Here is a 141,252-nt window from a genome sequence, read left to right as displayed (position 1 = left end):
TGGGGTACTGAGAGTATGGTGGGTAGTAAGGTGGGTATGGCATATGTGGAGGATAAGGGCTAAAACTGGGGTTATCCGATGTACCTCCCATCGAATACCCTGGATGGTGTGAATAGGGTGGGTAGTGATGTGGCTGGACATAACTCGAGGCCTGAGCGCCTCCTTCTGATTCTCCCATGCCCTCTTCCGGCATGCTCACACCAAGATTGCCATCCCTTCTCTGATCTACCTCCATATCCTCAGACATTCCTCCCTGCACTGTTCCCCTTACTGATCTGCTTCTACCCAGATCTAAAGACCTTCTAGGGTCTCTAGCTATTCTGTCTCTATTGGACCTACTGGACATTGCCCTAGGCAAAGCTGAAGGACGGGCATCAGCGCCCTCGTCCTGAGGTGGCACTCCAGTCAATCGTGCAGATCGACGAGTTCCTCTCATTCTATTTTCTGAAAAACAGTACATAGCATAAACAATCATTAGCATCACATGGTTCATGTGGAAACACATGAACCCTCATCACATACATAGCATCATATCATAACATTTATGCACATGCATATCATCATGGCATATCATCTCATCATATAGACAGGACTCTACATCCTATCCTAGTGGACATGATCTTTCCTATTGTGCTTGACCTTCTAGAACATCTATGAGCCCGACACTCTAGGTCCGACCATATGAACCTAGGGCTCTGATACCACTCTGTAACGACCCGGAAATCCGACCCGTTACCGGCGCTAGGATCCAGATCGGCTTAAGGCCGCCGGGACCCGTAGCAAGCCAAACATACTTCCCGTAACCTGTAATATCCCATACATGATCAACAACATACATAAAACTGTAAACTTTTTCTTTCTTTTTCCAAGCTTAACCTGAACATGTGCACATTTAATAACATAACCACCACTGGAGTCCTCATCAAATGCTCCAATGGGGTATTTCATCATTCGATAAGCTTGGATTATCAAGTACATCATAAAAACATTTCTATAGATCATGTGTCAAGGGGATAACCATAACATAGGGTCAAGCACATACTAGTCCTCAATCATCCTCATCATTACATAACTATACATTACTCTTTCATTACATTAACATAGTCATAAATACTCATTACATCATATTCATGTCCACTACTATCTATTACAACATACATGACTTAACTTCACTCTAGCCGACTTCCCGATCTATCCTGTACCTGCAACTCTGGGGATAAAGGGAGTGGGGTGAGCTACTAGAGCCCAGTGAGCAGAATAATAAAACATCAATTTAAATCATGCTTTCATGTATGCACCATAACACAAACATTTCACATCAAGGATGAACTTGTCACCATTTAGCCCCTATCTTTCTTACTTATACATGCCGGGGGCGTAGAGCCGTAGCAGGCACACCCGGACTACCATAATCAATCATAGTGCCAGGGGCGTAGAGCCGTAGCAGGCACACCTGGACTCACATAGGCTATCATAACGTAAAAGGGCTAATGGATCATTCAACATTCATCCACATCAACAACAAGGTATGCAATGCAACATATTCGTGAATTCTAATGCAATCAACCTAATATATCTCATGGCATTCATGATGCGTGAATCATGCTAAAACATTTCATTAATTTGCTTTAAAACTTAAAGTTCATTCCACTCACCTCTGGCTAGCTCTGAAGAGACTCTGAAGCAGCTGGCTCACTGCTGGGGGTCTCGGTTCCTCAGGTCCGAACCTACACAGGTGGACTCAAATGAGGGACCAAACATACATGAACATGACTCTAGAATACTCCCCAAAAACCCCCTAAAACATCCTGAAAACATCACATGAAAACATGCAAGAAATGGCTGAACAGGGCACTTTCGGCGGCAGGTTCGGCGGCCGAAAGTCCCTGTGCAGCCGAAAGTCATGCAGGTTCGGCGGCACTTTCGGCGGCCGAACCTCCCAGACAGAGACGAACCTTGAGTTTCGGGGGCAGGCTTCGGCAGCCGAAACTGCCTCCACAAGGGGGTTCGGCGGCCGAAAGTCACTTCGGCGGCCGAACCTGAGTTTCTGCCGAAGGGCAGAAACTCGGCTCCCTTGTGTCCACAGCCTCCAAAATGCCTCAAAACATGCATAAACTTGTTTCTAAACATGCATACACATCATACAACACACCTAGGGGTCTCAAACTATGATATACCCCAACTACAACACTTCAAACACACAAACATCAACATACATTGTTTATCAAAGCATCAAAACCCATAAACCTAACAACAAGCCTAAACATGCATTCTACCCCATCAACTTGCATAAAACTTTCATAAAGCATAAGAGAAGCATAGATCGAAGCTTACCTCTTGAAGAAACGAGAGGAAAGGCGATCCTAGCTTGGAGATGGAGAGATTGAGCTCTTTGAACCTCCAAGTACCCAAAACTTGCTCTTAGCTCACAGATCTTCAAAAAGGAAGTTAAAACTCGTGAAAACCATGAAAGATCTAGGGAAAACATTCAAGATTGAGGGAGGAGCGGCGGAGACTCACCTTGGCCGACAATGGGAGAGAAAAAAGCTCACCCGTGCGGACCAAAGGGACCCTTTTTATATGTGGCTGGCCAGGCCACGTTCGGGGGCCGAATGTGCCTCCGTATCCATGCAATGTTCGGCGGCCGAACATAAGGTTCGGCGGCCGAACCTGCACTTCCCTCACTCATGCTTTCGGGGGCCTAACGTGCCTCCTAATCACATGCATGTTCGGCGGCCGAAAGTCAAGTTCGGCGGCCGAACCTGGGTTTTCCTTCAAGCTACATTCATGCAAAAACTCATTTAATTTCTTACTTAAAAACATGAAATACATGAAAACATTTCATAAAATCATAGTTTTACCCTTCTAGAGGTTTCCGACATCCGTGGTCCCACCGGACGGTAGGGATTCCGATACCGGAGTCTAGCCGGGTATTACAGTATTCATGATGCGTGAAACATGCTAAAAACTTTTAAGTTAGTTCTACTCACCTCTGGCAGACGCTGGACTGACTCTGAAACAGCTAACTCTGCTAGCCTCCTCGGTCCCTCGGGTTCGATCCTACACAGGTGGACTCGAATGAGGTGCCAAACACACTCTAAACAACTCATAAACAACTCCCCAAAAACCCCCTAAAACATCCTCAAAACATGCTTAGAAAACAACCAAAAAAGGGCTGGACAGGGCACTTTCGGCGGCACCTTCGGCGGCCGAATGTCCCTTCCAGAGTCGAAAGCCATGCAGGTTCGGGGGCACTTTCGGCGGCCGAATGTCCTTCCAAAGCCGAAAGTCTGGCACCTTCGGCGACAGGTTCGGCGGCCGAAGCCTCGCACAGATCCAAAAGTCCTAGTCTTCGGGGGCACTTTAGGCGGCCAAAGCTGCCTTCCATGCAGGTTCGGCAGTCGAACATACCTTCGGCGGCCGAACCTGGTTCCCTCCGAACAGCAGGTCCGAATCCGACACAAGCAAAACCAACCTCCAAACCACCCAAAACCTCACATGCTCTCTCCCAACATGCAAACACACTCCCACATGCATAAACTAACTTAAACCTCTCAACACAAACATCACATAACATACATTGGGCATAAAACCCACATAAACCCTAACATGCATATCTACCCATACTCAAGCATTAAAACTTCTTTAAACTTACTTAAAACTTTATGAAACATAAAGGAAAGCAAGGATCTACACTTACCTCTTGAAGATCGAGAGGAGATACGATCCCTAACTTGGAGATAGGAGAAATCTAGCTCCTTGGGTCTCCAAACACCCAAAACTTGATTTAAGCCTTAAAACTCTTCAAAGCAAAGGTAAAACTCATGAAAACTTGAGGGATTTGAAGAAAAAGTATGAAAACAACCAAAGGAGGACATGAATACACTTGAGCTCGAGAATGGGGAGAAAACTCGCCCATTTTCGGTCTGAGGGCCTCTTATAGGTGGCGGCCTAAGTTGCTTCCACAACTTCACCACCTTCGGCAGCCTAATGTGCCTCCTAAACTATCCCATGTTCGGCGGCCGAACCTGGTTTCTTCCCTCAAAGCCTTCGGAGGCCTAAAGCACTCCCGAAACAGCCCCATGTTCGGTGGCCGAACTTCAGGTTTGGCGGCCGAACTTGAGGTTTGGCGACCGAACCTGGGTCCTTCCTCCTTGGCCTACTCTTTTCAAAACTCATTTCTTTTCTATTTAAAACCATAAAATCATGTAAAAACATTTTAGAAACACATTTTACCCTTCTAGAGGGCTACGGCATCTTTGAATTCCAGATTCTGATGCCAGGATCTAGCCGGGTATTACAATTCAATAAAGGTTGGATAGGGCACTTGTTTCAATAAAATACAAAGGTCGTTTTTCGTGAGCTCATTTTGTCCATGAATCTTTGGTGGGATCAGATCGTAGGCATTTGTTGTTGTTTTTGGATCCTCTTCCAGCCAAGTGTATTTTTTTTATTTTGCTTTGAAGCAAAGTGATTACTCAATATTCTAAACTTATTTCTTCTGCTTGGCGTACACATACTCGTGGCTCTTTAATGTTTTCTTTTCTACAGCGGTTGAAGGCCAGCCGCACCCACTTGAGTCGCTGGCATAGGACAATGTTTCATAGTGCTTCTTTAAGGATGCAGTCTATTCAACACCAATTGGAGGATCTCTATTCCAAACCTTTTGATGTTCATAATGCGGCACTAGAATCCTCATTAATGTCAGAACTTGAAGAATTACGGCAGGGTGATGAGCTTCACAGGAAACAATGATCTTGAGTCCAATGGTTGCAAGAAGGAGATCGTAATTCTAAATTCTTCCATATGACCACCATTCAACGAAGGTAGCGCAATGTGATTCGAGGGCTTTATTAGAATGAGTCTGGTACTTGGATTGAAGGAAATTATGCGCTTCAAGTTATGGTTCGAGATTTTTTCCAAAAACTTTACACAGCAGGGCATCTTGTCGGCAATGAAACAGTGACAAGTATTATTCCTAGGTTAGTCACAGATGAGATCAATGATATGCTTTTGGCACCATTATCGAATGATGAGGTTAAAAAGGCAGTCTTTGAGCTGGGTGGTACTAAAGCTCCTGGTCCTAACGGCTTCTCATATTTGTTTTATCAAAGTAACTGGGACTTATTTGGATCAGATTTATGTGACATGGTTTGCAACTTTTATTCACGGGGTTATTTATTGAAGGAATTAAATAGAATTCATATTGTTCTCATTCCAAAGTGCACTAATCCAGTTACTTTGGCTCAATACAGACTTATTGGTCTTTGCAAATTTATTTATAAGGTTATCTCCAAGGCCTTAGTTAATCGCTTGAAGCTGTGGATGAATGTTCTAATCCCACCGGACCAGATTGCTTTCATTTCATCTCGTACCATTCAGGATAATATTATTATTGCCCATGAAACTTTTCACCATTTTAGACTTCGCGTAGAAAAACCCATGCCATGGCACTAAAACTGAATATGCACAAGGCTTAAGATAAGGTGGAGTGGCCCTTTTTACAATAGGTCTTACTACAAATGGGTTTTGCTGACCAGTGGGTGCAATTGTTAATGTAGTATATTACTATAGTTCTATTTTCTACTATTGTTAATGGCATTCCCATTATGTCTTTCTCTCCTTCTAGATGGCTTAGACAATAGGATCCTTTATCTTTATATTTGTTTTTGTTTATATCTTAGGCTCTTTCTTATTTGCTTGCAGCTGCTAAGGCTGATAGTCGGTTTCAAGGCTTGCAGATTTCTCGTTTTGCTCCAGCCATTACTAATGTTCTATTTGCTGATGATACTTTACTCTTTGCCCGGGCATCAAGATGCAAGGCTAGTCATTTGCTGCATATTCTCAAGGACAAATCAGCAGCGACTGGTCAATGTATTAATTTCTGTAAGTCTCATATTTATTTTAGCTAGATGACTCCCTCTTCCTTGAAATAAGAGATTTTGCAGCCTTTTCATATGCAGAAAATGCGCCAAGGTGATAAGTATTTAGATTTACCTGTAATATTGGGCAGATATAAACAATAGGCCTTGCATTGGATTGAGGATCGCATTCATTCTAAAACTCAGGCTTAGAAGTAGAAGCTTTTATCTCAGGCTAATCGAGCTACTTTGATTCAATCAGTCCTTACGGCTTTCCCTTCTTATTCTATGGCTCTTTTTCGATACCCTAAGGAGTTATGTACTAAATTGAATGGTATTTTAGCCAACTTCTGGTGGAGAGGTCATGGAGAGAGCCGTAAAATGCATTGGCTTAGCTGATAATGATATTGTTTATCTAAATTTTATGGAGGTATGGGATTCAAGAATTTTGAAGAATTTAATCTTGCATGCTTAGTGTAACGCCCCGGAAACCGGACCGCTACCGGCGCTAGGATTCAGGTCGGCTTAAGGCCGCCAGAACCCGTAGCAAGCCAAACATACATCCTGTGAACCTGTTTAATCCCATACATGATCAACAACATACATAAAAATTAAAACTTTTCTTTCCAAGCCTAACCTGTGCATACATAACATATCATAAACCCCTCATTGGAGTCCTCATCAAATACCCCAATGGGTAACATAACATATGTTAGGCTTAGATAACATAAACATCATAAAAACATTTTTGGATCATATACACAAGGGATTAAAACAAACTCCAGTCAAGCACATTCTAAACTTTCATTACATTACATAACATACTTTTACATTACAAATAAACCATGTCCACCACTAGGCTATTACATAAGCTTCTCTTACTCTTGCTGACTTCTCTATCTACTCTGCACCTGCAAGACTGGGGTTAGGGGAGAGGGGGTGAGCTATAAAGCCCAGCGAGCAGAACGATAAAAACATGTGATTTAGTTTCACCCTTTTTATGTTTATTATTATTCATTTTATTATTAAGAACATTTGTTTTAGTTCCTCCATTTTTAGGTATATTATTATTCATTTTATTATTATTATACTTTTTCTTTCTTTTTCTTATTCATGCTTTCATGAAATGCATCACATCACAGCTAATCACATAAAGGATGGTATTGTCACCATTAGTCCTCAACATCTCCAAGTGCCAGGGGCGTAGAATGGGCCTCACTGGTCTTTCTCTTACATAACATAACATAACATTCCAAGTGCCAGGGGCGTAGAATGGGCCTCGCTGGTCTTTCTCTTACATAGTGCCAGGGGCGTAGAATGGGCCTCGCTGGTCTTCCATAACATATCATCATAACATAACATCAGAGGACTATGGATCACCCAACAACCATCCACATCAACATCAATTTATGCAATGCAGCATATTCGTGAATTCTAATGCAAACATCCTGAAATATTGCATGGCATAATGATGCATGGGCAATGCTTTATGATTCATTCATTTATTCATTTACTTTACTTTAAAACTTAAGGAGTTGTTCCACTCACCTGGTGGCTGAAGCTTTAACAACGAACTCTGAACGACTATCTCACAACCGGGGGTCTCGGTTCCTCGGGTCCGAACCTACACAGGTGGACTCAAATGAGGCACCAACAACAAGAACATAACTCTAAACATACCCCCAAAAACCTCCTAAAAACACCTCAAAACAACCCTAGAAAACATGCAAGAAAAGGCTGGGAAGGGCACTTTCGGCGGCACCTTCGGCGGCCGGAAGTCCCTCCAGAGCCGAAAGTCAGGCAAGTTCGGCGGCACCTTCGGCGGCCGAAACTCCCAGACAGAGGCGAAACTCATGCATGTTCGGCGGCACCTTCGGCGGCCGAAAGTCTCGGACAGAGCCGAAACTCCAACTTTCGGGGGCAAGCTTCGGCAGCCTAAAGCTGCCTCACAAGCCATGTTCGGCGGCCGAAACTCCCTTCGGCTGCCGAACCTGGTTTCTGCCAAGGGCAGAAACTTGGCTCCTCTTGCCTCCAAGTTTCCCAAACTTCCTAATCATGCATAAAACTCTTCTACAACACTCATACACAAGCATACAAGCTCCTAGGGGCCTCAAACTAACTTAAACCCCAACTACAACACACAAGCAAACCACATTGTTCACAAATCACATAAAACCTAACATTTGCTTAAAAACTCATACAACCCTATACATGCCATTCTACCCCATAAAACAACTTAAAACTTACTTAAAACACATAAGGAGCTTAAGATCGGCTCTTACCTCTTGAAGATCGAGAGGGAGACGACCTAAACTTGGAGATCCACGAAAATGAGCTCCTGGGTTCCCAAAGCTCCAAAACTTGTTTCAAAAGTTCAAAACCTTCAATGCAAGCTTAAAACTCAAGAAAAATGGTGGGGATTTGAAGGAAGAACACTAGATTGAGAAGAGGGAGGTCGGAAGCTAGCTGTGGCCGAAAATGGGAGAAAGCTCGCCCATTTCGGCTAAGTGACCCTTTTATAGTGGCTGGCCAGACCACGTTCGGGGGCCGAACTTGCCTCCGCACGCATGTTATGTTCGGCGGCCGAACCTGAACTTCCCTCACTCATGCTTTCGGGGGCCTAACGTGCCTCCAAAACGCATGTATGTTCGGCGGCCGAACTTGACTTTCGGCGGCCGAACCTGGGTTTTCCTCCAAAGACTTTTCATGCTAAAACTCATTTAATTTTCATACTTAAAACCATGAAATGCTTAAAACATTTTATGAAAACATGTTTCTACCCTACTAGAGGCTTCCGACATCCGAGATTCCACCGGACGGTAGGAATTCCGATACCGGAGTCTAGCCGGGTATTACATTCTTCCCCCCTTAAGAACATTCGTCCCCGAATGTTCACCAAACAACACATATAAAACATACATACTAAGCACATAAAACACTTCACACTTACCTCAAAAGAGATGAGGATATTGCTGGAGCATGGACTCCCGTGTCTCCCAAGTGCACTCTTCCAAGTTGTGGTGGTTCCACAGGACTTTCACCATCGGGATTTCCTTGTTTCTTAACTTTCTGATCTGGGTGTCTATAATCCGTACTGGCTGTTCAACATAGGTGAGATCCTCTTGGACCTCCACATCAGGCTCACTAAGAACCTTGCTCGGATCTGACACAAACTTCCTCAACATCGAAACATGGAAAACCGGATGGATTCTTGCCATTGAAGCAGGTAAATCTAGCTTGTACGACACATTACCAATCTTTTGCAAGATTTCAAAGGGTCCGATGTATCGTGGGGCTAGTTTACCTTTCTTCCCGAAGCGAACCACTCCCTTCATTGGAGACACCTTGAGCAATACCAGATCCCCCTCCTGAAACTCTAACTGTCTCCTGCGGACGTCTGCATAACTCTTCTGTCTGCTTGTAGCAGTCTTGATTCTTTCTCTGATTATGGGTACCACCCTGCTGGTAATTTCTACTAGCTCAGGCCCTGCCAAGGCCTTCTCTCCAACTTCCTCCCAGCAAACAGGTGACCTGCACTTCCTTCCGTACAAAGCTTCATATGGAGCCATCCCGATGCTAGCATGATGGCTGTTGTTGTAGGCAAACTCCACCAAAGGTAGATGCTGCCTCCAAGAACCGCCAAAGTCCAGCACACACATCCTGAGCATATCCTCTATAGTCTGGATGGTCCTTTCTGACTGTCCATCAGTCTGGGGGTGGAAGGCAGTACTGAAATCCAACCTAGTACCCATGGCATTCTGCAGACTCCGCCAAAACCTGGAGGTGAACTGGGGCCCTCTATCTGACACTATCGAAACAGGAACCCCATGCAGCCTGACGATCTCATCCACATATACCTGCGCCAACTTGTCCACAGAGTAGCCACTCCTGACAGGAATGAAGTGAGCAGATTTGGTGAGTCTGTCCACAACTACCCATATAGAGTCTAATCTGTTGGACGTCGCCGGTAACCCTACTACGAAGTCCATAGCTATATTTTCCCATTTCCATTGTGGAATCGGTAGCGGGTTAAGCATTCCAGCCAGCTTTTGATGTTCCAGCTTCACCCTCTGACACACTTCGCAGGCTGACACGAACTGTGCCACTTCTTTCTTCATTGCTGGCCACCAATAAACTTTCTTCAAATCTTGATACATCTTGGTGGCTCCGGGGTGAATGCTGTATCTTGCATTATGAGCCTCTCTCATAATGTCTCCTTTTAGCCCTATGTCATCTGGTACACATAATCGACTCCCATAGCGGAGGATCCCTTTGTTATCAAATCTGTACTCACTACCACTGCCTGACTGAACAGTCCTGGCAATCTTCACTAACTCGGGGTCCTCATGCTGTTTCTGAGCAACTTGCTCAAGGAACACGGGTGTCACTTTCATCTGAGCCAACAAGGCACCTGTACCAGACAACTCTAACTGTAGCCCTTCTTCGATGAGCTTGTAGAACTCCTTTACTACTGGTCTTCGTTCTGTTGTGATGTGGGATAGACTGCCGAGTGATTTCCGGCTTAAGGCATCAGCTACTACATTAGCCTTACCCAGATGATACTGGATTTTGCAATCGTAGTCACTGAGCAGTTCTACCCATCTTCTCTGTCTCAAATTCAAATCTCTCTGACTCAGGATGTACTGCAGGCTCTTATGATCTGTAAAGATCTCACATTTTACCCCATAGAGGTAGTGCCTCCACATCTTGAGTGCAAAGATTACTGCTGCCATCTCCAGGTCGTGTGTGGGGTAATTCAACTCATGCTTCTTCAGCTGCCTAGAAGCATAAGCAATCACCCTCTCATTCTGCATCAGTACACAACCCAGTCCCACACGGGACGCATCACAAAAGACTGTAAAGTCCTCATCACTAGATGGCAGAGCTAAAACTGGTGCTGAAGTCAACCTCTTCTTAAGCTCTTCAAAACTCTCTTCGCACTGGTCGGTCCACAGAAACTTCTGATTCTTCCTGGTTAACTTGGTCAGAGGAGCTGCTATCTTTGAGAAGTCCTGAACGAACCTCCTGTAGTAACCAGCCAAACCCAAGAAACTTCTAATCTCTGTCACTGAAGTGGGTCTAGGCCAGTTAGCCACAGTTTCTGTCTTCTTGGGGTCCACCTCAATACCATTCTCTGACACTACATGCCCCAAGAACGAAATGCTCCTCAGCCAGAACTCACATTTAGAGAACTTGGCATACAAGCCATGTTCCCTCAAAGTCTGCAAGACCAACTACAGATGATGGGCATGCTCTTCTGCATTCCTGGAATACACTAAGATATCATCTATGAAGACAATAACGAAGTGATCCAGGTATTGGCTAAATACTCTGTTCATGAGATCCATGAATGCTGCAGGGGCGTTTGTTAACCCGAACGGCATCACTAGGAACTCAAAATGCCCATATCTGGTCCTGAATGCTGTCTTTGGCACATCTTCATCTCTGATCCTCAGCTGATGATACCCAGATCTCAGATCTATTTTGGAGAAACAACCTGCTCCTGCTAGCTGGTCGAATAGATCATCGATCCTAGGCAACGGGTACTTGTTCTTGGTAGTGACCTTGTTCAACTGTCTGTAGTCGATACAAAGTCTGAGGGATCCATCCTTCTTTTTCACGAACAACACTGGAGCACCCCAAGGCGAGGTACTCGGTCGGATGAAACCCTTATCTACCAGCTCTTGTAACTGTTCCTTAAGCTCCTTCAGCTCTGCTGGCGCCATCCTGTAGGGAGGGATAGAGATCGGTCTGGTTCCTGGCATCAATTCTATCTCGAACTCTATCTCCCTAGGAGGCGGTAAACCTGGCAGCTCGTCTGGGAAAACATCTAAGAACTCTCTAACCACAGGCACCGAGGCGGGCTCTCTGACATCTCTGTCTAGCTCTCTCACATGAGCTAGATAACCCTGACAACCCCTCCTGAGCAGCCTACGAGCCTGTAAGGCTGATATCAAACCTCTAGGTGTACTCCCCCTGTCTCTTCTAAAGACAACCTCTGACCCATCCTGACATCTGAACTTAACTACCTTGTCTCTGCAATCTAAGGTAGCACCATGGGTAGATAGCCAATCCATCCCTAGAATGACGTCAAAATCTGTCAAGTCTAGAACCACTAGGTCGGCGGATAGGCATCTTCCCTCTATGAAAACTGGACTGTACTGGCAGACTGACTCTGCCACTGACGGGTCACATTTGGGTCCACTGACCCATAGGGGACACTCTAACCCAGAGACTATCAAACCCAACCTCTCGACCGCTCTCGGAGAAACAAAAGAATGGGATGCACCCGGGTCCATTAAGGCATAAGCATCTGAACAACCAATGATGATATTACCTGACACCACGGTGTTGGATGCGTTTGCCTCCTGCTGTGTCATTGTGAAGATCCGTGCTGGAGCTGATGGACCTTCCCCTCTGTAACCTGATGAAGAAGAGGCTGACCCTCTCCCTCGGCCTCTGCCACTAGCCTGTGTTGCGGCTGAAGCTGCTGGCTGTGCTACGCTACCTGAAGTTGTCTGCTGGGGCTGTGCCGTAGGAACTGCTCTCGGACACTCCCAAGACATGTGTCCCTCTTGCCCACACCTGTAGCAGGCTGTCGTCCCAAACCGGCATACCCCTCTGTGTAGCTTACCACACCTTGCACACACTGCATTATCAGCACCAGAGCTTGAGCCACTTCCTAATCCCAGACCTGATTTGATCTTGCTCCAGAACTTATTCTTCTTTGGTTTCTTAGTGGTACTGCCCCACTTCTTACTAGCTGAACTAAAGGATGAAGGGTCTATCCTTCCCCCACCTGGGGTCTTAGAACCAGAAGGTTGTGCCACTGACTGCTTGACTTTTCCCTCTATTACGGCACTAGCCTCCATTCTCATGGCCATGTCTATAATGGCATGGAAACTTTCTCTATCAGCTGACTGAATCAAAGAGGAATACCTGGAATTGAGCCTCATGATATACCTCCTCGACTTCTTCGGATCTGTGTCCAGATGTTGCCTAGCAAACCGCAACAACTCTAAGAATCTATCGGTGTACTCATCGACACCCATCTCATCTGTCTGCTTCAGCTGTTCAAACTCAATCACCTTCAGTTCCCTGGAACTGTCAGGGAAAGCCCATCCTGCGAACTCATTCGCAAACTCCTCCCATGAAAGACTGTCCACCCTCGGTTTCACATAGCCCTTGAACCACTCACGGGCCTTTTTGCATTTCAGAGTGAAACCAGCCATCTGAATGGCTCTACTGTCATCAGCCCCTATCTCATCTGTAATTGTTTTGACCTTCTCCAGGTACACAAACGGATCATCACCGGTATCAAACTGGGGAGCACCCAACTTCATATAGTCGGTCATCTTGGCCTTGCTCCCTCCAGATGAGGTAGGTTGAGGTCTTTGGGTTTCTGTAACTGTGGTTTCTGCTGGTGGTGGAGGTGCGGCATCCCCTGGGATAGGGTTTGCCGTGCCTGGATGGAAGGATGGAGGTGGGTACATAGGGTACTGTGGATACTGTGGGTAGAAAGGTGGGTATGGCATGTGAGAAGGGTAATGATTAAAACTGGGGAAATCCGATGTACTTCCCATCGAATACCCGGGGTATGGTGAAAAAGGTGGGTACTGGGGTGGTGGAATAAACCCCGAGGCCTGAGTGCCTCCTTGAGACTCACCCATGCCCTCTTCTGGCATGCTCACACCAAGACTACCATCCCTCCTCTGGTCCACATCCATCTCTTCTCCCACATCCACTGACCTTCTTTCCTGAACTGTACCCCTTATTGATCTGCTTCTACCCAGATCCAAGGACCTTCTAGGGTCCCTCACTGCTCTGTCCCTGTTGGACCTGCTTGACATTGCCCTTGGCAATGCTGGAGGACGGGCGCTCGTGCCCTCATCCTCCGGTGGTACTCTAGTCAATCTAGCTGATCGACGAGTTCCTCGCATTCTGTTTACTGAAAAACAGCACAGATCACATAAACATTAGCATTGAATGGTTCATGTGGAAACACATGAACCCTCATCACATACATATCACATAACATGGCATATCATACTTTCATGCAAGACAGGACTCTACATCCTATCCTAGTGGACATGATTTCCTATTGTGCTTGACCTTTCTATCACATCTATGAGCCCGACACTCTAGGTCCGACCATATGAACCTAGGGCTCTGATACCACTCTGTAACGCCCCGGAAACCGGACCGCTACCGGCGCTAGGATTCAGGTCGGCTTAAGGCCGCCAGAACCCGTAGCAAGCCAAACATACATCCTGTGAACCTGTTTAATCCCATACATGATCAACAACATACATAAAAATTAAAACTTTTCTTTCCAAGCCTAACCTGTGCATACATAACATATCATAAACCCCTCATTGGAGTCCTCATCAAATACCCCAATGGGTAACATAACATATGTTAGGCTTAGATAACATAAACATCATAAAAACATTTTTGGATCATATACACAAGGGATTAAAACAAACTCCAGTCAAGCACATTCTAAACTTTCATTACATTACATAACATACTTTTACATTACAAATAAACCATGTCCACCACTAGGCTATTACATAAGCTTCTCTTACTCTTGCTGACTTCTCTATCTACTCTGCACCTGCAAGACTGGGGTTAGGGGAGAGGGGGTGAGCTATAAAGCCCAGCGAGCAGAACGATAAAAACATGTGATTTAGTTTCACCCTTTTTATGTTTATTATTATTCATTTTATTATTAAGAACATTTGTTTTAGTTCCTCCATTTTTAGGTATATTATTATTCATTTTATTATTATTATACTTTTTCTTTCTTTTTCTTATTCATGTTTTCATGAAATGCATCACATCACAGCTAATCACATAAAGGATGGTGTTGTCATCATTAGTCCTCAACATCTCCAAGTGCCAGGGGCGTAGAATGGGCCTCACTGGTCTTTCTCTTACATAACATAACATAACATTCCAAGTGCCAGGGGCGTAGAATGGGCCTCGCTGGTCTTTCTCTTACATAGTGCCAGGGGCGTAGAATGGGCCTCGCTGGTCTTTCATAACATATGATGACATAACATTAGAGGACTATGGATCACCCAACAACCATCCACATCAACATCAATTTATGCAATGCAGCATATTCGTGAATTCTAATGCAAACATCCTGAAATATTGCATGGCATAATGATGCATGGGCAATGCTTTATGATTCATTCATTTATTCATTTACTTTACTTTAAAACTTAAGGAGTTGTTCCACTCACCTGGTGGCTGAAGCTTTAACAACGAACTCTGAACGACTATCTCACAACCGGGGGTCTCGGTTCCTCGGGTCCGAACCTACACAGGTGGACTCAAATGAGGCACCAACAACAAGAACATAACTCTAAACATACCCCCAAAAACCTCCTAAAAACACCTCAAAACAACCCTAGAAAACATGCAAGAAAAGGCTGGGAAGGGCACTTTCGGCGGCACCTTCGGCGGCCGGAAGTCCCTCCAGAGCCGAAAGTCAGGCAAGTTCGGCGGCACCTTCGGCGGCCAAAACTCCCAGACAGAGGCGAAACTCATGCATGTTCGGCGGCACCTTCGGCGGCCGAAAGTCTCGGACAGAGCCGAAACTCCAACTTTCGGGGGCAAGCTTCGACAGCCTAAAGCTGCCTCACAAGCCATGTTCGGCGGCCGAAACTCCCTTCGGCTGCCGAACCTGGTTTCTGCCAAGGGCAGAAACTTGGCTCCTCTTACCTCCAAGTTTCCCAAACTTCCTAATCATGCATAAAACTCTTCTACAACACTCATACACAAGCATACAAGCTCCTAGGGGCCTCAAACTAACTTAAACCCCAACTACAACACACAAGCAAACCACATTGTTCACAAATCACATAAAACCTAACATTTGCTTAAAAACTCATACAACCCTATACATGCCATTCTACCCCATAAAACAACTTAAAACTTACTTAAAACACATAAGGAGCTTAAGATCGGCTCTTACCTCTTGAAGATCGAGAGGGAGACGACCTAAACTTGGAGATCCACGAAAATGAGCTCCTGGGTTCCCAAAGCTCCAAAACTTGTTTCAAAAGTTCAAAACCTTCAATGCAAGCTTAAAACTCAAGAAAAATGGTGGGGATTTGAAGGAAGAACACTAGATTGAGAAGAGGGAGGTCGGAAGCTAGCTGTGGCCGAAAATGGGAGAAAGCTCGCCCATTTCGGCTAAGTGACCCTTTTATAGTGGCTGGCCAGACCACGTTCGGGGGCCGAACTTGCCTCCGCACGCATGTTATGTTCGGCGGCCGAACTCGACTTTCGGCGGCCGAACCTGAACTTCCCTCACTCATGCTTTCGGGGGCCTAACGTGCCTCCAAAACGTATGCATGTTCGGCGGCCGAACTTGACTTTCGGCGGCCGAACCTGGGTTTTCCTCCAAAGACTTTTCATGCAAAAACTCATTTAATTTTCATACTTAAAACCATGAAATGCTTAAAACATTTTATGAAAACATATTTCTACCCTACTAGAGGCTTCCGACATCCGAGATTCCACCGGACGGTAGGAATTCCGATACCGGAGTCTAGCCGGGTATTACACTTAGCTAAGCAACATTGGCACCTACTTTAAAATCCATCCAGCTTATGGGCTCAACTTCTTAAAGGTATATACTTTCCTTTCTCTTCTATATGGGATACACGAGTCAAGAAGCGATGTTCTTGGATTTGGCAAAGAATATTCGCTAGTAGGGATGTGCTTAAGGAAGGAGTCCAGATGAATATTGGAGATGATTTTAATACTCTTATTTGGCAAGATCCATAGATTCCTAGTGTGCCTAATTTTCGTGTTGTCAGGTCGCCTTATTGCCCTCTTCATATTAATTTAATGGCAAATTTAGTGGATCAGAGTGGTTTGGATTGGAAACATCAGCTGGTGCATCACCTTTTTCCTTTGTATCATGCTAGGGCTATTCTCTCTGTGTAATACCCGGCTAGATTCCGGCATCGAAATCCCTACCTTCCGGCGGAATCTCCGTTGGAATCTGGAATTCTGAAGAATGCCAAAGGCTTCTAGAGGGGTAAAATGTGTTTTCTAAAATTTTTTCACATGATTTCTTGGTTTTAAATGGAAAGGAATTGAGTTTTGAAAAGAAAAGACCAAGGAGGTGTTTGCCAGGTTCGGCCGCCGAAAGTCAAGTTCGGCCGCCGAACATGGAAAGGCTTCGGGAGCGCCTTTGGCCTTCGAAAGTCTTGTTTGAACGAGCCAAGGTTCGGCCGCCGAAAGTCAAGTTCGGCCGCCGAACATGCATGAGTTTAGGGGGCACGTTAGGCTGCCGAAGGTCTCTGACCAGGCCACCTATAAAGAGCCCTCAGATCGGAAATGGGCGAGTTTTCTCCCCTTTCTCGAGCTCAGGTGAGTTTTTGTCCTCCCTTGGCCGTTTTCATGTTTTTCTTCATCTCCTTCATGTTTTCATGAGTTCCATGGTTATTTTGAAAAGTTTTAAAGCTTAGATCGAAGTTTTGGGAGCTTGGAGCTTTTGGGGCTTGGATTCTCCACACCTCCGAGTTAGAGATCTCGCAACCCTCGATCTTCAAGAGGTAAGTGTAGATCTTTGCTTTCCTAGTGTCTTTTGAAGTTTTATGAAGGTTTTAATGGCTGAGTATGGGTAGATATGCATGTTTAGGTTTAAGTGGGTTTTATGCCCAATGTATGTTATGTGATGTTTGTGCTGAGGAGTTTATGCTAGTTTATGCTCCTTTATACATGTGGGAGAGAGTATGCATGATGGGGAGAGAATATGTGAAGATTTGGGTTGTTTTGATGGTTTTGGCCTATATGGGTCATAAACTGTCTATGTATGCTTTGATGTTGTTTTTGGAGTTTAATCAAGTTGTTAAGCTCCTTTGTGCATGGTAAAGGGTTTATTCATGCTTTAGTGAAGTTGTGTGCTTGTTTTGGGGTGTTTGGAAGGTTTGGGAGGCTTGAGTGCATGTGAAGCTGAGTTCTGCCCTTCTGGGAAGAACTCAGGTTCGGCCGCCAAAGGTGGTTTCGGCCGCCGAACCTGCCTTTGGATGCATGGATTGGCCGCCTAACCTTGCCCTCGAAAGTTGAGTTTTGGCTTGAAAGCAGACTTTCGGCCGCCGAAGGAAGGATTCGGCCGCCGAAAGTGCCTGACTTTCGTCTCTGGAGTGGGACTTTCGGCCGCCGAAGGTGCCCGAGTTTCGTCTCTGGAGAGAGGGTTCGGCCGCCGAAGGTGCCGCCGAAAGTGCCCTGTCCAGCCTTTTCAAGGTTATTTTCTATGCATGTTTAAGTGATGTTTTAGGGAGTTTTTGGGCAGTTGTTTATGAGTTGTTTAGATGTGTTTGGCACCTCATTCGAGTCCACCTATGTAGGATCGGACCCGAGGGACCGAGGAGGCCATCAGTGTTAGCAGTTGCAGAGTCTGTTCAGCGTCTGCCAGAGGTGAGTAGAACTAAACTTAATCTTTATTTTATGAAATCAAATGCCTAAAGCATGTTCATGCATCATGATGATTATAGTAGGTTGATTGCACTAGTTTCACGAATATGGCACATTGCATAATTTCATGACTATGATGATGGAGATTGGACCAAGGACGACCCCACTAGCCCGAGAAATATTGTGAGACCTGGCCGGGCCAGGCATACATATACAGTTGTTGTAAGACCTGGCTGGGCCAGGCATACGAAGGTTGTGAGACCCGGCCGGGCCGGGCATACTGAGACTGGAAGGGATGTTTTGGGGTTGGGTCCAATCCGTGATATGATTTATTTGTGTTGTGACGCATTTCATGAAAGCATGTAATTAATGAATTATTTTCTTTGTTTCTACTCACTGGGCTTTTTAGCTCACCCCTCTCCCCTAACCCCAGTGTTGCAGGTTTGAGGTTGATCGGGAAGTCTCAGGAGTAAAGGTTATGCTTATGTAATAGTATTAGCTTAGTACTTTTAGCGTGGACATGTAAATTGAGATAATATTTTGTAAGAGAATGTAATGTAAAGTTAAGTGGAGTTATGTTTATGGATTAGTATTGTGCTTGGCCCTAAGACTTGGTTAGTCCCTGTTTAATGCATGATGTAGATTATGGTTTAGATGTTGAGTTGTGTTGAGCTAATCTTGTGGCATGTGTTGTTTACCACATTATGTTATGGATGAGGACCCTAGTAGAGGTCTTATGTTTTGTGGTTTGATGCATGCACAGGTTAGGTCATAGTTCTTTGGATGTGATTCCGGCTTGATGTATGTTATGTTGACCCAGCTAGAGTTTTGAGGGCTCTAGTAAGGGGGTTTCTTTATGTTTTCAGTTATGTCGCATACAGGTCAAGCTCGGCATTTTACACTAGATGTTTCAGTTTTTATGTTAAAATTTTGATCATGTAGGGGATTTGACCAGGTGGTAGGAGGTATGTTTGGCTTGCTACGGGTCCCGACGGCCTTAAACCGATCTGGATCCTAGCGCCGGTGGCGGTTCGGACCGTTACAGAGGGGTGCCGGTTTCCGGGTCGTTACACTCTGGCTGCTATAGGCACTTCAGATTCCTTGGTTTGACACTTTGAGCAGAATGGATAATAAACTGTTAAATCAGGCTACATGTATCTTACCCAACAATCCTCTGCCCAGACTTTTATCTCGCTCCCTTCCTCTTCGACTATCCTTTTAAAGTCGATTTGGCAAAAGACGTGGGTTCTTCAGGTTCAGCCTAAACTTAAAGTTTTTATTTGGAGTTTACTTCATAATGCAGTTCCTATAATGCATAATTTAGTTTTACGAGACATTCAAGCTTCTCCTATGTATCTCTTTTGTCTTACACATGTTGAAACGCTGGAACATGCTCTTTTTCTTTGTCCCCATGCTAGAGCTATCTAGTTTTTGAGCCTTTGTACCTATAAATCGATGCTTGTCGGTTTTTCAATTTTTTCTGTTTGGTGGAGCACTCTTTGGGACCAATTTAAGGTAGAGGCAGATTGTGATGCTATTATACAACTTCTTTCTCTTACTTTGTGGCACATATGGAAAGCATGAAATAAGGAAGTTTTTGAATTTATACTTCAAGATCTTTTAACCACTTCATCTCGCATTAATCTTAGCATTTTAGAGCTTAGGTAGTTTGGAGTTTTTGTTACTTTTTCATTGCGTAGCTCTCCGCGACAGTTTCGAAATAAGGTTTGGTTACCTCCTCCTCATGATACTTTGAAATATAACACTGATGCTGCCTAGAAAAGTCAGTTTTCTTCAGTTGCTATTTTTATGGTAGTTCGCAATAGTAATGATGTTTTATTTAACAAATATTTTGTCGTTTGGTTGAATTGTGGCTAGCCCTCCAGAACTAGCCTCAGTTTTGTAAATTTTGCTGCGTTTGCAATCATGCAATGTATTATTATGCAGGTCAAATATATATATATATATATATATATATATATAGGATTGCTTTTGTAACGACCCGGAAACCGGACCGCTACCGGCGCTAGGATCCAGATCGTCATAAGGCCGCCGGGACCCGTAGCAAGCCTAACATACATCCTGTATACCTGTTAAATCCCATACATGATCAAACATATACATAAAAACTTTAAACTTTTTCTTTCATTTACCAAGCTTAACCTGTGCATGCACAAACTCATAAACATAAAACCCCACACTGGAGCCCTCATCAAATGCTCCAATGGGGCAACATATCATACATTAAGCTTGGTTTACATAAACATAATTAAATCATTTCATTAAAAGATCATGTACCAAAAGGGATTAACATATACTAGGGCCAAGCACAATTCTATCCTCAATACAATTCTTTACATTACATCACATTATAATATTTTACAATACATGTCCACATCTAACTATTACATAAAACATGACTTCTTTACTCTTGCTGACTTCCTGATCTAACCCGTACCTGCAAACCTGGGGGTTAAGGGAATGGGGTGAGCTACTAGAGCCCAGTGAGCAGAATAGTAAAAACATTATATTAAAATTCATGCTTTCATGAAATGTATCACATCACAAACAATTCACATTAAAGATGAACTTGTCACCAATAGCCCTCTACATTTCCAATAGTGCCAGAACGTGGAATGGGTCCTGGTCTTTCTCTTACATAACATATCATAACATTCCAAGGTGCCAGGGACGTAGAATGGGTCTTCCTGGACTTTCTCTTACATAGTGCCAGGGACGTAGAATGGGTCTTCCTGGACTTCCGTACCGTATCATCATCATATCATATCATATCATTTCATACGAGAGCTAATGGATCATCCAACGTTCATCCACAACAACATCATATCATGCAATGCAACATATTCGTGAATTCTAATGCAAACAACCTAATATATCTCATGGCATTCGTGATGCATGAACATGCTCAAAATTGATTTATTTGTTTTGAAACATAAAGATTCATTCTACTCACCTCAAGCTAGCTCTGAAAAGACACTGAAGCAGCTATCTCACTGCTGGGGTCCTCGATTCCTCGGGTCCGAACCTACACAGGTGGACTCAAATGAGGGACCAAACATACATGAACATGACTCTAAACTACTCCCCAAAAACCCCCTAAAACACCTTAAAACAATCACTGAAATCATGCAAATGAAGGCTGAACAGGACACTTTCGGCGGCAGGTTCGGCGGCCGAAAGTCCCTCCAGAGCCGAAACTCAGCCACTTTCGGCAGCACCTTCGGCAGCCGAAAGTGGTTCCAGAGCCGAAACTCGTGCATGTTCGGCGGCACCTTTGGCGGTCGAAACTCCCTTCCAGAGCCGAAAGTCCAACTTTCGGGGGCAGGGTTCGGCAGCCAAAAGCTTGCCTCCACAAGCAGGTTCGGCGGCCGAAAGTCCTTCAGCGGCCGAAAGTCCTTCGGCTGCCGAACCTGAGTTCTCCCAAAGTGGCAGAACTCAGCCTCCTCATGCACATTTTGCCTCCTAAACCATTCAAACATGCATTTAGCTATTCTACAACATGCATACACCAGCAAACAAGCATATAGGGGTCTCAAACTAACCTAAACCCCAACACAAACACATATAGCAACTCATACAACACACATTATCCATAAACTCAACATTAACCTAAACATGCATTTCTACCCCATAACCCCTCAAAACTTGTTTAAAACATACTAGAAAGGTAGGATCTAAGCTTACCTCTTGAAGATCGAGAGGAGAGACGATCCTAACTTGGAGATGGGAGAAATCTAGCTCCTTGGGTCTCCAAGCTCCAAAACTTGATCTTAGCTTCAAAAATCTTCAAAATCAAGTTAAAAGTTGTTAAAACTTGAAAGATTTGAGAAAAATCATCAAAACCAACCATGGGAGGGCATGGACTCACCGTTGGCAGAAAATAGGGGAGAAAGCTCGCCCATTTTCGGCCATGGGGCCTTTTATAGGTGGCTGGTCAGGCCACCTTCGGAAGCCGAAGGTGACTCCAAAACTCATGCGTGTTCGGCGGCCGAACCTGGATTTCCCTCTATGGTCTTTTTCATTCAAAACTCAATTTCTTTCTTACTTAAAACCATAAAATACATAAAAACATTTTATAAAAATATGTGTTTTACCCTTCTAGAGGTTTCCGACATCCGAGATTCCACCGGACGGTAGGAATTCCGATACCGGAGTCTAGCTGGGTATTACAGCTTTTGCCACCCTCCACTAAATTATTTCACTAGTATGGCTCATACATTTGCTAGATATAGATCGATATAAAAAAGTTAATAATTAAAGATTTTAAATTTTATTGTCTCCTCTCTACAGAAGTGAGAGTTTCTAGTAGTTTCCTTAAAAAAAGGAGTTTTTGCCAACTTGTCGATAGGGAGAGATATAGATCGATATCAAAAAGTTAATAATTAAAGATTTTAAATTTTACTGTCCCCTCTCTACAGAAGTGAGAGTTTCTGGTAGTTTCCTTAAAAAAGGAGTTTTTGCCAACTTGTCGATGGCCTCTCCCTCCACTTTCTTTCTTTCTCTAGGTGTTGATTGTTCACATGGCAACTTTTCCACATTTGGAATGCCGTTTATGGGTGTTAATGGTAGTTTTGGATTGTGGATCTGTGTGATGGGTTTCTATTAGACTTTAGCCTATGGAAAGGAGTACTTTTGTTTCTGAGGATGGCTATTTTATAGATTTTAGTCGGCCACTCTATTGGTTGCCTTACTCAGACCAACAAAGAAGGTATTGAAGCCTCTGGCCATCGATTATTCTATTGTACTTTGGGAGATGTTGCTTCTTTATTTGCGCGAGCCTCTTTTGTCCAGGACCATCGTCTGAATGGTGGTGAAAGGAGGGTTAAATTTAAATATAATTTCATAATTTTTTTTTAATTAGAGTTTAAAAATTGAGAGCATAGAACCTGAAATCTCTCAGATTTATTTATATACACTTACCACAGACTAAATCTAGTGCATAAATTTCAAATTTAATTAAATGCATTTATCATAAGAGTGCATTTAAATTCATAATTTTAAAAATGACTTTAGTATTATTCAGATAAAACATAATAGTATAATCATATATATATATATATATATGATTTTTCTCTATATAAACAACTTAACTCTAAAGTAACAAAATAATTAAAAGATATTGTGATAATAAAAAAGAGTTTGAAAGTAGCAAAATTTCCCATTTGAATTCCAAAAGAAATAACATCACATGAAAATAATTAAGAAAATAATAATGATATAGACATATATATATATTAAAAAACAACATAAACAATATTTTCAAGGAAAAAAGATGTTTGCATAAAACCTGCAAACTCTTCAGCTAAATCAACTATAATAAACATAAGCAAGTGGGCTATTATAATTATTAATTAATTAAAATATTAATTTTAATTTGGCCTTAGATTCGTTGACCTTTCATATGTTCAAGGCATACAAAGACTTGTAGAATAAAAGAAAAATAAAATAGAAGACGAAGAAGAAGAAGAAAATTAGTAGAAGCTTCATCAATCAACCACATAAATTTTTTAAGTATAGAAAAAGGGCTCTCTTTAGATATAAATTTAAAGTTTTAAATTTATTATTATTTTGAAAAACTTGCTCCAAAGGTATGCAGATATTGGGGGAGGGTAAAATTTGATTTGATCCAAACCTAACTCCGAAGCTGTAGCCAGAGCATAGGTTCGGGGAGTGATCCGAGGCATAAATCATTCATCGGACCCATAAACCAAAAGGAGGAATTTTAATTTTTGTAAGGTCCGCTCTTAATTTATTTATTGATGTCATGAGATTGAAGGACCAGTTTAGAACAAACAATAAGTTAGATGAATTATAATTAATTCACAATTGACCAAATCTTAATATTATTTTATATTAATATTAGCATGCAGTTTTTTTTTAAATAAAAATAAAAATAATATTTTTATTTTTTTAACATACATTTTATATAATATTTTAAAGAACTCAAAGTTTTATTTATATTGAAATTTGGCTTGGTGATGGTAGTAGTTGCGTGCCATGATTTGATTAATATAATTAATTTGTTAATTTATAAGTTTATATTTGTCCACTGGCTGCAAGCACAGTCAGCAATTGTTGTTTAGCAGCCTTTGGTTGGATACAAAATCACACAGAGTGTCCCTAAAGAAGAGTGATTCTGCAATTGCACCACCTTTATCTATTTTTATATTAATACTATATATTATATTTCCCTTTAAATCAATAAATAAATCACTCACTGCCTCATATGCTCTCTAATTAAGTGGACACTTGAAATTTACTACACAATTAAAGTAATTTGTTTATATTCATAAATTATACAACATGTTAAAAATACGAAATTTCATTTTTTTATATTTAATTGCTTTAAAAATTAAATAAAGTCATCACTTATTAAAATTGAATTTTTATAAATTTTATTTTTTTATATTAAATTTTCAACTTAAAAATAAAAAAATAATTAAATTGAATTATTTTATAAATTGTTAGATATTTAAGATAAAGTTAAAGATGAAGAATAATTAATTAGAAGAATTCAATAATTCAACTATCATGTCCATGCGTGTGTCCTTATGATGAGACAATGTGGCTGATGAAGTGTCTATCTCTCAATCAAAATACATCCTTTTTCTTTCTTATTTCACTTCGCACATCCATATTTGCTCACTTGAGTTTCACGTGGAAAGCCCATTGCCACCAATAATTATGCTTCTCCATTTCTTTAATCACCGGTAAAAAGATTTACACTATGATTTTTAGACATTTTAAACATTTTTATATTAATTTTTTTACATGAAACTTTTGTTTATTTTATTTTTATTATTTTATTTAAAATATTTTAAATGCTTATATAGCTATCCATTTAAAACTTCAAATTTGTATTTTGACAATTATTATTACAACATAATAAATTGATGACGCTGGAAAGTATAACAATTAAGGGTGTCCTAATCATTTTTCTTATATTTGGACAGAGAGTCTAAAATATGAAATTTAAATCTTTAATTTTTTTTTTACATGCTAGTTTTGGAATTCTATTGATGTCACAACATGATTTTCAAATTGTATAAGCCAAATTCCGAGTAATTAGAGAAGGAAAGGTGATTTCGTTAATGCTATAATTAGAATCTTTTGTTGCATTTTTCTTTTGGGATATATTTTTCCTTTTGGTGCAATAAGTTGAAAAAAAAATTAACATCATTGAGTAAATTAAATTAAATTATATTATATTAGTATAGAATAAAGATTATTTGATAATATTACTATATGAGATGGCTACTGTGATAGTCCAATGAGGGTGCATGGCTGCGGTGGAGTTGTTGGGTAATAGGGCAGATGGTGGTAGATTTGTTTACAAGCAGTTGATGGACCATACACTGGGAGTGGGTTGTTGGCAAAATATGCACAAGGGGATGAATATTTCATTCATTCATTCATTCAGGCTTGTGTTCACCACTTTCTTTCTATTAAATAATATTGATCTTTCTCACCAACTCCGAATTTGCCTATTTAATTAATAGCCATATGCAATATCTGTCACTCCAGATTCCTTCTCTTTACACACCTAATTAGTCAAAACCAAACATCATTTAATTATAATATATCTTGCAAAAAGGAGTGTTTTGGTGTTTTGGCGTCAAGCTCTTCATTGATTGTGATGTTTGATTTTTCTACCACCAAACTTCAAAGGTTCTTTTTAATTATTTAATCACAAGTGGGTTTAATTAAAACTCTAACCTCAACAATTATTTGTTGGGTTTCTAATTCTTAACTTTGTTAATTGCTTTGCTAATGGGCCGATGCTGGAGCCTGGAGCCTGGAGCCGCACTACTCCTTACTGAGCAGTGCAGAGCATAGCATAGTTTAACAAAGGACCTCATTTTGCTGTTTTCTTCCCATCCTAGACATGAACGCTTAAGAAAAGTGAATAAAATATAGTTGCCTCAAAAGACTGGTACTAACTCCTCCCTCACGATCATAGGGTCGGCATCAATATAAAGAGAGCACTTGCAATTGCACCATGTGCTAGTGAAATCAAGAATTGTAAGACACTACATATATGATCACAATTCACAAATAGTAGTTTTCATGTAGGGCATGGTGCAAGCAATTGAATGGTGACATATGATGGAGAAAAGGACTGATGGTTTGCATTAAATATGACTTAAGAGGTGATTATGGGGGAACTTGGGCATTAAGTTTTTTGTCGTTCAAGCCACATTCCATCATGTGGTAGGCAGCTACCACTAAGGTAGTAAGTTTTGGGTATTGGGTATTGTAACTTGTAGCATCCCCAAAAAATGGTTTTAGAGTTGAGAGTTTTTCGTTCGTAAGAATCAAATTGGGCATGCTCCGAGTTTTTGGGCTCCTTTAGCATTGGACCATCCTCCGATTATAGACTTGTCAGATTACAGCGCTCCCTCAGACGGCCATTCTGCATATCCCTTCATGGTTTCATCAAATTCCCAGCTTTGCCTTGGAATAGGTTCTTGGTTTTATTGCCCAATCTGAGCAAATGCAAGATGTTCCAATGGAAAGTCGAAAATTGGATGTGCTTGATTGAGTATCTTAATCGGAATGGATTAAGAAACTGCACACAATCTACAAGCTGAAAACGTTTTTGAACAAAAAACTAGCTAATGCTTCTTTTCCCTTGTCCTAAGCATTAAAGCTTTTGACCCCGAGGAAAGTAGGAAGGGAGATGAGGGTAAAAGCAACCGTGGCAAGAAACAGAATCAAGAAATCCTGAACCATGCAATGCCTGTTAACAAATATGATGTACAAAAGCTGCACTCAGGTAAATATGAATCCCAAACAAAGTACCAACTCAAATTTTTGGGGAAAAAAGGGAAAGAAAAACCCAGGAAGACAAAGCCGGAAACCAAGCCCGAGTAATCAATCTCCTCGTATTTGCATTATTTATAGCTCAGTGTCACAGAATCGGATCATCAAATTAGACACCATTGTTCGAGCAAATGGAATGTAACTCAGACTGTACCTGAAAAATGCAATAAAAGATGTCAACATTAGAAGCAGAAAGCTTATTTTACTGATCTTGCCATATATAATGACTGAAATCAAACGGTTAACAGGATAAAAATTTTAGACTGCAAATTTAAAAGATAAGAGGTACAACTTTTTGTTATATCCTCCAGCCCAAGTTAAAAGAAAACAATTGTGAATTGGAAAACAAAACGGTAAAGAAAAACTCACCAAATTAGGGCACAAATCTCACAGATAATTGCAATTAATGTTAAAATCTTGCTATGGATCTGAAACATGAGAAGAAGAAAACATGATGAATAACCACCTCTAAGATGATCACATTAGCACAATTAAAGGCAAATTAATGAGAAGCTAGTATAATTCCATACAGTGTACGCATAAATAAAAGAGTGGCCATTTTTTCCTACAAATTCTCCAGGAGGAACAGAATTTCAATGACTTCCTGTATATTTTGCAACTCTGGCTGTGGTATGTAGAAAGAATGGAATACTATATAATTAGGAGAAATTTGCGTGAGTTTCTTTTAGTCTTGCACTAAAAAGTGTAATAACAAAATCAGTAACTTGGATAAAAATGAGAAGCATTCACTATTATCTTGTCCCTTGCAGTATTATGGCGTCAAATCAACATATATAAATTTCACCAGAATGAGGTACGGGAGGAAATTTTTGGCATAAGCATTTTTTTCCCCTTACATTGTTAAAGGAAATCAGTACTATTCGGGTCCAAGATGGATCAAGATTGTTAACTTACCAAGAGAGCACAAATAAGAGATATAACTACAAATCCAAGGTAAATTGCTGTTGCATAAACTCGGACCGAGTCAAACATCATACTTAGTTGCCGCCCAAGTCCAATGAGGAAGGCCGTGCTGCCAATCAATGACACAAGTTATAGAACACAAGGAACCTTGAGAAGAAGAAAAGCTCTATTTGAAACATCACTAACAGTCTCTTGTTAGTTAATGCTCCTGAACAATTCAAGTCATTTCCAAGGTTTGAAACTCATGCTAGATTTTAAAGGGAAAAAAAAATTCAATTAACCTTCCAACTGCCAACACATTGCCAAAGGTAAATAATACTGCAAATTTGATTGGCCTGACAAAGACAATCAATGACTGCAAAACAAGGATAAGAGTAAAGCCATCAGCAGCTCTATTTTATGCAGCCACTAATAAAAAAAGCTAATAACTTCTTGATAACAGTCCATGTAAATAGACATTTTGAAAAGCAACAATAGATAATTATAAAATAATAGCAATCTCTAGTTTCTACTTCAATATGTCCAGTTTGCTTCCATTATAATTCCCATAATCTACCCTCAACTAAACTAGTGTTTCCATTGAGTGGAAAGCATTAAGGAAAGCTGCATTCAGGCAAAACAGGAACTTGAATATTCTTTAGCAAGAAGAAAGCAAAAGACATAAATATTTTGAAATTTATGGAGATTGGTAACTCTGCAAGTATGTTAACAGCCAGACACACTGGGGAAAAACCTGAAATAGGAAAAATGATTTGATAAATATGCATTTCCTTATTAAAGCGGCACAAGCATGAGAAACTCTTTGCAAGGAAATTCAGTTGCATAAAGTGGCCCCACGAGGCGAGCCCAAAAACGCAGTCTTAAGGAACACTCTTCTAGATAATCCTCAAGCAGCAAGTGTCAACTTCTTCAAGATGGGTGGAAAAATCCCATGATTCTCAAGAAAAAGAAACTTACGAGGAGTGTTATCTGCATTTGTTATCCAGTGTGTCATAATTTGTTAGTGGCGCCAGGGAAACAAGTGATCTAAAACGATTTCAATGCAAAGTAGCACAAGCAGAACCGGGCATGCAGCCATGTTCCGTGGAACTGAGTAATTTTTCCATTTAGGTCAAAATTCTGTTTTAGATAGAAAGCTTCAGTAAACTTCCCCAAAAACAACTCCTCTAATTTATGGTTGGTAATCAGTCTCAAAATGAAATTAGAAACCCGAGACAACATTTATGCACAAAGAAGCATTCAATACTAGCGGTAGAGTCACCTTTACTACTGCGTAGATCAAATTTCTTTATAGGATGAACTTCTAATAGTAATTAAAATTTGGTAAATCAACATAAAAAGAACAGTTAATTTAGGATTCATACCAGAAACATACAAGCCAGACCAGCGATCAAACAGGCAGCAAATGCGTACATTCTCTGATTATCAAAGGAAAAAAACAAGGATCCTTACAATTTTAACATCAAAATTTTCAACGGGAAAACATTGATCAAAATTGAGGTTTTTTATGGAAAATGAAACCTGCGTAGGAGAGAGAGAACAAAGGTCATCTGATTCTTCATCCAATAAGCTCTCTTCTTTCTCTTCATCACCTCCAGACAAGAACTGGTTCAGCTTCCGCATTATTTTTCCAATTTTCGCATTCCCATGTCCAAGCCAGAAGCTGAAAGGGGAAAGCGAACGCGTAAAGCTTTTCGCTATTTATTTATTTATGTATTTTAAGGGTTATAACGATGTCGTATTTCCTAGTTGCGGATAGGGCATAGGCTGCTGAATTTACCAACACAACGCCATTAGAATAGGTTGCTGAAAAACAGAAGGGAGGCAGCCAACGTCGACGCTTTTGGAGGTGACTCGCTCAGCTTATGAGGAGGTGGAACGGCTCATAGTGAAGGATCTCCAGAATGAGCCACGACGAACAAGGACCGGCTCTTTCAGAGCCAGAGTTCGTAAAATGATCGAACCCATGACGTCTACTGCGTACAAACTCGTAATTTTCTGAGAAATAATCACTTGAATATAACCAAACTCCGTTGCTTGCTGCGGATATTATTTGAATTTAATTTTATGTCGTTTTTTAGTTCTTGTTTGAGATTTACGAAGACAAGGATAGTGCAAGGAAGGACGAGATTGCAGCTCTGGGGGACCAAACAGCAACAGGAAACTCAGGAACCTTACCATAAGTCAGCAATCAAGCTTTTACGGGGCCATGGCAAGGGTGATATATAAAATTTTGTATTACACTCCCATTGACCCAGCTTGGATGCAATTGAAAGCAAATCTTATACAATGCAGATAGTAAATGTTTCAGATTGTAAATTAAGAGAATATAATAGATTTACACTTTCCTCGACGACTATTATATATTATCTATAAATTTTCATCAACACAAGACCATGTAAATAAGAGAGTTGATCCGTTTGCCCACGGCACGGACTAGTTGCCTGGAGTCAAGCTTTGAGACTATAGCTAAGGTGATCGCTGAAATGTTTCTTCTGACTTTCTGAGACTCTCCATTGTTTAGTATATAAGCAAAGTCTCATTTATCAGCTGAGTATTACTTGCACAAAATCTCGTAGAGCACCTACAGGTGTCATTAGAATTAAAGATAGGTTCTGGAATCTGGGCTGTATGATGAAAAGGCTAACAACAGAGTGTTGTAGCATGTGATACTTTTTCTTTCGACTCTAAATTTTTTAGATATTTCAAGATTTTAGTTTATGTAGTTTGTTTGCATTTAATTCTAAAAGTCAGTTGCAAAAGTAGGTATAAATATTATTATTATATTAATTCCAAAAGACACAATAAACATAATGAATAATACAGTATAAAATAAATATCTACCAACGTCAATTTTGAATTGAATTCTTGGCAAAATTGATCCTGGACTGCACGAGACAATTGATTGGTGTACATTGTTTTATTTAATTGGTGTGAAATTGCCACCCTGAAAGCTGCTCTCATTTCACCAGTGAATGGGATAGGACCAATAACTCCCCAAGTTTTTTTTTCTTCTTCTAAATTAAAAAATAAATTGTTAATTATTTAGACATGGCTATTAAAACCATTGTTGAGAAAAGACATTTTATTAATTATATGAGTAGGAGATTATAGCAAAAATTGTCTCATTTTCATTATAATAACACAAATAATAAACAACTTTTTGTATTATTTTTTAATAGTATTTAAAATGTTTTTTATTTTATTTTTTTAACCTCGAATCATAATGTTAAAAATGATCTTAATTATTTCAATTCAAGTGAAATAAAATTAAAATTATCTTTAAATTTAAATTAAATGACCTAATTTTGATCTAGTCAACCTGGATTTGAAACTGCTAATTTGAACCCACATCAATTCAAAATCAGATTTTGGGCATACTTAAAGAGAAATAACCATTTTATTTTAAATTACAGAAATAAAATATTTCAACAATCAAAAAAAACTTTTGAATTTAATATCTCTATTTAAAAAAACGATCTTCAAGTTTTACAACTTTATGCATTATCGATTTTTTAAATATATTAAAATATTTAATTGGATGTCTTTCTAAAATTTTTTTAAAAAAATAAAAATTCAACTGAAATAATTTTTTTTCTTTGTAAAAACTGATATTATATTAAATAATGATAAAAAAAAAATTGATAACTTCATTCATAGTTTAATTCTATCCTTAATTTATGTGGATCTTTAATTGATGTAATATAACTATCGCTTAAGGAAAATCATGAGTTGTTATTATAAAACAGGTCACGTAGTAAGAGTTTGATAAGTCGATATTTTGTCCTTTCAATGAACTAGACACCGTAGCACCCAATTCTTTATCAAGACTCGTTCTCTCCTAAATAGGTCAATTCTTCACATAAAGTTACCGTTATCAGAGATAATCCAGCAGATCTCTATCAAATAGCCTATAATCAAGGGATCTCTTATCAATTAATCAGAACTAATCGGATTTTCAAGAGATGTGATAATTAACTCTATTTTCTTATAGCATAAAAACTAATGATCACAGAGACCAAGGTACGCATTATTACACAACTACTCTTGAGTTCTATGCAAGTTCTTATATTTTTCATTTTCTTCAGTTTACTGACTTAAGTGTCAGAGTGGCTGTTATAGGCGCCAACCAACTCACGTTCTCTTTCTTACAGAGTAACCAATCGCGGCACAGTTTCGTTTCAGTCACATCATTTAGTTCCGTTGCTGGGAAATCCATTGGATTATCTTTGTTCATTTGGATTAAAATCGGTCTCTTATTCCCTTTCTCTTAAAAGAAATATTTCTTTTCTTCATTTCTCGAAATGGCTAACAATTCACGAGTTGCTGCTAATGTTGCTGCCAACAAGGGCGCTATCATTTCTTTCACTCCTAGCAGTAGATAAAACACACCCTTTATGGTCAATAAGGTAGATTTCAACAATCTGAATAATGAGCAAATGCTCCAATACATTAAAAGGTTGCAGGCCACTTTCGAGCAGTATAAGACTCGAGGGGAGGCCTCATTTATAAGTCCCAGGGTAAGGAAATACGCTTCTATTGATATTCCAAAGACTCAAACAGAAGCAATCCAAGCGCAGTCCAAAAGGAAGGCCAAACTGGAGGATGAAAAGTCGTTGGACGAGGCTCCGAAGAACGTTGACTGGAAGTTGATTTGAGCTATGCAAAGGTACCAAAAGGAGCAGGAGGAGGACTATGGCCTGGACGATGCCTCGCCCCTATCAGAAGAGTTTTTAGTAGAAACTTTCCTAACCAGGTTCAAGCTACCAAGCCTGAATATATATGATGGAACAACAGATCCCAGAAGTCACATGGCGATCTTTAAGACAACCATGCAGTTTTAGAATATCAACGATTTTGTATTGTGTTGAGTGTTTTCATCAATAACTCAGAAATAGTACTAACATCTGAGCTCAAGTTCAATTCAGAATTTCACCCAATTCACTATGTTATTTAGATCCATATTGATTACTTATATACCTCCTAAAAAGCTCTCCTCTAACTTGCAGAAGATCTGCCAAGGAGAGGACAAGTCTTTAAGGAGGTTTATCTCATGGTTCAATGCAAAAGCAATATAGATGGAGGAATTAAATAATGAGATAGCATGTGAAACATTGAAGAAAGAAATACACAATATCAAGTTAAGGAATTCCCTAATAAAAAATCCAACCACTAAATACCAACAGCTAATAGACAAAGTCCATAAGTATATCAGGCTGGATGATGAAATCCAAGCATAGAGAGAGAACAAAAGGACGAGTCAAAAGTAGAACCAACAACCATAAATTGCGTATCTGCCAGGCCCATAATCCGGGTGTTATTCCCGCTTAGGGCATGTTATGCCAAGGCCACAAGGTGGGTTCTATCAGGCCATAATCTGGGTGTTAGTCCCCCTAAATAAGGCATTTTATGCTAGGCTACAAGGTGGGTATCTACTAGGCCATAATTCTAATATTAGTCCTACTAAACAAGGTATTCTATGCCAAGACCACAAGACAGGTTGCTTCAAGCTACAATACGGGAGTTAGTCCCGCTAAATAAGGCATTCTACGCCAAGGCTACAAGGCGGATTTCACCAGGTTACAATCTGGGTGTTAGTCTCGCTAAACAAAGTATCTGATGTCAGGCCACAAAGTGAGTATCTGTCAGGCCACAATCCTGGTATTAGTCCCTCTAAATAATGCATCTCATGCCAAATCACAATTCGGGTGTTAGTCCCGCTAAACAAGGCATCTGATGCCAGACCATAAGGTGGGTTCTACTAGACTATAATCCGAGTGTTAGTTCCGCTAGACTATAATCCGAGTGTTAATCCTGCTAGACTATAATCCGAGTGTTAGTCCCGCTAAATAAGGCATCTTATGCTAGGCCACAAGGTAGATATCCGCCAGGCCATAATCCGAGTGTTAGTCCTGCTAAATAAGGTATCTTATGCCTGGCTATGAGGTGGGTATCCGCCAGACCACAATTTAGGTGTTAGTCCTGCTAAACAAGGCATTCTATGTCAAGGCCACAAGATGAATTATGTCAGGTCCTAATCCAGGTGTTAGTCTTGCTAAATAAAGCATTTTATACTATGGTCACAAGGTGGATATACGCCAGGCTACATGACTTGGTGATTAGTCCCGTTAACTAAGGCAAATTTCTTCTTAAAAGCGCCACAAGGTGGATAATCGCCAGATGAGTTTTCAAGTGTTAGTCCTAAAAGACAAAGATATATTTCTGCTGAAAAGAACCACAAAGCGGATAACCGCCAGGTGAGTCTCCGGATGTTAGTCCTAAAAGACAAAGGCAAATTTCTATTTCGAAAAGTGCCACAAGGCGAATAACCACTATGCGAGTGTTCGAGTGTAATTTTTTGCCAAAAAGTGCCACAAGGCGGGTAATTGTCAGACGAGTCTTTGAGTGTTAGACCTAAAAGACAAAGGCAAATTTCTGCTGAAAAGCACCACAAAGTGAGTAACTGACAGGCAAGTCTTCGGATGTTAGTCCTAAAAGACAAAGACAAATTTCTGCCTCGAAAAGTATCACAAAACGAGAAACTGCTAAGCGGGTCTTCGGATATTAGTCCCAAAAGACGAAGGCAAGTCTCTATTAAAAAGGGTCACAAGGCGGGTATTAGCTAAACCATGTAACCGGGTGTTAATCCCATTCCACAAAAAGTTTAAGACATTTCATACCTAGGCCATAAGGCGGGTATTCGCTAGGCCACATATATGGGTGTCAGTCTCGTTCTTCTAATTTTTTAAATTATTTATTTTATTTTATGACCACTAATTAGGCTAGTGACCGAGTGATATATCAGGTTAATAAGTCTGTTTTGGTCACTTTTTGATAAAGGCAATGATTACCAAGTTATCTTTTGACTAGGTGTTAACTTCTTAATAATTTTTTAGAAATTATTTGGCTATGGTCGGACGAGGGTTATGGTCAAGTATCAAGTATATAAACACTTAGCGAAAATAATGACAAAAAGCATAGAAGAAAAGATTTCTCATTAAAAATAAAAATTACAAAACATGGCAATCATCATTTATAATCAAGGGGCAGGCATCACAACGCGATTATGGAAAGCCAATATATATATGCCACGTGTTCAAAATCGCGAAGACAACCGTCGCCTTCGAATATGAATAATCGAAGATCAGCGGGAACCTTTGATGTAACACAACAATCGGCAAAAATAAGTCATGAACTCTCACCATAAGACAGAACTACGTAGCAATAGTCTAATAAGTCGATACGCGGTCTAATCTGTGAAAAGGAAGACCCAGACACTGTAGCGTCCGTTTCTTCTTTAAGACTTGTTATCTTCTGAATAGATCGAGTTTTCATAAAAAGTTACCATTAGCAGGAACAATCCAGTAGATCTTTATCAAATAGCCTATAATCACAGGATTTCCTATCAATTAGCCGGAGTCAACCGAATTTTCAAGAGATACGATAATTAACTCCATCTTTTTACAATATAAAAACTAATGATCGCAGAAATTAAAGCACGCATTATTACACGTTTACTCTTAAATTTTAAACAATTCATCATATTTACCTTTTCATATTTAATTGTAAAAATAATATAATTTAAAAATTAATAAAAACTTTTGAATTTAAAATTTCTATTTAAAAAAAATCTTCAAGTTTTACAAAATATATTAAAAGATTCAATTGGATGTCTTTCTTTTTTTTAAAAAAAAAATCCAGAAATGATTATCAATATTAATTTAAATAATAATAATAAAAAAGTTTGATAACTTCATTCATAGTATGTAGTTTAATTCTATCATTAAGTCATATATATGGATCTTAATGGATGTAATACTATGATTGCCTAAAATAAGTTATGAATTGTTACTATAAATCAAGGTTACGTAGTGAGAATTTGATAAATCGATATGCAGTTCCACTCATAAAAATAAAGATATGGACATTATAGCATCTGATTCTTCATCAAAATTCGTACTTTCCTGAATAGGTCGAGTTTCCACGTAAAATTACCGTTAGTAGGGATAATCCAGTAGATCCCTATCAAATAGCTTATAATCACGGGATTTCCTATCAAATAACATATAATTATGAGATTTCCTATTAATTAGCCGGAACTAACCGAATTTTTAAAAAATATAATAATTAATTTCATCTTATTACAATATAAAAGTTAATGATCGCAAAAATTAAGATATGCAATTTTACACAACTATTATTGAGTTTTAAACAATTTCTTATGTTTTTTTTTTTCAGCTTACTAATTTGAGTTTCAGAGTGATCGCCATAGGCGTCAATCACCTCACATTTTTCTTCTTACAAAATTACTGATCGCGGTACATTTTTATTTCAGTCACATCATTAATTATAAATAAAAGAATTAATATAATAAAACTGAGCTAGAAAATAACTTATTTTTGTGGAAGCTCAAAAATATTTCTTTAAATAATATATTAATAGTAAATTAATTAAATATATATACTAATAACTTGTTTAGTTCACCCATTGTCTTAAATTTTACGAATTTAATTGATTTTTATGTTTTTTATTGTAAATAAAATTAAAATTATATTAAATTAGTTATAAGTAAAATAAAATTCTATCAAATTTGATATAATTTAAAATGAATTGTATAAAATTTATAATAATTTTTTTACTAAAATCTTTTATAAATATTTTTTTTTACTAAAATCTTTTATAAATATATTTTTTCTCAATTATCAATCTTATAAGGAAGAGATAGAAAGACTAAAATCATCCACTTTTTACATCTTAATATGCAAAAATCAACTAAACTACTATTAATTCACGTATTTATTAGCTTTTTTAACTTTTTTTTTTTGAAATGGTTAGCTTTTTTTTAACTTTATAAACGATAATTAACTTAATACTATTTATGTTATAACTTCTTATAACGAAGCATATGTTTTTTTATATTTATGAATATAAATTTAATGAAGTTATATGCTTTTTGAAATAAAATTTATATATTTGTTAGTTGTTACAAATTTTGTACATATAAAATTTTAATAGAGTAAAAACATATTTTTTAAAATTTTTAATAATAGTTTAAAAAATGAAGTTAATGAAATTTAATTATGAATTAGACTCAGAATACAATACGTATAATTTAATTGAATGTTATCTTCTAAATTATATCAAATCAAATAGATGAATTGTATTCGGAAAATTCAATAAAATATTTACAAAATTTATAATCCATGGGATTGAATTCCTTCTCAAATAAACAATTAGATCTTTCCACGTGTTCACCAAACACTCACCAGGCGGTCCAGGGATCCAGGCTCTCTCGGCTTAGATTTTCATTGGCCAAACACACTACTCTATATGGTATTTGAAACATCTGAACTTTGCTCTTCCAATTAACTCTTACACTTATGCCAACGTGTCATGCTATTATTGGAGAGAGCAACGCATCCCAAACAGTTAACCGTGATTATTTTCTCATTGTAACCGGAAAAACAACCCCAACGACGATGAGATCGCAATAAAATAGAATTACAGAGGGCAATCTCGTCTCAGCACAAATTATATCCAAGTCGTCTCAGACATTACCATTTACCACCGTCGACAAACAAAATCCAAAAAAAAAAAAAAAAAAGAAAAAAAAGAAAGAGCGTCTCCAAACACAGCACAGTGCTGTACACACTTATTTTCCTCTCCGCTTCCAACGTCGCCTCATGCTTTTCCACATTTATCCCCCGTTGCCCTCCTCTGTTTCCTCTCTGCCTCTCTCGTAATTTTACTCGATTTCGGTTTCAATATCTCAAACCTCATATCAAGTCGCTGTTGTTCTCTCATCTCCGGCGACACTATCCGTCCGGCTAAGGTTTTTACTGCTTTTGCTCTTCGTCCTCTTACCTCTCGCTTATTTGTCCTAGTTTGGGTTTATCGAGTATTGAATTACTTGTTCAAATTTTCCAATCAGGGTTCAGTATCAGATTTCGTCTTCAGATTTTTGAAATTAGGGTTTTTATTTATACTTTAGTTCCTACTTTTTCTTGCTGCTTCGGCGTTAGGGTTTCAATCTCGATTCGAGTGTTTAATACTGCCTTCAGATTTGAAATTAGGATTTTGAGTATTTGTGAGTGATGCCGCGAAGTTCACGCCATAAATCGAGCAAACATATTTCGAGAGATGCAAGGGATTACTCAGATTCTGAGAAGGACTCAAGCTCCAAGGACCGAAAGAGCAAAGAGGAGAGTGCTGTGAGGCATTCTAAAGAGTCTGGTTCTGGTGAAAAGCGAAAGCTCGAGTCTAAAGACAATAAAGACTCGTTTGGCTCTGGAAATGGGGAGTACTTAGAGGAATATTCGTCATCAAAACGGGTTAAGGAGAGACTTGAGGACAGCGTGAATGATAGGTGGAATGGCGGGGATGATGATAGAGGGGAGGGGACAAAGAAGTTGAAGGAGAAGCCGGGTGAATCCAGGAGTAAGAGAAGAGATGAGAGTGCTGGAGCGTATGGTGAGATTGAGGAGGTGGTGAAAAAGAGCAGTGGAAAGAGTGATGGAAAGCATAGGGAATCAAGTAGTCGAAAGGAGGGAAGAGAAGGTGGAACTGAGAGGGAGAGAGACAGAGAGAGGGAAAGGGAAAAGGAGAGGGAGAGGAAGAGTAAGGAGGGGAAGAGTGACAAATTGGTTGATGTTGAAGATCTGCGTTCAGTGAAGCAAGTATCTGAAAAAACCGGTAAGGTAACTAATTGATTTGTTGGTTGTTCGCTTTGTTTACAATTAATTTACATATGCGTGCACATTTATATGAATTACCATGGTCCTGTTATTATTTGTTTAGTGAGTACTGTTTTGACTACTTATGGGATTGCATGCTGCGAGTGTTGTATATTCTATTTATATTTCTCCCCTAAAGTGCTTTATTTGTTCAGAATAGGAAATTATGTTTATTTACTTTGCTTTCAAAATATATTGGTTTCTGGTTAATTATACATCAGTTGCCCTGTCTCATTACTGTCATATACTGGTGGGTGATTTTGGGAGGAGAGAGAGGAGCTTTACCTAGTGTGATAGAGCGTTAATCGAAGTGCATGTTTGTATGGCTTCTTAGCCTTCTCATGAAGTTTGTCATATTCATGGATAGTGCTATAGAGAATACAGTCTGACAGTGATGCTAGTTAAATACAGCTGTATGAGGATACAGTTACACTCATCAGATCATAATGGTTTCAAATGTAAGAATAATTAATAAGAGCCATAAATTCAGTGCAAGAGAATTGAAACAGAGGTTCTCCTGCTGTAATAACAAATAAATTTAAGCTTTGTGAGTGAAATGAAAGCTTAACTATTAATGCGATAATAAGGGGGAGGAAGTGTAATATTATGTGGAAAACTAATTATTCTCCTCAATTTCCCTTTATTTAATACCTATGTTAAATCTTTTCTTTTCCCTTTATGAGTGAAGCTGTTACATGTGTACATGGTGTTGTGACACAAGAAAAACATTTCTTTCCATGTATAATGTTGGTAGTCTGTTTTGCATTGAGCTCATCCACTTGCCCTTCTATAAATCAGTTAGTGTTTCAGGATTGATTGGTTGACTACTTCAGGATGATATCGTTGTTTTAAATTTCTGATGTGGAAGAAAGCTATGAGTTTCATTAAAATGTGAGCAAAACTCTATTTATCTTTAGGTAAAATATCAAATGAGTTCCATATCAGAACGGTTGCCTGTTACATATTTCCTGATCTGTTTTATCTTGTCATATACTTGATATGGGAGCTCCAAACATCTTACTTTTATTTCTTATGAGAATTAAATTGAGTTTCTCTCATGGATATGCATTGATGGTAATCTGAGTTGCAAGACGTCTTGCATAAAGTGAGTTTGTATAATCAACCTTGTTTTAGTTTCCATTTCTTCTTAATTGCATTACCTTCATCTTTTACTCTGATGTTTGGCTTGGTCGCCCTTTTGAAAATCACGATGATTGTTATTGGGCTATTATAGATTTATTGTAGATCTTGCATAATTATTAATCCCACCCTTTTGTTTCAAGAATAAACCCCTTAGGCACTCTGATGTCATTGTTCCAGTTGCTAACCATAGATTAGAGTTTAGTATCCTTTTCATCTTCATAAATCATGCACTGCTTATCCACTCTTTTTACGCATTTTCTATATGTAATTCCTTTTTGTTTTTTTAATTTTTAAGTTTTACTTTTAGGCAGTTGGATCCTCCATTCATCTTCTCTATATATCATCGCTTTCTTAAGTTAGATGCATGTTAGAAAAACCTGATCAAAATGTCCCAGAGGATTTATATGTCCCATATAATTTTCAAGGCTGTCATAACTCACTAATTTTTGAGAGAATTCATAACATGTTCTTGTTGCCAAGAGATGCTATTCAAGATGGACATTGATATGATATGAATTGTTATCAGTTGGTCTTTCTCGTTTTTGTAATGGGAGAACAAAATCGATAGATATACTAAATGCTTAGTATATCTAGGGCGTAAAAAAGTAATTTGGCATTAACTTTTTTTGCTGAATAGCTTGTTGTGTCTTCCATGTATTATGATCTTTTCCTGCTTGTTCCTTTATGCAGATGAAGTAATTCATTCTATATGGAGGAGTGTTGTTGTTCAATGATAGTTCTGCTTGTAGACTTTTTTTACATATGGATTTCCAACCTGTCATAATTGGCCAAATAGTGAATGGGTCTGGCATGCTTGGATATTTCTGTGTGTAGTTTAGGAGTGCTCGCTTCTAGAGGTATAGAAAGAAGTAGAACAACTAGGATCTATGTTTTGTAGACAAGATCTTTTACTATTTTTATGTAAATAATTGCATGATAAGTGACCTGCATCAATGGTTGAAGTGCCAATTTAAGTGACATGCATCAATGGTGGAAGTGCCAATTTATCTTATCTTTTACCTATGGACCTCCATTTAAGAATTTGCTGTTGTCTTGGTACAGAGTTGAATGCACATGATCTGCTGCAAAATTCTGAAATGGACAGCCTGCCCGATCTACGGATAAGGAGAAAACGAGATGGTTTTAGTGACGGGGATAAGCATCAGGATGATATTGGAGACACCAAAGACAGACGATTGTCCTCAAGGGAGGATGTTGCCAAGGATGGAAGGCCAAAGGATGAGAAGCATAAGGATGAGAGATATAGAGACAAGTACTGTGAAGATTTGGACAGGGAAATCAGGCATCGAGATGACAAGCAAAGAGATGAGCGTGCTGCAAAAGATCGCATGAACAGCAGGTCTGATGATAAGAACTTGAAGGATGATAAAGATACCATAGATTTTAAACGAAAAAAATATAAACTTCAAGATGGTGATCGTGACCATGAGCGAGAGCATGATCGTGATTATGATCATGATATTGATGTTGAAAGTAATCATCATGATCGGGATAGAGATAGAGATCGGGACCGTGATAGAGATCAAGACCGGGAGCGTGACCGGGATTGGGATCGGGATCATGATCGTGATTGGGATCGGGATAGAGACCGGGAACGTGATCGAGAGCGTGGCCGTGACCGTGACAGAAATCTGGACTATGATGATCGAATTGCAGCAAGATACAAAGAGAGCAGGAGAAGGAAGATATCTCCTGATGATCATGAGGATTATAGTGATACTAAATCTAGGGGTGTCAAAACCCTTTGTGTTGACATGGAAAAGAAATCATCAAGCAACAGTAGAGTTGAGTCTGATGCTGACAGGGGAAGGTCTCAATCACTTCAAGGTCACCCAGACAACAATACCAGCAGCAATAGGAGGAGGGTTTCCCCCAACACCAGTTCTCATGGGGTTGTAGATGATTACAGGTATCTGTATTTTCACATTTGTAAGATGGAATTTTAAATGTTATAAGATTTGTTGTGTTGGTATGAGTAACCTTCCTTGTGGAATATTCTAATAGCCATTTCGAACATGTTTAACCATATGCCTTTCTTGACTTGTCAATATTCGCATCCGATTATGAGCAGTTGTTAAATTTAGATAACTTCTTTGCTATACTGTTTGTTGGTTGTTATAGATTCCAGCATGCTGTTAGCAATAGAATGTAGCACTGTTATCTTTTAATGCATGCTAAAGATAGCAGTTGCAAAGCATACCAAATCTTTCCCCACCTCTCTCTCTCTCTCTCTCTCTGCCTCCTCACAGTTTAGAAGCTAAACCGTTTCTCTTTCATTTACATAGTGCGCTTCTCATTATCATTAGTGTAGGTTGCATTCATCAAATGTATTTATTTTCTATGGTTAGATTAGGGAGAGTGCAGGGTCCTATATGGAGCTCTTTTTACGTACTTATATTCTCTAATTTTTAAAGAAGTTTGCCATCCAGCTTAAGACATTGTCTACAACTGTTTGTTTTGTGTATTTATCAGGATAAACACAATTAATCGCTGTCGTGTAGATAGGTTTGGATTTGTAGGATTCAACTAGTAACATGAGTGTCCTTTGCCTCTTTCCACCACGGGAACAGGATGGAAGCTGAAACATAAATTTGGTGGATTCATTTAAAAAATTATATTTATACAAATTTAGCAAATATGGGTTATATTATGGTGGTTAGAATATGAGCATGGATTCTGCTGTTATAAAATGTGCAATGTTATGTAAACTCCTTAGCGATGATAAAATTGTATTCTAATTTATTAGAATTGCTTAGTTATTTTTTTTTGTTAGAATTATATGAAGATGATGTTGGTATATTTATTTATTATTTTTTGTTGCAGGCAAATTAAACAGGAAGAACTAAAGCACAGGGATGGCTTGATAGAACAAAGGTCTAAATCAATTTCTTCTAGAGAGGTTATTAATTTGGCAGGAGCATCAGATAGAGCTTCCAAGTACAGATCTGCCGAGAAGTCTACTAAAATAGATGATGGCCATATTGGGGAGCTGTCTTTAGAAAGATCTTCTAGTTCTAAAGCTTCCCCTATGGGCATGATGGATAGATCTCCTTCATCAATGAGTCTGGAGCGCAGATACATGAATAGGTCTGGTGTTAGACGGAGTCTTGACATAGAAGAATCAGGGAAGAGGAGCAGTGGTTCCATGGGTGCAAGAGATTTGCCTTATGCTGATGAGAGGTCTAGCCGTGATATACTTTTGGAGAAGTCTCTAGCTGATGAGTTAACTTCAGTCGATTCATCCTTTTACGGTAGAAATAGCCAAAGTAACTCTGCTTTGGTTCCTCCACCATCTGCTTTCAGGGGTGGAGTTGGCAGCCCTTCCTTTTTGAGTTCCCTGGAAGAAGATAGTAGAACTAACAGTGGTGCCCGCTACAAGAGGAGTGCTGATCCCAATAAGGGAAGAGGGCAAGGAAATCCTTGGAGAGGTACTCCGAACTGGTCTTCGCCTATGCCAAATGGCTATATTCCTTTCCAACATGGGCCGCCTCATGGAGGTTTTCAAGCCATGATGCCACAGTTTCCATCCCCCCCTCTATTTGGAGTCAGACCCTCAATGGAAATCAACCACTCTGGGATTCCTTATCATATTCCTGATGCTGACAGGTTTTCCAATCATCTCCGCCCTCTTGGATGGCAGAATATGATGGATGGGTCAGGGCCTTCTCACTTTCACGGATGGGATAGAAATAATGGTGTATTTAGGGATGAATCACACATATATGGGGGAACAGAATGGGACAAGAACAGGCATCCAATGAATGGTCGAGGGTGGGAAAATAGTGCTGACATTTGGAAGGGACAAAATGGTGATGTAAATATGGATTTGCCCTCAACATCTTTGAAAGAGCATTATCCACTGCAGGCCCCTGTGGAGGATGTTCCAGCTGGCCAGGAAGGTCAAAGGTCACAAAATGAAGGTGATTATCATGGGGTTCTGGCAAAGATTGTTGAAACAAAGACAGCTGTTTCTCCTTCAGCCAAAGGATCTTCTAAACCTTCACCTAAAATTACCCATGAGAAGAAACCTGATCATCCTAAATTACCAAGTGATGATAATGGTTCTCATGTTTACCGTGCTTATCTTTCCAAGCTGGACATTTCAACTGAACTTACTGATCCAGAGTTGCATAATCAGTTTATGAGCTTGTTTAATATAGAACAGAGTGCTACTGCTGATGAAGACGCTGCGATGCTTGTAAATTTGAAGGTAGAAAATATTAGACCTATCCTTCTCTCTCTCCACCTTGCTTGCTTTCTCCGTTTTATGTTTCATAATTTTTTAAATTATTCCTAATTTGACAGGATGGTGCAAGAGCAGTACCAAAAAGTTCTTATACCTTGTTGAGCTCCTCACATTTTCCCTCTGCAAGTGATGCTGTTTTTCTGGTAATCATCATGGATTAGATTGTTTATTATTTGTGTTTGTAGATGTCTTTATAAAAGGGGTTTATGATTGCATTTTGGAGTCATTTTGGGATGGTGGATTATAAGCTTTTTTATGCAACAAATTTTTGCTTAAAGAAAACTACCAAAATTGTTGTGCTTAAATTGAAATTGAAGGATGGTATAGGCATGTACAATTGTACATACAATTTTCCTTTCCCTTGTTTTTCCAATGGAAGGCTTTGCAATTCTAGCTGTACTGTGTAAGTATGAACATATGTGGAAACTAATTCACTGTGAAGTGAATTTTGGTTGTGTAGAATACTTTTTAGATTATGTACTGAAGTTATGCTGTTCTCGTATGAGAAATCAAGGTGCTTTATTGATGGATAAGGTGATTTTAGGACTATGGTAAAACATGGATAGTAAATGTCCCCTATTTTTGGTTTGAACTTCTGGAATATGGTCTGATGTTTTATCATTTGCATTTGGCGTGTTGTTTCACCTTGCATGGATTCAACTGCATAGAGAGTTTAGTTGTTTGGGTTGCTTTTTCTCAATTGGGTGGATAATTTGAAGTGCCTATTCTGGAATTTGACAATCTGATTTCTTACCTGCAGAAAGCAATGGACATTTATAAGAGGCAAAAAGTAGGTTTGAGCTTGTCAATGGCTAATGGTGGAACAATAGATGCCATTCCGACCTCCAAAATGGGGGAGCTCGCACCTTCAAATGATGTGGACATAGCAGAAGAGCCAGTTTTAGATCATATTGCAGAAATGTCTGACGTGCAGATGTTGAATTTAGACGGGGAGCAAGTTGAAGTTCATGCTTCAGTTGCTAATGAGGAAGAGAATTCAGAAGTGGCTGGCAGTGCGGAGGTGGATGTTATGGCTCATTCCCCTAACCTGAAGTTGGAATCGGTCAGTCAAGCTCTTAGTAATGATATCCCAGAAAAGCAGCCCATGATTATTTTCAGTGATGGTAAGGTAGATGGGATGTCGGGACTGGTGAATGCAGAAGATAAGCAAGGAGATATTGTGTCGGCTCCTGATGATGTGCCTAATGCTGACCTAGTTCTAGCTACTACTGATGGGCAAAACAAGGACGAGAATGGCGAGATCGAAGGTAGTGATACTTTTAATTGTGGTGAAGGGGGACAGGGTGTTAGAGATGGAATATGTGGTCGTGTATTATATTCGGATGGTTCTCCCAAGGCATATGGGGCTTTGATGCCTGGGTCAAATGAGTCGGAGTCGGTAATTTTAAGTCGGATACATCATTCTCCTGAAAGTACACATTGAACAATTTCTATATCATGTTATTTAATGCGTTTTTGGTTTAGCTCTCTTTGCATTTTTCCATTGCCTTTTTTTTCTCAAGGAAATAAAATGAAAATATGCTCTTTAGGTCCCCGACATTGGAATAGGGATTGTCAGGTCCCCTATTGAATTGTGCGTGTTTTATAGGGCAGTTCTTAGTTAGCTTGGTACATAGAAGTATGTGCAAATATATAAGTTTTTATGAGGACTATTATAATTTTACATCTAAAATTTTGATCTAAGTTTTTCACCTGTTTTATATGCGGTATTAATTTTTCTTTAGCTAACTGCCTTATATTTGTGCTGCATTGCTTCCTGTTTACATCCCTCTTCAATGGGGTGCATATTTCACGCATGTCTCTTAGCATATTTATATGTGATAGATAATATTTGAATAAAAAGAGTTCTCAACTTAAAGATTGGTGTTGGACAAAAAGATTAAGATTAATTTAATATCTGGATTTTCCCTAGGCTATGATTCTTATTGTAGACGTATAATAAATGTTAAGTTGTCTTTTGTCAATGATTAAATTATTTTTAAAATTAATAAATTTAATTTTCAATATATTATTAATTATGGATATATTTAAAAGTTAATAAATAAATTATCAGCATAAAAAGGGAAATATATATAGTAATAATGTGAAGAGACTTACCAAAATTATTAGGATTTTAGTCGCTTTGCAATATAAATATTGCCGGCTTTATTTGAATTTGAAAAATTAGAAATTATAATTAGGTTATTTTTTAAAATAATATATAATAAAAAAATAATTCGAAGAAGTATCGAAACATATTATAAGACTATAAATTTATATTGGTTGTTTGTCAAACTAGAGTTGGCTCATGGACAATGAATCAATTGGTAAAAAGAAAAGTTTTAATATAACAATTTGAATATGAATCCCGAAAATGGTTTGTCTAAATAATCAATACTGTGATGCACGATATCAAAATGAGATGGACTTTTTTCTTTTTTTAATAATGAAAGAAAGTGGTCAAATGGCGTCTTTCATTGTTTGATAAATGTCACTCCTCTTCGGTGGTATTAGTGGTTTAGCTTGACAAAAAAAAAAACATAAAAACAAATTACCCCTAACAAATAAATGAATAATGTCAAATATATATTATGAATCATGTCAAAAGTGTTTGCCAATTTGCTGTAGTATCAACGTTTATGCCTTCCGACCATTTGGAAAAAAATAAGTCTAAAATATTTGTTCCAGATTATATGTTATAAATATAAATGTAAAAGGAAAGTAATATGCTTAGTTTTTCCTATTTAGTTTAATTTTGGTGTCAATTAGTATCGGGCAACTATTATGGGTAATTGCTATTCACATCATAACTTTTAATCAATTTTGTAAAACATTATTATGACTATTTTTATTTTGTCAAATAATAACTAACAGTATAATTTATTATTATATTCAATTAAGAAAAAAAAAAAACTAACTCTTATATTTTTTAATAATATTTTTAACAAATAAATTATTATCTATAATTATAAATATCACAATTATCTTAATAATTATTACCGATTAAAAATAATTTCATAATACCAAGTTAAATTTCAAATAATTATCATATTTAATAAGTTGTAATAAAAATACTTCAGTCCAAATAAAAGATAAAATAGAAAAATACTATCAATCTTTAAAATATGACTTTTAAACTCAGCAAATATTCATGCATGCTTTTTTTTTCTTTGAAAAAAAATATATGTAAAAATCACATATTTTATGTAATCGATCCTGAAAGATATTATAAGATTCCTATTAAGGATATGATTTGGGAAACATTTAATGAAGTCCCTGTCTTGTTTTGGAAAATTAATGGAACAGATCACTCCAATCATTCACCTCCATTCCCTAATAGGATTCACTAACCTCTCTACAACACTTGTTGCCAGCATATATAAGGCTACAGACTACAGAGATTGTTCACACAAGAAGAATCCCAATTCCTTTCCCGATAATTCAAAAGTCCCATGGCTTCCCCTTCTTCATCAGTCCAAGCTTTGGGAGGCTCTGGGTCTGAGCTTTTAACTTTTGAGGACATGGAGTCTCATAACGTTGATGTCAATAAGCAGGTGACGAAGTTTGAATGTTTGTTGATAGTTGGAGCAGTTGCTACTGTCAAGTGGGAGGAACAAAAGAGAAACAAAGCTGTGGAGATGGATAAGCTACCTAGGCTTTTAAGGGGAAAGCCTTTGAAAAAGCAAGCAGTTTTTCTTGTTGGAGAAAAGGGGTTCAGCAACAAAGCCAGAGAGTTCAAGGGAGAAAAATTACTGGATGTTGCAAGCAAGAAGAAGGATCTTCATCAATGGCGGTTCAACATTGAGACTGAGCAAGAACTGAATCAAAAGAAGAATGAGGCAAGAAAAGCTACTGCACCAAAGAGAAGAAACAAAGATGAGAACTGCAATGCGTTACTTGAGAATCAAGAAAGGAGAAAAAGGCACAGAAAGACAAGCTCAAAAAGCGAGAATGGAGATTTGAAGAGTTCAACGTCATTGCCACAACCAAGCCTACCTCAAAAATTCAAGAAACTGATCCTCGAGATGAAGGGTACTGAAGCAAAGTTGGTGATCCAGAAGGCAATAACAAACACGGACACGCAAGACAATCAGGGGCGTTTATCAATGCCGAAGAAGCAAGTGTTATGTGAATTCTTGAATGAAGATGAGAAGGAAAAGCTAGAGAAAGATAAACACTTGCAAGTGAAGATCATTGATCCTAATCTTGAAGTTAGTGACATGAATTTCAGGCAATGGAAGCTGAGCAAACCCAATGGGAGTCCTTCTTTAACCTATGTGTTTCGCACTCACTGGAATGAGTTTAAGAAGAAGAATGGGTTAAAAGAAGATGATATAATTCAAGTATGGTGTTTTAGAGTTGTTGGGAAGATTTTGTTCGCTTTGGTGAAGGTTGAAGAAGGATGTGAAAATGGACAATGATCTGAAGATGTGACTGTCAGGCATGAAACTGAAAGCACTCGAAGCAGCACTCCATGATCAATCAATCAACGACTGCATGATAGTTTTTTTTTTCTTTTTTCTTTTTTCTTTTTCTTTTTTTATGGTAGAAACTTAGTTAAGGGGTTGGTTCTGGTATTATACATGTGACTGATTACTGATGCGGACAAGTTTTAGTTGAATATAAGGAATTGAGTTCAAGATTTTGTCTTAATTAGAGATTGCATGCCTTTTCTGTTAATTGTCTGATTATCTTGCAATCTTTTTATTGATGATTCAATCGTGTTTTTAGTAGAAATCATAATTATAGTAAGGATTGTTTAGAATTTGATATAATACTTCTTTCCTTTTTTTTTTTTTTTTTTTAATCATTAAAAATCAACCTACTGTTAAAAGCAGTCTATGTTATAATTACTTTTTTTTTTTGACAAGAATTTTCATTTGCTGTAATCAGTCTATGGCTGATTCATAAGGTAAAAGACTGATAAATTATGTATAAGAGAAATTAAATTTATAAGTATAAAATTAGTTGTTTAAAAATTTTGATTAACTAGTTCCTTATTTCTGTCCAAATTCAGTGTAGTTCTATGTCTATTTAGGAATTAAATCTGAAAGAAAATTTAATACGGTGTCAGTTCCTTTCAGATTCTTGATTTCTTAATTTTGGCATGAATTGGTATGATTTCAATTTAATTTTCTAATCTTTAAATTATTATATAGTTATTTTGATATATAAATATAAATATAAATATATTGAATGTGTATAATATATCTAACAAATCATATATTATACACTTTCAATATAACCATTGTATTTACAAAATTGTTGTACTTTTAAATGCGATAATTACTTTTTTTTTTTATTTTGTATTGCAATCAATAAGTTTTTTAAAAATTATTTTTATAAGAATTCCTGTTTATTGCTATGGCTGATTCACAAGGTAAAAGTAAGATAAAATTATCAAATTGAATAAATAGCTATGAGAGAATTTAAATTTATAAATAAGAATTTCTTTTATGCTAAAAAAAATTTCTTTTTTTCAATTCAAAAGCCCATTTTATCAGTATAATATTAGTTATTTAAAATATTTGATTAAGTAGCTGTTCTGATTCAATGTGGTTTTAATTTCAATTTAGTATTTATTTAGAAATTGAAACCAAATAAAAAATTTAATATAATTTCAGTTTCTTTCAAATTCGTTTGGTTCTCCGTTTCTTACTTTTGGTAAAGATTCAATTTAATTTTCTGATTCAATTCAATTTAATAAGTTTATTTTTTTAAAAAAATTCTTTGCTCCCAGTTTCTTACTTTTGGTAAAGATTCAATTTAATTTTTTGATTCAATTAAATTTAATAAGTTTATTTTTTTAAAAAAAATTATTTGCTCCACTGATGTTTCTGTGTTCTTATCATTTGCCAAATTGAATTCAAATATATTTCTTCAAAACAATTAATGTAAATTTTGAAACTTAAATATATTTATAAATTGTTTTAAACAATCATTACACTAATTTTCAGATTAACTCTCAATGGAATCAATTCATTTACAAGAAATGGTACTGACAATATCGGATGTTCATCAATAAGAAAAAAGGAAACAAAGAGCCCATATCGTTATCAACTGTGATCCCTTTCTCTGATTATTATTATTATTATTTTAATTATTAATCAAGTCATATTTAAATTCAATCCTTTGTGAGAGATACTATCAAATTCTTGAAGAAGAGGGTGCTGGCCTCTCAACTCTTGAAGACTTGAAGCTTCGTAATGTCAACGTTATTTTCTTCATATTCTATATTTATCTGAGTGTACCCGTTTTTCTCAATTGTAATTTTTTTTTGAAGCGAATGGAAAGTCAGTCTTATTTCAGAATTTCCAAGTGAATGGTTGGCTCTTTAAGTGAAACTCACACAAACAATGAAAATGGTTAGCCTTATAATTATAAGAGAATGAAGGTGTGTGTCCATAAATTTACACAAAATGCCTGAATCAAAACAGCAGGCAAACCTATAAAATTTATTAAGCTCAAAGATTGTCTACAGGGAGTAAGAAGGCTAAAAAAAAGAAAAATTACACTTTCCAGGACAAATTTTGTATGACTCAGGTCCCGTAGCTTTGGGATTGGGTTAGTGCTCCTTGCGGAGAAACAATGAATGTGCTATGTGTATAACCTAATTCATGAATTTCCGGCAATTTGGAGCTTTACATAAACAGGGTACTTTGAATTCATCAGGTTCATCAGGATCAAACAAGTAATCATACCTGCCACAAAATTAGTAGACAACAATGAACTTAAAAGAGTTTAGAATATCATCAACTCCAAATTTTTAAGAGAGAGCAACAGAGAGAGGAGATACGTTAGCTCATCACCGGCAGATACATTTGTCTTAGCAATAAGAACTATACGGCTTTCATCGTCACCCACACTCATGATCCTTGCATAGCAATTCGGCATACACTGTATCAAGGACAAAATTCAATACTGACCTTCAAACCGCAATATGAAATTGAAAAGGTCCTAAGCGTTTAACATGAGGATTTCAAAGTTTATCTTAATATGTTGTGTAGCATGAAATTATACACATAGGAGACAGCAGGAGCAGAATGCAGGAACTGAGAATATCTCCCTCCAAAGATGGGAGATAAAAGAAATATGATGTTTATTAAGTACAACTCACCGAGTGGTTTATTAAGCGTGCAATGTTTCCTTTGTCGGTGGCATCTACCACTACCTCTTCACTGATCTTGAAAAGCTGCAGAGGAGAAGCATATCACAATTTAGTCCTGAGCCTGAGTGGAAAAAAGCTAGAAGGAAGGAAGGAAGACAGGCAAAAACTGCAGACAGAATCAATATTTTAAGCAAATTCAATTAAGAACAATCCTTGCAATAACTTTTAACACCAGACTGGTCTCAATCCATCCGGTGCGTACCTCCCCAGGTTCTACAATGCCAGGTTGCAGTAACATGAATTGCTTGAATATCATAGGTGTAATTCAAAAAGAAAAAATTGTAAACTCACGTAGCAGTCTTTGCCTTCTACCCGGTAGCGTGCCTCCCTAAGATCTGCAACACTGCGTCTCACCTGTTCACCACGATATTCAAGGACCTGGAGACGAGTACATGCTTGTTAATATCACACCCACAGACATGGGCACACCCTTGTACACAGTTTATTTCATAAAGCAAAACATTGCCTTCTGATAGGTCAGGCTCTCAAGATAAGACGCAGCATGAGTATGGACATGCAAACAGACACCATTTCATATGGGCACATCTCACATTTATTTTGCATGCATAATCCATTTGTTAAAATATCAAAACTTTCAAGGATGTCTCACGGGAAAGAATGATGCCAGTGTGCTTTTCATACCACCATTCTATTATATTTTTACGAGAGAAATGTTTCTTATAAGCACCTAAGCAGGAAAATTTTGAGAGTTTCAGATGAAATAACACACCATTTCTCCTTCTTGAATGTTTCTCCGTGCAAAAAGGCCCCATCCATGTATCCCAGATCTACCAAAGCAAACCCGATCATTTTCAGTTCTCTGGGGTCACATTCACAAAAAGCAACAGTTAGACGAATAATATAGAAAGCAACATTTTAATGAAAAGAAACAAGGATGGGGATTTGCCTGCAAGTGGTAAAGCCTTTCTCTGAAAGAACAAAAACTTTTAGGCTCCTCAACTACCTGCCAAGCAAGAACTACCATATTGGTTACTCTTTCCAGATAAGGTACAAAAACATAACAATCCCATATGAAATTGAAAGAGGCAGAAAACAGAAACTTTACTCTGAATGCATTCAAACTCTGTATTACGCCTAACGGATGATGACAAGGCCCAGTCAGTCGGTGGGAAATGGCCTCTTCTTCTGTTCTCTACCAAACCAAAAAATTGGAGGGGAAGTTAAATCTTCAAAGCCAGCTTTTGATGATGTGATTTTTTGGAAAGCAGACACAGCAACTTTAGAAAAACAAACTTATCTATCAGGTATATTCTTTCAGCTTTTACAATTTAAGTCCACAGATCAACTTACATAATATGAATTGTAGACCAGTTGCCTAACATGGTGCATGTGTTTCCCTTTGATAATTAAACTAGATGTTACCAATCCCAATTAGTTTGACCCGAGTTTAGTTGAGTTGAATTGAGTAGTCCAACCCAATAAAGAAAACCCAGATACCTTTATACAATTCAATGTAAAAAAATCTATATTTATTGGGGAGGAGAAAGGTAATATATTGACATAATCTTAAAAAGACTGTAAAACTCTTATGCAGGTACCTTCTTATTGTTGTTTACTCTTTTAAAGACCCGACATCTTGCAGCAGAGTGTGCCTCAACCTCGACAGTTTCTTCTGTTGACAATTCTTCAAGTTTTGCTCTGTTAGAAGAGATTAATCTTGTACCAGCCCTCTTCTTATTTTGAATAAGGCTCTTGGCAGAAATCACCCCAAGAGGAGTCTGAATGATCAAAACTGTATCTGGATTTGGAGCCCTACACCAGAAATAGAACTGTGAAGACACAGAATATATATGTAGATTAAACACTGTATGTGCCTTGATAAATATGAAAGTCACCCTACTGACATTAAGACATATGTAAACTCTAAATGCAAAGAAGTGAAGGAATTGTGATTAGCTTCAAGAAAACAAATCAGAACTCTATACCTGTGATATGCACAATATGAAACCATTTTTGTGGTCTGTCTCCCATTTTTCTCCAAGCAATGCAACTGCAAGTTAGACAACATAGATAACATCATCATAAACTGGAAAAATAGATCAACATATGGTTCATCCACATATAAAAGCCAAATGACCAATAGTGCATTTCTTGCTTATGTCCGAGGCACAAAAACTAAGAACAGGTTCTGCAAACAGACAACTCAAATAACTCACCTCCATACGATACCCTGCCCTCGAAGCACACATTGCATGGTAATAAGTGGAACACTTGCAACATTGAGTACAAGAACCATGAATCTGCTTACAGATGACACAAATCTGCAGTTCATGCCAATAAAACAAGTTGAGATTGCATACTAAATTTTCATCCATTGCCAAAGAGTAGAGTTAGAATAATAAATCTCAAGACAAGAGTGGAAAAGGAAGGCAACTCATGAATGACAGTGACATGATGCAATAAAACCTCTGTAGGCTATTGCAAAATTAGTAGATAATGCATCTCACATATTTTTCAGTTGTCTAAAGAGACAAAAGAGCTTCAACCAGTTAAAAAAAAGGCGAAAGTATCAAGTGCAGAAACACCATCTTCAATTTATGTATGATATATTTTAATGGACCAATTAGAATAATGTTTCAGTACCGGCTCCAGACATGATTTTTTAAAAAAAAAACGTCTGAATTTATACTAAGTCCACATCAAAAGTTGCAAAATAGTGCTGAAAAAAATGAATACTCTACCTTTACAAAAGAATTTGAAGGGATACTTAAGATCCCAAGAGCAGGTTCCATCTTTTCATCACTTGCGAAGGAGACTTCAGGTTGAAACCAAGCACATGTAACATGAACCCATAGGGTCTCAACATCAGTTGGCTTTAGAGCACCACCTAACAATAATTTGAAAAAAAAAAATTCAGAACAAAAAGTAACATGAAAACCAAGTGTAGAAACTTTTATGAATGGATATAAATATTCATGGTTGGTAATTAAGTCAATTTGACAGTCAATAGGCAAATTCAGAGCAGTGCAGGAGCCCTGAAAAATCATTAAGGGTAAAGGAAAGCTCTTACATACATGCAATGTCATTCCTCCAAATTGGCTTGAACTCAAATTTTAAGGAAATTCTATATTTGCTGGCTAAAAGAAACACGGTGTATATGGTTTGTGACCTGCCAATTGTCTCTTTGTAGTAATAATTTCCCTATCTTTATACCCATATTGTAAGTTAACATAAATAAACAGAACAACCAACCTTTTACAGGACAAAGGCAGCACTCCCGCTTAACATCAGGGGTTTCACATGCTTTGCAAACCCATGACGTGAAGTCCTGCACATTCCTTGCTCCATAGCATTCTTGATGAACAGCTATCTGACACCTGGAAAATGTAAAAGAAATCTGCCATATTATGCAATACAATTCGATAAAATGTCTAGCCCAGAAAAAGAAAGCTCAGGAGGGTGAACTGAAGAGGTAAGATGAACAAGCAGCAAACATCTGTGTCTATTTTTATTCTTTTCCAAATAATGATGAAAGGGAGATCTACCACTGAGACTTCATTCAGCAGACTGCCCTGCGCAAGTATAACTAAGAGCAGGCTATTCTTACAAGGACATCACTTCAAAGCTCACAGCAAATGAACATACAACAAAAGATAAAAACAAAGAAAAGTATGATTATAGCATTCTAACTTCCTAAAATAGTATGTTTAAAGCATTCAAATCACTCTGAATTCTTTCGCTTTTTTTAAACTAAGGTTATCCTCAACATACCTTCTTTGTGGCATAATAACATGTCTGATTTCAATGCCTTTTACAGCAAAATACTGTATAGGTTAACATAGTGTTTCATCCATATAATATAAGCTCAGACTAAGTATGGTAATCATCCCTATGTGATACCTGTTGCAGATAATAATTTTGTTGTAGTCCCAATCTTCAACCCATCTACATACAGCACAACGTTCTGTTGTCCATTTTGCATAAACAGGTTCATATTTCTCTGACATGAAAATGATGACAATAAATAAGTTCATTCAACAGTGAGAAATTAGACGGTAGAATGCTACGCATGAAAAAGAAATATACCTTGTAAAAATATAAGCAACTTCTGCTTCCTTTCTTTAATGGAAGGTCGCTTTGGAGGTTTGGTAGAAACAGCACGTGCATGATACTCTGCTAACTGCATCATCTGCAAATTCATAAGAGAATATATTGGAAAATGAACTTTACATAAAGTGGCAAGCCAAAGAAATAGAAGATGATGGACACAAACCCATTGTTCTAGTGGCAGCAAGGAACCTTTCACCCTAATACTGGTCCTCCAATTTTTAATTTTGGAACCTGTATGGCGTTCCCATTCACTAAGTGCTAGCTTTTGCGGTCCACAAGACCCACATTTGCACACAACCCTTGAAAAAAAAGACACACATAAATGACTGAAATGAAACTTTTCAGAACTTCAAGCAAAGAAGCAGAAAAAGAAAGTGAAAGAGTAAAATCAAAATCTCTCACCCATAGAGAAAATAAGAAAGATGGCCATCTCCCAAAATCACATGAAAAAAAAAATCATTTTTCTCTTTTTTATGCACATAAACGTGAGCAAATCATGAAACAATTAATACATATTTAACTGAATTTACATCATTTATTACTTGTGAGCAGATAAAAGGTTTTCATGTGATAACCGATAAGCCGATTGTTAAATTATGAATCTGTTACTCTGCAATTTCATAACCTAAAATAGTCTGCCACAATTAATTGGCTATTTACTTTGTAAAATAAGTAAATATAGGAATAATACATCAAAAAGATTGCCATATGTGAAAGGTCGCACGAAAGAGAAGATGACTTTGAAGCTATATTTTTCCTTACAAGTGAAGGCTAGGGAAATATATCCCTTCCACCCCTGAGCAGAAAACAGCAACTTTGTTGGGCAGCGTTGGTTGACCATTACTTCTGTTCAATCTGTAACATTCAAAACATTAGATATATTCATTAAGCAACACCAATTAACAATTTTATATTTCTAACCAGTAGTTATAAAAATAAAATTTAAAAAAAACTCACTTGGATTTTGTCTGCCCTTTCTCTGAGTCAGACAATTCAAAATTAAATTTTGCTTTGCAAGTAGGGCAGTAATAATCAGTGCCTTCAAGATCCTACAAGTATAAAAGATTGGTCAAATTGATACGTTAAATTCCATTTATGCAGCAGAATGATGTATGATATGACATATTAAGTATGATGACGTACCTTAAAACGGTTGTTGGAAATTTTGTCACACTCTGCATGGACCCAAACCTTACAACCATCACAACGCACCTAATAGCAAGGATATTCAAGAAAAACAATTAAAAAGAGGTACATTATATTCAGGAGAAAAAATAAATAAATCCTAGAATAACTTCTGGTTCAACTCACCCAGCTCCCACTTTCAGAATGATTCCAAATCTTCTTGCATATACCACAATAATGATTTGATTTTGTTAACTGCAGTAACAAATTAGGCACTTGTAAAGAATAGAAGACATCCAACATAATGGAGTTTTAACTATATAAGACAAAAACTTGTCATGGGTAAAATAACGGGTGATACCAACCCTGGCACATGTTTTGCATAACAATTGGCCTCCGGGAGCCAACGTCTTCATCTTCTTTGACAATTTTAGAGGAAGGCTCATACCACAACCTCCACAGGGCCGGAAGCCTTTACTATTCCCAAATATATCCTATACCATAAAAACCAAATTTGATGAACTCAGAATACAACGATCGGATCTTACTGTCCACACTGTCATAGGTTCCCTCACAGAAGAAAATGAAGACAAAAAGTAGCACCAGTTCAAATTGAGTGACCTTTGTTGTTCAGCAACCAATGGATTAGCTAAGTTAAAAATATTAAGGACACGTTCTAATAAGGAAGAGTGAAAAAGGAAAATTTGAATATTAAAGATGTGCTGTTTTTAAGGGGCTTCATTCTCAAATGCAAAACAGAAAACAGAAGACAGAAACTCAGGCTGTCTGTGCAAATGAGTTACTTCTAGGAATAGATTTTCCAGGGAAAATTAAGAAAAAATGTATTGATGAAAAGTGGGTTTAAACATAATTCCTACACTGCCGTGCACTACTTTCTAGGCCTCTAGCTGGGACTGCTTCGAGGTGCTTCCGCTTCCCCCATTCCACCGAAAAAACAAAAAGATTCCAGCTTTGGCAGGTGAATGTTTGGAAATGCCCCACTGGTTGGAGCCCGAACAACCAAAAATACCATTGGGTATTGCCCTCCTCTAGATTCTAATTCTTCAGCAACAAAATAAGTAACATTTTTAATTCACTTAGTAGCTGTGCAAAATTACTACAGAATTTAATGACAGTAGACAAATGTATTATTTTGGCGCACACTGGGTTTTGCTGTCATCCATATATTTAAGTTCAGCATTTGATGTCCATACAAGTATAACTTCCCTATTACCAGCATGATAAAGTCTATCAGTATCATTCTACAAACAAGGGAACAAAATCTATACACTTCACGATTCAGGGACCCTTTTACTATAAGGAGAAGACGAAAGTTTCCTGAGGATTTTGAGTGTGAGAAAATTTAAGGAACAATAGATAGACAAAGTTATAATAAGAAAACTTGCCAGGGTTGGAGAGTGACCGTCCTGATCTTGGTTGGAACCAGTAGCCTCTTGAAGCCATCTAAAAACAGATTCATCGTAAGTTGCATTCCCAGCTGCCAAGTTTATATCCTGTATCAACTTCTCTGTGAACCCCTGTTCTGCCAGAAATGCCTCCTCAATTGCCATCTGGAAATTGCCAGGCTTACAGTCCATCAATTCAGACTGCTTGTGAAATCTACATGAAGTAAAACCTGAGTTAAAAAACATGAATCTTAAGCTAACAAGTCGATAACAAATAAAAACAGTGACAAGAAACACACCTGTCTACATAATCTGTAAATGGAAAGATCATCCCCCGTCTAATCCAAGCATAATCCTGCCGTTACCAATCAAAGCGGTATATTAATGGTCACAAACTTCCAAAAGTAATACTATAAACAATCCATTCTCTATAAAGGAAGCAGTTCATTCATACCCTCTGATTCTCATTCACAGAGTTGGCAAAAAACATAACACAAGCAGCATCAGGTATGCAGGATCTCAAAACCAGCTCTGGCGCCTGCGTCATTGGATCAATCACAATGGCTGGCCAAAATGGGTCCTTCTTCCCCGACTTCGCCCACACTATGTCACCCGAATAAAAATCCTCTGGCCCATACAACCCATCCTTCCTCTCTGGCCTCTCCAAGCTGCTTAAGTCTAGAACTGCACACTTCTCATCTTCCATCAACTGCTCATGCAGTGAAGTGAGCGTACTGCGTGAACTCAAGTACTTCTTAAACCCCATTTCTCCTCCATCTTCTTCCTCACACAATGTTGCATATTTACGAGACTTGTATCCAATTCTCTCCTCGGTTCTCTGTTTCTTCACATTATTAGAGCATGTTTTTGGTGTTCGGAAACTGAATTTATCCCTATCTTTATCCCTCCTAATCGTATTGTTGTCACATTGCGTATCGTCATCGAAACTATAATCACGCAAGCTAGTCTTGCTCTCTTTTCTCCAGTTCTCAATAACTGAATCGTTAAACCGTGAAGGGAGTACCTGAACCCGCCCTCTGGACGTCCGCACAAGTGGGGGACGTGAGACCTCCACTGTCCTATTATTTGCTCTCGTTGAATCTCGACCCTTGGGTTTAGGCTCCGACTCCACTTCACCTGGAGGGGAGCAGGACACTTCGGAGCACCACGAAGCAGCAAATCCCTTGTCGGAATCCACGTTGGAGGATCCGAGGATCCCATGAAAGCCAACTGGAATTATGCCGGCCGCAACCTCACCGAGAAGGTTAAGGGGATAATAACCTTTTAATTTCCGTTTCTTCCTAGCCGAAGCTGCGCTATCGTCGTCTTCACCCGCCGAGTCACCAAGCTTGCAGCGTTTAAGACTCGGCATTTGGGATTTCAAGTTGCGCTTGATTATCATTGTGGAGAATAGAAAGAAAGATAGAGAGACAGAAGGAAAAAAGAAAGGAAAGAAAAAATAATAATAATAAGGTTGAGAAAAACAATGACCTCGTGAATCAAATTTAGCAACTCAAAATCCAAATTTGACTAAACAAACCCGCATAATTTCACATAAAAACCCCCAATTCTGAAAGTACCAGTAAAACCCTAATTGAAAAGGCCAATCTTGAGCAAAGACAAATCAGAAGGACATAATAGATAAGTCGTATTTTACCCCGAAGAACAAACAGAGAGACAACGAGATTAGAATGAAGCAGAAGAAACTATCTACGAGAGAGAATTCCCATATATTAAAATCCCAAAAAGAAGCAAGAGAAGAGGTCGAAAAATTGCAGAGGGCAGCACAGGAAAGAAGGAACAGAGATCTAATTCGAAGGAGAGCGCTTTCTCTCTCTAAAAAATATATATATATATTTGTTTCTCTCTCTAACAGCTTCACAGAGTAGAGAAAGAAAGGATATTATTATTATTTTTTTTTTTTTATTATAACAAATTGTGGATGTCTTCATCCATTTATCTAATAATAATTATTGATAAAATAAATTTTACATTTTGAAAAAATTAAATTATGATAAAACTTCCTAAATTGCAATGCCTAAACCATCGTCTGGAATTTTATTTTCCCACTTTCTAGAGAGAGAGAGAGGTTTGGGCGTTATCTAAATTGTGTTACGTGTGTTTTTAAAGCTGAAATATTTATCATCCTAACTTGCTTTGGCGAGCTCTGCAAATGCGGTGGATACATCATGCATTGGAGAAGATTTTAGTTTTCGTGTAGGGAAATTTTGATTTTTTGAAGCTTGTTTGTTGGAAAATGGCTAATGGGTACCACGGGTTCCAGCTTCCAAGAATGTTGGAACTCTATGTCGTTAAAAAAAATGGTTGCTTGATTTGCTATTCAAGCAAGCCTGCAAATTCGAAGGCAGAAATGCGACAACATTTGGCTTTTTTGCTGGGCGAGGGTATAGTCTGAGAGTTGGGTGCTTCGAGTATTGGTTCCTCATGGGATGAATGTATTTGAAATTTTATTTTTGGCATGCGTCACCATGGAGACAATAATTTTTCCCACCATTTTTCGTGGAGGGTTGTTTTCGGAATTAATGGGCTGGGCTACTGGTCTAGTAGGAATTTTATTATTTCAATTTTATATTTTTATTTATTTTTAATTGAACAATGGACGTTTACTGAATTTCCGATTGTACTTGATAAATGGGTATTTCTGAATTAAAATGGTGGGCACTTGGTAGGCACTCCTACTCGTCTTCATGGCTTGGTGGGTTGTTTTTGAGTGTGATCTTTATGCAGAGATCATGGGGTTGAGGAATGATGATGAGGTGGGTCCCAAAGTAAAGAATAATAATAATAATAATAATAATAATAATTCTGCAAATTAAGATGGAAGAAAGGAAGTGGGTACCGGAATCCGGCGACAGAAGCGAGAAGCCGGGGTGACCAGAGGCGACAATAGAGAGTCTGAAGAAATTTTTAATTTTTTGTTGTACGCTTGGGGTCGGATGATGACGCTTGGAAATTGAAAAACTAGGGATCACCAGGGACTATTTACGAGTTTTGCTATTAGATGGGTATTTTTAGGTAGCTTGCAGCGATCGGTTTGACCAGTTGGGTACCTTTGCTTTAATGTTTATTATGTTTAATTTGTTATAAATATGTAGATATTATGTCACAGGTAAGAGCTCCTGTAGGCCTAGTAAGAGGAGATGAGGAAGATGATAGAGAGGGTGACCTAGGGACAAAACGGTCATTGAATAAAGATTACCAAAGAAGGGTTATTCCATTTGTTAATTTTCCAACCGGACCCGGTAAACTATCGAGTTTGGTAGCTGTGAAGCCGGCGACTGTGGAAGGCGAGGCTGAAGTTTCACCGATGAAGCTAGACTTTCTGCAGCTTTGAAGGGGGAAAATCTTGAATGAGCAGTGCAGTTTCGTATGTATTAATATTAAATCCTGATACAGATTTGCCAGGAAGTAGGAATAGCTGTTTCTGCTAAAAGATTGGGTAGGCCTCGTCAGATAGCAATCCCTTTACAAGCAATCATATAAACAAGAATCCCATGCACAGTCAATATCCTTGGTATAATCCAAGGAGATTGGAAATGAAACTCGGGGATGCCACGTGGCCCAACACCTGTCGGAACCAAGGACAAGGCAGAGATCAGAGTTGTCTTCCTGTCTATTTCAGGTTAATAAATGAGTGGTTTTAAAGTTTGCGTTTTGTTTGGGAGTCATCGTTAATCTGGCATCTCGACAGCGATTTAGGCAACTACATCATTCGCACTCCAAGAAACTGAAACAATCATTGTTATGGGATTACGTTTCTCCGTTTCCCACAAATCATTAGTTGACAAACCTAAAATACCAGCTTTCCCCAAGTCCGTACTTGTTTACTTAATTAAGAGACTAATGATACAAGGAACAAGATAAAATTAAAAGCTGCATTAGCAGGAATATTAATTACATGAGTCGGTATTTATATGTTCCTCAGTCACAGAAACAACTCAGAGTAAACGTTTCCATTTCATAAAAGAAAGGTGCCATGAACAGAAGGGATGGCCATTTCTCACACACACAAACTAGAGAAACTACAAGCAATGCCATATTCATATAACATATATTAACAAGTACAAATTTTCTGATTTCTGCTCGCTCTTTTTATTCCAGACAGCCCTATTTACAACTCTACTTGGCCATTGTGGTCGACTAAGAAGGTTATTATAGCGATAATAGCAACTTCTTAGCAGGAGCTTGGGGGTGGGGTTGGTTTATTTTACAATACTTGTTTAGCTTGCATATTTTCCAGCCTTATGTTACTCGACTATTTCTTTTCTTCCTGGATTAGTTAAAAGCTATTGCTTCTTGGAAACATCACAGTCTTCAGTCTTTGCAAACCTTCCTCGGATCCTTGGTTGACTGTCTGCTAGAGCCTTCCTGCAAGCATACTGAAACAGACATACATGATGAGTTGAATTTGTAATGTGGAAAGCTACTAAGAAAAGAATAAGGATTTCACACATCTCTCCTTGTAAAGCTGAAGAAGTAAATGTTCTAATATCTAACTTTTATATTTTAAGATAAAAGAGTAATAAATGACTAGTGATTTAAGTTTTGAAGGAATAAATAAATAAATCTGTCGAGATTATTCTTTGTTTGGTTACCTTGATTTTCCTGCCAAAATTCCTCTTTGTCTTCTTATTCCTGTACCTGGAGAGCTTTTCCCTACGGTCTTCAGCAGTACAGCTGCTGATAATGAATGGCTGATCAAGGGGAGAATGCATTAGGCCCATGTTTCCATTACCAAGAGTCTGTCAAAAGAACCCATTATCAATGATTCAGCCCCATCCTTTGGAAATGACTTCATCACAAAGCCATTCAAGCTTGGTGTTCAATCGCATAGAAATAATCGGCTAGAATCTGGTGGGTTATGCCAGACAAATGATAAAAGTGAAACAAAATAGAAATGAAAACAAAAGCAACAGACAATCATTTCATAAGAAATGACAATTTGTTTTTTACTGTAGTATACATTTTAAGTAGCAGAAGGAGGAGGAAAGTGTCAACTATCCTCTCAACACAAAGGTCTATCAAGGGTTAATCATGTTCCAAAAATAACAATGCGAGGCACAATGGAAGGTGTCTATAATGGATACAATTTTTTTTTAAAGAAAGGAAAAAAGCTATTTTATAAGTCCTTTAAGAAATCTATGGCAGGGCAGCAGCATTAACTTATAGCAGTATGGCTAAGTGTGTTGCAGTTCTTCAAAAATATGTTAGAAGACACGACAAAGGTACCAATCCATGTGCACCTACAGAATAAAGAACAGCTGCGCTATTGATTCTGACATGTAAATGTCTATACCCTACACATGTTCCCATCTAAAGAGACTCTAATAAAAGGGGAAAACCAAAATAATGCACTAGAAAATCCTATAATCGAAATATGTAGATGAATTAAGGAAGAAGAGTTGTAGCAGAACTGCAAAGCAAGAGAAAAGTGTTTCAGTCTGACCTTTATATCTCCCTCGCTATATGCCCTTCTCATCCCGTAAGCAGTTCCAAGATCCACTCCAGAAAATTCCAGAAAATTCGGCTTCACTGCAGCCCCTTGCACACAGTCCATTGAATTCAAGCATCCTGAGCTGATACTTTTTGGCAAGGGCGCATCAGGCAGGAAGTTGTTCTCTTGAACCTGGATTTCATCATTCTGCATGATGGGAATTTTGATATCCAGAATATCTAAGGTTGGTGTTTCTATGGCTGCTTTTTCCATGAGGTCCTTCTTGCACTCATAGAAAACCTCACTCAGCAGCTGTTCAGTTTCAATTGATTCAATATCCGCCACCTTTAGTCCTTGTGACGAGATGACATCTTCTCCACAGGTGATCATTGAAATAGCTGCAGTCATGGGATCAAGGCCCAAAAGTGGCTCCTCAATTATTGGTTCTGGAGCTTTGAAGAGATCCCCTTCTCCTCCCAGGTCATATTCTGATATGGTAGAGGTCTGATTTATGTTGCTCTACATTAAACAAGAAAGAAACCAACAAATTATGCAACATGAGAGAGTATGAAGTAAACATTATTAGAACTTCATCAATTATGTTAGCATCAGTATAATATAAGATTTCTAAAAAGGTGAGCAGTCAAATTCCATAACAAGTGCTATTTGAGAACATATATCTAGAGGACAGAAAGCGATCAGACACAACTGTACTGATCTGGAAGCTGCAAATATAAAAAGGAACCCACTTTAATACTCCAGTAGCATCAACCCACTTTAATGCCCCAGTGGCATCTAATCATTGTCTTTAATTGGAATACAAAAGATGAAGTTACTTGGATGAACTATCAAAGTATCAAGCATATGTTAAAGTTGAAACATCTCACAGGCTGTTAAACTCAAGACAAGTGAAACTCACAACATTTCAATTTCCCAATTTAACTTCTAAGATGTACCTTTTTGCTTATTTAAATAACTTTTAAGTTCAAATCTGGAATCAAGAGAATCATATATGACGCAAAACCTATTTTACCAAAGTCCAATCAAGAATTTGATCAAGCAAGATAAAAAAACAAACAAATTGAACTGAAAGACCTTTGAGAAAAATGCAAGATCCCATATATTTGGAACCAAGTTCCTTGAACCTAGCCAATCTAAGATGCATAAAGGGTTAAGGAGGATAATCTCATTTTGCACAAAAATCACCCGCTTTTAAAAAAAGCAGAGATATACAGCAAACTTTTGGAGGGTAATTTTATTATTATTATTTTTTTCATTTTCCCTAGTTTAGTTCCATACTGAAGAGAGAGAGAGAGAAGGTGGAGGGGAAAAGAAAAAGGTTTTAGGAAAAAAAAAACATAAATAGAAGTGGAGAATACTTTCCCTGTTTTGCTTTCCCTACTTTTTCCTTCTTTATGCCCCCCCAAAAATAAACAAGGACTGTTTCTTCTCTTATCAGCCTGCTAGTGGGTTCCAAGATAATCAAATAATAGAAAAGAAAAAAAAAAAATACTGGTTCGCATCACACAATTGGAGGAAATAGAAGAATGCTAAAAGAACATGGAACTTGTACATTACAATCATTTTCCTTTTTATTCTTCTCTATTCCAAGATCCAATAATGTAAAGATAGCATCTATTGTTTCCATTTTAGACCTATTTGTTTCTCAATAATGTTGAGAAAGTAAATAAACAAATAAAGGAAAACTAAAGAAAACCTAATCAAGTAAAACATAAAGCTTCCAAATTTAGACTTTTCCACCAGTTTCTCATCAACCAAACAGAGGGAGCAAAGCAAAGTGAATAAATAAATAAACAAAATCAAGAGTAAGAAAATTTAGATCCTGAAGATCGGAAATCGGACTCGCACCAAAAAAATTAATCAAAGAAAGAAAAAGCATTTTGAATTGGATTTCGTAGGGACATAGAGACATTTTCTGTCGCTCTACCCCATTTTTCTCGTAAACCAAACAGAGAGTGAAGTCGCAGTAACAATAGCTAAAACCCACATCAATAGCCATTAAAATGAATGCGGATCACTGAAATTAACAAAGAGAAAAGTATGTATGTGCATGCAAATATTAATAAAAAAATAAAAAAATAAAAAGAGTACCATTGATGCAATGGTCTTCTGATAATTGCAGTACTCTTCAAGTTGCTGAAAATCTTGAGAGAAATTCTGTATATAGGGAAGCAGGAGACCAGTATCTGCATACATTCTGTAAAGTTTGCACTCAATCTGTTTTTGAGAAGCAGAGAGCAAAGAGAAATCACCTCTTGGAAAAACAGAGCACAAGCAAAAAAGACACACTAAGCAGAAGAGCCAAAATGCAGAAAAGAGAGAGAAACAGAGAGCAGAGGAGACCGAGGAAATTGCTCAAGTGTTGGGCTTCCAATTGATTTGATTTAGGGGCTTAAGGCATGAGAGGAAAGAATTTATATATATATATTAAGGGTATTAAATCATTTATTTTTAAAAAAATAATGAAGATGACGTAATATATATTTCTTAATAAGAATAATAATAAGGAATTTCCCATGTCTACTACTATCAGGCACACTTTTTATTTTTTTTTTTGGCTTTTTTAAAATTATATAATTATATTTTTTTGTTGAAGTTTAAGATATTTTTATTTATTTATTAGTATTATTATTAATATAATATTGCAATTTGAAAAGTTAAGATGCACCAAGCTAAATCTGTGTGTGTTTGTGGTTTGGACAGTGATCATCACTCATTCACCATTCTATCAAATTGTCAGTGCCGGTCCCACGCGTTTCTCTCGAGGATTTAGGTATGCTCAGTTATTTTCTAAATATATTAATTAAAAATTAAATTTAATACTTTTATAAAAATAATAAATAATGGATTGATAATGTTCATTAGATTTCAAACGTTCTTAATCTCTTGATTTATGAGAGTTTCGGACATTTTTTCATTTAATATTTTTTTTTGGGAAGGACATTTTATTTTTATTAAAAATTAATTTTTTAATGGCTTGAAGTACCATTTTAGTATAAATTTTATGAAATTTCATCTAACCAAGTATTTAAAGATAATTCTTAAATGAATTCACAAAAATTTAAATTTAAGATATATTTTTTGTTAAATAAATTCATTTATATAAAAGAAAAACCTTGTCAAGTAATGAGTAAATTTTTTTATTAACTTAATTATCTATATTTATTTAATATGTATTAAAAAATATATTTTATTAATTTTAATAATAAATCAGTGATATATAACAGTGTAAGTAGATATTTTATTAAAAAGATAATTATAAATTTATTTTTGTAAAATATATGGAATAATTCAATATTTTATTAAAACTCGCACCAATTAGATTCCAATTCTCGGCTGCGTATGATTGAATCTGCTACAAATGTAGCATAATTCTCTCAATAGACTAACAACGGATATAGGGTTTCACCTTGTGGAATCTCATAAGTCAACTTTCGATCCCTCAAGCAACCAAAAGTCAACTTTTATCCCACGTATAAAGAAGCTAGTGCTTGCAGCACGAAATCTTCATCCTTTTTTTTTTTTTTTTTTTAATTATATTTTCCAGTCTTTAATAAGAAAAAATAGTTGTTAATAATATACATAAAAATGAGTGGGCGAAAGTTCTTTCTTTTCTATTGGTTTGTTTTTTCTATTCTTAAAAAAAAGTTGATATCAATCTAGATATTTCAAAATAAAGGAGGAAACTTAATTTTCCTCACCATCATAAATAGTATATATAATTGATGTTTTGATTTTGATCACGATCGTATAAATTTAAGTTAGTAAATAATTTTTTATCTAATAAAAATTGAAATTATTAGAATTTTATTTTCTTTTTTATTAGAATGTCGATGAGATAGTCTTGATATTATCGAAAAAAAGACTAATGCACGATTTTGCATTTTTTTAAACCATGAATATATGTTTTATTCCTTCTTGGTAGAGTGCTTAGTTTGGTTGTTCTTGAGTGAAATTTAGTGAGAATACAAGTTTGAGTTGTTAGCCTTCACACGGATTGCATTGATAGGAGGTCTTTGGGTGGATGATCCAGCTCTCCGTTTATTGATTAGGATTAATTATAATAAATTAAGTCTGGGATTTTTTTTTATAAGATATTTATTTATAATATTTTTAAATATTTAATAAAATTTAATATTTTTAAAATTAGTATAATTGAATAGTAAAAAAATATCATATTTTTAATATATATAAAAAAATAATATAGGCAGACGGAAAGAGTAATATTTAATTATTAAATTTTAAATTAATTATAAGATGATTATATAAGAGATTAAACATAAAATGAACACGTTGCAAGTGATGATTAATAATAAATGTGGGATTGATTTAACTTTGACATAAAATCTAATCTTTTTTTTTTCAAGTCATATCAAAGATTATTTCAGTTTTTAATTAATTCTGATTAAGACCTGAAAATCTATTGTTTTATTTTTCTTTAAGGTAAAAATAAATCCATACATTGAATAAAATTTGCAGTTTTAGTAATAAGCCTGTAATATAGTGTCCACTAATCCTTCTTCTGCCAGATTTTCATACCCCACCACCTGCTACTTAATTTAACAAATAATTATTATTACTTGAATAAGATTTGCAAATTATTTCAATATAATAATATATCCTTGGTGTTATAATTAAATGTTGGAATTTCTAGAAAAAAATGACAAACGCTATTTAATTAACTGTTTTTTATTTAATTTTTTGAAAAAAAATTCCTAATAAGTTCAATTATGTGTTTGTTTTTTTAAAAAAAAAGTCATGCAACTTGGCTCGACTTCATCAAATATGATTTTCTAAAATATAGTTTAATTTTAATTTTATTATAAGTTAATATATTTAGACTCTAGCATTGAAATATCTACTATAATATGAAAGTAAAAATTTCCAAGCCCTAATTAGATTAAATTATTTTTCTCTCTTCATAAATCAAATTGAATACTTAACTAAAATAATATTTTTATTGAAAAATTCAACCATTACATTCATTAAATATAAATAAAAAATTTAGAATTAATGAAATTAAATTTTTATAGATTAGAGTCCGTATGAACTGATAATATATTTCAATGTAGGTAAAAGGAAAGTGACTTCTCATCAGTCTTCAGAGCTCTAATGGAGTATTAGACTGATCCTATTGACAGTGATATTATATCCAATCAAATGTTATATATTAAATCAGCCCTACTAATTATCTCAAAATGACATGAGGTTACTGATTGTAGGGTCCCCTACCCGTGTTTAAATCTTCTCACAAAATTCGACATGGGAGATAAGCCACAAACCAAAAATCATATATATATATTTTTTTTCTGTAAGAAAAATAAATTAAAATATTAGCTGTAAAAGAGAGAAACAGAGAGACTGTGTGTTTCAATTTGTCAAAAATTATTCAAATTCTCTTTGAATGTAGTGAGAGCTATTCCTCTACATTGCAATTTGATTTGATTTGATTTTTATATTAATTAATATTTTTATTACATTACTTTTGTCATTGTGTCTAACTCAAAGCATAAAAGCCAAGGATTGAGGGTTGTACAATAAATGAAACATCATAAATCTTCATGTTTTTTATCCAATTATAGACTGACAGGCATTGGACTAATTCCATGATTGGTTCTTTTTAATAATTTAAAAATAAATAATATTGAATTTAATGGCTTAAAATCAAAAGAGAGAGAGAGAGAAGCATTAATGCAAAATTTAAAATGTGATATAATTATAATTGAGGTCCCATATATTTATAGTGTAGAAGAAAATTTAATGGGAGGAAAAGTTTGGGCTGTAAAGTGAGAAAAGGTGCAAAAGAATTTCAACCCAAAATGCCCCTTATTATTTTTTATTTAAAATAATATTATCAATAAATGAGTTGGGAAGAATGTCCACTTTGAGATGGCAACGGTCCAGTACCAAAAAAAAAAAAAAAAAAAGTGCAGAAAGAAAACCTTAAAATTCCCCCATCTGGAAAAAAGAAAAAGGGGAAAATTCTTATAATAAAATAATTTGTTTTTTTGTTTTTTGGAAAATATACATGCAGACAAAGTTCAATCGTTTGTCCATGTCATGAAAACCAGTTCAGTCCAATAATGCAATTACATGTGTTGTAATGCATATCCAACACGTGGTAGCCGTAATTGGCTCAGTGCTTTACCACATTAGTGAGTGGGGTAATGTTTCTATTTTGGCACGTTTGAGGGATTAGAGGCAGCAGGAGATTTTCATTAAGCATCACAAGGAATATAGTCTTTTTTTATTTTTTATTATTATCGAAATAACTCTAAAAAATAAACAATAAACGAAGAAAATTAAAATATTGTGCTAATAGAGGTTATTATTTTTTTATATTTAAAATTATTATTCCTTAGATGGTTATAAATAAAATTAATTTCAATTAACTAAAAATAAAGAAAATGCAAGTGGAGATTTACTAATTAAAATATATCACTAATAGGGATTACTAATTGCATACAGAAAATGCAAATGGAGGTGGTGAAGTCATTTTCCTGCAAGCTTTGCATATAGTCCCATTCCCATTCCCATTCCCATTCCTTTTCTTTCTCCAACACTTTTGTTTTCTTTTTAAATCAAAAAGCATTCGTTCATTTTAAATAGACTTATTTAATTATAAAATTAACTAATATCAATGAGTACTAATTCAATAGCTTATAAGATTTATTTCTGAAATCATAAGATTTTCATTTAAAATAAAATATTAACAATATAATTTTGAATAAGGAGGTAGTTAATACTTAGTAGGAAATTGGAAGAGAGTTGGACAAGAAATAGAAAATGAAAGGGATGGGAGATGAAAGAAAAACAGCTGTAGAGAATTGCCACATTAGTGCTTTTTTTTTTTTTTTTTTTTTTAAAGAGGGAAATGAATTGGAAAATGCTATTGTCCCCTTCTTACTGCCAATGCCAGAGGGCATGGCCCCATTCTTGAAGGCACTTTTTGGATTCTTTTGGGTTTTAAAAATATATTAATGAAAAATTGAAATGATGTGTGTTGTGAGAGTGTGACTGCCTCCTAATTAAGTAGTTGACATTGACAAAAAGTAAAATTCCACTCATGTCCGTTCTTTCTTTCTTTGATATTCACCACTGTTCCTCATCTGTGTTCACTTGCAATTAATTACTCTCTTTATAATTATTGATTTTGATGTTTAATTAGATTATCTAAACTCATAATCAAGATTCCTAGTTGTTTAGTGCCTTTAATTTTATCACACAGTTTTTACTTCTAATCTTAACTACAATCTTATGCAACATAATAAATTTTTTTATTATAAAACAGACTCATTATTCTATCGATATTCGTTTTTTCGAAATAGAATGAATATTTATTAAAAAATTATTGAAAATATTGCAAATTTTATTATATTTATAAAAATAAAATTTTTTATTTATTAATTAATATTAATTAAATTCTATAGTTTTATAATATAAAAAATAACAGTTAAAAAGAAGGAAAAAGAAGGACAGGATGGAGTCCATCAAGAATTTGTCGACATCGATAGGTTCTGCTATTCAAAAAATTCAGAAATGGGAAGGAAGGGTGATAGATTAGTAGATTAGATTGACTGCCCAATGAAAGAGAGAAAATGGAGTTAGTGGAGCAACAAAGTTGTTTGATTTGACCCTTCACATTTATGTTTTATCATTCTATATACTTTTGTTTGCTTCCCATACCCAATCTTATTTTTTATAATTACCACAATTTTTCTCTTGCAATACCCATTTTCCTTATATATCAAATTTCCCCATTTCCAAAAATTATTTTTTTTTTTATATATAATAACGATGATGATGTATTCATGATTCACATTCTACCAATTTAATTGAATAAAAGAGTACTTGATGCCACATGTTATTATTTTGTAAGCCGTTAGTGATTAAACATTTAAATCTCACTCATATTGAATTCAACCTCACCATTACATAGTTACTATAAGATTTTCAGAATCTCATTAAATATCAAATTTTTTATCCATTGGTTAACATTTCTATATTATAAAATAATAATAATTAATTAACTTTATTCTACCATAATAAACTAAATTTTAAAATATACACCTTTAAAGACTCAAATTATTTTATATTACTCATAACACTCGCCTACACTTATAATTATTACTCATAACACTTAACCCATCCTTGTAGATAGTGAAGTCGACTTTTTAAAAATGATTAAGAAATTTCAATTCAATAATTATTAAAATCACATAAGGTATGGAGGTTGAGGTGAATAAAATAATTGTGTGTGGGGAAGGGGAAGGGGAAGGGGAAGGCATGTAATGTTGGAAATGTCCATATTAGCATGTTGTAGTGAAGTAGGACACTCTGATTTTGACATCTTATAATAAACACATAAGTGCTTCAAATTGGAAAAACTTCACAATTTGTATAATACATTACACTTGTAATGAAAAAGGCCTTTGCTTTGGCTTCGCATCTCATTCATTGTATCCACACATGTTGTTTCTTAAATTATTATTATTATTATTAAAAATTTTGCAGAATTTTTGTTTTCAAATGATTAACCATGATCAACAATTAAAACTCACAATAATATACATTCTCAATCAATTGAATTAAAATTAAATTTTATTTACAAACAGTTCATTTTATTAATATCAAAACAAATTACTAAAACAACTTAATTTTTATTTCAATTACTAAAAAAACAAATGTGATTGAGAATATATATTTAGACATTAATTTTTTTAGAAAAATGGGTGAGAGTGAAATTGAACAGTATGAAAGGAACTGATCATCTTCCACTTCATGCATGGATATGTATAAAAGCAAATTAACTACTGAAACTAGAGGACAAGGACTTAGAATTTATGTGAATAATTACCAAAAGAAGCTGAGTGCTTGCACATGTTCATTACCTTTCATGGAAATTAGCTTCACCAGAAGCTGACATTGTTATAAAGATGAACAACTTCTAGAATTCAGCAGCTGCTAGCAATCACATAACAGTCTTTGAGAGCCAAGCCATAGTGCTACTCTCCACAAACAGTATGTTGATTGTTCTGTAATTCTGGAATATGCATATACATAGAAAGAAGGAAAAAAAGGGTCATTTTCAAATATAAAATAATAACATAAATTGGAAGTTGAAAGCAGCTGTATGTAGAAGGAAATAATTAAGAAATGAGCAGCCTGATTCCAGTTATGGAAGCATAAGATATAGTAAAGAATAAGTGTGATGATCAAGTGGTGCCCATTTGTAATTCTTTATTAATTACTTCAAGTAGAGGGACATGAAAATGATTTGATGTGATGTTAATTTTAAATATTAGTTAAAAGAATTATTCCTGATTTGATTTCTGTCCATGATTTCCTGTACGGTTGGTTCTCTTGATTTATTATTTAATTTAAGAGCTTGTAAATGATTAGTGGTAATTATTTGGATAATAATATGCAACAGATCACGAGATATTGTTAATTAGGGCAATAACATTGAAAAATTATAGTAAAAATCAGATCAGGCATTTCTACTTTTCACAGAATATCACTCTTTGATTAACTTCTTCAAATAGCCATTACATCTGGTATTAATTAAATTTTTTGTTATCTTATACAATATTTTTAGATTTTATTCCATTTTAACAAACTTTATTTCAGAAACGTTTACTTGAGTGCTAGAAGATTCAGTATTAGTATGTAAGTGGCTGCGGTTCAATTCAAATAGGGAATCGAATCGATGAAATCTAAATTTATTGAACTAAAGAAACTGAACTTAAATTATTTCGAACCATTGTCTTTATTGAACTAAAACTGATTCAAATTATAAAGTCTATCAGATTCGAACCAAAACCGACGATGGCCAGGACTAATAATGGCAGTGCCTGGTTGTCTGGCAAAAGGTCCAGGTTCTGGAAAGAAAGGAGCCGCTAATTTTTCCGAAGCCATTAAGCGAAAGGAGCTGCCTTATAACAGGACAAGGACAAAAGAAGCCTGTGGCCTGAACGTGGTGGCACTGGCGCAAGCAAGTCCATTATCGCTTTTAATGGAAAAGGGCCTGTGGGAGGGATTTCTGTGGCGGTATAAGCACGTGTCGATCTTCAAGTGCATTGTTGTTTCTCACTCCTAGGTTTTTTTGTCGTTTGGGTCCTTTCAGTTCATTATTACAATGGTGGGGGACCCACCACCCATTCCAGCCAATTTTACAAATGCCTTCATGACATTAGCTTGGACGGCACCTGTGCCACCAATTTTTTTGGGTTGGCAATAAGCGTTGGGTGGATGGGGTTGAAGTTCAAACCGGATCCAACTATGTATATGTAATCGATTCCATTAAATTTATAATTGTAAATCAACTTAATTAGTCGTCAACTATTCAAAGTTCTATTTAATAAAAGTTTATTAGCTGAATTATATATATATATATATATTTATTTTAATTCAAATTATTATAATTGTAAATTGAATTATTCAACTATTTTATATTAAGTCCAATTTTTAATTATAATTAATTTAATTATTAGTGTTTCATTATATCACTTTGCATTTGTAAATTTATTAATTTTAAAAATAATTTTAGCAATTAAGTAATAAAAATAAAGTATATATTAAAAATGTAATATAAATTTATTATTTTAAATATATTAATTAAATATTTTTAATTCGTATAAGAATAATTACTGGTCTATTTTATGGCAGAAAATAAGTAATACATTGACGTTGAAATTATTTTAAGTTTGTGAATTTTTGAAATTTAAGTTTTAATTAAAATTAAATAGGAAGAAAAAATGGTAGGTGCGCAAATTGAAAAAGAAAATAATATTTTATTATACTTTTTGGCTGGACAAGAGAAATTGAACGGAGAGGAAAGATAGATAACGGTTTTTTTTTTTCTATTAATTTTAAATTATAATAATATTCTGCACATTGTGAAGACTCGTTTCAATGGAGGATGCCGCTTTCGCTACATTCATTATTTCCTTACCATCTTTTATAATTTAGAGGAAAAAAAATTTAGAAAATGTTTGATTTGCTGCTTTAACTTAAAATATATTTTGTAATACATAAATTAATTAAAAATAAGTAGTTAATTATTTATTGAGCGACTTAAAAGATAAAGATAATTTAAATATTTAATTTTAAAAATACTTAAAAATAATTTTGTTAAAAACGAGAAAAGAGATGAGATTTAGAGTTGTGGTGGCCAATGATGGAAACAGTGTCGGTATTTTAAAAAAATTGTGGGATCAATATAATTTCTTATTCATTAATAAATTCCTTTTAAATAAATATATAAACGATCCATGAATAAGGATATTTTATTTATGTATAACTTGTAATTGATCTTAAGTGACATTTTCTTTTAAAAAAAATTAACTAGGTAAATTAAATAATACGGTACTTTCAGTTTTTTTTTTTTAAATTTATTTATAAGTAAATTTAGTTGATTTATAAGTTAAACTAAATAATTTTTTGTTAATAAGAATCACTCTACTATATTTTTTCCACTCAATTTTATTTTTACATCCTTCCATGCTCTCTCTTTTCCCTAACTAATATATTTTTTTATCTTTTCTCTAAGTAATTGACCATAGTAAATTCTCTGTGGATTCTATATTTTCACTTCCATCCTTTCCATACATGGCCAATTCAACAACGAGGAGGGCGGAGAGGGGCAAGGGGAGAGGTGGCTCCATTTATCTCCCTTCTAGTTCGAACAACGTCACCGTTTTGAGAGGACTTTCCTTATTCAAGAAGTGTATTGTTTTCTCGAACTTGCCCTTGCATACGAGGTAACCCTCTTAGTCATGGGCAGTTAAAATATAAATCTAGAAACTCCACAAGTAGCAGCTGACCACTTGCCACCTCGATCGAGAAAGAGCCCACCAGAATCTCGGAGCTACTAATGCTTTCCCAAGTGTTAACTAAGCCACCTCTGCAACAAGGAATCTCCTATATGCGAGGTTTCATCAGGTTCTGTATTAAACTCTCATGGTTTCTATCATACATTTATTACTATCAAATCATCAGACCGATTGAACCAAGTTAGGAACAAGGGACATAAATTTTCAGGCATAAAATTTAGTTGAACTCTCAAGTCAGCTACGTCTAATGTTGCTCCAAGTCAGCGCGAACTCTCTTTCGTTAGCAGTCCCTTTTGCTTCATATCACCAATAAATTCCATTAGCTCGAGGCATACATAACCTTCTTGCTTCTCTATCCATTCGAAGAACAACAACGCAAGAGCACCAACACGGCCTGCATTGCCAACATTCTGATGTTCTAGGAGCAAACAGAACTCGTGAAACATTCACCTCCACCCGTACTTTTGTACGGATATCGATCGGAATCTTAAACCTAATATTTTGGTGAGAAGACAATAAACAAGAGATAAGACAGATTGATTGTCAAAAAAAAAAATAGTCAACAATAATAATAATTTCTGTTTCAGTCTCGCACTCCTTTGCAGGAATTTAAAGGGACTAAAATAATTTGGATACCGTTGAATACGACCTACAATTTCGCGGGCCAAATTAGATTTTACATATTAAATTTTCAACTCAACCGCCCGCAGCCACGAGCGAGCGAGGGTGGGTGGGTGTGCGAGTGATGGCAATTTAGGCAAAACAAAGCAGCATATAATACAAAGGAGTTGGCACCAAAACAGCAGCTATGTTGAGCCAAATTTGGGAAAGTTACGCATGTCCATCCAAAAAATTTTCCAACTAAAAAACTATTAACAGTGTTCCAACTACTACAAGTCCCAATGTTCGCAGTTCCACAAGAATCATCAGAAACGCCCATCTATCTTTTAATCCCCGACTACCAAATTAAACACTCCGTCCCATCTACGATATCTTGGCCCTTGAGAAATCCATCTCCGGATGCTGCAACATCGAATGCATGCATGTCAGATTATCAAACTGGCAAATTTAATAACCAGCAAGTGTAAGTTGCTCTGCAGCTTTAGCGATTTTACCTGAGCCATGAACTTTTTAAGAATCTCCTGCTTCTGCATCTCATCACTGGTTGGGAGACCCATAGATTTCTGTCTCTGATCAAACTGTTATAAAATAGAGGAAAACCCTCAGGAGCCATTAACAAGAATAATAAACAACGAACTAGAATATCAATTAAGATGGGCCATTTAAAAGAAATATCTCCAACCAAAGGAAAAAGGTAAAAAGCATCAAATTTTTACCATCATCTTTTCAACTGTCTGCCGTGTTTCAGGATCCAGATCAGATAGTTTGCTGTTTTCTGGTTCAACTTTCTGAGTATTAATTTCGGGCTCTCCCTTCACCAAGCATTTCCACCATTCCATTTGGTCATGCTTCGTCAAAAGAATCGATATGGTATTTTGGTCCTCTGGAAACAGCATAGAAATCATTACATAATAAGCAACGCATCGTTTACTGTGATGACTCTTGACAGAACAGAGGACAAAATCTACACAGATAACAACAATATAATACTATTTTGATGCCTCCACATAAGGTTCCAAGATTTCTTGAAGCCCAGTATTTCCATTTCATATTAAAGAGAATTAATAACATTCTAGGTGCAATTCTCATGCATGTAACAGTTAACATACCTATGCTCCAATAGCAATCGTCAACCTTGACAGGCTTATAAAGCTCTCCCTGCAAGTATTTGGACATAAGGAAAATGATCCAAACAAACTAAAATGATTTAAACAAAAAACACAACAACACTTCAATCTTACCTCAATTGTGGGAGGCTGGCCCTTTAGTCCAACTTTTAGATGGTTTTTCTTTATGTCACATACAACAAACCTTGCTTTGGTACCAGCAGGGACTGGGACAAGTACATTAACCTCATGTAGGGTCTGTGTCCATGAGTATTTCTCCAGATCAAGGCCATTACCTTTATTTGGAACTGTCCATAACGTCAACGGAAAAGGTAAGTACAATTGATTAGACGTCAACGGAAAAGGTAAGTATAATTGATAGTGAAATATCTTCTTTCTCGAGGACTTGAACCTTTTTTTTTCTTGGGGGGGGGGGGGGTCAGAGGACTTAACCAATTAATGTGAGAATAATGGATGAGAATGAAAACTGCAGCCAAGTAGGTGGATACAATTGCCTTATAGGTAATCACAATATGCCATAATTTCCTTTCTGAACCAACTGGTTGGGAACTACATTTTAGGTACTAATTCTGGGGAGCAACATTTCTAGGCACTAGACTTATGCACCTTATTCTAGAAGCAAGTCTCCAGAAAGGTGCATCTTCTTTATTTCCACATTTGGCAAGCACTTCCATTGGCTACAAAAAGCTACTATTCATACAAAGTTTGTCAATTTATCATAATCCAATTTGATGTATTAGGAAGTTTTCTAGTATTAGCACCATTGGTCATAACTAGTTCCCAAAGTCTCGTCAAATCATCATACTCATGATTACAAAAACTACCATATTTCCATTTTCAACACTTCTGGTCCTTTTAATCCCTGTGCAATGCTTTATGGATTCGTAATAAGTTTGATTAAATAGAGCTACATTTACTATTATTATTTATAATTTTTTATTACATTTTATTTTTTGCACCTCTCCTCATTCAGGTATGCACCTAGGCCCCAAGACCCCTTTAAGCTTAGTTCCAATAATAACCCCTTACGCAGAACTAAGGTTTATTCCATGTGTAACCAAGAAAAGGATAATCTAGTGTCAGCAGAAACCACTAATATTTATATATACACAACCCTAAATCCCACAATTCAAATTTCACGAACTAAGGAACCGGACAACATTCCAGACATGTTATAAAAAAAATCAGAATTGCAAATAGTGGAATAACAAAATTAGATCTAGCGCATAATGGAAGGAAAGAATTCCAAAGCCTAGGGATGGATGCAAAGAGAGCTTCAATTCTTCAATTAGTCTTTCTATTTCCAATTTTACTTTTTTAGACTTCATTGCAGTCAACACTTGAGAAGCCTCAGGTCAGGCTAAAGGAAAGATGCCAATGAATGCGTCTCATTCTTCAAATAATATTCATGCATCGACATTGGATGCCAATGTATTTTATCCTAACACCCTTCTTTAATTTCAGGATTTCAAATTTTTAGGTGATTACACAACCATTGTGGATGATGAACTTGAGATGTTAAATTGCAATGTTCACCAGAGGACAATAACATTTAAAAAGGAGGGCTCACCCCACCCCCGCTCTCCAAATAAAAAACCTCCAGGCGCCTTTCCTTTTTCTTTGCCGTTGCACGCTAATAACTAAATTGCACAGTACTTACCTAAAGATTGACTAAGATTAACCAAAACTGAAATGTAGCATTTTTCAGTAACCTAGTTTCTAGCTCTTCTACCGCTCTAAAAGTCTCATCATTCAAGGCCCCAAGGATTTGCAAAACAAACAATAATCACATAATGAAGAAAACCTCTCATCGTTCTCGCAACTAATAAGATAAAAAAAGGGGCGGGAAAAAAATTCCTTAAGCCTTCCTATATTCTCCGCAGCTAATTCCCTTTACAGTTATCAATAAACATAAAAACGAGATGAACAATAGTCGGAATAAATTTATACCTCTGGCGCCGCTCTCTTCCTCCTTCTCGACCTCCATGGGCTCGTCCTTGACCTCTGGCTTTATCTCTTTATTGACCTCGGTCTTCATCTCCTTTTTGACCTCAACCTTATTCTCTTCTTTAACCTCGGGCTTCTTCTCCTCCTTCAGCCTCTTGTTCTCATTCCCTCTCAATGAAGCTTCCCTTTCTCTTTCCCCCGCCATCTTTTTCCTAATCTTGTCCTTGGCCGACTTCACCACGGCCATGATTTCCTTCTCCGCTGTGTCTTCAACCATAAAGTCGGTCTCCTTCACCAAAAAATCAAACATCCTCTCCACAATCCCTATTGGATTCCTCGGATCGAACGTCGCGTTAAAAGACAACGTTTTAGATGAAGAAGACGATGACGGATTTGAATTCGGTTTCAGTTTCGTCTCTTCTTCGTCCTCCTGATAATCTGAAAGTATCGCCATCGCTACTCGCTTATCCTGGACTGAGTTAACTCGGAACAGAAATGAAGCAATTGTAAGTGAAGGATATCGCTTCGCTTTTGCCTTTCTGCTTTATATAATCGAATTGGAGACGGGGAGTGGAAGGAGAGTACTCTAGAGGTTGAGAGTGTTCCAGAACCCCTTTTTTTCTTTGCTAAAAAGTCCCTCTTTTTTTACTGCTTACAATATTTTACCCATTGTTTTTGGAAGAATGCTAATGACACCCTCTTCTTTTTTATTTATTTTTATAATTATCCAATAATAAATTATTTTTTTAACATATGATAAAAATTTATAATTCAAATTTTATTATTTTTAATGAAAAGTAAGATAGTTTGTAACTCATATTTATTAATTAATAAATTTGTCTTTATACAGAGAATGTCATATTAAAAAATTTTAATTTGGACGTGTATATAATAAAAAAACAAAAACAAAACTCCTTTTTTAAAAATTTCTGAGGAGAAGGGGAAGATATATAATATTTTATTGATAGGAGAAGAAAGGTAATATACATCCAGGAATTTGATCATATCATGATGATCATCTCTTGTTAATATGAGAATCCAATTTCATAGCCTTGCACTTCAAGCTTTTGGAACTGTATAGCCTGTTGAATCACACAGATCAACAACATTAATTAGTATGTGCATCTCTTTGCCTGAACATCTTTCTGAAATAAACTATGCAAATCAAAGAAGCCAATGAGTTTTAGACAATTACTTCCACAAATTGTTCCAGGTGAAACCTTTTTGCCACAGGATCTTGCCACAAAGACCACCTTGTCCATGCTGATCATATCTTGAATTTCCTTGGTAAGAAGAGCACACACGCAAGAAACATCGACACTCTTCACCGCAGCGCAGCAGCCAGGAGATGGTGAAACCTTCGGTCCTGATTTTTCTACAAATTTCTCGCACTGCAATACCAGAGACACAACATCTGTGTCACAGCTTTGAGCTGCAGAAAATTTTCTGGAAATTGACATTCCAGCTAGTATCAACATTGCCAATATGAAGCAGCACTGGGATCTGCAGCTAGATATTGCCATAATTGATTAATTTTTTCTATATGAAAACTTTGAAGATAGTTGATATATAAAGAAATAATACGAGCATTAATGTGAAGAGTTATTGGAAATCTGAACAGATAAATGAGGAATTATGGTGAAGGGCATTTGTTAGCTTTATGTTGCTTGGTAGTGGGGTTGGATCAGTATAGGTAAGTGGAGATTGTTAGTGTTTTTACAATGTTGATGCCCATAATGTTCATGTCGATATCTCATCAATGGTCCCTGATAATGCTACCTGGACATCGTGCATCTTCAAAGCTATTTTCTATATATTTAATTAAATATATCAACTTATAAAAATTATGAAAATTAAATATAGGTTAAAAATTTTCTGTTATTATTAATTATATCTTATTCATTATTCTATGGAATTTAAGGCACAACAGAGTATAATCAATAATAAATGAGATAATTTTATATTCTTTTTAGTAAATCTTAATTGTTTTTTTATTTAAGTGTTTAATGAGTTATACCGCAAATATTATTGAAATATAAGTAGGTATTGGGCCAATATTTTACTTTATTTTTTAGTGGCATGCATCACAGCTCTATGCGATAAAGAAAAAGAAAAAAAAAATTCATTATGGTATTTTGACAATGCAAATGCAAGGTTAATTTCTTGTATAGAAAGGTGGGTTTTGACGTGAAGGCCTCCTTTTAATGGGCTGAATATGTTGAGAAGTAGGGCGAACTTGTCCGCAAAGGGATCGACGCCCAAGCCTTACATTTCATTTCTCAAGCTTAAAATTGTAAAATGTCAATTTCTCCAATTCTATTGTTCTTTCAAAAATAAATAGTAATAGTAAATTCTTACACACATTTGGATTTGATGTAATTTATACATCTAACTAATTAAAAATTAAAATTTCATACTGTATTGAATAAAATTTTTATAAATTTTAAATAAGTATTATATATTTATTTAGATTAATCGAATGTATAAATCCAGATACGTGCAAGAAGTCTTCATTTGCATAAATCTCTAAATATAATAACTTCAAAATAGATCCAATTAGCATTAGATGAATCTCTAAAAGGAAGGAAGAGAGCAAACAGCAGTGTGGAGACGAAAACATCTAATTTCATACGGAAATCACTTGCAAGAACATGCTGAGAAATTAAATAGAGAAAGCAAACTACTGATGCTGCTAGCTGTAGCCTTTTGGGTGCAACACGAGAGACATCAACCGACAAAACTCAAAGTTTTAACATAATACAATCAAATGCCATTTTGATAATGTCTAATATCCATCTTTCATGCCCGAGGAACAGTGTAACCTGCGAAACAATATATATGTAAAACATTAGTGTCTATTAATCTATAAAATAAGATTATTAAAAGTTTCAAATATATTTGGTAGGATAAGTTTATATGAATCCGTAATATAAATAATTGAAATTTTATATGCATCCCATTATAATTTTACACTGTAGATCTGTCCCTTTCGTTTCAATAATCAAACCTAAACCATTCACTTGAAAGTGCAAAAGGCCTTGCCTCTTCACTCAACTCTTGCTAGTACTAATAATAGAAAAGTTGAAATACTTGAAAGAAATCAAATGACTTACTTCCACATTTAGTTCCAGGAGAAACTTTCTTGCCACATGATTTAGCGACATAGAAGACCTTCTCCATGCTGATCAAGTCTTCGATTTGCTTGGTAACAAGTGAGCAAACACATGGAACGTTGGCTTTCTTCACCACTGCACAACAATCCTCTGATGGTTTAACGATAGGTCCTTCTTTTTTAACAAATTCCTTGCATTTAGTAACAAGCCCTATCACATCATCCTCACAGCTTATGGCTGAAGCATGTTCACCGGAAAACAGTATTCCGGCTACCACTAACACAGCCAAAGCTACCCAACTCAGCCTTGATCTAGAAATTGCCATGGAGCTTTCTCCCTAGAAGTTTTGAGTGTATTGTTTATGTATACAGTAATCCTACTTTCATGACGTTGTACATTTATAGAGTTGAAGAAGTTACAATAATGGTAGTAGGGTTTAAAACAAATAAGAATATTTTGGGAATTTAGGAATACACATGCATTACCCCATGTTCAAACACTGATCAAGACAAATTATCCATGTTAGCTTCACATGGATTAATTTTGGCCTTAGTGCCACAAATTCACATTGTCCAAAGTATATATATATATAGAGTTGTCTTATCTTTGATGATAGAATAGGTTCCTATAAATCTTGCATATCTATAGGGTTCTAGTCCTTCAAACCCAAAATGATAAGCACCTTCCGTTAATATATATGCATGAGTCATTGATTTTAATTTCTAGCTACGTATATTCACAAGAGAAGGGCCTCACGTGATCATAGATATTGCTATTTTTCCATCCATGTGCCATGAAAAAGAAGAGAATTAATCTGTCACAGACTTTTCATCAAACAACTTACTTTCAGATTTTACAAATCTAATTTGCGTTATGGTTGAGATCACAAAAACTTCTTACTATCATTGTAATATTAATATTATTATTATTAAAATACTTTACAAAGATTATTTAACTATTTTAAAAGTATTATAATTGAAATAAAAATATTAACCATACCAAAAAATTTTAACTCAGGATGTAAAGTTGTAAAGTCTCGCTTTTGAATGCCAGTCTTAACCATCTGTAAATTAGAAAAAAAAAAAAACTTTGATGTAATCTTCTCATTAATATATTTAGATGTGTATTTTTTAAGTAATAATTTTAACAATAATATCAAAGAAATACTCACAGCGGTAATAAAGAGGAAAACAGAAATCTTCCCTCGTGAAGTATTGTGGGAATTTCAATTTCGTACACACAAATTATCCATGTTTCTTAGCTTCACATGGTCATTAGTTTTGGATTTAGTGCCTAATACACAACGTAGTCTATATATATATATATAGCTGGCAAGTTGCAACGCCTTCAACTTTGTCGTCCCTTTGATGAAGGAATATATTCCTAAATATTGCGTATAAGCCTCGAGGAAAATTTAGTTTCTACGAGGATTACCTATTCCTTCAAAACCAAAATAAAAAAGCTTTCAATTTATGTAATTAATCACTAATCTTCCCATCTAGATAAATAAGGAAGTTAAATTATCAATGAGATTTGGTCCTGTGATATTAAACTATGGAATTTGCTAAGTTTAGATAAAATATACTAATTTTCCCATCCGTAATGCTATAACTTTGCTCACTTGTTGCCTTATCTACATCGTTAAAAGGATTTGGGCTTTGATTTCGAATGTGACATTGAAATCAACTAAGGGTTCTAAAGATGTAGGGCAATATTTTTGTCTTCCATTTTAAGCCTAAGATCACTGTTTGTTTCATAGCTTAGCATGAAATGATTGTGGTTTTTACTGAGAAGGGTACAAAAATTTATAGCATCTCATCAAATCCAAAAAGGTAAGAAGTCGACAACTTTACGAGGCAAGATTCTGATGAGGGTTGAACAGAAGGTCCTTGATGACGTCTTTAGTAAGTCTCCTTTCCGTCAATTGTGCTTTGACCAAAAGCTCGATCACAAAAAAAACAAAAGGTCAATCGTAAAGCACTCCAAATGGTTGATCATCCATAATACGATAACTCATTTAGACAAGGGACGAGTTGCATAGAACCTTTCAACCTGTTAAGTTTAATTCTCATAACCCCATCGAGTAATCTCCAATACTAACTCGATCCAGATATTGGTTGGCCAATTCCGAACTGGCTCCAACTTCTATTAGTGTGTTCACGTTGAAATAGCTTTTTCAACTTTTGAGCGATACACAGCCCCATTTACACCATTGAACAAAATTCTTATTCCAGCTGCTATGCCAACAAGGGCCATGTTCACGATATGAAGAATAAATCCTCACACTCGTCAATCCTGTTGGTCACAGCCCATATAATATAGGCCACTGTAATTGCTCAGAAATTAAATAAAACAACGAACACGGGACACTTTTCTACATGCCCCATAGGCAAATGGAATATATAGTGTAAATGAAATATTAGCTCAGAAAGTTTAATGTAACCAGTAGACTGCCTTGGAGCGGCAACATATTACGAAAAGTACCAATCATTCTTCATCTTTATGATGGTCCTGAATCATGTTATACCACCAGACCATATAGAGGAACGCACTACATGTTTAAATTCACGCTTATCAAGGAACTACTAAGCCATTTCCTAACTTGAATATGAATTGAGAATTTTGAGCATCTGCCAGAAACCAAGCTGGCAGACACAAAAAAATTGGTTAAGATTAAGAAAACGATAAGAATGATACAGGGAATCTTGAAACATCCAAGCTTCATTATTGAAGAAAACATTTACCATAACTTCAGCAGGCATCAAGATCCCGGCATGGAGGAGGTTTTGGTTCACCATGCAGAGTAGTGTTGCCTCCTTCTGGTCCACACTTAATGCGCTTTGGGTTTTGTGTGCCAGGCTGAAACATAAATATGTTAAAAAATAGCAACAATATCCTTAATCAAAAAAGAAAAAACTCCAGCAACCTGCTCAGTTGCCTTACTGGTAGCTTCTCTCCCGTTCTTAACATCTCGACTATCTCAACAACTCGTTTTGGAGTAACGTCTTCCTGCAGTATAAGAAAGTAACAAGAAATTTCCAAAGCTTTCAGTTATTGGGAAATAAAAATACATCTTTGTCAATATGAAGTAATTGTCATGGGCCCACGTAATAATTGTATGTATATCCTTCAGATCCATTGGAGTAATCAGCAACAGTAATCATGGGAGCATTTACACAACATCCCTGCAGACAAAAGCAACAACAAACATTAAACCATGCTCAAGTCAATCACAACAATGAGAATAGTGAAAATATATACAGAGGGAGATAAGTTGGAATGCAAGACTAGCCCTCCACACCCACTAATCTGCAATTGTTTGTTAAGGAAGGATTTGATAATAGTGCCTCTTCAGCATGTCACAATGGTGCTTAATGAAATAAAATTCTTGTTCACTATTCCATGCATTTCGTTCATTAAATTTCATAACCTTCCATTATGCTTTACCAAACATGCTCTTAGACCTTTACTAAGATGCTTTCAGTCTCCAAATTTTTGCCCTTCTGAGGTTGGCAGCATAGATTTCTTGTAAATACCACATATAGCAATTAGAATACTAGGCAAGCCATGTTGATGAACATTTTTTTTTTCACAAACACATAAATGTGCTTCTAAGTACAAAACTACATTTTAGTTATATAAATAGCTTATTAAAGATGGTCGCTCGAAAGACATTTTTCCAAACATTTCACAGGAATAAACGACATGGATTTATTTATATCCTTACTATCTGCATCCTAATCCAAAATTGACCAAGAAACACCAACCATAAGCTTGATTGGAAAAGCTCATGTTCAGACCATTAAAAAGAGAGCAAAAGACTCACCATGCATTCCATTTCCCCCACTGAGAAAAGACCATCCTTTGTTACTTCTGTAGATTAAAATTCATAGGTTTATTCTTCAAAACTGAAAATCTTAATGTGTGGTCAAACATAATGTGAAAGCAGTCAACATGCTTTTGTCAGGGCTCACCATTGCGCTTTACTCCTAAATGTTTCAGTAATGCATCTTCAATTTCTCGCGAACCACGAATCATACATGGTGTTGTGCCACAAACCAGTAGGTGGTACTTGCCCACCTGAAAGTCCAATGATTGAGGATTCAGGTAAGCAGCACCTTGACCACCACAATTTGGCATGCTTAGAATAATGAAATTCAGATTATTCAAAGATGGATTTTCTTACCGGTGACCGGTTGAACATTGAATAAAATGTCACAACTTCATAAACACGTATAGGAGCAACTTCAATAACCTTGGCAACCTGAAGCATTTATAGGACATTCAACTAAAAATTTATTCATAAAAAGTTGAAACAGAAAGCAGCATGATATGTGAGTATTAGAATTGGCTATTCAACTCCAACCAACTAGTCATTTTATATTTGATGGCTGTGTATCACCATATGTGATATGTAATAGAAAGCATTTCACTAGTTTTTTCACTTGCAATGGAATAGCTCAAATTACTAGTACAAGTTCATACACGTGAATTGAAATTAGAAAGTTCATGTATCCTTTTCTACTTACTGCATCCATTGCCGACACAGGAAGCCAACCGCCATGCTGCTGCTGTGCAAGATCTAACAGTGGAATAACTGCTGATTGCTTGTAGTTGGATGGATAGTGAGATATTATTTCTTTAACCTAACACCATAATTTAGCAATTAAACATCTAAACATCATTAAAGAATGTGCCAATCAAAATATTAAAACTTTGATTAAAGAAGTCATAGGGAGCAGATCCACGAATTTAATATCCAGAAAACTTGAAAAACTGTTCAATTTGTATGCACAATGCAATGAGCTGTGTTCACAGCATATGATGATAAATTCCCAATTTTAGTTCTATTTTATTCTCCCTTATAACAAAGAGGCTATTGCATCATCCTAGTCACAGAAGAGAGAAGAGGCAACAGAAAACAATAGTCACCACATTAACAGAACTGTTCGATAGTGACAAGTTAATTTTAATCCTTGAAGTAAATATAAAGTGAATTATTTATGTCTTTTTGATGAGATATTGTTTACTTATAAATATATTGTTATTTCCTTAATACTCATACACCCACCCTTGTCGGAAGATTCCTTGGAATGCAAAAATTCACTGGTAAGCTGGGGTTCTAAATAAGGCAGGTCTTAATATCTAAAATGTTATGATTTGAGGTGAAAAAAATTTGCTAAGGAAGTTGCTTTATTCTTTTCTAGCTATGCTTGCAATGGCCTGAGCTCCTCAGGTAAACTCAGATCAATAAGTGGGACCAAGCTTATAAAAAATTTGGGACAATCAGGAATTACTTATAACATAGTAGCCAAAGCACAAAGCAAGAAAATCAACCAACAGAACATCTGGAACACCTGCACTTCTTGAATGTGCTTGCAAAAATGTATGCATACACAATAATTAGAAAGCAATACAGATTAACAAACTCCAAAAATTTTCAAGGGGAAAAAAGATGATGCTTGCACACCAATAGGGAAGAAAAAGTTTTATTCAATCATATGTTCTGCATCAACACTATGCCTTACCTACATTAACATTTTCCAACCTAAAACTGCAGCAACACGCTTAATGAAATTTAGAATCCAGCTAAACTCACAAAGTCTTTTCTAGAATAGATACTTTCATTGAGTGCAGACCATACACCAATTATGAGCCTAACATTTAGTAACAGCTACTAGCATAAACCAGATTTATAATATTATTCTGTAATATCACATCAGTTAAGATTTTATCCAGGCAAATGTGATAGCCTAATGAATAGAGATGTGATAATTTATAGGGCTAATTTGCAAGGTTATCAGTCCTAGAAGATGCTCTAGCTTTAATAGGATTGCTCAGGTCGCTAAAACTTCAGCTTGGCAGTTAAAGTTTCAGAATAAGCCAAGTTTAAAAGCCCTACATTTAGGTTATTTTCATCCCTTACTTACAAAATGGTCTGTAGAACTTCAACCAGTACACCAGTCAACCAAAATAGATAATAATTTCCCCACTCCCGATTCTCTTGAACCTACTTGTTCATTTAATTCAAATGCCACTAGCATCATTATCTCCATAAATAATACATTCATCGACTACAGCTTGAACATAAACGAGAACTACAGAACAAATGGAGCTTTACTAAAAATATCAAATAATCAACATATCATTACAGAAGAATGGGCTTAAAAAAAGGCATTACTTTGATATTCAAAATTTCAGCATTTTTCACTTTACCTTCTCCTTGTTTACATCAGTGAATTCCCATGGAAGGTTCGGATTATTATCCGGAGTGTCAATGTGCTGCATAATCGCCAGATTTCACAAGATAAATTAAAAAAAAAAATCAGAAGTAGAAGGGGAAAAAAAGAGAGAATTTATAGGGGCAACCGCTTGGACTCACGTAGTTTAAAGCGGTGGAGAAGGATCGTGATATCTGCAGAAATGAAAGAAACAAGGTAATTAGATCAAAAGGAATGAGTGGAAGAAGAGAAAGAAAATCGAAGGGAAAACCTGAGGGGCTTGACGGAAAACTTGACGGATCTCCCGAAGACGCACGGCAGCGAGACGAGCTAGCATTTTCGAGGACGCTGAGCTCACTGTGAAGATATAAATCCCCGATTCCGACACCAGAAAAACGAAGAACGAATGAAGTCGGGCGGTACTCGTTCTCAACTGCTATAGCATGCGTAATTGCGGAAACTCCATTGGGGCCATTATTCAGTCCCCCAACTTTGGGCTGAGGCTCATACCTGATGCCATCCCGACCCAAGCCCTACCTAATTTTTTTGGCGGCATCTATTTAATATTGCCGTCAAAATTGCTGATAACACCTTTTGTTTTTTTGTCGTGAGCTGATAACTTTCCTAAATTAAATAAGATATTGAAATTTGATTTAAAATTATATTTTATATAATAATTATCTATTTTTATAAAAATAATTACTTTGTACAATTATATATTTATATTTTGTAAATTTAGAAAATAAAAAACAAATATCATAAATTTTAATTTTTAAAAAATTACAAAAAGTATTATACTGTGAATTATTATGATTTTTTTGTTATTTTGTATATATTTTGTAACATGATTAAAATGGTAAAAAAAATTTATTTGAAAATTTTAAAATAAAATAAAATTATTATAAAATTTAAAAAAATTTAATATTTAGCCTATAACTATGGTTATTATTAATAAATTAATATTTTAATTTTAAAAAATCTATTAAAATATTTTTATATTTTCTTTTTATCAATAAAATATTTTTTCTATTTAATTTTATGTATTTTTATTTTTAAAAATACAACAAAAAATTAAATTATTTCTTTTTCATTGTTCTTTTTCTTTTTTTTTTCAGTTTATTTTCTTTTTTTTTTTCCTTTTTTCTTCTTTACCAATGAGAGGAAGAAAACAAGAGAGATTATTTTATTGAGAAAAAAAAAACGTTTTAATAGAATTTAAAAAATAAAGAGATTAATTTAATTTTTTAAAGAGACTGATTTATTAATAATGTTAATATTTAGTGATTAAATAATAGAATTTATCGAGAATAAAATTAGATTATAAATTTTTTTTTTATTTTTCAGTAGAAGATAAAAAAATTAAAATTAAAAAAATATAAAAATATTTTAATAAATTTTTAAAAATATAAAAACTGACTTAATAATTATAACAATATCAATAACTAAATAATAAACCTCCTAAAATTTAATTAGTTCACAATTTTTTAAATCATAGGTCCAACCATAGTGTCCAATCTCAAACATGCATAAGGAAAAAAATAAAAATGACACGGTAACGAAGTCCATTTGAATCATCCTTAACTCTATAATTTATGAGCTTCGTTAGAGTATTAATGGGTTAATCGATGAAATTCAACCAATTCAATTCAATTTAAATTAATAATTTTAATTAAATTGTTTCGTTGAATCAGTTTGGATATTTTATCTAATTTATATAATTTCTTTTATTAATTAATCATTTAATTACAGATTTTAAATTTTAACTTTACCTTATTTTTTTAATTTTTATGTTTAATTTAAGTATAATACTAATTAAATTTTTTTTGTGTTTCTATTATTATCATAAATATAATATCCCAATCCAATTATTTTATTTTTATTTTTAAATTTATAAAAATTATAAATTAGCCATACTTTTATACCTACAGTATATTTGCAGATACATTATTTTATTTCCTACAATTATTTTAAGTATAATAATTTTTTAAATTATATAAAATTAAAATTAGTCTCATTTATAAAAAAAATAAATTAATATATATAAATTATTTTAATTTTTAATTCATATAGAGTTTAAAAGTAGCCTCTTTTTTCAAAAGGACTTAAAACAATATGTAAAATGTATTTTATTTTTTAATTTCTATAAAATTAAATTAATTAATTTTTGAAAAATAAAAATAAAGTTATTATTTCTGAAAAAATAAAATTAAAGTTATAATTTTTATTTTGAAATTAAGCTTTTTTTAGTTTACAAGATATAAAAGTGTATAATTTATAAAATTAATTAAATATCTTTTATTTTTGAAATGTAATATTTAAATTTAATTATTTTTATTTAATTTTTATGATATTTTTTAGTATATTTTTATTATATTAATAAATTTATAATTGAGACTTAAATAATTTTTTATTATGAAATATAATTAATATATTATTAATTAATAAATTAATTTTAATAATTAATGGGATATGAAACTAATAAATGATTTGAATGATTAATTAATCGATATAAAAAATATATAATTTAGATGAAATTTATTTATAAAGCCAACTAATTATATATCATTAATAGTATGAGTGCGGACAAGATGGTACTTTCATTCGAATTATCCCTCCTCACTTTTAAAGCCCCCAATAATTACACATTCGGTTCTAAAATAATGTGGGATCATCGCTTTTATTTTTAGACTCTTTGTTAAAAATGGACGATATTTTAACAGTGCAAATTAACCTAAACTTGTAATTGAAAAAAAAATTAAATTTAAAGATTATATTTTATTAAACATTTAATTTTAAACATTTTAAAATAATAAAAAAATCATTTATTAAAAATTTAAAATAGTTAAAATAAATATAAAAGCTATAATATTAAATAAATTATAAAATAATACAAAGATTTTATATATATATATTATAATATGGCATTTAGTATTTAATATAAGTAAAGTAACCAATATACTTTATAAAATATGATTTCATAATTTATAAAATATAATTGCATAATAATGTTAAGGAAGATCTCGCTTGATTTTTGGTGTTTATTAAGTACAGTGGTGATATATCTAAGTTGCAAAGTATTATTAGCTTAGCATCTTTTGTTTTGCCCTATGCTAGTTGAGGATTCTGGAATAGGGTATAGTTTTTGCTGTCTGGTTAACAAAAATTATCTTGTACAAAAAAAATGTTGCTAGAAAGGGATGATTAATTGATATAAACAATGTAAAGTTATGGCCCCTTCCTAGTTGGCAAATTTAACTCATTTAAGCATATACTGGGACAAAGTTCGTCTATCATACTGGGATAAAGTTAAGCAGATAATAGGTGATGCTAAAAGCAGTTATAGTCTTCACAAGTTGGTGAATTCTGTGATTCACTCTCAAGAATTAGTATTTGGCCATGGTTCTTATATGTTTGACATATTCCCTCCCACTATCTGTCTATATAGAGCATTGAGAATGCACCTGCTTTAGAGGAATTGCTTCCACCAAAGGGTGGTCCAAACTTCAAATACAGTTTGGAAGAAGGCAAAGAAAAAACTGAACGACATGCACTTTCTGCAGAACTCAGCAACAAGGTTAAGGGAAGGCAAACTGCCCGAGAAATCATCTCATGGGTCGAAGAAAGTGTGTTACCTCATCATGGTTTGGAAGCTACACTTACAGTGGTTGTGCAAACTCTTCTCGACATCGGGTCTAAAAGTTTCACTCATTTGATAGCTATTTTAGAGAGATATGGCCAAGTCATTGCTCAAATATGTCATGATCAAGATAAGCAGATCATGCTGATAGCTGAAGTGAGTTCCTATTGGAACAATAATGCCCAAATGACAGCTATTACAATTGACAGAGTGATGGGTTGTCGGCTTATATCCAATTTAGCTATTCTAAGATGGGTCTTCTTTCCAGATAACACTGAGCAAATTTCATTTACCTGATCGTCCATGGGAGGCATTTCACAGCAATACTCTTCACACTGTCATTTGCACTCAAACTCACCTGAGTTTGCCTTTGCTACCGTCACTTCTTACTTCTGCGACTACTTTGTCTTACCAACAAGATACTATATATATGGTTGTTTTTTGTGAACTTCCTAAAATTTCCATTTCTCATTTGATCCCTCCTTTTTCTCCCTTTTCAGATTCTTAGAAATGCCATTAATAAGACCTACAATCGTATATCTGACTTAACGAAAGAGATATTGTCTCTCAAGAAGAGTGTTGTATCAGCAGAAGTGGCTGCAGCCAAGGCAAAGGCCGGGTTAGATGCTGCTGAATCAAAGCTCACTCTGGTGGATGGTGAGGCTGTACTTGATGAAAATCCTGCAAAGATGAAGTCCATAAAATCAAATGTGGAAAAAAGAAGAAGAAGAGGAGATAGCTGCGTGTGATTCTTTGGAGGCCAAAGAAGCTCTCCTTGCTCAGGCCCTTGATGAAAATGAGGTAATTAATATATACTGTGAACTCTCTCTCTCTCTCTCTCTCTTTATCGTCTTCAATTCTTAATGGTGTTTCATATCATATTATATTCTATGACATTAAAATGTGAAGATAATGAAGCATTTGGTGTGATCTCAGTTTGTCTCTAGCTGTAAATTTGTGTGCTAACATCTCAAGTTGGCAAGTTTTCCTTGGTTTGGGTCATGCTACTCTGGGGAAATACTATATTTTGCATGATAAAATTCTCTATATGACACTGCTAAAATAAGGTTACTAATAACATATTCCTATTTTCAATGAGGTTGGCGTGTTATGAGCCCTGACATGATTGCATATGCAGGCATTGTTCCTCTCATTGTACAAAAGTTTCTCAAATGTGCTGATGGAAGGCTTGCCCAATGCATTTAAAGCTCAATCCTTGGGGGCATTGAAATCAATTCAAGCAGATGAAATGGTTGTTGACCTTGATGAATCATTGGAAATGGAAGTGGATAATGAGAATTGTGTTAAATTTGGATGAGACCTTATTCACTCCAAAGGCTAGTTCAAGGAGATGAGTTTGGATAGCTCAAGGAGAGGACTGTTTATAACTCATATAAGGGCACATTACCCCTTTTCACAATGTGATTCAAGGCACCTCACAATCGATTATGGGGTTCAACCACACCCTCTCATGCCCCTAATCGGAGAGTGGGCTCTAATACCATGTTTCAAGGCACCTCACAATCGATTATGGGGTTCAACCACACCCTCTCATGCCCCTAATCGGAGAGTGGGCTCTAATACCATGTTAAATTTGAGTCAGACCTAATTCACCTCAAAAATTAACTCAGAGTCTATGGTCCATATAAAGGGCAAGTTGCCTTTCCACAACTGACGTGGATTCAACAAATTGAAGACCCAAAAAGAGGTGACCTTCCATGTCTTACCTTCTCTATTTATCTGTCTCTGTCTCTCTCTGTCTCTTCTTCCATAAATTTCATTGTATGATAGTCAATTGTGCATTAACCTTACTTCTTCTGAACTCTGGCAGTCAGTCCAATGGCGAGAAGGCAAGTAATGTCTATAATGTAGGTGAACAGGAACAGTGGTGTTTGTCAACTCTAGGCTATGTCAAGGCATTCTCAAGGCAATATGCTTCTGAGGTAAATACCATCACATGCACACTTATAGGTTAGCATTGTTACTGAGCAGTAACCAATTTCACAACCTCTCTGACATGGACTTCATGTTAAAATTCCTGTGGTTTGCTCATCTATTTACCTTATTTAACAAACCTAGCTGAGGAAAAACCTCTTCTGTCCTGGATTCCTCCGTCCTTGTTCCTTTCTTTGTGGGTGTCATGGCCAATCATCCCGGCAAGAGCCTATGATGTAGCCATACTGTCTGCAGAGGAGCATGATAGTTATTTGCCCATATAATTAGTTGTGGTCATCTCGTTGGGTGTCCTTGAAGAGCATCTTTTCTTTTTTCTCTCCCCAGTCAGGCTTATGGAAAACATAATTAATTGACATTAAATAGAGGGCACCTGCTATGCAACTCCCATTTTAGAGAAGTAATTTCATTTTCACAATGCAGTAGAATTGGATGTGACTGCAACACCATAAACAACTAGAGCATAACTAATTTCATTTCCAGCCTTCTATCCCGATTTTAATTTTTAATTTAAACAATTTATTAGTAATTAACTTCTAAAAGATTGAGATTTTTGGTGGCACATACATTGCTGGTCTTACCTTTTTATTGTCTGGGACTAGAAGTTAGCTGGTTTGAAGTGTTTTCAATGACGTGCCGCTGATTGTGTTCGGGAGTAAGCTCTCTTCATTTTCCATCAATTTGAAAAAGGAAGAAAATTGTGTACATGCTTTCCATGAAATACAATGTGCTTCGTGATGGAGATTTATGTTTCTCACATGCATGCATGTGCAATGTGTTGCAGATATGGCTTCACATTGAGAAGTTAGATGCAGAGGTATTTTCTGGAAATGTGCATCCTCTTTTCTTGAAAGCAAGTTTATTATGGTTTGCGTGGGCCACTCATTGGGGTGTCACCGAGCTAAATTTTGTACCATCTTCCGCGTTAACATTATCTTTTCCCCTTCTTTATACCTCAAATTTGTTGATGTATATGAATGAAAAAGTTGAAGTCGGGGTGAGTTAAGCTGATTTTTATGTTTGTGTTATTTTAAACCTTAATTTTTATCCCCAGCTACTTCAAACTATATGGTACACTAGTAAGCATGGTAGAAATCGGAAGCTAACAAAATCTATGGTTCTGTTTATTTGATGGTGCATGATTTTTCTTTAAGCATAATCGACTTTTATAAATGGAGCTTCTGATGCTCATGCCTAATGGCGTGAGTTTTTTTTTTGCTCAGATTCCCTCCATGTTCGTCAAACTCCTGTGCAATAACTTATTTGGTGAACGGACATAAATGTTATATCTTGTATTGTTTAATAATAGTAGTTTTTTTAAACAATAAACGTTAATATTTTTTTTTTAAAAAAAAACAAATACCTGTTAATATGCATTAAATTTGAAATTTGGAAATTGTAAAATCAACAAGTGAAGGTGGGCAGGCTAGGATAACGTTTTGCCTTCTTTTCCACCTTTTTCCTAACGCCACCTTCTCCCGAAAACTCCTGCTTGCTCGACGACGCCCCATCCTCTGCTCCTTGAGGTCACTTTCTCATATCAATAAATAAAATTTTAAATGACCTTTAACGAGATTAATTTCTGGATGCCATCTACATATTTCTTTAAAATTATGGAGTTCAAATGAGCAACTCTGTAGCTGTATCTGGCGGTTATTTTTAATACTAAAGTTGCTCGTAATTTCTACATATTTGTTTTTCATCTTTAAAAATTAAGAGTAATTTAAGATGTTTTGTATCTGAAAGATAAAATATCACTAATAGCCATGTACGTATCACACATCCTTTTAGAAGACAACCTAACTAACCAGCTCAAGTAATGGGAGATCAAAAACTATGTTGTGCCACACTCCAGTCCTCATAATAAGCAAATGCAAAGGATTTAATTTGATCAACATTACAAAGCTTGAAATCCCAAACTCCATTATTTTGATTTCACCATAAACCCATAAAGGCATAAAAATCCGAGCAATATCCTCCAATAAACAATGCATAAGAATAGAAATAATTTATTTTTCAACAGAATATAAAGAACCTCAAGTAAAAGATGAGTCAGAGACCTAACATCTATGGTAATATCACAATGAAAAAAAGCATGCATCACTGTTTCTTCCGTCACATGATAGATTGGGCAAAGACTATACATCAACCATGCGTAACAAAAGCTTAGTATTCACAGGAAGGACATCTTGAATCAATCTCTAAGCTACCAATTTAACCTTTTTAGGTATTTTAACAGTCCAGAACCTTTTCTATAAATGACCTTAACAGTCCAGAACCTTTTCTATAAATGACGATCAATGGAGACACTGGCAATGTCTCACCCAGTTGTGAGAGTAAAAGATAATTCGTTTAGTTACCCTTCCGAGCTGTAGGACATTACCAAGAATCAGCTACTATATTTATACTCAAAAGGAATTTGCAAGATAAATTGAATATCCCGAGCTATAAAAAAATTATACAAAGCATCCAAATTCCATTATCGAGCATGAGCATCAATTAGAAAATTTACAAGCATATGGGTAATGCCAAAATTATTAGAGGATCGAATGTACGGGTTCTCAACTAATGGCAACAATGAATCTCTCCAGATAAATATTGAATGACCATCACCACCAATACATCATTGTGATCCTTCTTTTAAAAGATAACCAGCTTACCATATGCTCCAGCATTGTAAAACTTGAATTGTTACCCCATTGTGACTCAAAAAATAAAGAATGAGGATCATGGCATGCTTTGAAAACTCTAGATACCAAAGAGCTGGTATTATTAAGAAACCTCGAGCTTGTTTCCAAAGCATTTCTATATTAAACTTATGAACTTTTGGAAAGCCAAGACCACGGCATTCTTATGAGTACATAGATCTCCCCACCTAAGCCATCGAATTACGCCTCCAGAAGATTTATTACAACACCAAAATTTATTCATAACACATTCAAGCTTAGAACATAAATTTTTAGGAAGCAAAAAGACACTCATAATGTAGGATAGAATAGTTTGTGCAATAGATTTAACCAAAACTTTCTTACTTGCTCATGACAAATACGAACTATGCCAACTCTGGATCCTTTTCCACACTTTGTGTAATACAAACCGAAACACATCATATTTATTACAGTCAATAAACGAAGGCAAACCTAGATAAGTAGCAGAGCTGTGCTGAAGAGAAACACCCAAAGAAGAACACAAAACTCCTTTTTCAATGATGCTAATATTGTGACTAAAATAGGTTGAAGACTTATCATAATTAACCATTCGCCCAAAAGCCATTTCATACAAACGAAAACATTCTTTTACCACAAACAACTCACCATAGAAACTCGATAAAAAAAATAGCTATCATCGAAACTTATTTAATCACGTGCACGCTATGTCTCAAACTACGACGAATTCTATATGCTATGTATCAAACTATGACGAATTCTATCATAAAATAAATCAGTCAAACCTTCTATACACAATATAAATAAATACCGTGATGATAGCTCATTTTGTTGCAGCCCACGAGAAAGAATGATACTTCCATAATTTCGGCCCCCAAAAGATATGGAATACCGGACAAAAGTGATGAAAGTTGTTTGCACCCTAATTTCATTAAAACTAGGGGAGAGCATAAATCGGTTTGAACTGAAAAATCGAATTGATCAGTTATGGTTTGCTTAATTGAAATATTCGATTCGGTTAGTATTTTCTGGCTTATTCGGTTTTCGATTCGGAAAACGTGTTAAATAACCGACAAATCGAATAATCGATTTTATACATATTTTTATTATGTGAAACATTGATTTTATACATATTTTTAAATTTTACATGAGTTTATATAAATTTTTTAAGTATTATCATTATGTATTTGGATAATATTTATTGATAAATTTATGAGAAATATTTATTAAATTATTCTAAGGAAATTAAACACAGAAAATTAAAAAAAATTACAGATTTCGGTTTGAAGTAATCGAACTGATTTTTATCGATTCGATTATATTTTTATAATCGGTTTTTTTTATTTTTAATATTTTTACAATTCGGTTCAGTTCGGTTCCAAATCAAACCGACCGATTGGACAGCCCTAATTGAAACCCATTCCAATTAGCCACTGTTGCAAAAACACCCATTCAACTGATCGTATGTTTTACTCATATCAGTTTTCAATGCAACATAACCAACTTGTCCCTTGATTTTCTTTGCAAATAATGATTAAGTTCATAAGCAATCAAGAAATTATCAGAGATCAACCATTGTGGCACAAAAGTACTTTGAACTTACAGAAATTATATCACACAAACCTATTTCAAACGATTGGCTATCATCTTAGCAATGAACTTCTCAATAACATTACATGAAAAAATAGGCCGCAAATCTGATACATACTCAAGCTGCTTTTTCTTTGGGATGAGAACAATGGAAGTTTGATTTTTTCTTAGAGTTGAGGCACCCTGATTTAAACACTATAAACAAATGCTGATAACATTAGGACCGGCAATATCCCAATATGTTTGATAAAAACCAGCAGAGTCAATTCATCAGGACCTGGACATTTGTCTGCTTGCATGGCAAAAAGTGCATCTTTACCTCCTCAGCTGAATAGGAACGGCTTAATAATTCATATAAGCATCAGTGACTCTTTTATATACACAGTTTAAAACCGCATCCATATCACCAATTGAGCACGAAACAACTTTTGAAAGTAATCAACAATAACATTAGATAACCTGTATCCCACGTTAACCAATCATGCGAGTCATCCTTCAACTGTGAGATGGAGCTTTTCTATTTTGGCCAAGATTCCATGCGATGGAAATATGCAGAGTTGGACTCTCCATGAGCAAGTCAGTGCTGTTTAGCTCTCTGCTTCCGATATAATTCTTCTTGAGCTAAAAGCACACTGTACTGTAAGTCTTATTGAAATTCGAAAGTCGTGGCTCGAGGAAACCGGGAGAGTTCTCCAAGTGCCTCTCCAGTTTCATAGCATTTTCGAATCAACAATAAAAGAGTGGCGTGGTGGCTTCACCATCTGAACGTGCATGCAAGTGTTCGACAATGCATATTAGAAATTGAAAAAAAAAAAAAGCTTGATTTTTTTTTTCAAGTATTCGACAATATTATTAAGAATATTTTTGCTAAATACTATCAATTAAAAATTATTCTAAATTAATTTAATGTATATTTTTCTCAGTCCGAAGTCAAAATTACCTAACTAATTAGGCATCATGAATTGGAGAAGTCCACTTCTCTCCATCCTCCCGCTCTAGATTTCATGTGAGCGATAAAAGCAATTGTAGAGAGAGAAAGTGGATTTCTCTCTCTAACGCTCGCCCAAGCCTCCTCTCCCTTTGTCTCTCTACCCAAAGAGTAAAGGGGAAGTAAACCCAATTCTAGAGAGAGAAACGCACAGGAGACCAAAAGACTAAACAAAACACAGTGTTCCTCACCTCCCCATTTATGTTCTTATTTTAGACTCAGATCAAACTATGGAGTTCGTCGGCAAAATTGTTGAGAAGGAGTTTGAGGGCTACGGTGTCTTCTCAGGCTTCATCCAATCGTACGACGCGTCGTCCGGCTTCTTCGAGATCGTCTACGAGGACGGCGATTCTGAGGAGCTCGATTTCTCTGAGGTCGCTGCTCTGTTGGACTGCAAAGAAGCTAACCCCGCTGACCACAAGCAACGGCTTGGCCGCAGGCCCAAGAAGCGCCGTCGAGTCGAGCCAAGGAAGCGTGAAGACCGAGGAGGTGAAGAAGAGTTAGGTAATGCTATTTCTCATACTCGGGCAAATGCAGAAAACCTAGGGATAGAAAGTGGTGGTCTCGTTGAGGCTAATGGGAAATTCCATATGGATGGGAATGTTGTTGTGACTGATGGGTTTATTGGGAACTTGAGAGAAGTTGATCGTGGTAACCGGCATTTGGGAAATGTGACCGTTGATTTGAATGAAGCTCTGGAGAAAGGGAGTGGTGTTGTGGAGACTTTGAGAGAAAGGGGGTCTGATGATGGGAGTACGATTGGAAATTGTAGCATCAAGGAGGCCCTTGATTTGAATGCTGGGTTTAACTTAAATTTAAATGAAGCGTTTGATATGAATGAAGAGGATGATTTAAATACCCACATTTTGAGAAATCTGAAGAAGAGAGAGTGTATAGACTTGAATTTGGATGTGAACAGTGATGTGGATGAGAATATGTGGGAGGTTGATATGGGGGTTACTCACACAGAGAGACAGAAGAAGGAATGTGGATTTGATTTGAATTTTGGAATGGACAAGGAAGTTAAGGTTGACTTGGATGGCGATTTTGGAGGGGAAGCCAAGGAAAGGACATATTGCAATATCGTTAAATTAGGGACTGGAGAGATGGATGATGCCAGTGGAGCTTTGGATAGAATCCGTAAGCAAGGTGCTACTGTAAATGGGACTTTGCAGGAAGTTCATGTCCAGAATGATTCATATGTAGGGTTGGCTATTTCTGGTGAAGATTCCAGGGCTGGTGATTCTGCTGAAGTGCATGATGCTAAAAATACAGAAGAGGACTCTGCTGAGGTGGTTGATGGGAACCGATGTTATATGATAAGTGCTAATAAAGAAGGGAGTTGTGGGAGGAGGAGGAGGGGGAGGAGGAGAAGCATTGCAAATAGTTTGAATTCTGCACCAGAAGCAACAGTATTTACAGATGCGGCTGTAATTTATGGGAACGAAGGTGAGATAGGAAGTGCATATAAAGAAAGTAATGTTAGTCAGAGGAGGGCAAAGCTGGTTGATACCTCAAGTTCTGCACTAGAAACATCATTTGGATATGCTGAGGTTTCCAAGAAAGATTGTATTGTGGTAAGTGATGGGAAGCAAGATGACATTGGAAGTGCGTCTAAAGAAGTGACAGGTAATTGTAGAAAGAGAAGAAAGTTTTCAGATCATGTGAATGCCACACCACAAATGACAGTGCTGAGAAGGAGTACTCGTCGAGGTTCAGCTAAAACCAATATTTCAACCACAACAGCATTAAGTGAAGTCCACGATTTATCTGTGTCTCCAGCAGTTAGTGCATTAACTGAGGAGAGACCTGCGAAATCTTTTTGTGAATGGCCTGAAGAGCCTGCGGTTCTTCCTCCAAAGGTGCAACTGCCACCTTCTTCACAGAATTTGGATTTGGATGGAATTTCAATAATCAATATTTTATCCGTTTATGCCTGTCTAAGATCGTTTAGTATATTATTGTTCTTAAGTCCCTTCGAGTTGGAGGAATTTGTGGCAGCTATGAAGTGCAACTCTCCTAGCTTATTGTTTGATTGCATTCATGTTTCCCTTTTGCAAACTCTAAGATTGCATTTGGAGTACCTCTCAAATGAAGGTTCCAAATCCGCTTCTATTTGCTTGAGGTATGCTTTTTGATTCTTCTTGCCTGCTAATTCTATCTGTGAACCCCCAGTTATTTGTACTTAATCTTTTCCTAATTGACTATTGATGTAGGAGTATTAACTGGGGTTTGTTGGACTTGAACACTTGGCCTGTTTTTATGGTTGAGTACTTCCTAATCCATGGTTCAGATTTGAAACCTTGCTTCAATTTTTGTCACTTGAATCTCTTAAAAAATGACTACTACAAACAGCCCGTTTCTGTGAAAATTGAGATACTGAAACAGCTATGTGATGATATAATTGAGGTGGAAGCCATTAGGTCAGAGCTTGATAGAAGATCTTTGGGCGCTGAGTCTGATATGGACTTTGATCGAAATAAGGGTGCTGGGGTTTTCAAGAAAAGAAGGGCCAGGACTGGGATGGACATCTCAGCTGGCTCTTGCTTAACTGAGGAGGTTGTTGATGACACCACTGACTGGAATAGTGATGAATGCTGTCTTTGTAAGATGGATGGGAGCTTGATATGCTGTGATGGTTGCCCTGCTGCCTTTCATTCAAAGTGTGTAGGTGTTGCCAATGAGTATTTGCCAGAGGGTGACTGGTTCTGCCCTGAGTGTGCCATAGACAGGTGTACGCCTTGGATAAGCCCTCGAAAGTCACTTCGAGGGGCAGAGCCATTGGGGGTTGATTGTTATGGTCGGTTATTTTTTAGCTGCTGTGGTTATTTATTGGTGTAAGTTTATCCCACTCATAATGGTTACGTTGGATTATCATTGGCTTTATTGTTATTGCTAGCATCATTGTTGTTAAGTAGAACTGAAGTATTGAGTGAAATTTATAGAATTGAAGTATTAATTGTACCTTTATTGGATCATGAATGGCTGCATGCTGTCCTGCATATTAGATTGTCCATCTGCAATAGGATAAGACCGAATCCACTTCACTACTTCTGAAATTGAGCATAACAATTTCTTCTGCTTTGTTCAAACAGTCTGTTCATTGTTTTGAAGACTTTGTTGTTTCAGTCAGCAGTACTAGGTATTTATGTTGTGATCGGTCCTATGCCCATGCATGAGAATCCTTGTTTTCTCTTCCGGATTACCAACATGCAACATCTAGTTATGCAGCAGAACTTGAATTTTGAAAATTTGTGATTTGTGATTTATGATTTATATAAGGGAGAAGAATGTTATGCAAAAAAAGGACACTATTTTTTTTTTTGAGTTGTTGGTTTTATATATAATTAAACTCTTCCAATTTTGTTATTGTAGTTGAAAATTAGATTTCAATTTAACTGGTTGATATTACCTAATAAACTATGTTTTAAACTAAACTGTAACTGGACTTTAATATCCATAAATAGATTACTTTCATAGTTGTCAAAAATCGAGATTCAAATCAAGTTTTCATTTATGAATCAAGAATCGAGAATCGAATCGGATTGTAAGATTTGATAAAAATTCTAAAAATGATATATGTTCTAAAAATAAGTGAAAAAATATCTTATAATGACATGCTGTGATAAATATATAATTATCATTTATATAATTAAAAATATTCTTTATAATAGAATAACATTCGTTTTCTATGTCATATAGTTTTATCTTATAAATTATGAATTTTGGAATTGTAGACAATACTTATTATTATATATATGTTGAAACTCTCATTTAAATTTAATCAAATAATTAAATAGTAAAAAAAGATAGCAGGTTTTAATATTATTAATATACATTGTCATAACTTGGCAACTATAAGTAGTCAAGTAAATTAACTAAAAGAAAAGAGGAAAGAAAGAATAGGGGGAGAGAAAAGAATGGGTGGTTCATAGTAAAAATGAATAAGATCTTAAATTTTAAAAATATAAGGTCTAACAAACCCTTTATAAATAATTGATTGGATCAGGTGAAAACTCGATCAATTCATATTAATTCACTATATTTACTATTGATTCTTTCAATTTAATCATAATTCAGGGGCATTTGTAATTTACCTTGTATATTTGAACCACCAAGATGCAGAATCAAATCGGGAATTGTAAGACTCGAATAAAAAATTGTAAGATTTGAATCAAGAATCGTAAGATTCAGGTATATTTAAAATTCATCCTATAGATTCGATCGATTTGTTGGAAATTGATTCAAATTGTAAGATTTGAATTGAGAATCGTAAGATTCTAACAATAGTGATGACTTTCCAAATGTAATGTGCCTTTCATTTTTGGTGTGATTAAGATTGTTATACTATGTCACAGGTCCCCTATTGCCCTAGACGAGAGGTGAAACGATGTCATTTTAAAGTGAAGTGCCATACTTATATATGTAATGTATAGATATTATATTAATTTCTAGTTAATTAATTAGCATAATTATAAGGATATATATTCCTAATTAGTTAGTTGAATTATAGGTATACTTGTATGTAAATATGTAATCTTTTTCGATATTATACTACACTTGAATATGAGAGGTTAACTATGTAAATGTTATCTTTTCTAATTAGTTTATATATATATAAAAGATATAAATCCCTAGTTAATTGGCATAGTTATGGGGATATATCCTTTAATTAGCACCTAAAAGGAAACATGTATTAGGGTTTAGTCGTTAAAAGGAAAGGGAAAATAAAAGACCATGCATGTTATTTTCAAGAGGTGCCTCAAACCAAGCAAGGAAAGGCACTCGCCCTTGCAAGATGAGGTGAGGCAAGGTGAGGCCTAGCGCCTCGCCCAGCGCCTTTTGACACCTTTAATAACACTATATGGAAGCAGGGTGGCATCCTTCTTATGTGCCATTGTTATGAAAGCCCTTATATTATAACTGCATTTTTATGTTTCATCAGCATGTATACTTACTTGAAATATCTTTTTTATTTATTGTTGATCTTGCAGGTCAGATTCATGTGAAACTGAATCCTTATTTACTTATTACCATAGAGATGATATTAATGCTGTTATTGAAGTGCTGAGGTCTTCACAGATGGCTTATAGCAGCATATTAGAGGCAATCCACAAGCATTGGGATATCCCTGTCAGTTTATATGGAGCTAGTAGGAACCTGGATTTATGCTTGGATATGTGCATGCCTCAAGCTTCATTGGCATATCCGGAAAGATGTACAATTAAAGGTGATATTGATAATGAAAGTAAACCAGAAGAAAAGTCTGTCACGGGATGTTCTGGTCATATTAATTTTGAGGTTTCAAAGCCGTTGAGTCTAACATCTGTGAGTTCTGAAGGATCAGCTGAAATAGCTCAAGCAAGTTTACAGAATCAAGATTTTCAAAAAGAAGGGCCTGATTGTTCTAATAGAACTGCTGATTTCTTAAATGAATCTGATATACAAGGGAAGTTCCCACCCTCGGAAGACAATTCATTGACATCATCCAGTTTGGATTTAAGAGGCAAGAATGTAATAGCATCTGCAGCTGATGGTCACCTTTCATCAGCTTTAGATCAGACAAATGGGAACACATCACAAGTGCAGCTGGGAACTGGCTACACAAACTATTACAGTTTTGGTCATATAGCTTCATCAATTGCAGAAGAGTTTATGCACAAGTCATCAGACAAAAGCATTGAAGACTCTATAAAAACAGATGAGGAAATCATTTCAGCGCAGATGAAGATTATTTCAAAGAGAACTGCCAAGTTTTGTTGGTCAAATATTCCAAGATTGAATGTTGGTGTGCAGAAGGAAAAATGTGGGTGGTGTTTCACTTGTAGGGTTTCTTCTGATGGCTTAGGTTGCTTGTTTAATCTGTGTTTGGATCCAGTTCAGAGAGGGCCTGTGGATGGCGTTGTTGGCCTCCCATCAAAAAGAATTGAGAAAGCCCATCTTACAGATATAATAAGTCATATTCTCTTGATTGAAGACAGGTTGCAAGGCCTTCTGTTAGGTCCATGGCTGAATCCACATTATAGCAGGGTCTGGCGTGAAAGTGTTCTCAAGGCATCAGATATTTTGTCTGTGAAACACTTATTGCTCATAGTAAGGAAATTGTTTTATTTGTTGGTCATCCCTAACTGTAATAAATTTGAAGCTGTTTAGATTATTGAAGTTGTACTGAAAGCTGTTCAATAACACTCTGTTCATCTTAAAATCTTCTCCAAACTTATGGCTTCTTTTATTTTCCTCTTTTCAATACAACTTGAAATAGATTTCAATTTGTTACCAATTGATTTTGTTGATGTAAAATGAATTATACACCAGCTGTGCAGTGGATTTAGTTATATAGTTCAGTTGCACAACTTGAAGTCTCAACTATAAGAAAATCTGAAGCGACTCCTGGAATTTAGTAATCTTTCCAGTGGTTATAAACTTTTCCCAGTTTAGCTAATATATATTCTTATGGGTGTTTTGTTTGCAGTTGGAGTCAAATCTGCAGCGTCTTGCACTTTCAGCGGAGTGGTTGAAACATGTGGATTCTGCCCCCGCTATGGGTTCAGCTTCTCATATTGTCACAGCTTCGCTGCGCGCTTCTTTGAAGAATGGAATTGGTAGGAAGAGGGTTAGGAACTCAGATTCTAATCCTTCTTCAAAATCTGCCAGTGGATTGGGTATGTTATGGTGGAGGGGTGGTAGGATTTCTCGCCGTTTATTTAGTTGGAAGGTTTTACCTCGCCCCTTGGTATCCAAAGCTGCCAGACAAGGTTTTCCAATCTTTCCTCTATGTGCATTGTGATTAGTAGTTCATGTGTTTTAGTCAATTTAGTTATTTTTCTGAATTTCTTTTAAGTTTGAATTCTGCAGCTGGATGTGTGAAGATACCAGGCATTTTATATCCTGAGAATTCAGATTTTGCAAAGAGGAGCAAATATGTCTCTTGGCGAGCTGCTGTGGAGTCATCAACTACTGTAGAACAGCTTGCCTTGCAGGTCTGGTATCCATGTTGCGTGCCTTTTGATTTTGCTACTTGTACATTTATTCATATATTTTGCAAATATGGAAACAAAAGAACTAAAAATCTTAATAGGATATGTAGTTTCTGGAAGCATTGATCATTTCACATCAAAGATATCAGCAGAGTTAGTTCATAGTTAAGTGTTAAAAAAAAGGTAATCATTTAGTATGGGCCCTCAACTATAATGCACCGTTCTTGAATCCAGCCGAGATGGTTCAATTGGTAATCTGGGTACTAAACTGGCTGGGTCTTTATGTGAATTTAGTATAAATAAACCTCGTGAAGGTCAATATCCAGGGCTGGTTTTATATGCACAGGTGATTAGAATTAGGATGTTGAATCTGGTAAGTGGGTATTTTAATGCTTCCAAGGTTCCAATCGAGATGGAAGGGTGCCTGTTTTGGTTGATAAGTTGCATGAATAATGGAGCTTGGCTGGTTGTGATGCATTTGTCTGATTTCACTGTCCCCTACCTTGAGCAAATTTATATATTTTACTTGTAATGTGATGTTTCCAGGTTAGAGAGCTTGACTCTAACATCAGGTGGCATGATATTGGAAACAAAAATCCATCGTCAATTGTGGACAAGGAATTTAAAAAATCATTCAGGCTATTCAAGAAAGTAATTGTCCGTAGGAAGTGCATAGAAGGAGAAGCGGCAAAGTATCTTCTTGATTTTGGCAAGAGGAAAATTATTCCTGAAATTGTTTTAAAGCATGGATCTGTGGTTGAAGAATCCTCCAGTAGGAGGAGGAAATATTGGTTGAATGAATCATATGTTCCATTGTATCTTTTGAAAAGTTTTGAAGAGAAAAGAATTGCCCGCAGATCTAGTAAGATTAGTTCTGGGAAACCTTCTGATGTTGGTGTTGTAGTGAAGAAACCATCAAAGGAAAGAGGTTTCTCATATCTTTTTGCGAAAGCTGAAAGATCAGAATACCATCAGTGTGCCCACTGTAACAAAGATGTTCCAATCAGGTATCTTATATATATATGTTTGATGTATTGTCTGTGTGTGAGCGTGTGTGTATTAGTGTGTGTGTGTGTGTGTGTGCGCATTTGTGCTGCATTGACATCTGTTGGCTGTTAATGTTTGTTATAAACTTATAATATCAACAAGTGGGAATTAGCTGATTAGGTCTGATATGGGGGTTTGTCATAATAGTGGGGATATTTTGGCTATTCACTATTTGCCAGTGACTAACTGCCAAGTTGTTTTGTTGAACTGTATGTTAGAATATTATTAATATTGCTCCACCAGAACCACTAAATCTTTAGTTATTTTAGCTATTTTGTGGATTTAACCTTGAAGTGTTCAACTTTGCGAGGTGGTTAATTCCTATTGTATTACTTACATGTGTGTCTGTATGCACATGTGCATGTACAAGTGTATTTATGCACGCATCTTGGCTTTTGTCACCCTTAACGGTCTTGCTTTACCAAAGGAAGTCGCTTCCTATATGAGTATTTTATTGTAACTATGTTTTTGACCTATGATAATTTTTTGGTGCAAATAAATATCTTAATTCTTGGTAATAACTGCAATTTCGTATGAAGCATCTTATTGTATCTAAGCTTTATGTTATTTGGAGACTCTGATTGAAAAGCTAATTTTTATTAGTATTCCATTTTCCCAAGTGCTGTAATATTATGCTGTTATTTTGAATTCAGTTTGTTTCTATAATTTACTATTTTAAGTGTTAACTTTTGTTTTCTGATGATGTTTTAAAAACTTGGCAGGGAGGCTGTGTGCTGTCAGTATTGCAAGGGTAAGCAATCTTAAGAGAAAATCCAATATTAATGTCTGCTATATTTTCCTTGATAAAAAGTGTAGGATGTTGTTTCTTTATACGACTTTCTAGTGCGGTGCACTATGGTTGCATACTAACCTCATAGAATGGCTTTTGGTTGCTTTATCCAGTGAGGTAATTATGACTCTGGTGTAAATTTCAGGATTTTTTCATAAAAGGCATGTGAGGAAGACGGCTGGTTCCGTCACTGCTGAATGTATGTACACATGCCACAGATGCCTTGGTGCGAAATATGTGAAACTTGACTCGAAAGTGGGGAAGAGTGATGGAAAGAGAGGGAGAAACAAGAAGAAAAATATGAGTGCTCAGCATCAAAGGTCAAAAAAGGCTTCTGTAGGTTGCAGGTCAGTGCGAGTTAAAAGCAGTAAAAAAGAAGTGAAGGGCCCATGGTCTCTACGATCACAAAAGAAAAAGAAAGTAGCTGTTGTTGTGCCTCTTCGTCGTTCACCTAGGAAAGCTAAATGCAACTCTTTGCAAAATAAAAAAGTTGGAGGAATCAAGAAAGATAAACAGGTCAAATCCAAAAAAGCAACATATAAGAAACCAACAAAGGTTACTTCATGGCGCAAGAAGAGGACACAGACTTATCGTAGTTACTGGATTAATGGTCTTCTATTGTCTAGAAAGCCAGATGATGAACGCGTTGCCAATTTTAAGAGTAAAAGTTTTGTTGCCTCTGCCAAGAGTGATATACTTGATCAACCCAAGTGCCATCTTTGCTGTGAAGGTGGATATACATCTACCTTGAATTATATTTCTTGTGAGAGGTGTGGAGGTAGGCAACTTTGTTTTTCTATGCTGCATATGCTCTTGCATTTAGTCAACTGAGCAGTCCTGCAAACAGATTAAATGCCTGTTTAGTATTGTGGTTTGAGGATCAAAACTATTTTTCAAGGAAACAAAGGAATTTGAGAAAAACCTATTTTATTGTTTTAGTGTTCTTGTGACTTGTAAAATAATCAAATTTAATTTTATTAATAATGTCGAATTTAATATATTTAAAAAGTGTTTTTTCAAGAGCAGTTCCAACAAAACAGACCCTTAAGAAGATGCTAGCTGTTGATGCATTTGGTTTTTCTTCTACCTTTTTCTTAAATAATGATAATTAATGATTGGGACTGTTGAATGCAGAGTGGTTTCATGCAGATGCTTTTGGACTTGATGTGGAGAAAAGCGATAAGCTTATTGGATTTAGGTGCCATGTGTGCCGTAAAAGTACCCCTCCTGTTTGCCCACAAGTATCAACCAAAAGAAGACGTGATATTCGCAATGAACTCTCTGGGGAAGCAACCAATGCTGTCTCACAATGTGAGGGATTGCAAAATGATACTCGGAATGAACTTTCTGAGGGAGCAACACATAATGGCCTGCATTCAAGTGAGGTGGACCAAAATGTTGTCCAGAATGAACATTCTGAGGAAGCAACAAATATCCGGCACCCAAGTGAGATAAATTCATTGCAAGATTTGCTTGCAAATGAGGATAATCAAGTTTCATTTCCTGTTGATGAGCCTTTCCATAGGAAGGAGCAATATTCAGATCATAGTTTTGCCCCTGGATCTAGGTTTGAGGTGAGCAATGGGCAGTTACCTGATTATGTGAAGGAGAATACTGGTGAAACTCAAATTTCTAACAAGAAATTGAATTCAGAACTCATATCATGTAATGGAAATCATACGCCCAAAGAGAATACAATTGAACCAGAACAAGATGCTATTGTAACTTCATTTGATAAATTGCAAACCTCTTCCTGCAATGATGATGTGGATGTGATACAAACTGAACTGGCACCATCAGGGTGTGAGCCCCCATCTTGAAGTCATCAATTGATGGAGTCCTTGTTGATTCCATGGAGTTGAATCCAATTCATTTATGACGGTGAACTGAAATAAGCGGAGGGAAGAGATCTAAGTGTTGATTTGATTTGATCTGTAGGCCTGCATTTAATTGGTGAAACGAAGAACTGTAGAGGGTAGAGTTATTTGTAAATCTTCTAATGTTGAAATTCATGGTAGAAGTTTAAAAGATAAACTGGGTTGATTCATTTGAAACTGAGAAATAACAGAGTTCCTCTGTGGCTACAGTCTCTTTGCGACTCGCAATGAGGAAGAAAGCTCCGCTGCATTGCTTTGGCGTTCAAGGTTCTCAAGTTCCATGAATGTTTGATAAACCCTTATCCTGAGAGGTTTTGGATAGTCTCTTTTTTTGACAAGGTCTGCTGTCAATTAACGTTTTACATTTCCGAAGAGGTTGCTACAATGCTTTTGGGCTCAAGTAATCAAAATTTGTTTGGTTGGTTGGTTGAGAGAGCTTTAAGGCATAGAATGGCAACTGATGGATAGATGTTGCGTTGCGAGGCAAGACATGGGGAACACATTGTTTCATAACCAAGTGAGTGGTCTTAATATCTTAGCACATTGATAATTCAGGTTCACTTTGGAATGAAATTTAGCATTTGTTAGCTGCAAAATCTCATGCAGATATTATATTAAAATAGTCTAATTGATATCTGATTGCATACTTGTTTGATTTGTGATAGTTCTCATATCATACTTATGATTTTCTTATACAATTCAGATTTAGCATCATATCATGAATGATTGCAGATGCTTTTTGTAGAATAGTATCTCGTTTGCTATTTTCATGATGCAGTTAAAATACAAAGGAGAGTTCTGTCCTGCAACACAAATTTTACATGTTAAATTAATAATTAGTCATGAGCGCAGAAAATATATTGAGGGGGAAGAGGATATTAACAGTCCAATCAGGTAGGCTGATTTGTTAAGATTAATACTCAACGGAAATTGCTACCGAGTTGGGTGCACTAATTATTAGCCTCTCCCTGAGCCTCCATTAAATAAAGAAAAAGCTATAGTTAGATCTGGGCATAAGTCTCATCTGTAATTCTGAACAAAAGCCAACCAATTGTATCCGCGAATGATGCTAAGTTGTCGTAATCATAGACTGATTTGATGAGTTAATTGAGGCTCGTGTTTGGTAACCAAGAAATGGCGGGAAAGTTGATAATCAAAGAAGAGAGCGTCTCGGTTTCACTTTCTTACTCTGGACTTAAAAGAGATTGGAAGGAAGTGTTTCTAATGATAATTCAAAAGAAAATATCCCTCAATTTTTAAAAATAGTATTCATGATAATAATTTAAAAGGAAACATCTCTAATAATCAAAGGTCCATCCATTTTATTTAAAGAAACAACTGCACTACTCTTTAAAATATCTATATATATGCATGTTCTATACTTTTCAAAATTTAATTATCCAAGGATAAATTATTTTTTTATTTCTGAATTATGTTAAGGTTAATATCTATATATATATCTATATATTTTTAAAACTTAATGATATAAGCACTATATAATTGGTCAAAATATCTCTACTGTTCCATATTTGAAAATATTATATATTTATTTAATTTGATAAAATTAAAATATAGAGATTAAATTATTTATCTTTAAAAAATTGAGAAAGTAAGTTTTAATTTTTACATAAACTAATAACGATAAATAGTATACCTTTAAATGTATTTTGATCCTTTACGAAAAAAATAACTGAAATTTCATGAAAACGAAGTAAAAAAAAAAATTTCCAAAATTTAATATTTTATTGTAGTTTTATATATAAAAAAAGATAAAACATTTCATATATGAATAATGAAACTTTCATTTTGCAATATAAAAAGTAAAAACTAAACCACCGAATGCTGTAAACGAGTGAGATATATACATATATAAATATAATCCATTTAAATAAAGTCATTGCAACATTTACCATTGGAGATATACGAAATTGAAGTTAGAATAAAAGCTTCCCATCGTAGTCTTGACTCAATCCTAGATTTCATGTGTTAAGGAGCTTGAGACTTTGAGTAGTTTGCGTGTTAATTTAATTATTAAATCATTACTATAATTATTTCTCATATATTGTCTTCCTGTAATATTTTAACTAAATACAATTTTTCTTCACATTTTCCAGTGATTTTCTTGCCTGCAAAATGTACAAAATGTCAAACCCTTGAAAATTGCTCAAGAGAACATCAAAGCTAACATACACGAGGAAAGAAGAAAAAGCCCATCAGAAATTCTCAAATACCAAAAGCTGTGAAAACCTGAGCTAACAATTCTCAAAAAAACACTTCCACATGGCCATTCAACTATTTGCCCGATGCAGAATCGCTTCTCAAGAACATTTAAAAAACTATGAACTCTTTAAGGCTGATAAAGCTTCCTTTGTTGTAGCAGAAATAACAGCATCAGATGCGTTGGGCAAGTAGTAATATTTTCCTGCACAGCAAGTTGTAAAACAAAAATATGTCATGCAATCTCATGTATGAACAGAGATGAGTTTTCAATTTGACAACAAACCTTGAGCAACTCTAGCAATCTCCTTAGCAAAGCCAGTTGAAACAAACTTGTTTTCTGTATCGATAACAAGAAGAGACATCCCAGCCTTGTATATTTTCCCCGCCACTTCAAGAATCTCATCCTTTTACCACATCAAAACATGAAAGCAAATAAGAATGACAAAGTAACATTTGGGGCAAAAATTTATCAGTTCCACCAATATGGTTTAGCAGAGAAATTAGAAGGAGAAGATAATCCCAAATGATCTTATATGGAAGAAGGTTATTCTTATTTAGGTTCTGTTTAGTCTAAAATTCGATTCACCGCAATGTAGTCCATCACCATCACCTTAGCAATCTCCTACGTATGGCCCATCTTTTAGCAGGTTGGCATTGCAGTTTACATGTGTCAGAAATCCTATTACAGTGCTCAATCTTTACCTTCAATTCTTGCGCCGAAGGTCTTGGGGCATCAGAAGCAGCAACTTCAGGGTCAGTTGACCTTTTCAGTGATATATTGGCTCTACCATCAGTTATTGCAACAATCATTATACGCCCAACATCACCACTTTTTTCTGCATTTAACCCAACTCTAACAGCCTGAGCAAAGTTAGGCTAGTGAAAGTTAGAAATTTCATAAAAAGTGTGCAGGTTTGACCAATTCAGAAAAACAACATAAAAGATATGTGCAAACATGGAAGAATCAGGACACTTAAGTTGGTTCCCAGTCACAATTAACACATAAATTTCAGAATTTTATGGACACTCAAATAGGAAGTTATAAATGATAAGGTTTTTTTTTGGTCAATGTACAAGCAAAGAAGGAAATGAACTACATCTACTTACAGTCGTTAGACCGTGAGCTAAGGGTGAACCACCACCACATGGAAGCCTTTCAAGACGTTTTCTTGCCATTGCAATTGATCTGGAAGGAGGTAAAAGAACCTCTGCAGAATCTCCACGGAAGGGAATAATAGCAACCTACTTCACAAAACCAGACATAAGGTTAGTAACAGAACTGTGGAAAATGATCATCTTGGTTCATGTTGTTATGATCTCGGGTTATGGATTGCGCTGTGAGATTGATAGGAAAGGAGCTCATTAGAAGAGCTCTTAACACCTCAAGACTCATAGAAAGAGTCTCAATCTCACAATTCTTAGAATATATCTGCTTGTTTTTTATTGAATAAAATAAACTCCTTTTATAATGGAGGTTTTAAAACTTCTAATCAAAGTAGAAGTCTAATACAAGCAACATTAGATCTAGAATAAAATAATAGAAAATATGATAAAATAAGATAATGGAAAATCTGAAAAGAAACTACTAGAAATAAAATAAAATCTGTTTGTTATGGATTTAGACTATCTTCTCGAAATGTAGCTTGTCTTCGAACCCAAATGTCGGATATGCAACATAAAAATAAAAGGTAAACTTCCAGGCAGCTCCAAACACAGGACAACATTGCCAACTATCTACTGCTTTCCAAATCGGGTGTCTAGATAAAAAATAGTTCCACTTGAAACTAAATCAAGTTCTTTTAAAACATAATCTACTACATCCACTCTTGTAGATCCCAAAATATAGGATGATAATGTATCATTTGTGATCGCACAATGGAAAGTCGAGTTTGTCATTTTGGGAAAACGTAGGTACTTGTATCCTCTCATTCGCTTGTTGACCAAAATTTTATTGGCTGCAATTCAATCTATCTTGATTTTGGTTCAACCCCCCTATTGAAAGTTCGAACTAGTTCAGAAATTTGCAGAGCTAAGTCATTCAAACATGCATCAAATTATTCTATGAAAGAGTTCAGCATCTCTTCTAAACGACAACAAGCTCTGATACCAAGTTATTATGGTCTCGGATTACGGATCGCATCATGGGATTGATAGAAAAGAAACTCATTAAAGGAAACTCTTAACACCTCAAAGACTCAAAATAGAGAGAATCTCAATCTCACAATTCTTAAAATATATCTGTTTGTTTTTATTGAATAAAATAAACTTCTTTTATAATTGAGGTTTAAAAACTTCTAATCAAAATAGAAGTCTAATACAAGCCACTATTAAATCTAGGATAAGATAATAGAGAATATGATAAGATAAGATAATGGAAAATCTAAAAAGAAGAAAAATATAATCTGTTTGTTATAGATTTAGGCTATCCATTATCCATAAACGTGTCTTTGTAGAATCCATGAAGAACAAAAGTCCCAAAAATTTAAGGCAAAAAAAATTAGAAGAAGAGAGAAATTCTATTTCGCATTCCAAAACTTCAACTTAAATTGTTGTCTTTCCTCTTTGAGTTTTACATTCTTTCCTTTCAGCTAGTTATTTGTCACATAACTCCTTTTACATATTTGAGTTGACACAACTCGGACAACCTATTAACAACACTGGAATATTCTATGCTCAAAGCTTCAACTTGTCTACTGTTTCCATTTTCACTAAGCTTCCGTGAGTAAATTGAGAAATCTTATAAAATAATTTCAGTCATATAATGGCTTCTACATATGCTGATATCCAGGTATTGACAGTACAAAACAAGCAGCTAAAATATAATTTGAAGAGCTTAGTCCTACAACATCGAAATTGCATTTTCCTGTCAAGTAATTTAATAAATAAGTTTCCTCTAGCTGCACTGCCAATCATTTGATGGCATGAACGTTCCAATAAATTTTGTAAACTATCGCTGACTTTGTTAGAAGAAGAAGAAGATAATAGAACTCCAAGGTGAATAAAAAAACAATTACCTGATCCCTGCTTGTATAACTCTCAGCTAGTAACTTAAGTGCAGCACCTTTTGCATTTTGCATTCGATTCAATGCCATACTTCCACTTGCATCAACTACAAATATTACCTGCCATGCACTATATATATTAGAACCAAATACATCAGAAGTTTATCAGTGCATTCACTGGACCTCTCTCTAACACATTCTACAGAAGGTCCACCAGTTTAGTTCAAGTCTCAAAGATTCTAATTGATGCCAGTAAAAAGTCAATACTATCATACCAAGCACATCACAACCTCAAAGCACAGAAAAAGTTGAAATAAATACAAAAGCAAAGCCATTTGACATTGTAAGGAGATCCTTTCTTTTTCTTCAAACAAAATCAAGGATAAGTGCAAGAAACAAGAGTTTTTATCATACCAGTGCTCCAGCTTTTCTTGCCATTCTTTTTGCTCTCATATCAGTTTTTTCAACAAAAACTTTCCTACTTTTCTGAGTGTCCTTCTCTCTACGTAACTTTTGATACGGTGCAGCTGCCCTAAGCGTGGCATCAACTGCTAATCTCTTCACAGGACCCTGTCAGAAGTATGGAGGATGTTTATAAAAGATGGTAAAAGAAAAATTTTGAATAGGGAAAGCAATTAAAGATTAGCAAAATACCTAAAAGGACCAGTCACTAATAACTAATAAGACAGTGTTCTCTGCCACATAATATATGAACACTCATATAAAACTCAAGATTATGCTGGAATAAAGCAAGATAATCAATTGACTTAGTAGAATTTTCATGTGTTCTGGAACTCCCATAGTGGAAGGAAATAGAATAAGAACAAACCTTTGGGAGCATTGGTTTAATATATCGACCTCTATCCTCCGAAAATATGACATTTTTTGCTCTTCCTGCTTTCCCTCGCCGTCTCTGTGCTTGTTGTGCAAAGAAGAGAAGTTTTTCATCCACCAAACCTCCTTCTGCATCAAATATAAATTCTTCAGGTATTTGTTCCTGCTGTTGTTCGTTCTCTTCATCATTGTCCTAGTGAAAACAAAGAACACTCGCATTCTAAGCTCATACATTCAATTTTCAATTAATAAAAGATAATTACTAATTTAGAATCCCTGGAAATTTAATTGTTTACCAACATAAATAATCATCTGAAAATAGAAAATCAAAATATTATGTTAATTTTGAAGTATTGAGCAAAAAGTATATCAAAGTTAAAAAGGACCTCTTCATCTTCCTCCTCATTCTGCTCATCTCCGGAATCCTGATTTTGTGGAGGGGGTGGTGGAGGTGGAGGTTGCTGATTTTGCTGTTCTGGTGGACTCTCATTTATGATTGAACGAGGAAGAATAACAAGTTCCACCTGTAGAGGAAAGTAAATCAGAACATGAAGACAAACTACACTTCCCAATAAGTCTATGTGAAATTTATACAAGAATTAAACATTCAAATACAATTCTGAAAAAGGATTTATTTTTTAACTTCCCTTTTATATATCACTTTCAGAGTCCACAGCAAGGAGGTCTCCAACTCTTAAAATAAAATTTATGAATTAAACGATTTACTAAAATCCATATTTAAAACACAAGCCTATAACTGAGAAAGAAAAACAAGAAGATCTGAAAGTTTGTTCAAAGCAATAGATACTCTGAATCAAATTCAGTAAAAATTCCATAGATGAAGTACTTAAGTTCAAGTAATATCAAGAAAATTGTAACTTTCTTAGAACATACCCTATTGAATTCTAGGATCTAACTCTGAAATTCTAATCTATTCCCGAGATGTAGATTAAATTCTAGTTTATACCAAATTGAAGTTTTCATTATAATCCATAAAGATAAAATTTGTGAGTAGGCACAGCATTTTAAAAAGAAAAAAAAAAGAAAAAAAAAAAGAAAAACTTAACAGCTTTTTTCAGGTCATCCACGTTGACTTTTTCACGTCCTTCAAGAGCAGCCAAGCATTTTGCCACACGGGCAGCATATAGCTCAGCTCTGTGTCCCTGTCAATCATAATAGATATTCTAAAAACTCTGTAATTGCAGCTCAATAGGAGAGGCAATTAGAAAATGTGAGCAACAAAAGAGGAGCCATCAACTACATAAGAGCTGAAAAAATTAAAATGTTTAATCTCAGCACCTGGCAACCACCTCGAAGGGCTTCCATAACCAGGTACTTTAACTGCTCCCTGCTAATAGTAACATCCTTCAAATACTCTCTTGCCAAAATGATCTGAAGACACAATACACAGGTTAAAGTGAAAAGACATTTCTTTTTGAAACAACATAATGAACAATGGCAACCTCAAATTACCAAATATACTTCAAAGACAATGGCAAGCATTTGCATTCCAATAAAGCAAAATGAATGACCTGAAAATCTCAGAAGTAAACATGCGGTCTTCGGTCTTCCTCCTCTTAACAGTAAATTAAATACACAGTTATCAGAACTACAATCATTTACTTCTCTCATTACATTTCAGAATAACTTTACTTTTTAACCTTCTCAGGAGCTTCTAATTTCGAAATGCCCAGAGTTACTTATCCACATTTTTGTATTGACAATGGCTACAGAAAAAACCAGGTAGTGCAAGCACCTGAAAATATTAATTAATTATTTGGATCAACATATGCTAAAAGGGGAGACATCTTTTTAATATTTATAACATGGGGTAGATTCATGAATTGCCACTAGATCGACCATGATTCCCGAAGACACTTGTAGACTCAAGATAATGACTACTTCATGATTCCGGAACACAATTGTGACTCAAGATAATGACTACTTCTATAATACATTACTTCTTTCAATAATAAGACACTCAGTTTTCCTAGTGTAGTCAAATTTTATTCTAAACAACTTTCTGATGCTTTTGATTCAGCAGAGAGGGGGTTCATATCAGAACTATTGAATGCCAACCTTTCTACACAACGAGTCAGACTCTCACCCACTGAGCTATTATAAGCCCATTGATATAAAATTATAATGCTTTTATGCACATAAGCATCTCACCCAAGGAGCAGAAGTGCCAGACTCTTACAAAGATTGCCAAACATGTACATGGTTACCTGGGTCTTTGCGAATTCTGTCTCTTCCTCAACCATTTGAAAAACTTCATTACTACGTTCCTGAAATTGAGTAGCAATACCAACAGCTGCAACACGGTCTTCAAAATTCATTGGAAGATCTGCGCTGCAAAAGAAGTGTGTCATTGTTGAAACAAGAATAAAATTAGATGTAAGGAATCTATTCTTTCCTTAAAGGAAGGCCTGTACCTCAAATTAATTGCAATACGGTCTAGTAAGTGTTCACGAACAGCACCCTCTTCTGGGTTATAAGTAGCAATCAAAAGTGGCTTGCATGGATGTTTAAAGCTGATTCCCTCTCTTTCCACAATATTAACTCCCTCCGTTAATACATTAAGAAGCAAATTACTAATGCCCTCATCCAAAAGATTAATTTCATCAACATATAAAACACCTCTATGAGCTTCGGCTAAAAGGCCTGGCTGGAAGACTGTAGTTCCTGTTTTCACAGACTCCTCAACGTCAACAGACCCAATGAGTCTGTCCTCTGTGACTCCCAGGGGAATCTGTAGTATGAATTGACTAGAGTAGTTAAGTAATTAACACAATCTCAAAGCAAAAGTTTTTTCCCCTTTAAGAAAAATACCTGAACAAAAGGAGATCTAACAACTTGAGTCTTAATACTACCACTGGAATCATATTCTACTCGTGCAGCTAAACCATCTTCCCACCTTCAAAAAGCATGATCAAACAAATCACTTTAAGGAGGATAAAAAATAAAGATCAGATGATCATCCATGAAAGTGGAATAGCCTATTGCTATTCATAACTGATTCATCATATGAAAACGTCATCTTGGTAGATGAGATATGGTATTCTTCCCATGCAATTATGTCTAAGAAACTCAGGGACTTTGTCCCTCTTAGGCTACAAAGTGAAGTCCTTTCACATTGGATTTCTAGCTTCATTAAAAAGGGTGAGGCTTAAACTATTGAAATGTCTACATCAAGGGTAAGGTTAATCAGTTCTCGTTTAACTATCAACCTCTCCCTTTTTACGATCTCAACTATTACATTTCTAATTCGCAACACTATTCCACGATGTAAAAAATGTGGGGAACTTTCACAAGTCAATATGAAGGTAACTGTGTGCTTGTGAATGTTCCTAAGACATTTGATTCTTATCTTATACATTTTCAACTTTATCTTTTATCGATAAAGGGAAGTGTTAGGTTGAAATCTGAAAGCAAGCTACGTGTGGTAGTTGAGTGATGCTAAAAGAAAAGGCACCTATATTAATTAATTTAGTTGTACATATTCCCGATAGCATTGATGCAATTATCAAATGAAGCTACACTGAATTTAGTCTCTGTGGGGATTGGATAAATAAATGAATTCCAACAAGTGATATAAGTCTATTTCTTAATCCATTAATTATAAGCCAAAAAAAATCCTACTTTTGAGTGGATATGAAGCAGAGACACATTAGAGCCTATATTTTGTCCTTGTTATTATGCATGAAAAGAAAATAAAATTACAAGGTTATCTTACTCCTCAGGGCAAGCTGGATCAGCATTTGCTATTGAACCAACAACTACATCAATGGGAGGCAAAATGGCATGTAGTCCACGTGCCATTACTGTCTTGGCTGTTCCTCGCCTTCCAGAGATAGCAATCCCTCCAATCTCACGATCAATAGCACCAAGCAACAAGGCAGTTTTTATAGCATCCTGTAAATCAAATGGCGCCCTTAAACTATATAGCTCATAATAAAATCATCATGAATTCTAATCTACCATGTCTTCATATGCACTCTCTTACACTTGAATTAGGACATAATGTCACTCATTCTTGCTTAGTTCTTACCATCCTCATATTTGCAACGAAATTCAGTGACTACTATCTAATGTAACTAACTTCTCTTTAACAGGGCTATTATATACCAAAATAAAGCAATTTCATAGAGAAGGCGAAATTGGAGAAGACCTGGCCAACAACAGCAGCTAAAGGGAAGTACTGCCTTCCATAGGAAGAGGGTTCGAGCTTCACGGTGGGAGCAAGAACAGCTCCATTGCCAGACTCAATAGTTGCGTTTGCAGAAGAAGCAAGAATACAAAAACGACGACGACTGTGAGGTCGAATTGGGAGGTTGAAAGAGTAAGAAACGGAAAGAAGAGACTGCAAATTGAACGAGGGAATAAACATAGAAGAATTGAGGTGAGACAGTGAAGTACACGTAGTTGGAGAGAAGGCCATTGTAGAACTGAGAAAGAGAGAGATGAATGAGCAATTTCTGGGCTTTTTTATCTGTTACATAATCTGATATGATGGATTGCTGTAACGCTATCTATCCATCTATCTTCTTGCTTTCTCTTTCGCTCGTTCCATTAAGAGCGATATCGCACCGGACCAAGTGAGAGGATATGCGCGTGCATAACACTTGCTCGTTTCACTATTTTGGACCTTAATGGGCCTTCTTGTGGTTGAGTGCCAAACTATTTTTTCAGCCCATTTTATTTTTTAGTGAGAGAATATTAAGTTTAATTATAATTTTATTAATACGCACTTGAAGTATTAATTTAAAAAATAAATTTAGTTCTTTTTTCTGCAAATAAAATAATGATATTAATTTAATAATCTGCTTCAAAAATAATATTACAAGCTTAATTATAAAATATAAAGAAGTACTATAAAAAAGTGTGACCATATGCATAGTACGTATTTTTGGCATGAGCAGAGCGTTGAACTAGCCGTTGGAGATAAAAGAGACAACGGGCAAATCGAATCTACCCCACCGTAGTTGTAACGTTCAAAAAAAAAAAAAAAAAAAAACACTTTTGAACTCCCAGTCCGAAGCTCTCAACCCCTTAAACGGCGCAGTTTTGCTTCACCAACTCTCTTTTTTATCAGCCCCATCTCTCTTGCTGTCTCAGTCTCTCTCCCTCTCTCTCTCTCTCTCTCACGTTGGAACTCTAATAAGAGACGAGAATCCCTCCCTGAATCCGTCTCAGTTTCTATTATTATTGATCTGGGTTTTCTTTTCGTTTAATTTTCTGCGTCAAATCACTGATCCAAACGAAGAAATAATGGCTACAGTTAATGGGTACCAAGGCAACACACCCGTGGCAGCTCCGACAGGGACCCCATCGAAGCAGACTGTGCCAACTGCGAAGACTGTTGATACGCAATCGGTGCTCAAACGGTATCTTTCTATTGAAACGGGTTGATCGATTTTTGCTAATGATTCGGTCTTTTGTGTCTGTATGCGATCCTTTTCATCTGCTGTTGAGGTTTTTCGGCTTGTTTTTTTCCTTTTGCATCTTTTTTTTTTATTAATGATGAAGTGAGTAGTTAATTAGAACTTTGGGTTTGTGGATTTGTATCTTTTTGTTTTCCTCTTACTCTTTCTGGATGCTTTTGTATTTATCTGTCCCTCTTTGGCGTATGGACGATACTAGTTTGTGGATCGTTTAAGCTCAATTTCATTGCTTGTCTTTTAACTGGGCGTCAGTTCTGTTAATTGCGCTTGAATTGGGTCTTCTTAAAAAAGAATCTAGCCAGGTTTCAAAATATTTAGGATTACTGACTTTTTTATGTTCTAAAAACAGGTTGCAATCTGAATTGATGGCATTGATGGTAATTGAACTCTCTCTTTTTCTTTGCTTCCTAAGTCTGGGGATTCATATCTATTTGGTTAAGAAAAAGAATGACAAGTGAGTGTTGGGATTTTGTGATTAACTTACTGTTTTTTTGCGATTTAAATCTGTAGATGAGTGGAGAATCTGGTATATCTGCCTTCCCTGAAGAGGACAACATATTTTGCTGGAAAGGAACAATCAGTGGAAGTAAAGACACAGTTTTTGAAGGAACTGAATACAAGCTCTCCTTTTCTTTCCCAAACGACTACCCCTTCAAGCCACCAAAGGTGAAGTTTGAAACCAGCTGCTTCCATCCTAATGTGGATGTCTATGGCAACATTTGCTTGGACATTCTTCAGGTAAGCGTAACCCCCCACCCCCCCAGCATTGTTATTTCATGAGTTTACTGGAAAACTACCAGGTTTCCAGGATACTAATTTTATCTGGCTATGCTTTTTCCTTTTTAGGATAAGTGGTCATCCGCTTATGATGTTCGAACAATACTCCTCTCTATCCAGAGCTTACTTGGAGGTACATTTTACTATTCAATTGGCCCTTCATCTGAATATACATGTTTCTAACAGAAATCTAGTTAATTGACTACGTGGGTTGATATCAATTTTTAAATTTTTGCCTGTTTGCTTTTCTCCAGAACCCAATATAAGCTCGCCCCTAAACACTCAAGCTGCTCAACTTTGGAGCAATCAAGAAGGTATGTTGTTGGGATACTTGCGTTCATTTTCACCATTTCAGAACTTTTTTTGGTTGGGAGCCGTCTGAAAAGTTGAACTTTTCTTTATTGCAGAATATAGGAAGATGGTGGAGAAGTTGTACAAGCCTTCAAGTGCATAATTCTGCTGAGGAGCTCAAGTAGACATTTCTTCCGTGTAGAAGGGATGGGCGGGACAATTTTATTGTTTAACTTTTTCTTGCCCTGTTTTTTTCTTCTCTCATATGCGTTTTATTCTCTTTGTATTTCTATAGTTGTTCTCCATTCAATGGCCTTGCCTGGATTGATCGAATATAACATTGTTCATCTCCTCTCTCTCCGTCTCTTGTGGAGTCAAATTTATCATTTTTTTGGTTAAACAATTAAAGCAACGGTTTCTACCGGATTTCTGAAATGTCTTAAGAGGCAACTTAACTAATCGTTCTCGAGAATGGGAATACGCTGTGGAACAGTTTTAAACGTTATGCTATGCAATTGGCTGCAAATGCATTATAACATAATGCGCTATTGGCACCAGAATCGGGAAGGGTTACCATAAAAAAATATCCGGAAGCCAAGAAGGTCAGTAATCATCAGTAATCAGTGATGATAAATCCTGGAGCAATTTTAACCCGAAAAATACATAAAAGCAACAGACTTGGGGACCCGTCACAATGTAAAAACGTATAACAGAGCAGGATATTAATGAAACTCGTGCTGTAATCAGAGCTACAATAGCAATGCTCTACTGTTTTGGTGATGTAAGCTGCCTGAGGTTGTACTTGGCCAACTCCTTGTACTTTTCCACCACACCAATCAGGCACACAGTCTGACAGTCAACAAACAAAGCTAACCAAGTTGATCACAGTTTTAAAAAACAAATGAACCATGCCAAGGCATAGAGATTGCAATGCCGAAAAAGAAATTTGATAATGTAACAAGTGAGCAGCTCTAGCTGCACATAATTTTCAGTTTTAGATAGAATTTGCTTACCCTAACAATTTCAACTATAATTGTCTTGTCAGGATTGCTAAGGTCGACTTTATGCGGCCCTGGAACTGATTTTGCAACTGAATTTATAATTTTCATTCTGTCAATGCCTGTGTTTGCACGAGCTTCATACAGCACAGCAAACTGTACAAAATATATAAAAATTATTAAATACAACTCCTGATGATCAAGGTTGCTCATTTACTTGTAAAATATAGATAAAACCTAAAGTTTGTATCAGAATTTTTTTCCTTAAAGAAAAAAACAAACTTAATAGCAAAATTGGCACAAGTCCCATTTCAGTGATGTTCCAACTAACAAAGGTTGATCTTTGGACTCCACATTCCGTCCTTACTCAAAATAAACAATAGAATCAAGTTGGAACATGTAAATTCTTGTGAAGAGCCCATCCTACATGGTCCTGGATTTAAGATATTCAGACAGTTTGCTTGTCAAAAAAGTAGTTAGTTGAAGACTAGGACTTTCCTGGCATGCTGATTGCTGATTACATGCTTTTTTCCTTTTCCTTTTCCTTCTAGGACAAAATATTGCTATTTGTTTATCATAAACTGCACGGTAAAGAATGATGAAATTGATAATGCATTACCTTCTGCGGATCTTGAGTATCCACAGGAAAATATTTAGCCACCACTGGTGCTATTGCTTTTGAAATTTCCTCTTCTGAAGCATAGCATGAAACTTCAATTGGCAACACTCTTAATATGAACCTATGTACAAAATCTAACTTTAAACACCTGATAAAATATAGCCACGCAGCTTTATGCAGAAAGATCCAGCCAGCACTGGTTGGAAGCTACGCACTTGATAAAATTTAATCAAATAGTGAGCATTTCATAAACCTGGACATGTGTTTCCTAGTTGATGCAGCAGATGTCATCATGTGCTGTACGATATCCTTAGGAGATGGGTCTCCATCTCTCTTACGCATTTGAACAAAAGCAACACCATTACAACCTGAATCAAGAGTTGCAAAGCGCCTCTGTTTGAACAGCAAAAGATTACAAAACGTAAAAAAATATGAGGATGTAATTATTAGCTATCAAGGATGTAGTATCCTTTTCTTATATCCACAAACAACAATAGGAACTAGATTAAGCATAATCTACAAGACTGAACATTAAATTAGCCAAGGAAACATTTATGTAATAACACCAAAGTATTTGCTGCCAACTCTTGACCACTCATGCACTTGTGATTGCTTGCATGTTAACTTTGTAACTGGTTTCACAAATATGCCACCATTAGGAAAGAGAATCAGGATCACACTTTAGCATGCCAGAGTTACACATTTATACTGCAGCTTGTTTGTCTTATTCTTCTCAGGCCAAACACAATCATATCTTCTGGACCTCAAAACAATAAATTCATTTTTGTTTTTTCATAATTAGCTACTCATTATAGTACAGCTAAATGATTCTTATCAACCACCTGCTCAACATTATTATTACAGATGGATGCATACCAAATGAACATCAAGACAAAAGAACATGAAAATATATAGGAAAAGAAGCATTATATTACTCGCCTTATTCCTATCTCCAATTTCTTTGAGTTCATCCTCAATAAGCTTATCAATGGATTTCTGCTCTCCCTTTTCCTGGACAACAGATTTTGAAGCACATGTTTCTATACATTGCTTCTTTGCTGGAGGCTCCTTGGCTTCATTTGTTTGATTTTCAAGATCTTTAGCACTCTCTTCATTATCATTAGTCTTTTCTTCTGTTTCATTTCCACAGCATGAATTCTCCACATTAGGAAAATCTAACTTCTCATTTGTTGGAATTTCACTTTTAACATCATTGTTTTGGTTAGCATCTGGTTTATTCTCTTCTTCCCTATCCTCCACTTCATCCTTTTCTCCCTCCACCTCCTCCTCCTCCTCATCATCATCTTCTTCTTCATCTTCTTCATCATCATCATCATCATCATCAGAATATACAAACTTTATTTTTTTATTTAAAGGTTTATTAGGCAACTCCGTTTGCTCCTTCACATCTGTATCCTTACCATAGATCAGCTCTTCATAAAACTGCAAGAGAAAACAGAAATACCAGCAGCTAAATGAACAACCTGATTTCATCTTGAAAAATTAGGAAGAGAGAATTTACAAAAAAATTGCTTCTATCAAATAGCTAAAAGAGCAAATGTCTTATGGCTTACAAACAAGTGCAGAAAAAGACATGGTCTATAACTGCAAGGCAAAAGGTATTTTCTGCTCCACCTCATTATCAACATAGTGCTATCAGACACTTTTTTTTTTTGCAGAAACCCTCATCCATGAACCCACATTTCACCCCATTCAAATTCATTATGCACTTCTCTTTGTAAAACTCTTCATTAAATCAACAAGATCCAATCAAACTTATTGAATCGTTTGAAAGCCCTGACTTCAGTCCTACAGAGGCAAAATATCCAACCTTTTCTTCAATTCACTATTGTATTTATCTTCCTCTAATAAATACACGATACACACATACATGCACACACACGGTATTGATATTTCAGCCCACGAATTCCAAGCTAAAAGGCCACAGAAAACACAGGATACCGATGTTTATCAGCAAGGAAAATGAAACAAGAAGTAACGCCCTTTTTTAGAACTAAAACGAGAAGAAGAGGAAAACTGGTACAGAGAGAGAGAGAGAGAAAGAACATACAGAATCAATAACGTTGATGGCCTCATGAGAGGCTTGGCGCTCTTTGCCACCGTCGCAAGTGATAAAGAAGCCCTGAACTCCTGGGTGTAAAGGGTACGGACCTTTCTTCTTCACTGGCTTCTGCAATACATGAGTAAAGACAAACTCAACAAGAGAAGCACAAAAGCAAAGGATTAAAAAAAAAACTGTATAGATACAAGAAAGAGAGAAAAATACATTTTGAGGGAGATAGCGCTGTTTCCTTTTCTTGCTCTTGTTTGTGTTGACGGAGGCAGCAGACTTCGGCTTGTTCTCGGTGGCCATTGAGCAGAGCAGGCGCAAGCAGCGTCGTGTGCAGTTGGCTCTCAGGGTTCGGCTTCGGCAGGCACAAAGGGAAAAGAAAATCTGGACTGTGGACTGAGCTGAGCTTTGTCGGCTATTTTTGGAACATGGGTTAGCCCTGAGTTGAACATGGGTCTAACATACAAACCCACATAGCTTCTTTATGGATCTAAACTAGAACTAGAATTAGCATCATCTCCAACATTTTATTGGACTAACCACACTTGCACAGACTTGAACAGGTGCTAGCTTGGAAGCTATAACTGGCCCAACCCAATATATAACTTTTTATATTAAAAAAATATATTATTTCTACTTTTTTAAAAAATATTTTTATTTATGTTTGATTGGTGGACTAGGCCTGGACAAAGCCTTTTAGGCTCTAGCCACCCAAAAGAAACCAACAATTAAACCCAAGGAAATTTTACCACTTATACATCCGATTAATAGAATTCTGACACATAATTAAAAATTCATAATATTATTATCTAAAATATGATGAAACTCATATATTAATTTAAAATTCTAATTTCTCATTGATTATTGGTTAGGTGTCCAAGTTGGTAAGGGATCTTGACCGCACAGCACAAAAATGAGGGCACTAAACTTGCAAGATCTAGTTTTGAAGAGACTGATCACCATCCACTTCCCAAATCATGGAAAAGTTTAGATAAGCATGGATATCTAAGTGGCAATAAATCCTAATGGTGTATGCTTAGTTGGTCGTACTTGTAATGTTATGAACTTGTGATCATTAGTGGCACTGGCGAATGCAAATTCAACACAAGTTCAAGAGTTAAACCACGTCCAGTGTGATTTGTGAGCAGCAACAACTCGGGAGTATGATGGGCAATGGTTAAGGCGGGCTGATGTGATTGTAGTTTATTCTAAAGCAATGGTGAGTACCAATGGCGATCTATGGTCAATGCCAAAAGGAAAAGGCAAATCCATCGGAAGTGGAGCCAATATCAATGACAATAGATGGTGGTGGACAACTCGTGGCTGCAAACTTTGCAATAACCAGGATATGCATATGGTCCCAAATCACAACTGCTAATGGATACCAGCACTTCATACTTTTAATCAATGTCACACTGCCTCCATCTCACGCATTTCAGGCCTCTCCCATTTGATTCAGACTCTAAACAGTTCAATAGAATGTAAAAGACATCACTTCTTCATTTCTAGATAAATAAAGAACATCATTCACATTTGACATCATCAATATACAACAGGCTATAAAGAAAGAAAAGTAAACCAAAAATGTGCAAGGGAAAACAAAAAATTAAAGAACATAAAGATACAGTGAGAACCCATTTGGAAAGATGAAATTTAGAGACGACCCTTTTAATATATTGAAATGAATTCTACATTTACAGGGGCTATATGTATATATAAATAATATATATTTATAGCTACTGTACGCTATCCACAGTGTAGGACGATTGTGAGGCAGCAAGGATAGCTGCTCCGAGGCCTGATCCATCTTCTGTGGCCTTAAGAATGACATGTTGGGCGATGTCTTCCCCCAATATTTCATTCAAAGCTTCGTGCAAGTACTCCCTGAACATTGCGTAGCTTGTATATAAACCCCCTTCAATTGCAACAACCGTTCTTCTCATCTTCATGTCACTTCTACCTCTTAAACTGGTAATGCCCCCTGTCCCATCCCGGCCAATCTTCTTCAAGATTCCCACAATGCCAGCAGCTGCCAATCGAGCAGCCCTGCGGGTCACCACATCACATATTCTTACAACAAGCTTTCTAACCTTCAAAGGGCCTTCTGGAATCTGAGATGAAGCAATCACAAAGAAAAAAAAAAGGAAGGGGAGGGAGGGAGGAAGAGAGAGAGATGAAAAAAGAAATACAAATATTCAATCCATTGCAGTCCTTCATAATTTGTAAGGAGAATAAAATAAGCATATGAATATATGATTCATCTACCTCCAGTTTTAATTTCAAGATCCTAGCCACTTCCTGCAAATTGGGAGAGTCATCCTCGTGCATTTTAGACACAAAGGGTGTACTTCAGTAACACAAAATGGTAGAATTAGTAAATTTATAGACACTTGAAAATGTAAAAGGATAACCAAACCACAGCATAATGCAATTTCTACAGCTGCAATGTTGGGCGTTCTATACCCAAGAAATTATGAATGCTAGCACACACAGACTTTTGAGATAAAGAAGAAGTAATTAATAAAGAACCGCATAGAACTAGACCACTTACGAGAACACCAAGTACATGAACAAATGCTCAGAGTATAACGTAAGGTATCCAATGTGTGCACCCATGACTAAGTGTTTCAGTTTGTCTATCTGTGTGCATGCGCATGTGTGTGTGTGAGGGAGGGAGAGGGAGAGAGAGAGAGAGGCACATACTGCAAAATAAATGGCACTAACAAGCTCGGAGAGATAGGCCCAAAGATATCGGACTCCTGTGACATTCTGAGAATCACTCTCCTAACTATTTCACCTAGATATAGTCCTGAAATCATTTTCTCAAAACCCTGAAATCCAGAAAATGTTTTACTTTATAGGAACCATAAAAAAAGAAAATGAAACAAAAATTTAGAGAGAGAGAGAGAGAAGAAAGAGATTCTCCTTACCTGATCGTTTGGATTAGGGCTTTCAGCATCCAAGTTAATATCATAAGTAGTTCTTGGCAAATGAGATGACCAGAAATTTCCCCATTCCATGTTCACAACCTAATTAAATGATAGAATGCAATAATGTATGTCAACAAATATATCAATCATCTTCATAAGAAATAGCGGACTGAATGCGACAAAAGAAAGGATACCATGCCTCCAGAAGTTGTAAGAAGGCCTTGACACTTTATAATAGCATCTGCCCGCTCAAGATAGGAAGCATTAGTACCCGTTCCAATTATCACTGCAGCAACAGTGTCAGCATCATGATAATGTCCGAGAGCAAGTGTTCCCACAGTATCATTTACCTGCTTAGAACAAATTAGAAAGTTATAGTTCCCTCCTTGTTTCATTTTCTTTTTGGTAATAACTAATATGTCCATCAAAGGAACTCCTCTTAAATGTCCAAGAGATCAAAGCAGGTCTTTATCTACACCAGTAACGGCCTAATTGTCTTTTTCTAAACCTAACTTTCCACATGGTCTTACTATTCACCACAGCAAACTAAAAGCAAGATAATAAATAATAATAATACCAACTTAACAGACAACAGATAATATATTTTTGTTACAAGCCAGCTTACATTTGAAGAAAATAAAGCATAATTGTGACTAAGAATATGGATATTAACTTTCAATTTAACTAACACAAAATAATAGCAACTACATTATTGAATTGATATTTTTAGCCAAGAAGAAGGTGCTTAAGGAAATTGCAAAGTGCTTACCAATACTGCAACCTGCACATCTAAACCATTCCTGGACAGTGCTGCTTGTAAATGTTCAACAACCTCTCTTCCAACCTATAAAATTGCATGCAATACACTAGTAAAAGCCTGCATCTTCATTTATGAAGGAGAATGAAAGGAAAAAGAAGCAAAGAAAAGCAAATCCAATAGGGAGGAGGACAAAATTATGTGGTGGGCTAAAATACAGTCCAAAGATTCCAAGTAGTTTACAGTTCATTAAGAGGAGCAAATTCACATATTAGGAGATGTACACATCAATAAAATAGAATCAAGAAACCACTGTCTTTTCTCTTTTAGAATAGATAAGCAGAGTTGCCATAAGGAAAAAGTGCAGTTTTCAGCACAAAGTTGGCTTTCATAATTTAGTAATCTAAAGCATTTTTTCATCAAATATCAACCAACTAACCATGCCATCAATAGCAAATCCTTTTGTCCATTTGATAAGGATGCCTGAATGAATAGACATTTGTTTCACGGGAAAAGAAAATGTAAATCCAAGTTCTCTTTTTCTAAGAGAAGAAAACTCAGAAACATTTTCTTCCTTTTCAATGAACTGCTTTAATGTCGAAGCAATAAAGTCAAAAAGGTCCTGCAGGGGGAAATACATATCAAATTCCATCATTATCAGTAGGTAATAAATTTTTTTCCAAGTTTAAGCATATCCAAAGAAAGTAAAATTTATGTTATGCATTACAAAGTCAGTTACCTCACTAGTGCTTGTCATCAAGTGCTGAGGAATAGGTTGCAGTTCCACATCTTTTGACAAGATTGAGGACCTTCTACCTCCTAGTTGAACTCTTATGACCCTAAAATTAGTACCACCAAGATCTAGGGCGTAATAAGTTCCGACCTCGCTCCTGATAACATGATGAAATATAAGCAAATATTTTACAAAATCATGAAAAACAAAAAAATAAGATATTAATTTTAAACAAAACATAGCCAACTGACCATGGAGTCAAAGTAACAAAAGATTGAAAACAAAAGAACCCTCTGAGATTTATGGGACAATATTTCTATAATAAAGAAGAGCAATTTGATAAATTGAACTCATACAACATGAACTTGTTTATGCATTCACCCTTTAACAACTAATAAGCCTTCAATACAGATAGCATATTATGCTGAAGAACCTCAAATGAAATTGGCAGGCCCATCCAAATTATAATTTGCAACTAAAAAAACGCAAGGTAATATAGATTCTAAACTATGATCTCTTAAATTAATTAAAAATGTCATTTAGTTTCAGAAGAAGAAAGAAAAAACAGCAATTCAACATAAATGAACCTAAAGCAGGACCCTCAAACAAATGCATAACTCCTATAGAGGAAATATTTTGCAGAGAAAATTAATAGAGCAAATATTTATTCCACAAAAGTCATTCTTGTCTATTGAATGGACACTCCTATCCATCCCCTGTATTGTTGTGTATTTTGCATTAAGCTATGAGGCTAACAACCTTAGATTTAAAATTCAAGATGAGTATTTACAAAACACTTAAAAACTTCACTGAGAAAACTCATACTTATATATGCAGCACGACAGTAGAAACTCTCACGCTGGTTGCAATTCCAACTTGCCCCTTAAAATACATACATGATTGACCAACTGGTACACTAATCAAGCTAAACACCAATACTGACTGCAAAAACTCCCAAGTTCTGAACAGTCACAGGCCATCCTAATCAAAGAGTAGCCACTTGGCAACAAGATATTTGATTGCATATTTCAAGGATGACATAGTATTTGTATTTCACTATGAGTCCACATTCTACGGTAAAAATTAATGTGAATAACTACACCAGGAAAGACAATTGACACCATCAATGTTAACCAAATAAGACTTTATGAATTTTAAAATAAAAGAATATATATATATATATATATATATAGAGAGAGAGAGAGAGAGGAAATTTAGATGGTAACTTACACAAAAATTATACAGACAGAACCCAAAGAAAGAGTGACAAAATTGTAGTAAAACAAGTAAAGAGTTCAACATACAAATTCGAAAATAACAACAGAAACCCAACAGGAACTGTTGTCAAATTCAGTTAAATCTATAAATAGACAAGGCGGATAACAAAATGCAACAAATGAACAATTACGTGCACGATAACTGCACAGAAATTAAATTGATGTACAGATAGAAAGGCGACTGTAAAAGAGGAAAATTGTCCACCCAGCTTAACCAAATAGCAAAAGAGATTTTTTCAAATTGAAAAAAAAAATGAAACTACTTGCAGGCAAAAGCATTGAATTGAACCCACCACCCGCCAAAAAAAAATAGAAGGCATACGAAGATCAACGAGAAAATAGAGAGAAGGAACATTCAGTCATTCCCCCTTTATTCCAACGCCAATCCACAACCAATCAATTCCCCAGAAAAAATAAATAAAAACAACATATTTTCGCCTGTCAATAATAAAAACAACGAAAATCCATCAACCCAAAATCCACAAAAATACCATCATTCATCCGGAGAAAGGTAGATAAATTACCCAGTAGGTAAATGGTCAACAAAAGTGAGCAACATTTTGAGCTTAGAGCCTCCTTCAGAAGCCAAACCAGCATGCATCTCCACGGCCATAGCATCTACCACCTGCCTCAACCTCCCTACAGGGGTCTCACATGACTCCTCCAACTCCCTCAATAATCCCACCACTCTGCTCCACTTCCTCCTACTTCTTACCCTCCGGCCAACCACCACTCCCGCCACCGCACATGCGACCACCGCGACACTCATCGCCACCGCCACCGTCACCCTTCCCATCAGCACTACCCCCTTTGCGTAGGTATAAAAATGCACCAATCGACACTTACATATAAGCTTTATCACCAAAACGCCGCCGCTTCATCACGAAAGCTGGTTGTTATGCTCTGGAAATGACCTATAGTATGAAACAGAAAAGAAGAACAAGTCGTTTTCTGTTTGGCTATTGATTTGAAGGTATTTCAGGTTCCAACCGGCGGTTCCGTGACGATGATAATCGCCGGTGAAGTTCTTCTTGTAGACGAACTGTTCGAGGAAAGGCTTAGAAGAGTTGGTTTTTGTTTTTTTCAATTTTTTTTTATAAAGGTTTACCGGAGAAGGAGATGGAGGGTAGAGTTTTTGTGGAACTGTAGAGAGAGATATTGGCCATTGCACCAAAAAGGATTGGAATGCGAAGTAAAGAGTACTTATAGGTGTTAATAAAATGGCAGATTTGCCCTTGGAGATGTTCCAAAATGACGGATTTGTTAGAAGATCTTGGATGATTTTTTACCGTTTATGAAATATTTTGAGGTTAATTGGAATTTTGACTCGTGCTTGCTTTTTTGTGTAAGATTGCCACTGAAGATGAAAGATATTTACAACTTTAGTAATGATTATTAAGTTATGAGCTACAAGTGAGAGACTTTGAAAAGGTTGGTTAACATTGGATTTTTATTTTTTGAAAGAGTTTGGCTTTGCGTTTTGACTCATTGATTAAGACATCTCTACCCAAATGCTTCATTATACCATTTTAATTGGTTTACTTAGGGGACCAAAAAATTGAGTTAATCTACTATGTGATTGTGATTACTCTATTTTATTATACGCTATTAATTTTTTTTTATTAATGCTAAATATAAAACTGAAATTAAAATATAAATAGCAAATAACTTGGTAAAACGAAATTTATTTGTTATTGCTTTTTAATTAAAATAATAACAACAAATTTATTTAAAATGTTAATATTTTACTGGTGAATCGTTGAACAGGTCATGTCCAATGGAAGACAACAGCATAAAAACGAATGGGTAAAAAAATAATAATAAATAAATAGACATACGACCAAGAAAGGTACAAGGGAGACTGAGTAAGGGCAAAAGAGGGAAAGAAAAATATGTATTTGTTTTTTATTAAGGTCTTTTATCATTTAGTTTTTGAGATTTTAAATTTATATTTTTGATTTATTTTATTTCCGTCTTTTTTTAAATGAAATTTCGTTAGTGAAAATAAAAAAAGAAAAAGTGAAACTCTAAATAATTTAAAATTAAAAAAAAAAAGGCACAAATATAAACATGGTGCATTTCTTGTTTCTCTCTGCCGCTTAGTTATTCCTGGATCTCCCTCATTTGTCATACGGCGACGGTGGCAGCGTATCTCCCTCCGTACTTGCCAGCTGTGTCCCTGCAATTTCCAGCTGTGCTCACAACTAAAAGCTACTTCCTCTGCCATCCTTATATTTTTTTATTATAAAATTTACACAACCAATATTTCACTGTCACCGCTGTTGTTTATATATAATTTATTTGACTGCCAGTAAAAATATATATATATATATATTCAATTAATAAATATAAAAATAAAATTTACCCTAAAAATCCTTCCATGATAATTAATTGACTTGATTTTGACCCATCTACACAGATTCACGTGGCAGCAACAATCCAATTTTAAATATTATTTTATTACATATAAATTTATAAATTAAATTAATTAATCTTACTAATAATGATCATATGTGTAAATATGACATGCCTCTTTGTTCGCTCCATCTTCTCTTTCAATTTGTCCCTTTTCCCTTACTTGCCTTCACTTTTATAACGTGCTTGCACATTCTTCTCTTTATTTATATTTTTTTATATATTTATTCTTCCTCTCTACAATCACTCGAAAAGTGTTTTTTTTAAATAAACAAATTATCCTTAAATATAAAATTATAAATATATTTTTTTATAAATTTAAATTTATTAATGTCGAGCAATCAACTCATCATTATTAGATTTATTTTAAAATTTGAAAATTCTAGAGTTTAAAATCTAATAAAAATTAACTGGAAAAGAAATTTAAACAAAAAAAAACAATAATGTTGGGTCCACATAGGACAAATGGACCCAGCTGTCGACCCAAAGCCAAATTAAAAATTAATATTTTTATGCCGCCCCTCATACATAATTAATATGTTAAAAGATTGACCATGGCTGCTGCTTAATTTAATAAATAAATAATTTATTTTATAGTTAGTCATGCTAATTACATACTAATCATGGGGTAGCTAACAATTAATAAAAAGACAAATAAATTAAAATAAATATTTTCAACAATAGTCAATATTACTTACAAAATATTACTCATCTAAAATATAACCCTAATTTAAAAAAAAAAAAAAGTGGCTTTAATCTTTAACTTTGCATCTCTATAAATTTAATTTATTTTTTAATAGATATATTATCATATATAAAATTGGAATTAATGGAGAATAGTAGAAAGGCACGTTATTGCCCCTTTTGGACGATATAAATTCATAGATTTTCTCTTTAATTAAATAATTATAACATATGGCTTAATTATAGAGCAAAAAATGGCTGTGTATAAATCAATTTCCATATAGTTGGTCAGATATCAAATTAATCATTTTCTCCCTTTTAAAAATTTTCCTTCTTTTAATTCAAAACCATACTTTTAACACGTCTACACTTTTTTTTATTAAGGAAAAAAATAAAAAGACATCCACCAACAAAACCCATATTGTATTGAATTGATATTTATTATTATTATCTGCCTAATTTCTCATTAAACTAGAAAAATAAACTATTAAATTTGATTGAAAGATTATGAATATATTTCCATTATAATTTCTGAATTTCTTTTTTGTCCTTGAACCGGAGCCATCAACTCCGAGATCCACTTGAAAAATGACTAATCTAACTTTTTTTGTTTTTTTTTATGAAATTGGAGAAGTGAAAAACTTGAATTTAGGTGTATTAGCTCAATTATAATTTATTTCTTTTTGTTATATTTATTGTTTCAATTAAAATTTTGTATAAATTTAAATATCCAGTGATTTCAAGTGTAGGCATGTTTGAAATGATCCAAAAGAAATTTAAGTTTGGAAAAAATATGAAATTGTTATATATAAAAAATGATTGAGAAAATATGTGGAGAATAGACGGTCAGAAAATGAAAGAAAAGAATGGAAGAAGCTTTTGTGCCGACCAAAAAGTGCAAAATGAATAAGGTGGATATATCTCATATCTGTAGAGATTTTACTGTCCAATTCCTTTTTTTATTATTATTATTAATATAAATTCCACTTGCTTCCATTATTCTGGCTTCCACACTCTGCACTGCACATTGCATATCCATCAATTTTTCTTTTTTGTCTTAACTTTTAGGTTTAATGAAGAAATTAAATAATCTGAATTCTAATAAAATACTATTTATTTTACTAAATTATACTTTATATCATATAATTAATTAATTTTTTAAATTTTAATAATTATCTCTCAATTAATTTAACTTTAAAAATATTAAACACAATTTTTAAAATTATCGCCAAACATATTTTATGTGGATTGCAGCCCATCAATTTATGTGGGTCCAAATATATAATATGAGAGGATGAAAAATTCACCACCTTTCTGTTCCACCTATGACTTTCTTCATTTTGACCACTATTTAAATATTTTCGTTGCAGTCAATGCTCACTCACATAATTCAAATTCATGCAAATTTTCAATACGACAGTTAGTTCCCATACATCCGAATCCGATCAATAAAATGCAATTAAATATAATTTGTTTATTTACTTATTTATTAATAATATATATGTAATCATAAATTTCATTAGATTTTATGTATATTTATTAATATATATATATATATATATATTGGTGTGTCATAAAATTCATTAGATTTTTCACGCAATGTTAACTCCTATATATAAAGTAATAATTATGTTAAGCTGCAATGCGTACAATCCCAGCCAAATGTTGCTGTCCATACACGTTCCTTAACTAACGGCGCGTGTCGGTAAAAGGTCCCCACTGCCAGCTAGATGAGACCACCTTGAGTTTGGGTTTGACACGTGTCAGATTGCCATTTTGAAATCTCACCTTCCATACGATTGTGGGACCACACAAGAACCCATCCTCCCTCTATTCTCCTTTCCCAAATTCCCAGCTTGCCCCTCCTAGGACTGCGTGCAAATTTCACTCGTTTTTCCGCATGCCACATCGGATCCGACATCCTATAGTCACGTGATCTGGACGTCGCGTCATAAATCCATGTCTATACTTTGCCTCGGCTATTTGATTTTTTTTTTCCTATTAAAACAGCGTGTTAAAGTTTATTATTATTATTATTATTATTATTATTATTATTATTATTATTATTTTATAAAGGGAAAATTACTTTTTAATCTCTGAAGTTTAACGTAATTAACACTTCTGTCCCTCTATTTTGACGAACCAACACTTAAGTCCCTCACTTTCTCTTCCGTCCGAATTCGTAATCTTTCCATCCAAAATAGCCGTTTGGTCAAAGAGTCTAAGGTGAGGTAAAATTTTTTACCAAAAATGCTCTTAATGAACTTATTAAAACCTTTTCATTCCTGAAATCCCTCCATCCTTCTTCTCCCTCATATCTTTTTTATTTCTTTTTGGCAATGGTTGATTCTCTTTTTTTTTTTTCTCTTTTCCATCTTTATTCTTACTCATATCTTTCTACTTTCTCGTATCTTTATTCTCTCTCATATATTTTCTATTTTCTTTTAGCCATTGTTGATTCTTTTTTATTTTTTTCTCATTTTCATCTTTCTTCTCTCTCACATCTTCTCTATCTTTCTACTATCTCATATCTTTCTTCTCCCACACATGCTAGAGAATGTAATAGAAAATATTGTAAAGATGAAGAATGATTTAAAGAAGACGAAGGAAGAACAAAGAATTTAGATAATAGAAACTACATTTTTTACTGTGAATATATATTTTGAATTTACAGTAGTACGATGGACTAAAGTGTTTGAATATTTAATTTTATGATGACGTGAGTGTTTAAAAAACTAAACATATAAGGACTAAAATATCTGTAAATTTAAAAATATGAGGATTATAGTGTTTGAATATTTAAATGTATGGGGACTATAGTATTGTAAACTTTTAATTAATTATATGACAGTATCCTTCACAGATATATTATTTTGTTACAAAATATTTTATCCTTGTTTACATATAAAAATGTTATAAAAAAATAGCCAACAAGAAATGTAAATGTATACACAGAATGTCAAAAAACTGAATATTCATTCATATAAAAGCTTGATTATTTGAATGACAACATCAGTCTTATCATTCCACTGATCAAGTTCATTACATTACAAATAAAATTTTTTCCATTACATCACAAAATATATACAAAAAATCTATCTAAATTCTCTAAAATTGTCCAAAATAGCTTTACAATATCTGCATATCTGAGATGACCAGTATATATCTAAAATAATTGCACATCAAAAGATTTTAAGAAGACCAATACATGTTTAAAACCTGCAAATAAAATCTGTAAAAAATAAAAATAAAAACCTACAAATGAAATATGTAAAAAAAAAAATAAACATCAAAAGCTGCATGCTAATTATGTCCAAAAAAATCACAATTTCATTCAATTTGGACTAAGCTAAAACTCACCAACGTTGTCAAAAAAAAAAACATGTTGCATATCTAATATATCCAATAAAAAACTCACAACCTGCACACCTCTTAAATTTATTCATTGCTATCTGCAAAAATAAAAAAGAAATTACAAAATTAATTCTCAAATCATTAAACCCCTTATTTTAACAGTAAACCCTAAATAAATAAATAAATATTAATTGTAACTCAAAAAATCTAAATAATAAAGCAACGAATTTGTCTTCACCGTAAAACAAAAGGGATTTTCGTATCTTTGAAGTGCACCACGATTTCGTTTTACTCTGCTTATATGAACACTGATTCTACCTTCGAAATATGGTGGGTTTAGTATTTCTTGAGAAGATTAAGGAAATAAGGGACAATGGGATAATAGAGAGAATTTTTTATAGAGAAAGAGACAGAGAGTGTAACGACCCGAAAATCGGACCGCTACCGGCGCTAGGATCCAGGTCGGCTTAAGGCCGCCGGGACCCGTAGCAAGCCTGACATGCCACCTGTAAACCTGTTTAATCCCATACATGATCACCAACATACATAAAAATTAAAACTTTTCTTTCATACATTCTATCATACACCAAACTCAACCTGTGCATGCACTGAACATAGTCATAATCATAAACTTGACCCCTCTGTGGGGTCTCATCAATGCCCCCAATGGGTGGCATAACATGTGTTGAGTTGGTTAAACATAATCATCAATAAACATCTAAGATCATGTATTAAAAGGGATAACAACATCTATAGGGTCAAGCACAACTTCTAATCCTCAATATCATTATACATAACATGACTATTCAACTTTACATCATCTTACAATTTATCATGTCCACTTTCTAACTATTACAATTACAAGACTTTACTCTTCTTGACTTCTCTGTCTAGCCCGTACCTGCAATCATGGGGGATTAGGGAAAATAGGTGAGCTACTAGAGCCCAGTGAGCAGAATAATAGAAATCAACATTTAAAATCCCATGCCATCATGTAATGCAACACATCACAACAAATCACATCTCGGATGGTATTGTCACCAATAGTCCTCTACATTCCAAAGTGTCGGGACGTAGAATGGGTACAACCGGTCTTTCTCTTAACATAACATATCATACATACCAATGTGCCAGGGACGTAGAATGGGTACAACCTGAACTTTCTCTTACATAGTGTCAGGGACGTAGAATGGGTACAACCTGGACTTCCATACCATATCATGCCGTAGCATCATCATACCATATGAGGATTAAAGGATCATTCAATAACCAATCCACATCAACATCATAAATGCAATGCAACATATTCGTGAATTCTAATGCAAACAACCTAATTAATCACATGGCATTCATGATGCATGAACATGCTAAAGACTTTATAACTTATTTGGAACAATTGTTACTCACTCTCACCAGACTATTCCCTTAAAGTGGGAGGTCAAGGGTTCGAGTAGTGGGGGAGGCGACCTAATTTCCAAAGGGAAATTTGGGCCAAATCCACTTGGGGAAGGATGCGATGCGAGAACCCAAGGGGACAAATCCTGCCAGGAACCCGTGAGGGTGAATGGATGTTAAGAGCTGTTCACGACGCCAGTGGAAAGCCCGAGGTGGCACGAGGCTAGGCGAGGGATAGCCTTGGGCCGTGAACGGTAACAGTGTCGGTGAAAGGGCCGGGCTGTTACAGAGAGTGCGTGAGAGAGGGACAATACTTCAACAGAGACAGACATAGCGCAAGAGAGAGGGATAAGTTTTGATAGAGATAGAGGGATTTAGTTTCGAGAGAGAGAGATAAAGAGAGCGCGAGAGAAAGGGACAAAGTTGAGAGAGAAGTTTAGACAAAGACAGAGAGAGCATGAGAGAGAGAAGAAAGAGGGAGAAGAAAGAGCGATAGGGTTTCGTGATTTTGAAGTATAAGAACTTTTGGTAAGGGTCAATTTTATCAATTCATGTGTCCCAAACTGTTATTTTAGACGGAAGGACTACAAATTCGGACGAAAGAGAAAGTGAGAGATTTAAGTGTTGGGTCGTCAAAATAGAGGGACAAAAGTGTTAATTACATTAAATTTCAGAGACTAAAAAATAATTTTTCCTTTTATAAATCATCCAATATCCTATATGCATTATTCGATTAACTTATAGTTATATTTATCAAATTTATAAAAATAATAAAATACTTATTTTTAAATTTTAAAAATATTCTATATTCATCAAGTGATTTTCTTTTTATCATATGTTTGTAAAGCATAAACTATAGGGAGGAGACCCATAAACATATTTCATTATTGCTTTAAGCAGGCCTTAGCATTTAAATAGTTAAATAAATATAAACTATTTTTTTAGAAAAACTTAATTATTCTATTTAATTATACTAAATAAATATTTTAAATTTTAAAATAGATAGTATACACACGTAAGACTTCAAATTTTTTGAATTAGATAAATATAAATCATTCAATTTTTTTTAAAAAAAAAACTACAAATTACTTTAATTTAAATACAATTGAAGCTGTGCTAAAAAAATATAGTTCCCCATATTCTTATTAGCATTCAATATAAAATATCATAGTGAATATTACTATATCCTATATGAAATTAATAAGCTTCTTTATATCACATCACTAATTTAATTATTATTTAATAAGTTTTGATTCTGATTATTGTGTTAAAATAAATAAACGATATAAATTAATTTAATATTTTAATTTAACATTGGTTTAATCTTATCTTTATGCCTATTTGTATGTATTTTTTTATATTTTAATGAAAAAAGATATAATGCGAATGAGATAGTTTGATGTATATAAAATATAGTCAAAACCTTTTATATAAGGTGTATTATATAGTCATTCAAGATTCAATATATCTATGTACGATAGAATATACTAAAAATTTACATGAGAAATTTTTTTTATTAAAATTGTTATAATTTTATTAACAATTTAATATTGTTAAGTAGTATCTCTCAAATAAAAAAAACGATAATATACGAAGATGATGTG

At 35.5% G+C, this 141,252-nt stretch overlaps 13 protein-coding genes and 1 pseudogene across 21 annotated transcripts; 4 read left to right on the top strand and 10 right to left on the bottom strand.

The window, feature by feature from the left end:
* Positions 1–27,022: 27,022 nt before the first annotated feature.
* On the bottom strand, positions 27,023–29,845 carry LOC110630926 (vesicle transport protein SFT2B). Its single transcript, XM_021778578.2, has 6 exons — positions 29,592–29,845; positions 29,435–29,488; positions 28,352–28,425; positions 28,062–28,179; positions 27,516–27,574; positions 27,023–27,300 (listed from the first exon to the last, which is right to left on the bottom strand). Exons 1-6 carry the CDS (start codon positions 29,691–29,693, stop codon positions 27,222–27,224), a joined length of 486 nt encoding a protein of 161 aa, XP_021634270.1. The 5' UTR covers positions 29,694–29,845; the 3' UTR covers positions 27,023–27,221.
* A 7,794-nt stretch (positions 29,846–37,639) lies between these two features.
* Positions 37,640–48,649, top strand: LOC110630678. The gene is made up of 6 exons (XM_043950372.1): positions 37,640–38,762; positions 41,009–41,876; positions 42,791–44,177; positions 44,273–44,356; positions 44,974–45,653; positions 47,662–48,649. The coding sequence occupies exons 1-6, from the start codon at positions 38,165–38,167 to the stop codon at positions 48,632–48,634; spliced, it is 4,590 nt and encodes a 1,529-aa protein (XP_043806307.1). The 5' UTR covers positions 37,640–38,164; the 3' UTR covers positions 48,635–48,649.
* Positions 48,650–50,622: 1,973 nt separating this feature from the next.
* On the bottom strand, positions 50,623–59,874 carry LOC110599949 (histone-lysine N-methyltransferase ATX4). 3 transcript variants are annotated; one of them, XM_021736592.2, is made up of 23 exons: positions 58,438–59,873; positions 58,283–58,338; positions 57,984–58,197; positions 56,943–57,071; positions 56,764–56,832; positions 56,596–56,664; positions 56,410–56,501; positions 56,215–56,307; positions 55,616–55,751; positions 55,429–55,531; positions 55,243–55,342; positions 54,595–54,719; positions 54,084–54,229; positions 53,559–53,663; positions 53,328–53,392; positions 52,941–53,154; positions 52,448–52,534; positions 52,289–52,345; positions 52,112–52,201; positions 51,673–51,759; positions 51,331–51,405; positions 51,010–51,110; positions 50,623–50,914 (listed from the first exon to the last, which is right to left on the bottom strand). In XM_021736592.2, the coding sequence occupies exons 1-23, from the start codon at positions 59,383–59,385 to the stop codon at positions 50,824–50,826; spliced, it is 3,252 nt and encodes a 1,083-aa protein (XP_021592284.1). In that variant the 5' UTR covers positions 59,386–59,873; the 3' UTR covers positions 50,623–50,823. The 3 variants fall into 3 exon arrangements, with proteins under 3 accessions (XP_021592284.1, XP_021592283.1, XP_021592285.1); XM_021736591.2 differs by having other exon boundaries at positions 52,289–52,534; positions 58,438–59,874; XM_021736593.2 differs by lacking the exon at positions 56,943–57,071 and having other exon boundaries at positions 52,289–52,534; positions 58,438–59,874.
* Positions 59,875–61,942: 2,068 nt separating this feature from the next.
* Positions 61,943–65,862, bottom strand: LOC110630687 (zinc finger protein CO3). Of its 3 annotated transcripts, none has more exons than XM_021778230.2 (4): positions 65,551–65,862; positions 63,451–63,957; positions 62,600–62,698; positions 61,943–62,383 (listed from the first exon to the last, which is right to left on the bottom strand). In XM_021778230.2, exons 1-4 carry the CDS (start codon positions 65,653–65,655, stop codon positions 62,291–62,293), a joined length of 804 nt encoding a protein of 267 aa, XP_021633922.1. In that variant the 5' UTR covers positions 65,656–65,862; the 3' UTR covers positions 61,943–62,290. The 3 variants fall into 3 exon arrangements, with proteins under 3 accessions (XP_021633922.1, XP_021633923.1, XP_021633924.1); XM_021778231.2 differs by having other exon boundaries at positions 62,600–62,746; positions 65,551–65,861; XM_021778232.2 differs by lacking the exon at positions 65,551–65,862 and adding an exon at positions 64,534–64,678 and having other exon boundaries at positions 62,600–62,746.
* Positions 65,863–76,081: 10,219 nt separating this feature from the next.
* LOC110630628 (protein BOBBER 1) lies at positions 76,082–79,547 on the bottom strand. The gene is made up of 6 exons (XM_021778140.2): positions 78,992–79,547; positions 77,156–77,328; positions 77,024–77,072; positions 76,631–76,797; positions 76,409–76,492; positions 76,082–76,316 (listed from the first exon to the last, which is right to left on the bottom strand). The coding sequence occupies exons 1-6, from the start codon at positions 79,440–79,442 to the stop codon at positions 76,278–76,280; spliced, it is 963 nt and encodes a 320-aa protein (XP_021633832.1). The 5' UTR covers positions 79,443–79,547; the 3' UTR covers positions 76,082–76,277.
* A 377-nt stretch (positions 79,548–79,924) lies between these two features.
* On the bottom strand, positions 79,925–81,391 carry LOC110630654. The gene is made up of 2 exons (XM_021778170.2): positions 80,184–81,391; positions 79,925–80,070 (listed from the first exon to the last, which is right to left on the bottom strand). The coding sequence occupies exons 1-2, from the start codon at positions 80,509–80,511 to the stop codon at positions 80,048–80,050; spliced, it is 351 nt and encodes a 116-aa protein (XP_021633862.1). The 5' UTR covers positions 80,512–81,391; the 3' UTR covers positions 79,925–80,047.
* A 202-nt stretch (positions 81,392–81,593) lies between these two features.
* Positions 81,594–82,482, bottom strand: LOC110600409. Its single transcript, XM_021737257.2, has 2 exons — positions 82,102–82,482; positions 81,594–81,810 (listed from the first exon to the last, which is right to left on the bottom strand). Exons 1-2 carry the CDS (start codon positions 82,424–82,426, stop codon positions 81,788–81,790), a joined length of 348 nt encoding a protein of 115 aa, XP_021592949.1. The 5' UTR covers positions 82,427–82,482; the 3' UTR covers positions 81,594–81,787.
* A 2,020-nt stretch (positions 82,483–84,502) lies between these two features.
* LOC110630740 (NADH dehydrogenase [ubiquinone] flavoprotein 2, mitochondrial) lies at positions 84,503–88,856 on the bottom strand. The gene is made up of 11 exons (XM_021778298.2): positions 88,594–88,856; positions 88,484–88,516; positions 88,318–88,383; positions 86,631–86,747; positions 86,288–86,365; positions 86,076–86,181; positions 85,928–85,974; positions 85,209–85,286; positions 85,045–85,110; positions 84,846–84,960; positions 84,503–84,746 (listed from the first exon to the last, which is right to left on the bottom strand). The coding sequence occupies exons 1-10, from the start codon at positions 88,657–88,659 to the stop codon at positions 84,853–84,855; spliced, it is 765 nt and encodes a 254-aa protein (XP_021633990.1). The 5' UTR covers positions 88,660–88,856; the 3' UTR covers positions 84,503–84,746; positions 84,846–84,852.
* A 2,039-nt stretch (positions 88,857–90,895) lies between these two features.
* LOC110599754 lies at positions 90,896–94,913 on the top strand (annotated as a pseudogene).
* Positions 94,914–99,107: 4,194 nt separating this feature from the next.
* Positions 99,108–120,150, top strand: LOC110630810 (DDT domain-containing protein PTM). Of its 3 annotated transcripts, XR_006348443.1 has the most exons (10): positions 99,109–101,281; positions 101,373–101,993; positions 104,151–105,249; positions 105,629–105,911; positions 106,012–106,136; positions 106,680–107,140; positions 107,903–107,931; positions 108,116–108,748; positions 109,105–110,364; positions 120,019–120,150. XR_006348443.1 is itself a non-coding variant. In XM_021778401.2 (9 exons), exons 1-9 carry the CDS (start codon positions 99,387–99,389, stop codon positions 109,788–109,790), a joined length of 5,784 nt encoding a protein of 1,927 aa, XP_021634093.1. In that variant the 5' UTR covers positions 99,108–99,386; the 3' UTR covers positions 109,791–110,543. The 3 variants fall into 3 exon arrangements, 2 of the variants coding, with proteins under 2 accessions (XP_021634093.1, XP_021634092.1); XM_021778401.2 differs by lacking the exon at positions 120,019–120,150 and having other exon boundaries at positions 99,108–101,281; positions 108,116–108,700; positions 109,105–110,543; XM_021778400.2 differs by lacking the exon at positions 120,019–120,150 and having other exon boundaries at positions 109,105–110,543.
* LOC110630811 (magnesium-chelatase subunit ChlD, chloroplastic) lies at positions 111,982–120,483 on the bottom strand. The gene is made up of 15 exons (XM_021778403.2): positions 120,075–120,483; positions 119,640–119,818; positions 118,736–118,820; positions 118,339–118,655; positions 118,132–118,255; positions 117,203–117,295; positions 116,971–117,066; positions 116,290–116,427; positions 115,899–116,096; positions 115,484–115,639; positions 115,082–115,189; positions 113,175–113,309; positions 112,770–112,928; positions 112,351–112,471; positions 111,982–112,269 (listed from the first exon to the last, which is right to left on the bottom strand). Exons 1-15 carry the CDS (start codon positions 120,342–120,344, stop codon positions 112,184–112,186), a joined length of 2,265 nt encoding a protein of 754 aa, XP_021634095.1. The 5' UTR covers positions 120,345–120,483; the 3' UTR covers positions 111,982–112,183.
* A 493-nt stretch (positions 120,484–120,976) lies between these two features.
* LOC110630813 (ubiquitin-conjugating enzyme E2 20) lies at positions 120,977–122,771 on the top strand. Its single transcript, XM_021778405.2, has 6 exons — positions 120,977–121,290; positions 121,697–121,724; positions 121,858–122,085; positions 122,194–122,257; positions 122,379–122,438; positions 122,532–122,771. The coding sequence occupies exons 1-6, from the start codon at positions 121,175–121,177 to the stop codon at positions 122,576–122,578; spliced, it is 543 nt and encodes a 180-aa protein (XP_021634097.1). The 5' UTR covers positions 120,977–121,174; the 3' UTR covers positions 122,579–122,771.
* Positions 122,772–122,963: 192 nt separating this feature from the next.
* LOC110630812 (THUMP domain-containing protein 1 homolog) lies at positions 122,964–126,542 on the bottom strand. Its single transcript, XM_021778404.2, has 7 exons — positions 126,320–126,542; positions 126,104–126,223; positions 124,972–125,475; positions 124,286–124,425; positions 124,033–124,153; positions 123,429–123,569; positions 122,964–123,264 (listed from the first exon to the last, which is right to left on the bottom strand). Exons 1-7 carry the CDS (start codon positions 126,404–126,406, stop codon positions 123,181–123,183), a joined length of 1,197 nt encoding a protein of 398 aa, XP_021634096.1. The 5' UTR covers positions 126,407–126,542; the 3' UTR covers positions 122,964–123,180.
* Positions 126,543–127,580: 1,038 nt separating this feature from the next.
* On the bottom strand, positions 127,581–132,988 carry LOC110630781 (hexokinase-3). Of its 3 annotated transcripts, none has more exons than XM_021778360.2 (9): positions 132,325–132,987; positions 130,530–130,680; positions 130,230–130,412; positions 129,803–129,877; positions 129,228–129,383; positions 129,034–129,132; positions 128,807–128,934; positions 128,369–128,450; positions 127,581–128,214 (listed from the first exon to the last, which is right to left on the bottom strand). In XM_021778360.2, exons 1-9 carry the CDS (start codon positions 132,594–132,596, stop codon positions 127,840–127,842), a joined length of 1,521 nt encoding a protein of 506 aa, XP_021634052.1. In that variant the 5' UTR covers positions 132,597–132,987; the 3' UTR covers positions 127,581–127,839. The 3 variants fall into 3 exon arrangements, with proteins under 3 accessions (XP_021634052.1, XP_043805961.1, XP_043805962.1); XM_043950027.1 differs by having other exon boundaries at positions 127,853–128,214; positions 128,369–128,401; positions 132,325–132,988; XM_043950026.1 differs by lacking the exon at positions 129,228–129,383 and having other exon boundaries at positions 132,325–132,988.
* Positions 132,989–141,252: the final 8,264 nt, after the last annotated feature.

This window comes from Manihot esculenta, chromosome 14 (assembly GCF_001659605.2).
Source record: "Manihot esculenta cultivar AM560-2 chromosome 14, M.esculenta_v8, whole genome shotgun sequence".
NCBI classification, from domain to species: domain Eukaryota; kingdom Viridiplantae; phylum Streptophyta; class Magnoliopsida; order Malpighiales; family Euphorbiaceae; genus Manihot; species Manihot esculenta.
Note: the sequence above shows the minus strand (reverse complement) of the source record. Positions and strands in the feature narration are given on the sequence as shown.

What these genes read in the sequence shown, in the direction of transcription:
- LOC110630926 (XM_021778578.2), bottom strand. Translation starts at nt 29,693, where the DNA reads ATGCGGAAGCTGAACCAGTTCTTGTCTGGAGGTGATGAAGAGAAAGAA. An exon ending in AATGTGTTGGCAGTTGGAAG is followed by an intron (nt 28,180 to 28,351) that starts GTTAATTGAATT and finishes ATTGATTGGCAG; the next exon opens with CACGGCCTTCCTCATTGGAC. An exon ending in CTCTTATTTGTGCTCTCTTG is followed by an intron (nt 27,575 to 28,061) that starts GTAAGTTAACAA and finishes CTCATGTTTCAG; the next exon opens with ATCCATAGCAAGATTTTAAC.
- LOC110630678 (XM_043950372.1), top strand. Translation starts at nt 38,165, where the DNA reads ATGCCGCGAAGTTCACGCCATAAATCGAGCAAACATATTTCGAGAGAT. An exon ending in GCAAGTATCTGAAAAAACCG is followed by an intron (nt 38,763 to 41,008) that starts GTAAGGTAACTA and finishes GTCTTGGTACAG; the next exon opens with AGTTGAATGCACATGATCTG. An exon ending in CGATGCTTGTAAATTTGAAG is followed by an intron (nt 44,178 to 44,272) that starts GTAGAAAATATT and finishes CTAATTTGACAG; the next exon opens with GATGGTGCAAGAGCAGTACC.
- LOC110599949 (XM_021736591.2), bottom strand. Translation starts at nt 59,385, where the DNA reads ATGATAATCAAGCGCAACTTGAAATCCCAAATGCCGAGTCTTAAACGC. An exon ending in CTGTGAATGAGAATCAGAGG is followed by an intron (nt 58,339 to 58,437) that starts GTATGAATGAAC and finishes TGGTAACGGCAG; the next exon opens with GATTATGCTTGGATTAGACG. An exon ending in AAAATTATTATCTGCAACAG is followed by an intron (nt 54,720 to 55,242) that starts GTATCACATAGG and finishes TACATTTTCCAG; the next exon opens with GTGTCAGATAGCTGTTCATC.
- LOC110630687 (XM_021778231.2), bottom strand. Translation starts at nt 65,655, where the DNA reads ATGTATGCAGATACTGGTCTCCTGCTTCCCTATATACAGAATTTCTCT. An exon ending in AGAAGACCATTGCATCAATG is followed by an intron (nt 63,958 to 65,550) that starts GTACTCTTTTTA and finishes TGTTTAATGTAG; the next exon opens with AGCAACATAAATCAGACCTC. An exon ending in ATAGCGAGGGAGATATAAAG is followed by an intron (nt 62,747 to 63,450) that starts GTCAGACTGAAA and finishes TTCTTTTGACAG; the next exon opens with ACTCTTGGTAATGGAAACAT.
- LOC110630628 (XM_021778140.2), bottom strand. Translation starts at nt 79,442, where the DNA reads ATGGCGATACTTTCAGATTATCAGGAGGACGAAGAAGAGACGAAACTG. An exon ending in CGATTGCTATTGGAGCATAG is followed by an intron (nt 76,798 to 77,023) that starts GTATGTTAACTG and finishes TGCTGTTTCCAG; the next exon opens with AGGACCAAAATACCATATCG. An exon ending in TTAAAAAGTTCATGGCTCAG is followed by an intron (nt 76,317 to 76,408) that starts GTAAAATCGCTA and finishes TCGATGTTGCAG; the next exon opens with CATCCGGAGATGGATTTCTC.
- LOC110630654 (XM_021778170.2), bottom strand. Translation starts at nt 80,511, where the DNA reads ATGGCAATATCTAGCTGCAGATCCCAGTGCTGCTTCATATTGGCAATG. An exon ending in ACCTGGAACAATTTGTGGAA is followed by an intron (nt 80,071 to 80,183) that starts GTAATTGTCTAA and finishes GTGATTCAACAG; the next exon opens with GCTATACAGTTCCAAAAGCT.
- LOC110600409 (XM_021737257.2), bottom strand. Translation starts at nt 82,426, where the DNA reads ATGGCAATTTCTAGATCAAGGCTGAGTTGGGTAGCTTTGGCTGTGTTA. An exon ending in TCCTGGAACTAAATGTGGAA is followed by an intron (nt 81,811 to 82,101) that starts GTAAGTCATTTG and finishes ATTGTTTCGCAG; the next exon opens with GTTACACTGTTCCTCGGGCA.
- LOC110630740 (XM_021778298.2), bottom strand. Translation starts at nt 88,659, where the DNA reads ATGCTAGCTCGTCTCGCTGCCGTGCGTCTTCGGGAGATCCGTCAAGTT. An exon ending in CTGATGTAAACAAGGAGAAG is followed by an intron (nt 86,748 to 88,317) that starts GTAAAGTGAAAA and finishes TTATGGTGTTAG; the next exon opens with GTTAAAGAAATAATATCTCA. An exon ending in CAATGTTCAACCGGTCACCG is followed by an intron (nt 86,182 to 86,287) that starts GTAAGAAAATCC and finishes TTGGACTTTCAG; the next exon opens with GTGGGCAAGTACCACCTACT.
- LOC110630810 (XM_021778400.2), top strand. Translation starts at nt 99,387, where the DNA reads ATGGAGTTCGTCGGCAAAATTGTTGAGAAGGAGTTTGAGGGCTACGGT. An exon ending in ATCCAAAGCTGCCAGACAAG is followed by an intron (nt 105,912 to 106,011) that starts GTTTTCCAATCT and finishes TGAATTCTGCAG; the next exon opens with CTGGATGTGTGAAGATACCA. An exon ending in TAGAACAGCTTGCCTTGCAG is followed by an intron (nt 106,137 to 106,679) that starts GTCTGGTATCCA and finishes TGATGTTTCCAG; the next exon opens with GTTAGAGAGCTTGACTCTAA.
- LOC110630811 (XM_021778403.2), bottom strand. Translation starts at nt 120,344, where the DNA reads ATGGCCTTCTCTCCAACTACGTGTACTTCACTGTCTCACCTCAATTCT. An exon ending in GATCCAGCTTGCCCTGAGGA is followed by an intron (nt 118,821 to 119,639) that starts GTAAGATAACCT and finishes TGCTTTTTGAAG; the next exon opens with GTGGGAAGATGGTTTAGCTG. An exon ending in TAGCTCACGGTCTAACGACT is followed by an intron (nt 112,929 to 113,174) that starts GTAAGTAGATGT and finishes AACTTTGCTCAG; the next exon opens with GCTGTTAGAGTTGGGTTAAA.
- LOC110630813 (XM_021778405.2), top strand. Translation starts at nt 121,175, where the DNA reads ATGGCTACAGTTAATGGGTACCAAGGCAACACACCCGTGGCAGCTCCG. An exon ending in CTGAATTGATGGCATTGATG is followed by an intron (nt 121,725 to 121,857) that starts GTAATTGAACTC and finishes TTAAATCTGTAG; the next exon opens with ATGAGTGGAGAATCTGGTAT. An exon ending in TTTGCTTGGACATTCTTCAG is followed by an intron (nt 122,086 to 122,193) that starts GTAAGCGTAACC and finishes TTTCCTTTTTAG; the next exon opens with GATAAGTGGTCATCCGCTTA.
- LOC110630812 (XM_021778404.2), bottom strand. Translation starts at nt 126,406, where the DNA reads ATGGCCACCGAGAACAAGCCGAAGTCTGCTGCCTCCGTCAACACAAAC. An exon ending in AGCGCTATCTCCCTCAAAAT is followed by an intron (nt 126,224 to 126,319) that starts GTATTTTTCTCT and finishes CATGTATTGCAG; the next exon opens with AAGCCAGTGAAGAAGAAAGG. An exon ending in AAATTGGAGATAGGAATAAG is followed by an intron (nt 124,426 to 124,971) that starts GCGAGTAATATA and finishes CTGTTCAAACAG; the next exon opens with AGGCGCTTTGCAACTCTTGA.
- LOC110630781 (XM_021778360.2), bottom strand. Translation starts at nt 132,596, where the DNA reads ATGGGAAGGGTGACGGTGGCGGTGGCGATGAGTGTCGCGGTGGTCGCA. An exon ending in TTACAACTTCTGGAGGCATG is followed by an intron (nt 129,133 to 129,227) that starts GTATCCTTTCTT and finishes TCATTTAATTAG; the next exon opens with GTTGTGAACATGGAATGGGG. An exon ending in TTAGTGCCATTTATTTTGCA is followed by an intron (nt 128,451 to 128,806) that starts GTATGTGCCTCT and finishes GTGTTACTGAAG; the next exon opens with TACACCCTTTGTGTCTAAAA.